At 39.4% G+C, this 144,179-nt stretch overlaps 1 protein-coding gene across 4 annotated transcripts; it reads right to left on the bottom strand.

Annotated features, from left to right (window-relative positions):
• Positions 1-25,218: 25,218 nt before the first annotated feature.
• ATG5 (autophagy related 5) lies at positions 25,219-110,372 on the bottom strand. Of its 4 annotated transcripts, XR_012628102.1 has the most exons (9): positions 110,292-110,372; positions 109,312-109,469; positions 102,052-102,179; positions 92,151-92,229; positions 86,071-86,233; positions 72,255-72,349; positions 52,574-52,691; positions 31,222-31,388; positions 27,471-27,586 (listed from the first exon to the last, which is right to left on the bottom strand). XR_012628102.1 is itself a non-coding variant. In XM_074862207.1 (8 exons), the coding sequence occupies exons 2-8, from the start codon at positions 109,417-109,419 to the stop codon at positions 27,450-27,452; spliced, it is 828 nt and encodes a 275-aa protein (XP_074718308.1). In that variant the 5' UTR covers positions 109,420-109,469; positions 110,292-110,372; the 3' UTR covers positions 25,219-27,449. The 4 variants fall into 4 exon arrangements, 3 of the variants coding, with proteins under 3 accessions (XP_074718308.1, XP_074718310.1, XP_074718309.1); XM_074862207.1 differs by lacking the exon at positions 31,222-31,388 and having other exon boundaries at positions 25,219-27,586; XM_074862209.1 differs by lacking the exons at positions 31,222-31,388; positions 110,292-110,372 and adding an exon at positions 109,757-109,939 and having other exon boundaries at positions 25,219-27,586.
• Positions 110,373-144,179: the final 33,807 nt, after the last annotated feature.

The raw sequence follows: 144,179 nt of genomic DNA on the forward strand, positions 1-144,179 counted from the left end.
GCCATCCTGCAAACAGCACAGTGGCTGCCATTCCCATTCTCCCCAGCAGCATGTGTCAGTGCTGGCAAATAGCACATTCGCACACCCATTGAGGCCACGGCTTGAGAGTTTCCAACAAGCCTTCGCTCATTAAAAGAAGCTGGGGAAGATCTCCCAGCAATTCACAGTAGTTGCCTAAGGAGAGAGGAGCTGCTAATCCTCACCAAGCCCTTGCTGTCTTGGTGCCTACTTTGGATCCAAAGTTATATTCTTATCCGATGCTAGAGGGGTCAGATGTCGATTGCTTAGAGACACGTGCAATCAGACATTGCTTTCTGTTTCAAAGGCAAGCCTCCTTACCTCCACCGTGACAAACTGCAGCATGGCACAGGTTGAATGGTGCTCTGTGCAGGAAAACTCAGCACAGGGAAGATTACATGATGCTTTCCAGCTCCAGGCAGCACAGGCTCAGTGGGCTCGGGTCACTCAGCTCTGCAAACTTCAGCCTGCACAAGCTCACCTAGGAAAGGTACCTGAGATGTAGCTTGGGCTCCTGAAGTGTTGTTGCTCATCCCGCGCTGATGTTGTCCTACCACTGGCTATAAAATTCTCCCCGGCACCCCCTCTGAGGGCACAGCGGTGCAGCCCCATGTGCCAGCCAAAGCCCAGCACCTGAACATCTGTCTCCTGGCAGTTCAGAAGCACCCACCAGCCATCACATCTGGTCACCAAGTGCTCTCTAGAGCTGGGGGTTAAACAGACTGGCTGCCATGAGAGGTAAGCCGGGCCCCAAGCAGAAGCCTGGCAGCAGGACAAGGCGCTGCAGTAACTGGGCAGGTGGCACACATCCCTGAGAGGAGACTCTTCCCCCTTCCCAGCAGGGACCCCTGCAGCTGGCAGGGTGGAAACTCTGGCACAGGGCACATGTGAACTTCTGCTCCTTTTTGCTGCCAGGGCTTGGGGCAGAAACCCCTGAACATGGGAACGGGTGGCACTGGTGTGTGCGTTGGACAGAGATCTCTAAAAAGAGATGCCTGGTCCTCTGGGAAAGGGAGATGGGCACTCGGAGCTCCCCCTGCCCCATTAGCTGGCGGCCAGGCACCGTAGTGGCATTTCCCTCCTCCTCCCCAGTCGTGCGCGGGGAGATGGTTGGGATGCCAAACCACTTAGGTAGGTGTGACCAAATAGCCCTATTGAAGGGAGCCAAACCAGTATGACTTCCTTATTGTGCAATAATTAATAAAGGCCTTCAGCATTTTTTTCCATTAATTGTGAATAGGCAAGTCCTTGATCATTTCCTTATCCAAGGACCAAGTGAGATTCCTTACAGCATTCCTGCCCCAAAGTGGCTGCACTGTGTGCAGCGATTCCTACAGTATTGAAACCACGCACAGCAAAATCAAAGGCTGAAAACCTCTTTCCCCGTTTGCCCATTTTGAGGACTCAATTGTCACAATATGATACCAGACTTAGGGTTAGGGAGATCCCAAGGTTCCTGCCTTTACCAGTTGAGTTTTACATGGTAAATCCTAACTTAAATGAGCAAGGCAGAGAGTAGCTTTTGGGCAGGAAGAGGAGTGTGGCAGGCAGCAGTCCATACAGGATTTCTTGGATACTATAATCTCGGTTCCCAACTTCCCTACAGCTTTCCTATAGCAAAACTTTCTGCATGAGGACTGTCCCACTGCGAACTGCAGGAAACATTTGCTTTCCCCCATCCTTAGTCTACCTTGTGTATTCAGATGGCCTTTTTTTCCTAAAAGACAGGTCCTGTGCATCTTCACAGACAAGATCTGCTCTTCTTGTCAGCCTCAAAGCCCCGTGCAGAAATTCTTTAGTAAGCTGGGAAGGTTTGATTTCTTCTGGCCACATTGGAGCCATGTCCCCAGGCGGGGACCCAGTTAACTGGGCTGGGTGGTGTCCCCAAGAGGTCTCACTTTACTCGCAACTGGTCATGAAAAAAACAAAAGTTAAAAATGTTGTAGAAACTGCAACCAGGTGTGAAAGGGAGCAAGGATACATGAAAAGTGAAAATTTGCCTTTTTAGTAAGCCGTTACAAGCTAGTTGGGTGTTTAAGAGGGAACACGCTCTGGTGCTTGTAGTCATTCAGAGAAGATTTTGTGTGCGTGTGTGTGTTTTTAATGAGACCAGAGGGTGCAGAACAGGGCTCCTTTTCTAACCTATATTGCAGCAATTTGTGCATGTCTGTAGCTGTGGGTGTTATGTGCTTTCTACTCTGAGTGGTAAGTTTCAGTTTGATTCTGCTCTCGAGAGCTGTGGGGACAGTTTGCACTCGCCTTATCAACGCAGAATCCAAATAGCTTCATGGTGCGCCCGGCCCCCTGACACTGCAAACTGAGAAACTACGCTCTAAACACAGGAAAGCGAGTGAGGTGACAACCAGAGGGCTTTTTCTCACCAGAGCATCCCAATCTGTCAAAACCCTTGCTCCCCAATCAGTGGGGCAATAAGTCACCTCGAGAGCCACAACCTTGGCACCACCCTGAGAGGTGCTGGCCAGGACCCTGGGGCTGGGACTCTTTTCCTACATCCCCACCACCCTAAAACCCTGCACCATCTCCTCTGGCCCCATGCACCAATGCCCCAGCACTAGGGGCCTGGCCTGACTGCTGCAAACTGGGCAGCTGCAGGAGGCACTTGCCCATCCCCATTCCTCCCTGGGCTGGCCCTGAGGAAGCCTGGCTGTGAGCCGCTGACCAAAATTGTGCCCATGATTAGAGACGGCAGCAAGGGAAGGGCAGGGCAGGTACTTCCATGGCCCTTGGGAAGCAGCTCTAGTTTGGCTGCAGAGACTTGTGGTCTCAACAGTAATCCCTGTGCCCAGCCATGCAGCTGATTTCCAAATGAGTGTTGCTATCTTTACATCTGTTTGCTAAAAACACCCATCTTTTAGACTACGCACCAAAGTCCATGCTGCCCGTCTGGCTGTCCCCAGATGGGCTGTGACAGAGATGCCCCACATCCTCCATCCCTGTGCCTCCCGCCTGGGGGTCCTGTGTGGCCACCAGCCCCATGACAGCAGCCCCTGTGTTCCATCATCACTCTGGAGAAAAGCCTGTTTCCTGAAGAGAGAGACCCCACAGCACCCTCAGCAGTTGCTGCTGAAATCTACAGAAAAACGCTCCCCCCCCCGCCCTCCCCCGAATCTGGAGCCATTCAGAAGGAGTTCAGTGCAGCTCCCCTGGGACGCCCTGGTTCCTCTCACCCTCTTTGGGTGCCACATGCTTCAATCCACTGGGAGCCTTGTTCGTAAAATTCCTGAGCGTTTCTCAAATTAAGTTATGACCTACATAGCTGCTAAGAGCAACATGCAGATTTCCTCCCTCCCTCAGATCTGCTTGAGGTTTTTAATCCCTCCCCCCCCGCCCCCCCAGTACAACATTCAGGAATAACTGTGTTGTTTGCTGCACGGTCACTTGTCTTGCTTGAGCTCAAAAAGGAGCCCAGGAGATGTGGTGGAACGGTGGCTGCAGGTACAGCTCCCTCTGCCCTGCCATGCACAAGCGGTCCAGGCTCCTCTGGGGCAGGGGCAACGTGGCACGGGACCTTCTGCTGTTTAGGGCAACCGACTCTGCTAGCACGCAACAGAGAGGCAGGCTGAGGAGTGAAGGGTGCAGACCATACTAGAGGCACAGTGCTCTCTGATTTCCTTCAAAATCTCAGCTACTTATCCAAATTAAGGAGGCCAGAAAAAAAGGACCCTTGCTGACCATCAAACCCATTCTTCTGAAGCAGCACTAACCCCTGCAACACACTCTAAAAGAGCCTTGTTAGACATGAACATCCTAAATCTCAGTCCTTTGCTGCTGGCCTCCTGTCCGCCAACTCCCTCTGCGCCTGTTAGCTACAAGGGAATGCATCAATCCCATCTGAGTCTCCAAAAATACATTAAGGGATGGACCCAGCCACAGAGTTCAGCTACAGGTTCTCATTTCCCTCAGATTTGGGGTATTTAAGTCTGGTGCAATTCCTAATGCATTTATTTTTTAAAATTAATTTTCAATGTAATTGCTTAGTTTGATCTAAATACTAAGGCAGTGATGTGCATCTACACAGGGGAAGGTATCCAAGTTTAAGCTTATCTAACAATGGAGATTTAAAGACAGACTTTTTCTTTATCTAGAAATTTCAGAAATTCAAGGCCAGATCTAAGTTTTGCAGCAAGGACAGGGACCCAGGAGCCAAGACAGCTGGGTTCTGGTTTTGGTACCATCACTAACTGGTAGCAAGGTCTGGAACAAGTCAGTTGACCTTCCCATACAACGCCCAACTCATTTGTAGAATAGGTACAAGACTTGTGCAAGTTGTGGTGTAAGGACTAATATTTGTACCTTGTTTTGAGATCCACCAGTATGTAACAGCATGTATTGTTGTTCGTAGAGAGAACAAGTTGCTTATAGTACTATCTGCAATATCGTAATATTTAGAAGTCCTCACTTATGGGCTGTGACTACCCTGAACGCAACAAAAACTCTCTCTGCCCCAAGGAGCTTACAAATGAAGCACTATTAAAAACCCAAAAAACCACAGTGGCTAGGTGCACAGCTTAAATTTCCATTTTCTCTCAGCATTTTCCCACGAGGGGATTGCATGTGAGAACACACAACAGAGAGTCAGATCACGCCCGGTTCGGTTGCTCTGGCATGCCATTTGGCAATACAAGAATGACATAAATTAAAGTGAAACCTCTTCACCTCAGCCTAAGTGAAAATGTGAAGAGGGAGGGGGGTGAGGAGGAAGGGGGGATATTGATCCGTATCTACTCAACAGTCAGACCATGGTGTGGTGGCAACAAAAGACATGCCTTTGCTTTTTCAGTAACTAATAATCTATAGAGAACCATTTCCTTTTCTGCTGTTAAGATAACACATTCACCACCTCAGCTGCATGCAAATAATTCATGCCTCTGCTTAACTAATTTACCTCTCTGGTGCAGACAGAAGGGCAGAAACCTCCCACCAGCATCGACCCACTGAAAAAGGAACCAGGTCACCCAGAACTTTCTGAAACGTTTAAATCATTAGAGGACAACTGCACCAAAGGCTCTGCAGGAGAGACATGGCTTCATGAGATTAAATGGGTTATTTCTGCTGGTCTTCAGCCCTGCCTCTGACCCACATGTGGGTTGCAGGCTGGAGCTGACATTATCCAAAGAAAAGCATTTGATATCTCTGCACATAGACCACAGCTGGTCAACAACTCATCCCAGATTTAAACACAATATATTAGCTCTCATCTGTTGCCAAAAATATTACACGCTATTAAAAGCCCGGGCCCCCAGAAGTGTGCTGAAACTGAGTGGGCCTTCACTTCACATCACTTGGAAACAAACAGGTATCAGGTCAGACATGTGTCTGTACCTGTTGGAAACCTTGTTCTAATCAAAACACTGATGCTACTTTCACTCATTCGCATACACACACCCCTCTCCCCTCATTAACGCAACGCAAGCAAGGTTGCAATGTCAAGCACCAAAAAGTTATGAAACGCCAGAATTAATTAAGCTTGTCCACACATAAGCTTCAGGAGCAGCCCTTGCTTGCAGGATCACACACTGGTTTTCCCACAGGGCTTCTACCTCGCTCAGCGCACAAGGCGGGGGATGATCGTCCTGTGCGGGATGGGGCAGGGATGCCCTCCCTCCCCTCCCTTCTCCATTGCTGGCCACACGGCTCCGGCCTTTGTGCTCCTGCCCCCTCTCCAGCTGGAGCCAGTTGTTCCTTGGTGCTTTTGGTGGGCCCATCAGGAGGATGGCTGAAGGCCTCACCTGTGTCACTCAATGTCCACGTGGGAGAGGAAGGTGGCATCCTTATGCACGACAGAAAAAGAAACAAAATACAGGAGTTGAAAGTCAAATATTCTCTTTGGGTGCCCAGACTTTCCAGGGCAGTTTATCCCAACTGACATGTTATTTTACTGTAGCATAGCTCATCCTAGCTTCAGGGGTCACTGGGAATCCTCAACGCCTTCAAACTGAGCACCTAAAACCAGAGAGTACTGTACTTCACTGCCTGTGAAAATTCGGGTTAAGTGACTTGCTCCGTGCTATGCACAACTCCTTGGGTAATAGCCACTGAAAAACATGTTTCCCTCAGGCAGCACCCAGCTCCTGGCCAAGACGGCCCCTCCGTCTACCCCACCCCTTTCAACAGAGACCACCACTGAGGTGTGGGGATTACAGATTAGAGCCTCCTTTGATTCCCGATGCCAAAGGCCATGGGGAGAGGTAACACACATCCTGTAAAGACCACGTCATTACACACATTAATTCTGTCTGTTCTTATCTTCCGAGTGCCTGAACTTTCCATCTCAGTGCTGTTCTCCAGGCTGCCTGGGCAAGATCCCCGGTTTTGGAAAGCACATACACCAGCGAGATTTGTCCCGCTCCGTGGCTGGCCTGTGGTATGTCAGTACAATGCAGCAGGATTGGTGTTTTCCACCAATCAAGCTGCCAGCTCTGCTGGCCGTGGCACTGCTGCCAGGAGCAGCCTGTCACGCATTATGTAGACTAGCACAGGCAAGTGGTGAGCCCCACACTCTTTCTCTCCATCCCTGTTACCTTTCTCATCCTCCCCTTCCCTGCACCCAGCCCCGTCCTCTTGCCTTCTCGGTGAGCATCCCTGGGGCTCCCAGCTCCCTGCCAGCCCTGCCAGCACACCAGCCATGGTGGAAGGTGGCCACTGGCTTCCTCAGTCTCCCCAGAGAGAGACTTTCTGGTGGAGGGAAGCAGTGAAACGCTGCCTTTTCTTTGGAAAACCTGGTGCCTCCTAAGCAAGGGGACCAATGCAGCTAAGGGCAAGGGTGAGATGAAACACTAAGAGGGAAAAAAAAAAAGGAAGAACATCATTTCACAGTCTGTAGATGCAAAGTGAAACTATTTTGGTAGATTCAGCTCTCCCACGTTGAAAGGCCCAGAGTTTCTCATCTCTGACTTTACTCTGAGGCATGAAATTTCACCCATGACTTGACAAACACACATCCACAATGCTTTGTGGCTCTGCAGAAGCCTGCTACCACCCTGCCAAAGCTCACCTTCAATGTTTTACTGGGTTGATATTGCAATATTACTCTCTTTTTTAGGGTTTTCCGTATTTTGACACATCTTACTTTGCTAATACTTCTTCCTGGAGCTGAAAATCCAGTGTTGTGGAGATGGTGCTCTTGTTAGCGCACTGACATCTCCATGGTTGGATACAGACAGCCAGGAAAGAAAATAACTGGACCCACACTAGCAGTGTCCCCTTTACTGGCAAGTGATCACCACCAGCTTTCCCATGGATGCTGAGAAAACAGCTAAGCTGCAAATGTATACAAGAGCCATTTGCCTTCAGCCTCCTCACAGGGACTCACCTAGCTCAACAGAGGGCACATCCAGCTTGGCAGCCTGATTTTGGACAGACTTCATCTGCAGCTCACGTAGTGGACATTTAAATCAAGACCGGTTTATGCAGAAGCATTTTAAATGAAGAGAGCTGTGTTTAAACCTGATCTTATGAAAGCTCATCCATGTGCTTGGCTTACCAAAGTTAGCTCAAAGGGATAATAATTCTATATACTGCCTTTGAAAAGATGTAGTATTTTTGCTCTATTCAATCTAACCACAGAGATGAAGGAATCTGTAAATGTTTCAGTATGGACCGAGCATCTTTCAAAAGGAAATGGTCTATCTCAGTGAAGTTGCAGAGGGGTTCAAAGGAGTGGATGACACTCAGTAGTTTGTATCATACACGGAAACAATCAAGGATTAAAAATCTATTATTCTGGGATTACTGTATGAATTTTCCTCCTAGCATTATGAAAGGTTTCTGTTTCCCTGTCAGCAGATCATCTTCTACAATGTTGTCTAAATACATAGTACCTCATCCACTCACTGTCACCATTGTCACACCCTTTGATTCAGGGGAGATAAGAAGATAGGTCAAAAAAGAGGTAGCAAGTGATTGTACCATCTGTGAAATATTCATGCCTAATATGTTGTGTCCTAGGTTTGATGCTCAGATACTTGTGATATGTCTCCTGCTTACTACGTCTCCCTCACGACAATTTCTTTTTTATTGTCCCTATACCATCTTGGTCAGTTTTGGCATTGACACATGTAGAAGCCTGCATATGCTCTGCCCCGCTTCAGGGATAACTAACATACCTCTCTAGAATAATTTTGAAAGGCTAGGAATGGGGAAGAACAAAACCAAAAGACAAAGCCAATGCTTTGGAGAACTTTTGTTCTGGTATACATGGGAATTAAATTGTGTTTGTCTCCTCCCCCTGTTCTAAAGAGAGAGGTGACATTAATAATGCAGAGCACATGTCTCTTCAAGCTCTCTTGCAGCTTTTAAAACATAGAGAGCAAATGGCAGATTTACCTTTCATCTCCTTTTGAAACTTAAGTTAGGCCTTATTGGTAACAAGTGAAATTAAACTGGTTGTTGCTGTTTAACTTCTCTGTGCTATTTCCTCACATGAATTAGTCATGATCAACCCTACTTGGCAGTTGTCCTTACATAAAAAAGAACAGAGAGAAGGGTTAAGCACTCCCATACAATTTACCCAATAAATTTGTCATACCCCTTATATAGAGTTGTCCCTCCAGTCCTGCCTGTTCCCTAACATATCTGGCAGTTTGAACAATGTTGGCAATATTTGAGCAATTAGGCATTCCAAGTGGAAAGGTTAATATACCTTACCCTCAAACACAGGGTGTGTTTTGTCTTGTGCCTTCAACCACCCTTGATGAGCATCGATTGCACAAGAGCTGTGAAGTAGGAAGGTCTTCTTTCAGTTTCAGTATGGCCTAGATTGTTTTGGTTTAGCAAAAGGCCAGTAGTCCAATGGCTAGGATGGAGCAAACACACCTTGACTTCAGTGCTATAGAGGCAGATCACTAAGAGGGAACTTCGTGGCTGTTATCACCTTCCGAGCATTAAATGCTTTGGTCATACTACCACTGGTGCAAAACGAAGTAAAAGATAACCCACAAAAGAAACCCCTCTGATGGAGCTTGGAGTAGGACTGGTCGAGATGTGATATTTGTGGTTTATTTCCCCCTCTTCTGGCTGAGCAGCATTGGGATCCCGGTTTCTTTTTTGGCCAGTTCTCGGAGACATCACTTTGTTTGTGGTCCAAGTCTGGCGGGAAGCTCTGGGCAGGAGCAGGCAGGGCTGGAGAAGTCCTGCAACCTTGAGCTGTGTGGGACCTGCAAGACCATGGTCCACCAGGACAGGGACAAAACTGCCTCCCAAGTCAGCCAGGCCAGGAGTCAACATACTCAGCCCAAACCATTGCTGAGGTTGGAGAGCAAGTGTGAATTGCAAACGACAGTCCTGCAGAGCAGCGCCCAGGTCGCCGGGAGGCCAGTGGCTGCTGGACCGGCTGCCGCAGCCCTCCCCTGCCAGCAGCAGGGCACACCCAGCAGCCAGCCTGCCCGCCCTGCCCCACAGGGATGCTTGGCTGCCTAGTCAGGACCTAGCTTAAGTAAGGAAAAAACAAATCTAGGCAGCAGAGAAGGAAGTTTTGCAGGTTGCCCATCCACCCTGAGCCTTCACAGGATGTCGGAAGCACTGGTGGATGAAGGAGGTCAGGTCTGAGATGCCTGGCTGCCACCTCCCATGAGACCTGAATGGGTCTGAATGACCCAACCTGTGCTTGGGTGCTCCTGCAAGGCCCCACACACCTCACCAGGGTCTCTCATGCGGCAGCCCCATACTGGTAAAAACTGCTGAGAATTGGGCACTCGGCCTCTCCACTTGTGGCTGGTGGTATTTCCCTGGCTGGGGTGATGTTGATGTTCGCAATGAAGCTTTGGCAGAGAAAGAGAGACATGTTGTAACCATTAACAGACTTTGCATTTAGAATTTATCTCCGAAAAGGACAAAGGATAACACAGCTCGATGGGGTTTTTGTTCAAGTTCGGGTCTACACTTTCCATTTTAATACCAGTCTTGGTCTTCACCATTGTCTTCCTCTGACCCAGAAAAACTTGATCATGAAAATAGTGTTAGCTAGAAAATAATAGAACTGATAAGTCATTGCAAGCACATGTGTGTCTCATTATACATCAGTTCGGTTTCACTATATATTTTACACTATGTAACATAAATTTCACTATGCGCCACAAGTATTTCAATATGTGATAGTCAGAAAGTGGCAGTTTACACTAAAAGTTTCAGTATGTGGTAGGATATTTCAAATACTATAAATTCTCCTTTTAGATTAAATGCATTGTGTAGATTAGTAAGAAATGCAGTTGTTTTAGTTTACCCAGTGTGGTTTTATTTCAAAACAGTATTTAGTACTGTGCTGTTCAATTGCCATGTTTATTTTTATCATACATATTAATGGATGATTAAGTGAAAATTCATTAAACATACACCACACAGGACTCAGGAAACCTGAGTTCCGTTTCTTAGATCTTTTATCTTAACTCAACTTACACCATATTAACAAACACACTATATTTACAAAGACTATATTAACGAGCAGAATAAGCTTCCTGTGTGAGGCCTGCTATTGGCCTATTTTCTTTAAAATGAATTCTCTTTGAGCAAGTAAAATTTGAGGGACCTGAAATCCCCTGTAAGGGTGAATTGTTAAAGCAACGAGCAAGTATATCAAGGGTCCACACCGAATCGCCATTTATTGCAGATGACCACTGTTTCAGTCGCAACCAGAAGCAGAGGAAGCTGCACTGCCAGCACTGCACTGCTAATCACGGCTTTGAATCTGTTGATAAGTTGACTGTACAGGTATCATGTTAATCAGGTCTTTTGCTAGAAAACCCCACCCCAGTTGCTGAAAAGGGGTATTCACCGTGATACTACTAGACCAAAAAGCTCTGCCATGTATTAGAGTTACCAGGTCATCATATTTTCACACGTGACATCCTTCAGCACCAGAGGGTACAGATTACCTTTGAAAGATACTTGCCATGAACCAAGAACATATAAAAACCAATCATGTGGCTTAGTAAAGCCAAGGCACATCTGCAGCAAGGACCATCTCCTACAACCTTGGTCAAAGCTATACTAACTATTCCAGACTGGTGCAGCAAAGCAATTTCCCTACATCCAGTACCTACCATCAGAAATGCAGAAAGAAGAAAAAACACTGGGCTAAGAGTTCTCCCTCATTCTCATGCCCTCTAAACACAAACTACACCAAGAACAGCTCCATGCAAAGGTCTATTTTATTCAAAAAACAGTCTCAGCAGAGAGCACAGGGCAATGCTGAACTCCAGCCCAAGAGAGAAACGTAAGACATTTATCTCTGCTCTGGCTTCTGCTCCTCAAGATATAATCACACAGATAATTTTCTAGCAATTTTCAATGGATAGTTTCAAAATGTTAATGATCTGTACTGAAGTTCAGTGTTTAGAAGAACTGGAAGCCTCACCTACCGTGTCTTGCACTCATAAGACAAGGGTGACCCTGCACCGGCCTGACTCTGGGCAAGCTACTTATGGAGCTACAAAGGCCCTGGATTAATTGGAAACTGGGTCTTCTAACATAACTCCTTGCCCCATCACAGGCCTAGCAGACCTCATTGGCTCTCTGCCAAATAGTTTAAGCACCTATTAACCAAGGAAAAGGTAAAGAGCTTGGCTTGTAACATGCTGGATTTCAGCCCAGCGGTTTCAAATCTCCTAACCCACAAGAGCAGCTTATCTATGTTTGGAGGTCAAAGACCACAACAAAGCCCTGTTAACAGGTGCGCACTGGCACAAACTCAAACATTTGGCTCTTCAGATTACAGCAGTTCCCTGGTTTCTTACAAGTAAAGCAAAAAGCGCCACCAAAGTGGTCAGTGACACGCTCAGGGCTGGCCTGAGTCTGCTTATGCTCATTTATTTGACAAAACATGTCACCACGAGTGCTTCCTCAGCTCACAGGAGCCAGAACTGAATGCATCCAGTATACAGCTTGTCCATTCCACTGCTCCAAAATTTAAAACCAAGACCCACTGTACTCCTTGTTTGTAGTCTCTACCTACCATAAGAAACAAATTCTGCCCCACACACACCACAAAGCAAAGCTCACGAGCTGCATCAGATGTTTGCCAGTGACTGAGTTGAAGAAAACGGGCATGTTTGTCAGACTTGAGGCATGGGGACAGTCCAGAGAGCAGCGATTACTGCTTTCATCCCAGATGGGGGCTGGGTGCAATGGGAGCTGCCTTTCCATACCCAGCCTGAAACTTTGAACCATGAGTTTCCTCATGTGCCTCCTCCGAGGCAGTTTGAGAGGCGGCCCGCTGTCTGCCAGAGCGTCCCTGATTTAGACTGGATAAAACGTGGGCTCATCTCTCCATTCAATAGAATATTTGGGATGAAATAAAGGTAATGTTTTTAAGCGCATGTCTGCTTTCCAGCATGACCAAACTGGAGCTGTTCATGTTCCTGTTTAAGAAAAGGAAAAGAGACAACAGTGCAAACTTTCCCATATTCACTTAGTCCCATGTTAGATCTGCACTGAGATATATACAAAGCAATGTATTTATGCCCTAGATTCCACTGCCGATACTGCCAACAAAAGCTAAGTTACAATGATTTTCCTGCAGTCAGGTTGCTAGTCCAACAAGTTCTGGAAGGAGGGAAATATATTACACACATACTCCAAGTCTCCTCCTAAGCACTGTCAGGCTATAATTTTAGCTTAGTCTTATTACTGATCATGTATAATTGATGTTCAGCCATCCTTTAGCCATCATGAAAGTTACATTATCTAAGCTGTTTCATTACTTTCACTAACAACTCATCTTGTCCAAAGTTTTTAGTATTTCTTGACTGAAAAGGCAGAACAGCAACAAAACTTCACAAAATATATACCAACTCATTTATCAAATCCAAACCTTTTCATTTGACCCAATTAAGTTTCACTTGTAGGCTAAAACACATGATTTCAGGAAAAGAAATTGCAGCATAGTTTGAAGTATTCACTGTTGTGATTTCAGAAGCAGTTGGCATTGGCTTGAAGACTGCAGTTTCATGTGTACTAATAACATCTAAGAAAGGACTTTTCCATCTTTGCTGAGTGAGGAAGCAGGACCATTTGTAGAGTATAATTAAGCTGTTGAGTTTCCGTTGTTTTGAATGTGATCTACCTTTTTTCCTCTTTACTCAGCTATGGCTGAAGCTATCTGTTCATCAAAATCCTTTTGTTTTGAATCAACATATCTCCATCTATGCAAATCTGAGAGGGGAAATGCTCACAACGCAGTTCATATTCCTGATAGCTGAAACATTCCCGTGGAACATCTCTGCCACATTCGCATTTTACAGACATTTCTCTGTTTGAAGTCAACTTCTATATGTTTTCACACAGAAAATTTTCATCAGCCTCATTTCCTCCAGCTTTAGCAGCAAAACATTATCATCAGCATGCAATAAGCAAGAACTTTGCAAAATGACACCTTAAAGGAAAAAACTTGATAAAAACGTTGTCTTGGCATGGTGTGAAGATTTTCCACATCAGCAGCTTCCTGCATTCTTTTCCGTTGATTTTCTTCAAATCAGCCTTTCTTTTTAAAAAAAGAACACGTATTGGTGCTTCTTCTAGCTCTGATTAATAACAACTGGAGATTTCAGCAACATACCACAGCAAGTACTATTCTACTGATCTTACCAAAGAAAAAAGACTAGTTAGATCAAACCTTCTCATTCATTGCTGCAAGTCCTTGCTTCTAACTGAAGTTCTCTTCAGGACAGGGGAAGCAGCTTTGCTTTGCTGGTAAGATTGCTTGAGAGTTTTCATAGACAAAAGACCTTTCCTTGATGTTTGTACTGTGGCTTTTATGCCACAAGACATAAAATAACTGCAAAATTCAGCATCTGTTGAATTCTACCTGTGAGGACAGGGAGGCATTTCCCTGTTCTGGAAGTGGGGTTTGCAATATTGTTTACCAGGATGGCAAAACCCACAGTTTTCACTTGCAAAATGCTCCACAAATACAGTTGAAAGTCACAAAGGAGACTCAGGTGTCACTTTCGTATCTTAAGCAAGATGGCCAAATGAAAAGAAACAGCTTGTTGATTTAAAGGAGCGCTGTGAGAACTCCTCTGTGGTAGCACAATGCATTTTACCTTTTGGACAACTGCAGAAAATTAACAAATCACTTGTTTAATACTGGATTTCTATACCTAGCTATCTGCTGGTTCCCATTTCTCATAAGCATAGGATAACACAAATTTCATCCTACTATAGTAACAGAAAACAGCAGTCAAAAAGAGAGCAGCACAGAAAGGTGCACTTTAATCAGCAGTTGTCTTCTGAAGTTGGCATATCTAACAATTTCCTCATATTTTAATCTTTAAATTTTAACATCCCATTATTTTCACAGAGCTGGAAGATCCAAAGAGTTGGAGAGGAACAGTCCAAAGCCAAAAAACTTCTTACACACAGAAGCATCAGAGGATGCTGCAATCCCAGAATGCATTTAGGAAACTCAAGAGCTGGGGAAGGTTTCTGCCCCATGGGGCTTGCACCTGGGATTAGGCACTGAGGCACAGCCTTTGGAAAGGATATTGCTCAAAAGGCACAAGCCAATGCTGGTGTAAAGGAACCTCACTGATCTGGACAAACCCCGAATCATCGCAGACCATGCAAAAACTGAGCATTAAGAGTACTCTGAATTCATTCTCAACAAGTGCCATCACAGATCAGATTCATGCTTTACCTGGAAGTTGACATTTGGAATTTACATTTATCCCTCAACTGCTTGTGGAGAAATAATGAAGAACACCAAAATTAAACTTGGGAGTCAACCCAGATCCAATTTGCACTCCAGTTAGGCATATCCTGAACCCTGGGTGGTGGGAAAGGGAAGCTGCGCTGTCTTTTTCTTGTTCAGATAGCAATACCCCAGAGCATACTGAAAGCAATTATTTCCATCTGCCACACACAACCGAGAAACCTGAAAACTGTTCTGCTAGTAGAAATCTAATACGCCAGTGAGTAACCAGAAACAACCTACTGTTTTCTTTCATGAATGGTCACAAGTGCAGTTCACTGTTCTACTATGCCTGGTATGGTGGACGTTAGTACTGGTCTCCCAGCTGAGCAGTATATATCAAGCAGCAGGTGGCAGAGAACAGAAGTATATAAAATGCTGACACACTGCAGAAATTATTCTTTCCTTTCAGTCTGCATTTGAAAAGTATTAGACTAGTCAATTTTTCCCCTTCTTTTGAGGAAAAACTGGTAACGACCCAATTAACTACTTGCAGAAGGATAACTGCTTTGAGATTATGAAGTTTTCTGTGCTAACAGCCACCATTTGTAATAAAAAGTAATTTCAAGATAAATGTGTAGGACTTCAGCAGGTACAAACATCAATTTAAGTAGTGCAGTTGCCATAGTTCAGCCGATAAAATCCCCAGATATTTAGCTGGTCACTGATATTGAGATTATTGACCACTATCAACAAGAGCAGAGATGTCACTCCACCAGTGACCCAGCACTACGCCTCATTCCTATACATCTGACTTTCAAGATGCTGCAGCCACATGCCTGCGTCATCCACCCCCCTTTCCAACAGGAGCACAGCACTGGGTGGGAAGGAGAACTAGCTGTAGGCATAATTTCTGTAGCCATTTAAGCCCTATTTGATAAAACAAGGACAAGTTCAATCTCTTTATGATCAACTTGTGCAAAACACTCCAGGAAAAGCAAAGTGTTATTATCTGAAGGCACAAGTTAACCTTTGAACAGCATAACAATTTCCTTCTTAACCATAAATATAGGACTACATAGAGCCATCTCTGTCTTCCATAGCTTGGTGAATAGCTATGAATGTTGTAGCTTGATCAAAATGACAAGGAGAACTAAGCGGATTCCCAATCATTATAAACTACTGAGAAGTAAGCATGTTAAAGACGGAAACAGATGACCTTTCTTCAAATGACATGGATGAAGTCTGGTACCTGGCTCCCTATACCCAGGCATAGACTCTGGACGCACCCAAATTGTCAGTCACCTAAGCCACCCGGTGTGACCAGCCAATCCTCAGCAATTAACACTGAGTCCCATGCCCAGAAGATGAGCTCAGAGTGAGTTACCTGGAGAAAAGCGAGTTGCTGGTTTAGCAGGACTAGCAGAATTTTAAATAAAAGATGAGATCACACACTTTTTAAAAGAGAACAGTCTCAGTAGCACATTGATAAAGCAAGGCTTTCACGTTTGCTAGAAAAGAGATTTTAACTGATGAAAAATCTGCAGTTACTAAACTTGTCCCCAAGAATTACTCAATAACTGAAAAGTGGACTGGCTAGAAGCAGACAGGCTAGGCAGCCATTCTCCTATTGTTAAAATAATTGGGATGTCTCAAGATTCTCAATTAAGATAACAAACTAACTCTTGTGGTCTAATCTTGTTGAAATATTTTGGATATTCTCTGTTTCTGACAGTCCAAGGAATTCTATTATTTTGTTTGACAAAAGAAGCAAAACCAGTAGATCTGTATGATGAATCCGCACATAATCACCCTCTGAGTCAGATCAAAGAGGGGCTCTGTCTCAGACTGCAATATTCATCCCCCCCTTCTTATTTATTGGGAGCTGCATTTGGCAGACACAATATTTTCCAGAAGGGAAAGTAAGATCCAGAATCCAAAATACTAGGAATGCTGCCTCCCCCTAACCATACATACTAACCTCAGCCTTATCAAAGCAGTCAAGAAAATCTGAGGGTGCCGCATTGCAATGGTTCAAATTAAACAAGCCAAGCAAAAGATTTTAAAAATTTTATTTATGAGATGTGAAAAAGTTGCCTTCTACTTTCCAAACCATAGTGCTAAATACCAAAGACACTGTGAAAGGGACGCCTCTATTATTCAAAAAATATTTGTGTGCTTTTGGTAGATTAATTGCATTTAACATTTTGGTTAAACACACAAACAAGCACAGCTTTTTGTTGTTGCTTCAAATGAAGCCAGAAAGAGAACAAAAGGCATTCAGCTGAACCAATTTAGGTTTATAAACATATTAATTTTAAGAGCGCTATGTGTACACTTAAAATGAATTTAAAGCAGTCAACCTTTGCAGTATGATGCCCAGCTTCACTATATCCAAATAATCCATAAATCCAGATGCAAGTTGTTACAGACACTTCTTTGGAGAGCTTGCAAAGTTAAAAGTCAGTGTTTCCTATTAATTAATAATTGTTTTCAGCTGTTTTGGCAACTGATTAAAACAAAGTGTCTGCCTTTAATGTTACAATATAAAAGTTTTCTTCTTTAGAGGCCTAAGCGCCAAGCAGGAATTACCTCATTTGCAGGAAGGTGTCATATGTGATTGCTTGGAACATTTGTAAGCAAATAAGATGAACAGATATTGTACCTACCGGTGCAACGATTTCCATACCGCATCCATTACAATTACCCACTGAGCAGTTTCAGAGGAACATCAGCTGAGATAATTAAAACAATACTTCTCATGTTAATGGAGTACCATGCTATGAAAGAATCACCCCATAAAGAAACCATATGGGCTATGCATCATTTACCAAACTGTGCCATCTTGTGAATTCAGTATCACACACCCTTTAAACATTACACTGCAAAGCATGACAGCACCCGTCTGAACCATCACCAGGGCATTATGGACAAGCTTGCTCAACACATGAGTGGATGGTTCAACATAACCGCAGTTCTGTCCAGCATTTGCCGCACAGCAAGATTAAACTTGGCTTTGAGAAGGACCTTCTGCCATAAGTAGCCTTCTAAACATTGTCTTTTATTCCCAAACTTCTACCAGTTCATTCCTCCAGTAAAACTGAAACAACAGTTCTCCTGGAACCCAAATTTCCACATCCCTGCGGAGGAAGGAGAGCAGATTTTATAGCATAAGCTGAGAAACTCTGCTTGGAAAGTGGAAAGTACTGACATTAACATCATCAGCAGCAAGATCCCTAGTTATCTTCCCTATCTGGACACTGAACAACTCATTGAGAAACCTTCTGCTGCATTGAGAAGCTTGTGAAGTGATGGAAAGTGCAGGATTTGAGCTCCTCTCCCTCTGGTACATCATGGGAGTTGCTGCTCATTCTTTCAAGCTCTTGGCTTCTGCCTCTAGTTTTAAAAACTTTTAAGATGTTCTTTGTTTGTTGAGGTAGGATTTTTTTAGACTAAATAGCACGCTTTATCTCTGCAAGGCAATGAATCCAGATAAAGCTGCAAACGCTGAGCAAGCAACAATGTGGTTGTGCTCGGGTATTCTATTAGTGACACAGACTCAAGTTTAGGTCAGCCCTTATTTTGGGGAAGGAGATTTTTCAACCAGTACAACACCCTTACTACACAATCTGAACGGCAGAGGGATGATCTGAATGGCAGTGCTGCAGGCAAACAGTGACCCAGCAAAACACTCAGCAGAAAGACAGCACAAACAGGAGCAATCTCTTGTTCTTGTGATCCTATTTGCCATTGCAAAAGAAATAATTCTCAAGACATTTCTAACCACACTATTCACACTTAATCATATCTCATTGCACAGTGAAATTAAATAAAAATCCCAGCCACTGATTTGCTTCAAATAATTAGCACCAATGCTAGTCAACAAAATGATCCCTGTCCTAAGGTTACTTCAAATCCCTGAAAACCCTGTTTGATACAAATGACAAAATCACTCAGAAGAAATCCTGCAGGTAAAGATGAACACTCAGATTCATTACTATCGGTCAAGATGCATGTGTGGTTACAGAGCCTCTGGCAAATCTACAGTAATTATTCATCCTCACGTTCTCCCTCCCCAGCCAACGCCAGAGAAAGCAGCCTGCTGCTCTCAGAGACACGAGCAACCTGTTCACCCTGGGACAACAGAAGGTAAAAGTTCCCTATCTCAGGGCAACTCTGAAAAGCTCACGCCCTTGTTTATTATGTGGCAACTGCAGCACATGCCCATACGTTAAGATGTTAAGGATCTTCTCCTTTATCGATGGTATCCGCATTCATTTCAGTGTAGCGCCTCACAAGACATTAGGATCAAAGCAGAACACCTAAATACGTTACAGTTCATTTCAAGCATATATTATATTAAAGATGAAGAATGTGTTTTTATCCCATCCAGACAATACCTTGCAGCAAAGATCTACTTGCTGATGCTGCACACTCGATGCCTTTGATTATTTCAGCATCTTCTAATGATGAAGAACAAACTCCCTTTAAAAAATAAACATTTTTTTCTTGAACTCTCAAGTCTCCTGATACCATCAAATGGCATTTTGGAATAGGAGCCGCATGTGGTTTTGAAGTACTGTTAATTGCCTGCAGTGACACAAGCAGGGACAGACCTGGGTGCGGGCAGGGGGAGGGGAGTTGTGCAATAGGCCTCTTCCATACACCGTCACACGATCATGATTAGGTTTGCTTTTTGAAAGTATACGGAAAGCTCATTACACAGAGACAGTAAAACAAGTGTGAACAAAGGTAGGTATCAGCCTTTGCGGATACGTCCATCTACTTGAGTGCCAATTTTTAAGAGAATTTAATTTATACTTTCTGTTATCTTGCTGGAAGCTTGCATGGTTACCCCAGACCAAACCTCTGTTAGAGGTGTGGCTCAAAAACTTGAAAGACCTATATTTCAGAGCCCCCTGAAATGACAGCCAGAGAATTAATCGTTATGCCCAGTAGCTATAGTTCACCTGCTTTGTTGTTCAAAGCATGCAACAAAAAAAGAAAGGGCTGGATTAAGGAAAATTGTGGCATCTAGACTAGAGTCTGGGGAAGGAGGGAGGGAAGAGTGCAAGTAGGTAAGCTTCCGAGAACTGAAATATTTTCCCCCATGCCCCCAAAAGACATTGAACTCAACATGATTTATGGGGGCCAGATGGGATACAACTCCTGTTGCACCTCCCCAAGGAAGCCAATTGCAGCAGAACACTTGAACACATTCAAGTTTCAGTAAGAGATAAAATAAAGACCAAATAGTTCCTCTTATTGGCATGTTAGAGACACACAATATATTTCAAAGAAATTGTAAGCTGACCCATTAAGATTGTGCCCTCTTACCACTGAAATAATTGAATGCACAACCAGAAATAGGACATCACTAATTTCACTAAAAACTGACATGATTTCTTAGTGAAGGATGTTTGAGCAATAAATCAAGCTGATTTTTTCTTTTTTTAATTGCTATTATGGCTATTGTTCCAGTGATTCCTCAACAGCTGTCAAGTATAAATTTATATGCAATAAAACAAAACGGGGGGACTGTTTCCATAAGGGAGCAGATCCCTCAGATTGGCAGAGAAATTGCCTGGGTGGTTTAGCAAAAGGACACCTCATCAGAAAGGTAGAAGTCCTTGTGTGTCTTCCTACTGAAAGGTGTCAAGATGTAAAGTGCTGAAATGCTGATGATTAAAAATGACAGATCCTCTTTCTACTGCCTATACAGCCCAATTATGAATATTGACATATTTTTCTACAACTAAACCCAATATAATGGAATCTTATTCTGACTGGAAAATGAAACAGAAAAGACTTGTGACCAAAACTGAGCTTGGTATTTATTACACACGTGGAAAATGTATTCTGCTGTTCTGTATGAAACATTCATAACAGTATAAAGTAAAACTTCAGAACCATGAAACAGTAATTTTCATGACACAAAGGTCCTTGAGTGACTCCATCATCTGTTCCCTGAATAAAAAAGCAATGCCGATGATTTGGTTTTCCACAACATATTAAAACAGGAACAAGAAGTGCCTGTGCAAACCATGTCACTATTTTGTGCAGGACCTCCCAATTCCTTGCAGTTGAAGAAGGCCCAGGCCTAGGATCTGCTGCAGATGAAGAAACTCTGTAACGGTTTTTGTAAATAAATGCCTTCTTAAGCAACGAGCTAAAACAACAAAGTGAAACACCCTCTCAAGTGTACTGCTCGCTCCAAGGAGAAGGCAGCTACGGCAGATGGTGACACCAGAGGTGCCAGACATTTCACTTCACAGGTGAAAGCCAGTACACCACCACGTTCATGGAAAGAACGGAAAGGAAAGCACACGGTGGGAGCTGTAAGATGATGAGTGAACAAGAAACCTGGGTGAGATCAAGAATCCAGCTCTGTCATTTCACTCCCCACGAAGTATTTTTCTCTCGAGCCCCACCTTCACTGTGTTTTAATTCTTCTTGTTTCCCTCTCCCCTCCTCCGCACCCTTCTCTCACTGTTTTCCTACAGGGCTACCTAGTTTGTGGTAACAGCCAGCAGAAACGAACTCACGCCTCAGACGTCGAAGGAGAAGCTGTGCAAGAAGGGTCATGGAGTGCTCCAGAGATCAGGGTTTTAGTCACACGCACTGTACAGTTACTGACAGCAAGCCTGCAAGGGAGAGACGGGCACTGGAGAGCAAGGGGTAGGTTCAACCCATCCCATGTCGGCTGAGGTCAAGGATTAGCTAAAAACAGAGAAGCTGCAAATTAAAGAAGAGTTGCAAGTAAGGGACATAACTCGTATGATAAAACTGTCGCAGTGGAAATAGTGAACAAGCTGTATAACTTCCTGGGTCATGCTGGCACTTTGGGGCTTGAGGGCCACTCCCACGGCCTGATCTCTGCCTCCCATTTGCCTTGTACAGACTCGGATAAACATTAAAATGAAGGAAGACCAGCTTATTTTGCTAATTTTAAACTGTGGAAAAAATCCAGTGAGAGTGTGTGTACATATGGCTGATGAAAATCAAACCTCTGAAGTGCAGATTATTTTAATTATAGCTAGAAGAGCATATAAGGTCCAAGTTTCAGCCAGATAGTTTCCATTTTGATCTTTAATTCTGTAGTGATGAAAACACTCGTCAGTGTATCTCATCACTACTGTCTAGCTGAAAGGATTACAGATTGTCTTTTTTATGGCAGTTGGGACACTACTGACCCTAAGCAACAAAATCTCAATATACACAAGGAGAAATTATATACATATTTGTATGAAATAAGACATCACCAGCTTTCACACGTGCACTCTCTTAACGTGCCTTTCACTGTAAGGCACCCACTGAAGGAAGAGGTTTCATGAACGACATTATTGATTTTTTTTTTTCCTCCACCACAGCCCCATCTTCTCTGAAAGAGGACCTAACTTCTAGTTGCTTTTAAGACATGCATGTGAACTTGCAAAACGCATTTGACAAAGTCTAGCAAGCAATCCTTCAAATTCTGGCAGATGCAAACTATATCACATAATTGGCTTTACCTTTTCCACTGTACAATACTCACAATTACTGTGAACACTAAGATAAGAATATAACGTGTATTAGTAACTAGAGCACACATTTGTTCCCACAACGTATTCATTTTATTGTATCTGTTGACCTATATTAGTGAAATGATGCAAGGATTAAGGCTTTAAACATCTTCAGTGGAAAGTGCTATTTTAAAATCTGACGTATTTTGGCAGTTTCAAGTGCAGTAAAAGTCAAGCTCCTTCAACCTCCAACCCTAACACAGTGTTTGACTGCCTCTCTTTCTACCCTAAGTGTTTTTTATCCATATAAATACTAATAAAACCATACCTTTAAACTTCATATAATTGTAGTTAATTTATTCATATAAAAACCTGAACTACACAAAACTCCTCTTCATGTACCTGATTGCATAGCTGTATTTGAAAGAAGTTTTGTATTCTTTTGTGTTCTTTAATCTATTGTTTAGAGAAACTTCTGTTTCATTTCACAGTTAAAAGAACTTAATTACTTGAATCATAGAGACATGAAAGGCAAGGGAAGAAAACATCTCTCATTTTAAACTCTTTCATGAGCTAATTTGATAGTATAACTTGAGAATCCAAAAATCTGAAATCTACTTCTGAGCATTTGAAACTTCGTATCTTTTAACCTCTCTCTCAAGAGATATTACTCAGGTTTAGTGTGACATTTTGAAATGTCACCATCCCTGTCTCAAAACCAGAAGTTTTAATGCAAAACAGACACCTAACTGCTTTAATTCAGAAATCCATTCTATATGTGATGTGATATTCTAAGAACCTCTGTGCACACTCTTTCTCATTCTAAGGGAAGAAAAAAAAAAAAAATCACTTCAGGAATCTCTTTCCTGTCGAAATAAACAGAACTGCTAAAATCAATGGGTAAAGTCACTTTCCAAAAAGCCTTATTATTCTGATACAGCTACAAATTTTGAATCAAAAATATTGGGGGTGGTGGTGGTGGAATATTTTCCCCTGAAATACACTTTTGCCATGTCAAGAAAATAACAGTGTTTTGTCAGTAAAGACAGAGTTTTGCTGGAAGGCTGAAGTTGGAAAAAGTGGTAGTACTTGCCAGAGATCCACCCCATCTCCACATTTCATCCATTTGCAGCACCAGAACAATGGCACCCATGGGAACTCTCACAATCACTAACGTGGTTCTTGTTCTAGCATGATCTGATAATCATCAATATTAGACTTCTACAAGTATGTAATCAGTTTTAACATCTACATATGGCAGCATATGAATAAATACGTTCTGTAAGCTACTGCTAAATTTACAAGCAAACTAACATCTAGGTTCCTTGGAGAGTTTAAAATGATTACGTGCAAAAATGTTCAATTTGGAAAGTACCTATGAAAGGGATTAATCTATCCTTTTCTGGTCCAGTCCCTTGATTTGGTAAAGTATCACTGGCAAGCTGTGAAATTTGCTTAAACCATTCTCTAAAGTGAACAGGCATGTTTTAGGCCTAGAAGTCTTCTAACAGTGTGCTAACACACTTGTACAGCCAAGATGCAGATTTTCCTAAAAAACACCAGCTATCATCAGTGCCATAAACAAGGAGTTGTCACTCAGACCTCATTCACCATATAAGGATATTAAGGAAAAAAAAAGGCCATAATTATTATGCAGGATATAAATAATACTGGAAGTGATGATCAAGAGTCTTCATCAGCTGACAGGTATCTGGCTGTCAGAGCAAAACACGCAGGAACACAGAATTGAAAGGATTTTTCCATTCACTGATCCCAATAACAATCAGTTCTTCTCCTTTTCACAACTTAACCTTCGCATTGGCTTGCTCCACAGCTCCCAAAACCCTTAGTCCAGAAGTGAGTGCGTTTGAAGTAGCTCAGTAGTTTTCCTTTCCATGTTTATTAATGGCTTGTTCATACTGCATGTTCCTGTGCCTGATCTGTCCTTAAGATTTAATATTTCTTCATATTCCTGCAAGGTGTCCCAATCACACCAACACACAGACCCAGCAGTATTTGCATTTCTGCTACTAAGGCAGCACAGTCCCTATACCAGCCCAAATCTCTTCTTTCTGCAGGAGCATTTGGACTCTTCCCCCTCCAATATTCCCTGTGAGAACCACTGCCCTTGCAGGCAAACACTTCCCTGCCTTTTTCTGAATTTTATGTACCTAATGGGAACCCAGAATTACAGGTGCTTTAGCAGCATAACACTGTTGTACAAGCTCTAATTTCCCAGCAGAAATCCTTCTCCTTAGGCCCTGTGCCCACTCTGTATTCAGTTCAACATCATCTCCCATTCATCATTTTTCAGGGCTACCAGGACTTCAGATGTCAAGCTCACGTTCTTCCCAGTAGTGGCAATGTCATCCGACTTTTTACCAATACTTTTTTTTTTTTCCCCCCAAGAATTAATGGAAATTAAAACTAAAATAACCAATTTCAAGCACTTAATGAAAAGTCATCGCCTTGTGTGCTGAGTGACAGCCAGTGGTATCAAAGAAGTTAATTGGAAAATTCTCCCTTTCTTCACTGAACATTCAAAAATGGAGGTAGCCATTGTCAAACAACATGAAATACAGTGAAGACAGCAACGAGATCTGTACTTTGCTTTTTTTTAAACTGTAATTTAACTTGCTCATGAGATACACTTAAATTCTAAATGCAGAGGAGTGAGTGTGCATGTATTTGGCACTTTTCCTTATTACTGAAATTAATTCAGGGAGCACTATGTTAGATTCTGACCAATTTAGACCAAATCTCTTTTTTCCAGAAGTTATAGCATTTCAAAGTGAAGAAAAATATTTTTCTTAAGCCACAACACACCTTCTGTTGCTATTGTTATTCACAAACTAAGTAAAAGAAACTACAAAAATGTGATTTAAATCAGGTAAAGCAAAGACATCACTTCATTTTTGTGATGATGTGCTTTTGTTTAGATACATCACCCAACCAGCTCTTTAAGACATTCCTACTTATTAAGTATTAATTAAATGTTTTTGTCACTCCATGACAAACATCCTTATTTAGCTGGAAATAAAGACAGACTCCAACTTTGTTTTATTTTTTAATAAAGTTTAAATAGTTAAAATAAGAGGAAAGAGTATGTTTTAAAGCCAAGCTATTTTTTTGTTCCATGCTAGGCCTTAAATGTTGGATCTACTAGCAAATATGGGCCATGAGAAGAGAGCTGTATAATTAAAATGCTGGTGTTGAATATATTAAAATAGCCAGTGACTTACTCCAGCTTACCTTAAAACAAAGGAACCACAATCTTTACAGTTTAAATGTACTGCCTCTTATCCTGATGAATGGAAAAATTATCCCTACAAAATACTGTCTTTTTTTTTTTTTTTTTTTAATATGAAGACTCTACAAAATATTTGCTTTATCCATTGGCAGGACTGAAATTCTCCAGAATATTTAGATATGTCTGCCTAAGAAAGTTTATAAATGCCAATCCAATACTGTAACAAAAATTCCAAACAACTGAAAATCAGAATAACTCAACCAAATCATCCCACTATAAGAATATTATATTTCAATTCTGCATAAACACAGATCAGCATGGTTTGGTTTGTTTTAAAATTTCTTCATGATCCGCAGAATACAGCACAGGTTTATTTCACTATTACCTTTTCCCTTCCATTTCCTTAATGCTATTTCCTCATTTACATTTAAAACACTATCTGTCTACTGACTTTTGCTGCCCCTAGGGCTTTTTTTAGCTTCAATTCTATCCTCACCCAAAGAGATCCTTCCTCTCTTGCTTCTTAAAGAGGCTTTTGTTTGTTTGATTGATTTTTGTTTTCTTCTTTTTCAGATACAGGTAAGTATCCTACCATAAAGGGAGCATGGATATGAATGGGAACAGCACTGGGAGTTAACAAGACATTTGGAAGCCAAGACTTTGAGTAGAAACTTCAACAGCTACTGTTTTTGAAAGAAAATGTCATGCTTTCTTTATATTTGATAATATTTGTCATATTTGATAATATGTCTAGTATAAATATGGTCTTGTGCCACAAACAGCCACAAACTGCAGACAAAGCAATACAGCACACAGTTTGATGAATTCAGCATAACAAAAAAATGGTAGAGTCCTAGTAGCAGCTGCAATGGTAACAAACATTTAGAAACCAAAGCGATCCAATAACCTAAAAATACATCTGACAAACTCAGGAAAAATCTGTGCAATGAGATTAGAAGCTTCCAAATTTCAGACTGATTGCTCAGGGACTGCAGTAGAAAACTAAACTCAGATGTAAGGAAGTATTAGCTTGGAAAAGCCTCAGCTCTCCAAAATTCAAAATTATTAAAAAGCAATACATCTGTTCATCATTCTATGATTTAACTGTTTTCTAGTCTATGGGAATAAACAGCAGGATACAATAATTTGCAACATCCGTTTACTTTTTTTTTAAAACTTTTTAAACTAAATTAAGAAAATATTTTTACAGAAAAAAAATATTTAGATGAGCACAAAGAAATGCCATGACAAATCCTGAGACAAATTATCCTACATCTTTGCTAGTCTATGAAAACTGGTTTGAATAATAAACATACTGGAGTATTCAGTGACAGCATACAAAGCAAAAGTATTTGTAAATTATTAAGTTGTGCATGTTTTTAAATGACAAAACATGCTCACGAGTTTACTTTAAAATCTCTCACTGCTTGTTATCAAAGTTAAAAGATCATTTGCATACCAATACACATACTGTAAACATGAACTTCTCATTAAGGAAAGATGGGTTTACAGTAATTTGATCTTTTACAAAAAGCTATTGGTAACTGAATCTCTCAGTGTCTAACTTTCTAGAAAATTAAACCAATGTTTCCACTCTCAAAGTCGAAACACTACCTCTTTAGGAAACAGCCCTGTTTATTTGTTAATCAGAAATACAATCAAGTGGCAGATTTCCATTTGCTCTTCAGCTGACGGTTTCAGCTTCATTATATTTTACAAGAAAACAGGAGACTTGTAGAGGTCCTGTAAATTCTTCCATATCGCAACTGATTTAATTACAGCGGTGAAGAAAAGCAGCAGTGATGCAAAATAAGATCAGCCCAATTGCCCTTATCTGATGATAGGATCTCTCTTCCTGTTTGGCTTGCAGCAGTGAGGACTTCTTGTTTTGTTTCGGGTTTTTTTGTTTGCCTTTTTTTTTTTTTTTTTCCTTTTTCTGGTCAGGCTGCCTCTGTCAAGACTGACAGAAGCAAGAAGTTGACATGCCCTTATAATTCCAGCTTGAGAATGATTCTCATGCCAATATAGCCGAGTTTCAATCAGTAGGTCGAGGAATGATACTAATGTGGAGAAAATTATCTGGATAGCTCATATGTTCACTTAGCCACTGTATGGGTGTTTCCAGCATTGGCTCAATTCCATGAATCATCACTTGAGTCTTCTGCTCTCCATCTAATTCAAAGAAAAAGAGAAACCACTAGTATACCATTCAAAGTTCACAGAAAGATTAAGCATTTACTTATACTTAATTTACAGTAGATTTAACTGGTGTTACAGAGTTTAACATTTAACAGAACAAAAAGCAGAAAATATTGGTATGGAGAATGCTGAGATTTCTATCATCTAAAACAGAAACTCTGTTAAAATTAATTCCAAGAAAAAATTTGGTTAAAATGGAACTTAATGAAAGTGCCACTCTTCTTATTAGTTGCAAGGGTTTTTTTTCCCTACAGTGATCACAGCTTGGTGTCAACACAGTTAAGGCACATCCATCTCGCCTGACTATAAACCATATGAATTTTACACAGATCATGCTTAAGATGTTGAGCTTCCTAAAATGTACTAATAAAGTTGTATTCTTAATACTGCAATCTCCTGGAAGAGCTGGACTACATGTAATATGTCACACACATAATATTCCTGAAGTAATTTTGTTTTGCTAAGAATAATTTACTTGTCTCTAGTAATATTTCAGACTTGCTCAGAAGGCTGAGTTGGCACCAGCTTTTTCTCACTTAGTTTCATCTCTTGGAAAAGCTAAGTTAGCAAATGATTCACAGTATGACAAGAATATTTTCTAAGAATATTTCAATTCTTTTTATTTATACTTGTCCCGGAGGATGCAAGTACTTTGATCCTTTGATTCAAATGATGGGAACCAGCTAAAGCAACTGACATAACTGTCATGAAATGAACTAAAAAAAACCAAAAAATGAAAATTTATTTCAGAGCCTTGAGACGAGAACAGCATCTGAAATATGCTCCAAATAATGGTTAGGGGGAAAAAAAAGTAGGCAGTGACCTTTTACTGGTTTTATACTATACTCTGGCATTCTCACATGGACCTACCACAGTGAAATCCACATTCAGTGCTTCAAAATAGCCCTGCCTTCTCTAATTGGCGTTTTATACCCCCCTTCTGCTGTCTATATTACAGAACAAACCACTGTGCTGCCCAAGAGTTGCATGGAAGAGAGCAAAATGTAGAAGTGAAGGTACCGTTACTAGCTCTTTCAGTCAGCTACCCCAGTTGTAGCATAATTCCTATTTTATAACATAGATAAAAATCTTAATTTATTTGGTAATCAAAATGATTTGACAGCTGCCTGAGGAAGTTTGTATTATACCTGGGTACCTATGCCAACACAGGCTAAATTAGACTAGGAAGAACCATCCTTGAACATGCTGTTGACTTTATGCTAGTAATAATTCTTCCTGCAGAAGCAATTATGTTTGCCTAAAATAAAACATTATAAATTATTTACATGTTACCTACATATGGTATCATATTCTGTACAAATTATTGATTAAATATATAAAGCTTGATTCTCTAAATGGCATAGTATACACATTATCACACTAAATTAAGCATGAACAATTGCTGGTTTCTGGTTTTATTGCAGACAGGTCAGAAGAACGCAGCATGTCATTTAAAAATAAACTTCTGGTATTTCCAACCAAAGCAGGTATTTATTGGGCTGAAACATTACCAGCCAGATTGTCAAGAGTATAAACTCCAAAAGAAAAGACTTAGAAACCAAGTTTTTACACTGAGAAGTTAGGGAACATCTAAATATTTTTAATATTAAAGTAATTCCCAAATATATGTATTTAACACTTTTAAATTCAAATCTATCTATGGTATTCCATAAATTTGCCACAGAGTTGGTGACCTTTTTTTACATTTCATAACATTTAATTTTCAGAAATAACAAATTTGCATACACAGATGGCAAAATGCTATTTCGGCATTAGTACTGTGCTAGCCACCTATATATAGCTGACTCTTCTTAGCAAAAACTTGCACTAAAAATAGATTAAAAGCTCTAGAACCTCAGTATAATTTTCTTGCCATTGGAGGAAAGGCTTATAAGTAATAAACACTTCGTCTTTTCTTTTACTGTGTGACAGAACATTTTTGGATGTGTGTGCATGTGCATACTAACTTGATGCCTCTTGCTTAAAAATGAAATGCAGTTAATCTGGGTGTCCCCATTCCCTGCTCCCTACCCAACTTCGTCCCTTTCTCATACAAATCTTTTATTCTGTTCCTCAGCAAACTGAGAAAGTCTCAGAGGTCAATGTAGAATTTACAGTTTAATTAAAGTCTAAATCTCTGCATTAGCATTGTTTGTCCTTTAGTATTATCTCTGACAAAGCATCACTTCTCCTTAATTCCTTTTCCCCTTGAGGCCTGACTAAAGAGATCTTATCTACCAATTCTGTATTTACTGTAGCAGCCTTTCACAAAATCCATTGTTTTTACTTCAGCATTCTTCCCTCCTTTTGTTACTAAAGACCATAAACTCTCACTTAAGTCACATTTACCCAAACTTTCCTCAACTTTCAAGTTTTCAGTAACTTCCCCATTTTGAACCACATTCAGAGCCTCTCTCCTATAGATGGCTCCTCCGCTTTATGTAGCAAAAAGTTGTCAACAGCAAATACACTAAAAAATTTACTGGAAAATATTATTCTTTTCTCAACAGATGTCTAATTCGTATCCACCATTACCACTGTGATCTGGGTTCTGGATGATTTGCCAGCTATCAGGAAAGCTTCATCCACCTGATATGTAGATATAATAGATTTACAAAACATTTTTCCTTCCATTACTGTTCATAGTCTTAAGAGCTTATTTATGCATCTTGACAAACCAAGTGCTGTCCTCTTCTTCCCCAACCCATATTCTATGATAACAAGAAGTCTTTTTAGACTCACAAAATGCCTCTATAGAAGTGTGCAGGTTGCTAAACACAACATACATTTAAATGAGTGGTATAAGATTTAAATGACTTAATTACAAAGATTAATGCCATTCTGTGTCATTGGACCAGGCCTATAAAAATTAGGGCAAGTAACTCTGCTCATCTGTAGTGCACAGGGTCCAGACATGATAATATCATTACTGTCAATACCCATTTTACAATATTCAGTAATGTAGTAAAAAAACCCCATGATTTCCTCAAAAACAAGAAGTTCAAATTTTCCAGTCACCTCATTGAATTTTTTTCCCTTTTAAGATCATGACAGAACTGAGTTACATGTTAACTATCATATGACCTAAAGATGGTTTCTTTTACTTTGTTGCAGATTAATCTCAAGAAGATGATGGAAGTGGAAATATCAGAAAAATAAAAGCATAGAAATACAGGTTTCATAGGCAGTTTTTATAATGTGTGTGCATAGTAACTATTTACTTAAAATAGGAGTATTTTTATTACTGAAGTGATGCACAAATAATAAATACTATTTTGGCATTTACAAAAAAAAAAAGCCTCAAAACCAATTGAGTCATCAGAGTGGTTGTCCGACAATGAAATGATTTTTCTTTGCTTTCCTTGTGGAAATCCACAAATACAGAAGGCACTACAGCCCCAAGAAGTCACTACTGGCAAGTGATAAGCAGAGATTATAAAGCTTTCTGGTAAAATTTAACAATATTCCATCTCCTGAAGGCAGATAACTATGCTTACATATTGTGCACTAAGACATTGTTGAGACATTTCAGATCACTTAATTTAGACACTAACTCAAAGGCTGAAACACTTAAAGTAGGTACCTGACCCCAGGCTAATAAATCATACCATGTCAAGTCAGAAGAGTTTTCCAACAGGCAGCTCTCAAGTGAAGGGTTTAAGAAGAAGTCTGCTTCTCTCTCATCTACAAGGTGCCTCAGTGTTCCTGATCAGGAAACCACCTTGATCCAGCCAAAGAAAGTATCAGCAAAGGACTGTCTTTTGCAGATAGGCATCTGCTGAAAGTAAGCAAGAGATAATGGCGATTGCATCTCGACAGAGTCCTTGAGGCAGTGGCTCAAAGCCCTCCTCAACCTAAAGCTTGAGTCCACTCTCCCTTCTTTAAGAAGAGTGTCCTAACTACTACAATATTTGCTGCTAATTCCAAGATTCCTCTGAAAACCCTTAATGTACAAGAATCAGTGAGACACAGAGAAAGAACAACGGAGAGAAAATCTGTAGTCTTCAGAGAAGGTAGGAAGACGTGCAATGTCATGGTATTACATGATAAGTTTTTCTATTTCCTTTAGCTATAAGTTATTGCTTGCAGAGTAAACCACTCAATATTAGGAAACAAAAGTATTCAATTAGCTGATTCAGCATCAATTCAGATTGTTACACATTCCCCTGCTGCAATCTAAATACATTTTTCCACTGAATTATCTTTTTATTTAGAAAGGAAGAATTAAAGATGGAGGGAAAAGAAGAGATTGTTTTTGAGATAGATTCAAGCACTTAAGAACAGAATAGTGAGAAGGCACTACTTCTGGCAAAGGTACATATTTCAGCCATTTTTCACTTAGATCAGCACCACAATACTCACCAGTGCTGCAGCTACATACTCTCACCTACAGCCAGACGACATCTGTGATGCACCACTTAAAATTCTTTAGTAGAAACATCTCCCTTCTGATTTCTGGCCTCTAGCAATCACCTGTCAGGGCAATTTAGCTGGCTTAAATTCCTTCACTGACAGACAATACAAGATATTCAGGATTTAGCAAAAATGTCCCTAGAGTGCTTTGATTAGAATCCTCTGTATGCAAGTCCTCTACATAGCAAGTCCCAGAACCTGCCTGTAGTCATCAAAATGGACAATGCAGAAACCACAGCTTCTTACTCAGGGCAGCACCACTTAAAAAATTGGCTTTAAAACCCTAAAAAGGGAAATAGAACCCTGTGCTTCAAAGTAGGAGCAAACAATGACCTTCTTGCATGATACAAGGCCACAGGACTACATTGGACAAGAACACTAAAAAGTGTAAGGAGTAACTATAACTAAGGAAACTGTCTAGTAGTAGCAGCCTTATCAATAATGGAACTAGTTTCCAGCTATGAAGCAGGGCATAAACATTTGCTTGCTTATCTTCAGAATAGATCATATATTTTGGATTAGATGATACTAAAGGTATTCCTGACAATAGGTTATCCCACACTGTAGGAAAACAAGACACATCTTGGGTCAGGGTTAGAAGGAACAGAGTTCTCCTTTTGTGGCTGTGGTGTAGTTGCTTTCCCTTCCACCCTTCCTGCTCCTCAGATTACCAGGCAGGAGAATAGGCCTTTAGGTGTAGATACCCTGAAGCAGTCAGAGCACTCCTTGACAGCGTGTGCTCAGCAGCTGGTGCCTGGGACATCTCTGAATCTGAAGAGACACACCAACATCTTCACCAGGTACATTTTAATCTACTTCTTTAGGATCTCTTAGGAAATTACTTACAGATACATAGCTTTGAGTAATGTGCTTCATGTGTAGATGCAGCCACTAAATTCATTACTGATAGATACTGCTGACTCAATTTTTAAAGTCTAAAGCCAAAGCTGGGTGGGGCTAAGTCCCTGGCAAGCAGAGGTGAAAATTTTCTTCTTGAAAGTAGACTTCTGGTCTAGCACAGAGGATTGCATATGAAACTATTTGCAATCATTTACAAAAGACTGCACTATATTAGCAAGCAAATTCAAAGACTATGTTCTAACCTGTAACCACAGGTGGTAAGAAAGAACTGGATAGTGGTTGAAGTTATCTGTCCTCTCTCTAGGCACCTCAGGTGGGATATTCTAGGATGTACAGAGAAGAGACAGCCCCAGACAAGCCCCATCGTCTAAAGAAGTACTCCAGTGACTTCTGCATCAGTAGTGGAATATAAACAAGCACTTGACGAACATACTTCACTTCTGCACTTTTAAGTAGGTAACATCTCTAAAAAAACCCAAAACCTCTCTGTTGTCAGTAATGTTCAGTCTGATACAGGGATCTTTCAACTACTAGCACTGAAACTGATGAATAGCATCTAACTTGTCCAAAACTGAAACCAGCTCCAATGTCTGATATTAAAATTGGCAATGACTGGATACCATTTATAACAAAACAAGCTTCACTATTATTTTCATTGCGTGTGCTACAAAAATCACATGTGCTCATAAAATATCCATAAACTTCAAAAAAATTAAGCTAAGGGGTATTTATGAACATTTTGACATCACTGTTGTAATATTTACTTTAGCCAGATACCATATCTTTTTTAATTTATGGCAAAATATTTCTTTGCTCAGTGAGCAAGCTTAGCTACAGAATGAATTCAACCCATCTATAAATCAAATATTCACACTTGGCTTTTCTTATATATATTTTTTTTAAATAATTAGAACTTAAAACATATTATTTCAGGCTTTTCCATTCATAAAGTCAAATCTAACTGGAACATTTCTGCAGTCAGTTTCTGGCATGTGTATATGTAACAGCAACCAAAGTACAGAAACATGGCAAGATGTTCAGATTCCACAGTAATGATGACCTCAGTATACAGGTCTCAAATAGAAAAACAAACTTGTATTTTAAACAAATCTTACCTACTCAGCTGAGTACTAACAGGTGCTCAGTACCTATGCAATTTTATGGGAAGTGCATACCAAAAAAGCTGAGCTTGGTCAAATCTTGGCCAAACAATCACTTGCTCTTTGAACGAATGCAGCACAAGTACTTCAGACAATGAACACTTAACTTCTCTTTGCTGATACAAAATATTTTCTACTTAAGAAATTATAGCTTTGAGGTCTAAGGTTACTACAGATTCTATTGAGCAGGGGGTTTTTTTAGTTAAATTTTTTAAAATAGGAATAAAATCTTAGCATGAGTTTTCAGAAGCTTCACACTAGCCTATTTCAGTGATCACATCCCAGGTTTTCCTTACTTTTCCATGAATTCCACCCTATTGCAAAAAAGACCCTGCTCACCACAGTAGTAGGGTCCATTGCTAGAAGTGACTCATTTTCCATATCAATCTTAACATAGTTTTCACCTCACTTTAATCACACAAACTACCAAAATCCTTATTCCCTTCCTCTCCCCTAATTTGGAATAATTATCAGTTTAAACAGAAACACAGATGATATATTGGATCACAATCAGCAGGATATGCTATTCAGTATACTCTTACCAAGAGCAAGAACACACAAAAAATTCTGCAAAGCTGATGCGAAAATAGCCTAGCCACAACAAAAGGTTGCTCTGACCTCAAAAATTTAGGGGCTGATATGTGACACAAAAGCATAGGACTGACTTTTCCTTCCTGCCTACATATCCCACCAGGCCTGAGGAAAACCACTGATGCTGATTTCAGGTGAAGAACTTGCACACAGAAATACATGGTCAATGCATCATTCAGAACAAGTCTCTTTCCTCAAAATGATTCTGTATCGGGAATAAACACAAGATGTGGTTTGGAGAATAAGAACTTCAGTTCCTGGATATAATCTAACTGCCCAATATGAATATAAATAAACAATCAGGTAGCTCTGGTTAACTCACAGCAACAAGATGATAGCTCTCATTTTAACCACTGGTAGTAAGATGAGTTCAGTTGCTCAAACAGAAGGTCACAGTTTTCCTAAATACATGTTCTCAGCTCTGGATATTCTTGGTATCTACACAGATATCCCAGAGAGCTTTTAAGTAATGGCAAGTTCATGTCCTCAAAGCCAACTAACGTTAAATAAAATCCACAACTTTGTATTTTATTTAAAAATCTCTTTTAAAAGGAATGTTAATTTTTATTAGGTTTTCTGAACGACTCCTTACAGGTAACAGGAGTGCTTAATCTATCTTTTCTAACTCATTATTTTGATTTTTAAAATTCTTCTTCAAAATAAACAGTTCAAAACATCAGTTTCTCTCCATCATGGAGTGTTTTGTCATTCATATTAAGTGTCAATTTTGCCCTTATGGTGCCTTGATGTCATCTGACCAGAGCCCCTCATAAGAACTACTGCTTCTTAGTCCAAAATGCTATGATAGAACCAGACCTGTATCAGCCCCAGTGAACTCTGTTCTTGTACAGTACTTAACTACAGAAGCCCAACTCCATGCAAGATATCTCAAGTATTCCTCCATTGTGACACTGTCATGAAGTCCATATGTGAATATGATTTCACTTTAATTACTGCTGTATTTCTTTACATGGTTTTGACACAGGTCAGTTGGCTGATCTCTACATGATCTTCTCATGGCATAAACATCTTCCTACTTGACTTTAGACATTTGTGACTTAAAGGAGAGGAAAAAAGTTTCTTTGTCACAGTTCTTAGTATGATTATATTCCCTGGATTATATTCCAGCACAGTACTAGCTTTCTCTATCCCCAAAATGAAAGTAGATGAATATGCAACATTATTATCTACATTATCATGAAATACTGAGATAAAATCAAATACTTGGCATCACCCCTATTCATAATTTTCTTCTCTATGTTGTTTTTCCTCTCTTATTATTTCCAGTCATCTTCTACCTCAAGTCTATCCTTAGGTGAGGTAGCCACATTTCTGAAACATAACAAAAAATGTGGATTAAACTTATCACCACAAGCAAAAGTTTATTACAACTTGGAGCAGTTTATGAGAACTTGGGTTACACTTCTAATCTCATAGCAGCCAGAAAGTACATATACAATCTAGAAAACATTTTTCTATTTTACTGAAAAAGGTTTTAGAGAAAGTGAATTTGGCTTCAAACACCAGTAAATCCAGGTTGCCTGAGCAGACTACTTTTAACAATTCTCCATGCAGTCCAATACAGTTAACAGTATTTGACAGTAATGCCATCTAAGACAACCAAGGGGATTTTTCCTTCTGTGAAAGAGTTCATGCAGCTCAACAGAAAAGCAGAGGATGAAAACAAAAGCTTTACTTAACTACACTTAGTTGTTTTTTCTTTTTTTTAATTTTTATTCTTGTCTATTTAATAGAAGCTTTTTAATGGGATTGTTGTAATAAGTCCCAAACTAATTTATGACAGAACCCTAAAATACTTTTCTTAAATCTCTAACATTTTAGTAGTTAAAAGGTTTTAGAAGACCTTACAATGATTGAGCCTGAGATGCTTCCCATCAAACATGTAGCTTCAGGCAGAAAAGAAAAAAACCAAATAATTTTATAAGATGAAGCTCCTAGGAAATACTCTTATACTCCTTCTTACTTAGCACCAGTGCCTTAGCCTCAGTCCTGAACCAAACAATAAACCTGTGCTAGTTTATAAAAGACTGGGGTTAGCAATTGAAGCTTATAAAACAATTTTCTGCAACACGTTTAAGTTGGTCTATGCACATGTGAACAAAGTGGCAAAGTTCATTGCAAATCATGCTGCTGTTCCATGTAACAAGCAAGCACACAATACATTTATGTGTACAAGGAACAGGCAAGGTGTGCATTAAAAGATAAGCACTTGAATGCATGACAAATTGAGCCCAACTCATCCATGATATGTTTTCCATTGTTGAAGGAGAGCTAAATCACTTTTAGGAGCTGTGTAGCTTTTCTAAACAGCAGGCATCTTGACTTACAAAAAGTTAACCCTTTCATGCACTATGTCCTTAATTTGATTTAAGGTTTCCCTTCCCTCTAAACTGTGTACAACTGACCCTCAGAAATTAAGGCTATCTCTGTGTACAGCTAGGGAGCTAAATGTGATCAATATGGCTCTTGAAAAAAATTAAACATTTGATAAAGATCTTTCTCTATAAAGACTGGTATAAAGCAAATCAATTTGCTGTAAAAGACCTCTTGTGCTAATAGTTTGTGAGAACTTTTATAGTGTATTTTTTTTTCAAAATACTGTTATGCCAAACAATTAAATAGCAAATTCTCTATACAATCATATTATATATTTTCTGTGCATATGCACATTCATAATACTTTTAAAGGTTTTTAATGGCATTCTTGAACTTTCAACCTCTATTTTATTTCAATTGCAAGTTACTATAATTCACATCATGCCCGTAAATACTCTTCAATACTAATGGTCGTTCATCTTTTATAATGAATTTTTCAGCTAATCAAATGATGAACTATTCCTAGCAAGGCGAAGCAAAGAATTACTGTTGCTGCAAAATCATTGTCAATGCAGAGAAGACCAGCACATTTACTTGTTTTCATCAAGCCATAATGCTAATTGTTAGTTTATTTGCCCAGTTTAATAAATCAAACTCAAAAGTGGACATTCAAACATAATTAGTTTAAAAACATTTGCCTGAAAAGTGATAAGCAATATATACAGATCAAAGGCTTAATGGTTGCTATTTCATGTTTTCTACCTTCCCCCATTTAACTGGAGAAAAATAAACTGGTTTTGCCTTTTTTAAAGTGCTACTTCCAGTAATATTATGATGATATTTAACAAAGTAAACAACTTCACAAGCAAATTACACATGAAAATGGAGATGAGCTATTCAATTAACCCCAAAGTATGGATAGTTTTGTTCCATGTCTGACAAATTCTTCAACCTCTGCTAAGCTGATCCGTAAAAACTTGCCTAATTGAATCCATCGATGTGAAAAACCACAGGCTCAAGTCTGTACTGCATACATCAAGCTGAAGGATTTCTGCTTCAGCCATGGCGGTAATAGTCAGTGGGGTCAGGTCAAAGAGGGTTAAAGTGAGTCAGGATATAGCCAAAGGAATACATCAAACACTGATTTTAAAAGGGCAATTAATCTTAGACAGAAATGCTTCCTGGGGAATGAGATCTCAATCTTAAGAGCACACTACATGATGTAGCAGTAAAAATGTACATATACAAGCTTAGAGAGCTTTCATCCTGTGATCACAAACAGAAGGGGAGTGCTGTTTATCAGAGAAATACAAACCCTTGCTAAAATACTTACATTAGCTTCTTCCGGGCCCTTGCTCATTGAAAAATAAATTCTTTAATGAGCAGGCAATAGAGTTTGCACACATGAAATATCTTTTCTGTACATGCACTGTAAGTTCTTTTGAACAGCTAGTAGATTAAAGTATTTAGAGATCTCTACCACAGTAAAATTAAAGAATTTACTCTTGAAAAATTCAGGAAAGAGTGGATAAAGGAGTAATGGAATACCTGAATGGCTCTTTACACTGAACAGTAACTTTAAAAATAAATAAATAAATAATCGCTCCCCCCCAATAGCTACCTGTTCAGAGTTAAGATTGGAAGTGAATTTTCATCAAAAGCTCATTTTAATTTTTCCATTCCAAAATATCAAAAGAGTTAGCTTCAAAGCTGATAGATTATAATATAATCTTTATTTTTAAAGAGAGTTTGACTAGTAACCTAAGTATTCTTTTTATTCGAGTTCAGAAATCTTCCACTTCACAGCAGAAAAGTAGATTCATAAAACTTACAACACATACATACAACATATGCAAACAGAATTTGCTAAGTTAGTATCATTAATTAGTTCGCAATATTACTAAGCTATGTGGACAAAACACTTCAGGTACATAGCTCTGAAATGAGTTACAGCTGATTTTGCGCATTAGTTTGCAATTTTGAAGACAGCTGGCTTTGCAACCACCCTTCCATCTGAGAATACTGACCCCAATATCACAAGTGGCAGAATGGCATCTATTTGTGTATCTGGTCCATACATCTGGCTTCTTTGCTTAAAATGCCAGTGAGTAACAGTTGGCATTAAGATACCGGCCTTAGTGAAGCTTCCCAAAGTGTAGCCACTCATTGCATTTTCTCATTGTAAGTGTGGTGATGATACCATCAGGAAAAAGGGCAAGGAGTGTAAGGGGCATTCAAATCTTCCATGACTATACCACCTCTGTGCATATGCCAAGCCACTGCATAAGACTATGGTTTTGACATTAAGAAAAAGTTTTACCTTTGTTTTCTTACAAATATCCTCCAAATTGCTACAAGTGCCAAATAAGATAGAAAGTACAATTTATCCACTGAATGGGAAGTTATCAAAATCTCTGATTAAAATGAGGTATTCAAGAGGGGGACAACTACTATTAACAAGTGCTTATCCTTGAAGAAGAGAATCCTTAAAGAAGAGAGTAGGACACAATAAATAGTGTTTATTAGTGGATTACTCTACATTATTGGTAAGGCTCCTACTTTTCTCTTAATTATTTTTTGTAGGTCCTTTAGTTTGAAGGTTCTCTTTAGTCCTGTAAGATGTTTTATCTCCTGGGAAAATCAGGTTATACCTATATGCATCAAGGCAGGAAAGAACAAGACTGCAAGAGAGAAGCAAGGAAGATGGGAACGATTTTTCTCAGCCCCCCCTTAAAGATACAGTCCATATACCTGATTTAAAGGTATAGCTGTAGCTCAAAATGGACCAGAACCCACTCTCTGACCTCAGGGCAAGTGTCAGAGAACAGCTCATGCCTATTCAGCTGAATTATCTCCCCTTTCATATTGCTTACTGAGGATAGTCCCCAGACTGTTAATCCATAAACACTGCTCAAATTTTCTGAGAGAGTATTAACTGGCCTAGACCAAAATTATGACAGAACTGCTAATAATCATACAGCACAAACACCACATGTTCTAGCCCTCTTTTGTTTACTAGTATAAATAAAAACACTGACACCACAATGTCTAAATCCAGCCGTGCACTGCAGTGTCCTGGTTGAGAATTTCATGTTGCAATTCTTCATGAAGGTTTACTGTTGTCTCCTGAAAGCTCTTGTATACCCACTAAATTCTCCAGTTATACTTGCACCAGTTACAGTACTAAAGCCAGCAGTGATTATACAGCATGTGAACATTAACAGCATGATGACCCCTACTGAAAAAAAGAATTCTGGGGCATTCTCACATTTTCTATGAAACTAACCATAAATGATATCCTGTAAATCTATACACTTTGTGTACTTTAGCTGTTGCTGACAAGCTTGTTTCTGTGAGCAAAGACATATGAGAATCGAGAAGAAAGGTTTGTTTTGTGTTTTTTCTGTGAAGTTTTTGATGACTCAGTCATACTGAGTGACCTCTGTGATCTCCTTGGGGTAAGACAAACTGATTTAGATCAGGATTCAAAAAAAATCCAATTCTTCTTAACTCTGCTACTGGTCTCAGTGTGACCAGCTGCAAGCCACATCACCCCTCTGTGCCTCTAATTTCTCCTTCCTTTTTGTATCTCTTCACTCATCTTTTGTCTAAGTGATAAGTTCTGTGGGAACACACTGCCACGTCCGTACAATGCATAAAGAACCTGATGTCTCCTCCTAAAATACAAAAAATATTCCTTTTAAAACTGAAAATTCACCACAACCAAAACATTTTGTCAAGATGTTTTGATTCCAACAGTTTTAGGAAAAGTCATATGTATGGCAGATTACTGACAGAAAACTTGCCCAATTTCTAGTAAATTTCCACAATCTTTTCTTGACTGCCTAGATTTCAGATCCATAGCATTCCATCAGGGATTTGGGGGTAGGACGCTGGTGCTCCCAGGAAGCGCAGCTCTGCTGCAGCTCATGAAGACCACCACTCCAGGATGAAAAATCCCACCTCTCTTCTGCAGAGAATTTTAGAAGTGCTGGCTTGTGATTTTTAAACAGAATAAGCCAAGTTTTGAAAAAGTTATTTGCTCTGTGGAGGATTTTACTTTCTCCATTTCATACTACCACTGTTAATAATAGACTTAAAAAACTTTGTTGTGCCTGAATAAAGTCATTGGCCTTCTGACAAATTTAAAGAGAACAGTCTGGAGTCTGATACTAATAAAACTTATTGGGTGGCCAACAGAACAAATATAGCTGAAGCTGAACAAATTTCTAAAGGCTTGTCCGAGAAACAGGATTATTCCCCTACTTGCTGTACCTCTTCCTACATTCTACCCTTTTGAATGTGCATGCATGTGCATGCCCAGAAACCACTTCTAAGTAGCAAAGAAAAAGCACATTACTTTTGTGATATTAAGACAGTTGCTGGATGGAAGAGGAAAAACTAGACTAGAATAATAGAATATTTCAGTTGGAAGGGACCTACAGTGATCATCTAGTCCAACTGCCTGACCAATTCAGGGCTGTCAAAAGTTAAAGAATGTTATTAAAGGCATTGTCCAAATGCCTCCAACACTGACAGGCTTGGGGCATCAACCATCTCTCTAGGAAGCCTATTCCAGTGTTTGACCACCTTCTTGATAAAGAAATGCTTCCTAACGTCCATTCTAAACCTCCCCTGGTGCAGCTTTGAATCATTCCCATGCATCCTATCACTGGATACCAGGGAGAAGAGCTCAGCACCTCCCTCTCCACTTCCCCTCCTCAGGAAGCTGTAGAGAGCAATGAGGTCACTCCTCAGCCTCCTGTTCTCCAAGCTAGACAAGTCCAAAGTCCTCAGCCACTCCTCACAGGACATTCCTTCCAGCTGTCACCAGCTTTGTTGCCCTCCTCTGGATGTATTCAAGGACCTTCACATCCTTCTTAAATTGTGGGGCCCAGAACTGCACACAGTACACAAGGTGAGTCCCCACCAACACTGAATTCAGGAGGATAATCACCTCTTTTGACCTGCTGGTTATGCTGTGTTTGATGCTCCCCAGGATGCAGGTTGCCCTCTTGGCTGCCAGGGCACACTGCTGACTCATGTTGAGCTTAGTGTCAAACCAGCACCCCCAGATACCTTTCTGCAAGGTGGGTCTCTCCAGCCACTCCTCTCCCAGTTTATACTTATGCCCAGCATTAACCCATCCTAGGTGCAGAGTCTGGCATTTGGACTTCTTAAATTTCATCCCATTTGCCACTAGGAAAGGTGCAGAGGGCTCACGACTTACCAAATGGATAATCCTTGTATAGTCAATTGAGGTAACGTTGGAGCAATCCTTAAAACCAAGTTATGCTTGCTGTTTCCAGAGAAATTCTATGCAGAAAGACCACAACCAGCCCTATATCCACACCATGTTTTTTCTTTTCTTTTGAGAGAAGCAAGACAGAACATTCTGTATACACAGAAGCCCTCTCTGATTATTCAAAGAGCTTGTTTAGAAATGAAGATGGCTAACAAGAAGCCATATAAATAGCACAGCTGCCACACTATTAACTCTCAGATTATTTGCACCTTTCTGTGTAGTCATGACCAATTAATTGTATATTAATTCTGTAGTCATGACTATTAATTCTATAGTCTCGAGCCAACCTCTGGACTTCCACCCCTTTTGATCAAAAAGAACTACTAAATCAAAAGGCATGCAATTTTAACACAGAGAAAAATTAAATCTTTCCACTTCAACTTAAAAAGAAAAGGTAACTGGGGCAGGTAGATGTGTGTGGGTGTAAAAAAAAAATTAAAAAAAAAAAATCAAAAAGTCAGAAATCAGACAGATGAAAGGCAGACGCAGAAGGATAATCCAAGCAGATGGCCTGGTTAGGAAAAGATAAGTCACAAATAATGACTCACACCAGAAAGGAGACGTACGTGATGACCTCCTCTAACATGGAGAGCAACCACCGAGTCAAGGACACAAGGAGAGTGGAATAGCTTAAGTAGTGGTCTGAAGTTCAGTTCTGACCTGCAAGATGACTCTCATAGTAAACAGTGGACTAGAATTCTTATCACTGGTGAGTTTTTAATAATTTTTTAGTATGCGTGTACACTACAAGACCTCTAGCCCTTCACAATACTGTCATACCCATGTGGGATCAAAGTGTGGATAGTAACTGCCTAAAACTCATGAGGGCTAGTTATATTTCTAAATTTAGGTGGTCTGGAAAAGTATTTCAACACTATACCTCCACAGCACTGAAATGGAGAGACTAGCCTGCAGGGAGCACAGATTGTCACACTTACTACCTAGATGTGGAGAGCAAAAGCTTTGTAAGTTTGCTCACAACTGGAGCAGCAAGGACTGGGATGGTGCCGTGCAGCTCCTGTGGTATATGCCAGGTCCAGCTAATTCTGACCTCAGACAGAGCAAGCTCAGTTATATTTCAGGTCAATCCAAAGACATGCACACTGCATACATCTACCTCCTTCTATTGCACTATTTGTCACTTGCATCAAAATTAGGAGCCTACAGAGCAAATCTCATCTAAATTCAATTTTCTGTTTGACTAATTTACTGGAAGTCAGTGCTTAGAAAACTGAGGGAGAACAAAAACAATTAATATGTAGTCTCTCATACAATATACATTAAAAAAAGCTGAGAGGTAATTGAAAACAGTTGATCCTTAATTTCATAAAATCATTCAGTACAGCAAGTCTTAAGAGAAAAATCCTGGAAGTCTTTTTGATCCTTGTTTTATTTTTGAAAGAACTAATGACACTGCAGTAGAAAGAGGTCAGTTCACACAGCTTTTCTGAATGAACAACAATGCTGTGAAAACTGGGATTGATTGATAGCCTACTGTTTGCGTCATTATGTCCAAATGTTTACCATTTGAGTCTTCAAGGAAGCATGAGACAAAAATCAAAACAACTTTTATGAAGACTTCAACAACACTGGCAAATTAAAATTGTATCCAGAATTGTTTAGACATGATAGCAGTGGAAGAAAACTGCTTCCTTCTGCATTATACAATTTTTATCTTTGCATTACTCACAATGTCTTAAATTTCTGGTGTGGAAGAGGAAAGAAGTCTTTCCCTCCCCCAGAACAACTCTGGTTTATATCACTTTAACCCTTTGCCTCTTCAAAGCATTCTGTTGAACTCAACACTGTTTCCTCTTGCAGTTGTTGCTCTGTAGTTATGTAAGATCATACTGTGCTCATCCCCTTCTCCTAATAAGATGAGTCACCATTTCTAAATGAACTGTTTACAGTATTAAGATGTTCTTTTACAGGAACCTCATAAACATCTGCTAAACAATTTTATTTTTTTTTAAATTGCTGTGAATTATTCACATGTTTTTTTCAAATTTTATAAACTCTGAAGTTCAGAACTGATTATCACTACTTCTGGAAACAAAGGCCTCTTAATTGGTAACAGGAACACCTATCATCACATGCATAAAACCATGGGGAAATGCAGCATGACCTCTCTAGCAGCAACAGATAGGTAGCACTTAATTTTATTTATCTGTTAAATGACACTGTTGCTGTAAGCAGGTAGCCTAATCTACCTAATTTCACTAAGAAAGAGATTATTAGACAGTAGGGAAAAACAGCCATGGTGCTATCTCCTTCAGGCACAGATAATTAATTTTGTTATTCAGCAGTTTTGGGAAGAATACCCCTAAGTAATGTGTTCTACCATATCAGCTACGTGACCTTATGCTGTATTTGCAGGCAACAACATGGTCTTAACATCTTCTCTTCCTTATCGGCACAGAAACCTTAACTATGCAGTCTAAGAGACCACAGGTAATATCGAGCTTCATCTTAGCCTGTTCCTCCATAATACACTAAATCTTCTCACAAATAGTAATAACTCTCAAGTTTTTTAAAAGACTGCCTAATTTTCTGGAACTGGAACTACTGCTGACAATTTCACTTTACCACACAAGAACTGCCCAATTAAAGGATCAACTTTTGTCTGTGCAAGTGGCATCCACAAGCACAGGAACAAAGATCAGACAAGTTTACAAGCTGTAGCATGAGTAATCAGAATAATCTGATTCTAACCCTGGAATCCTTGTGAATGAGTGTTTCATATTAAAATAAAAAAAGACATCTGTCATGAGCTTAGATTCAAAACTACATGATGCACAGTCTATGAGAAGTAAAACTAGGACTTTGGACTGTTGGTTGGAAAGGATCTTTGTACAATTTCAGGAGTATAAAATGATGAACAAAAAGGGGGATACTGGACAATTTTATTCTGGACTTCCCTGAGTAACCAGGACATAAGTCTTCTTGGAGGATGTCTGAAAACCAAGAGATCTAAACTGGGAAATGAAAGAACATTGATAGAGAGACATGGTCCCTATTTAATATCTAAATATTTTATATTTTCATATCCAATGGTAGAAAAAATGTTGAAAAACTCATTGAAACTGAAGTGGAAGTACAGGTAATGGAACACCACAGGACAAAAGGATGGAAAGCACAAAGAAAGAACTAAAGCAGAAGTGACAATGAATAACTACTTCCCTGAAGATCTAGATTTATTTCTATTAAGAAATCAACTAAGGTTTGAAAAATTACAAAAATAGTTATACAAATTATGGTGAGCTTAGTCAAAGAAGAAGAAGAGCCAATTTTAAAGGACGAAAAAGCAGATATTAAAAGAGTAACACAGAGCAACAAGAATTATGTATAACTAGAATGGAGGTATTGAAGGAACGTGATGGAGGAAGAAGAAAGGAAACAGCTATAGAGCCATTCACATGAAAGAAAAAAAGTTGGGTCAACACAATTAAAAAAAGCCTGAAAGATAAGTGTCACTCTTCCATGATGCTGGGATCAAGATCAGAAATAATTAAACACTGTCCAAAACCTAAATGATTAGCTTGCCTTGGTTTTAAGTATGAACAACCAGGGAGAAACAAATGTAAAAACAAAACCAAGCACAGCCCCCCCAACAGGATATGATCACAACTAAGAACTAAACACAGTTTAATATGTTCGAATTGCAGAACTTGCAAAGTTTTACTTTAGAAAACTGAAATGAAATTGCACATCTTCTAGTAAGGATTACCAATAACTCTAGGAGGTCAGGAATAGTAGTCCATGAATAACAAGTTAAGTATTATCTATACAACCACAGAACTCCCAAGTTCAATTTCAATTGTATGCAGCTTTTAGATGAATTTAAGTAAACAATAATTATGGAAATACAGTAAATAAAAAATGTACTAATACACAGCATAGGTTTACCCGTAGTAAAATGTCAGGCCAAGGTGTGTGTCTTTCATTTATGAACTGCTGTGTAACTGATAAATTACAATTTATTTTTACAATAACTAAAACCCAAATTATAACATGCCTTAGAGATTTCAGTAGGCTGCAATACAGAGGAAGTGATTACTGGATTAGTTGTCTTTGAGAATATTAATTTTAATATTTATTAAACATGACAAGTAGGACTTCACTGTTTCCCAGACTTCATGTCAACACAGAAGGACCAGAAGCAAGAAAAAAAATTTGAAACAAATTAAATGCATCAATATTTAATGCAAGGTGATGCACTTTCTGTGATGACTTGGTCTTACTATTTCTGTTGCCACATAACCACAACCTCTGCCTATGAAGCAGCTAAACAGGCACCAAGAAAAACTACTCAGCTAATGAGAAAACATCCGATTTAACACATTTGCTGTCTAAATACTCATTTAGACAGACAATTAAGAGAGGGTTATATTAGATCAGTTCTAACCTAGTCTTCCGGAAGAAAGTACTGTACAGTACTGCAGTAGGAATCCTGTAAGGTGAAAAAAGAACAGCTTCTCTGAAGGTTCTCTCCACATTGTATTATTCTTAAAGATGTTTGCTATTAATAAAGGTAGCCGTTCTCCCTGTTGTTCTAGAGGAACAGGGTATCCTCTACAGTCAAGATAATTAATGTAATTGCCAAAAGTTTTAAGAACTACACTGGCTTCTTAGTGCTTGTTCTAATTTGAAGTACTGCTTTTCTTCACAATTTCTGATCATTACTAGTAATCTATAAATTGCTTGATATGCATTTTGACAAATGGCTTCCAAACTGCTATACTCTCTGCAACAATTCCACTGCAGTGATTAGGACAAAAAAAAAAAAAGATCAAGGTGACACTCCTTCAGTTTGAAGAGTTAAAGGACTGACTCTAGTAGAAGCCACTCTTTCCTTTGGTCTAACAATGCCCATGACAAAAAGCCTTTAACTTTTATCCATCAGTTTTCCTCTGATGAACAGTTTAAGGAGATGAAACTATTCAGCATTCCAGAAAGGTGAGCACTGTACAGCATTCCATTAAGCAGGAAAATATACACATAATTGAATAAAGGATCAGTTTGAGGACAGACGGGGAAGTATGGGTCGGGATAATAGCTGCTCCAAGTTTTTATTTTTTAGAGAACTTCAACAAACAATAAAAGCCTTGAATAAATAGTTTCATAAGCTAATTTAAATAAAATGCAGTATCTAAACAGTTACCCACAGTCTGTAACAGTCCAAAGTAACATTGACACAGTATTTCACAAAGACCGTTTCCACTATCAGTGTTTTAATGTCACTATTCAACCTGTTCTACTTCTGACAATGTTATTCACATCATGTTTTCAACAGTTGGCAATCAATGTATATATTCAATCCACATATATATAAAAATACATTTTTTCATTGAAATATTTTTTCTCAGCACAGTTAAAAGAGAGACTTAATTATATCCATATTTCCTAAAGCAAAGGCATATAGACACTGTGGGTGGTTCTTGAAAGCCTTCCCTCCCTCTTCTTGTGGTGGTCCCTAAGTATCTGGCAGCAGGAACAGCTCACATATATGGCTACAAATGCTGACTCTGAAAATCATATATTCTCTGTGTTCCCACGGCACAAAGCTCAGTTACGGATGTCACCATAGACAAGCAATCATCACAATTACCACGAAGCTTCCAGTTGAATGAAAAGTAATTGGAAAAGAGAAAAACATGGAGGAAAAAGGGGGAAAAAAAAAGTTCAACAGACAGAGAAAACCAGAAAGAAAGAGAAGCTCACATTGATTGTGCTGCACTGACAAAACAATGCAGCTAATGTCACCAATGCATTCATTCACTAAAGAGGGGGTTAAAAAAGAGTCTTGGAAAAATATCTAAGTTTTTGAAAACAAGAGTGAAAAAGGTTGAAAGCAAGTTGCTTCACCAATATCTATTATGTCTTTAAGCATATCTTTGACAAGACACTACTTTTTTTTCCTTTTTTTCAGAAAAATTAAGTAGATGTAAACTTTGGTAACGCTGAATAAAGTCTGAAAATGCACATGTGGAAATGTCTGTCATCATTTTCTAACGTATATTTGATAAAGTATACTGTTTTGTTGCAACATTATTCTAACGCCTTGACCAGAATAAATATAAATTCTAGATTAAGACAAACCATATAAATTTACAAGAACAAAAAATTAGAAGATACCAAAAAAGGTCCAGAGGACAAATTTTTAATATCATGAAAATCAAACGGTCTTGACCACAAGCTTTTTTTCCTTCAGAAACTGTTTCATCACGATATTTCTGTGGAAAGAGACTATTATCATCATTTTATGATATACTTAAGTCAAAGAGACATTACGGCCAGAAGTATCCATTTTTTGGAGGACGGGAAAGACGAAGAGTAATGAGAGGCCTAGAACTTGATTCAGAGAGTGCCTGGTGTTTGCACACTCAAAGCCCCAGAGCTCTCACTGATTCCAAGTACAAGCAAGCAAGCTGTTCAGCAGAACACTCACGTTGATCACTGGGTTTTTCCAGTGCTCCTCTCTATAAAATGGGTGGTTTTGTAACACTCGGCTTGCTTAGTATCACATGAATGAAATCCCTAGAGGATAAAACTGAATTCAATTCCCAAAGTCAGTTTTCAGCTGCCTAAATTATACTACTTCCTGAAGTACATTCATTCTCCATCCATCATTTCAACAGTCAGGACAATCATTTTTCACTACACAGCTCTGACACCAAAACATGCCCAGCCTGTGCAGGAAGACAAAAGTGAAAACAAAGGGACATGAGAGGTGGAGAGTGATTATAAGCTGTATAATGAGCAGTGTGCATGTCATGGAAATTAAGATTGTACAAGCAGTCTACAACTCTGGTATCTCCTAAATTTTACGTATTCAACTTCAAATGGATACAACTACTTTAGAAGAAAAACATTTATGCATAGTTTCCCAGGTTTCCAAAAAATGCTTGCACATTAAATTCTCATATGTCCATAAAATGGATAGAATCACTCAGCTCTAAAATCTCCTCTGCATTTTGAACCGATGGAGCATCTATTGACAGAGAAAGCTTGTTAAACTCTCAGTGAACCAATATCAGAGAGAAAGAGTTGACTGAGTGGGTTTCATGGAGACTTCAGTAGCACAGACATGCTGAGGTTCTTTAGTCTCAGGAGTCTAGTCTACTTGCTGGAAAACGGCTAAGTATGTCCTCATTATGGCTAACATTTCTATAGGCAAAACTCACAAGTGGCACTATGCAGTCTGGTAAATAAGGTGGGTTTTTTTTTTTTTTTAATAGCTCAGAGCATGTATTAGAGCATGAACACTTAATATGGTGCACATTAGATTTGAATAGTGAATGAGATGAGTGGATTAAGCCAAGCAAGAGCACAATCAAAGTTCACTTACTGGCTACGTTGAATCATCAGTGAACAGTCATGAACTGAAGCAGTCAAGTCTAAATCAGTGCTGCCCTTCAGACCTCTTAACTGCACTGACCTTACCTGTGCATGTTCCTCAGCAGTAAGAATCACTGCTGTCACGGACATCCATCTTTTCAGGTCATTTTCCATAAGTTTGATCCCTTCTCCATAATTTTGTCCTAGTTCTCCTTCCGTCTGATCTATCTCCTAGGTCTTTTTTTCTTTCTGTGTTGCCATGCTTAATTTTCTACTTTGTATTCCTGTCTGGGGTGCAGTCTACTTGTACAGCAAACCCTGAACAAGTTTTCCCCCAGTCCCTTATCTGACTACCTCCAGCTTGACCTGACCACCTATCCACCTGCATCTTCTCACTTTGCCAGTGCAAACTGCCCTTCTTTTCAACTTCTGATTCAATTTGTTTCTCCAAATGGGTCTCCAGACCATCGGAATCACTTCATCAGCAGGACTTCCACTGCCATTCTTTCACAGATGCCTTACACAATCTCTGTGTATGATCCAGATGCAATATGCTGCTTTTTCTCTCTCATCCTTTTACCATCTCCTAACCCACTTACTCTGTCCAGGTGTTCACAGTTATTATGTCAGTTTTTGGCTGTCGCTCCAGTCTCTTTCATCCTGCCACATTGTTTATAGTTGCTCTCCCCATCACATTTAATGACTCCCAGATCTGTCATTTTCTTCCGAATTACTTGTTGAGTCAGTCTGCCTCCCCCTCCACTGGCTCTATGTACCAGTCTACCCCCATATCTCCTCAAGAGTTCATATTATTGTCTGCATTTAGCTCAGCTTTCATTCTGTTACCTACCAAAAGAGGAGAACACACTGAATATAAGAGCAACAATTGGACAATGCAACAATACAAAGCCACATTACAGGAGAAATTCTGCTGCATCCCAGATAGCTCATACCCATGAGAAGGATCAAATTTATTGAACTTTAAGTTTGCAAGTTGCTCAGTAGGATCTTAAATATAAGAACTAGGCCAAATTGAAGCAGATTTATACTGGAACAGACAAGTATATTCCAATATAAGGAAAAAAATAAAAATACGAGCAGTACATGAATTTTAAAATAACACTTTCAGAGATAATTCTTCATGAATGCCCAAGGACTCAATCTTATCCTCTCCAAATTTCAAATTTCTCCTCCTAAGTGTAAGGATAGTACCTATTTTCTTCCAAGTAACCACCATTTTTTGCCCCTATTGAGTAAACAGTTTAAGGGGTTTTTTTAGCCTTTAACAAAAATGAAGCAAGCAATTAGCATAGCACAATTCTATTCTGCTATTAAAGGTTGGCACATTTGTCAACATCTGAAAAGGACTGCTAATGGGAAGCATCATGTCATTGGTACACAGATAAAACTATATAACATTCACGCATTTAATAAAAGCAGTAACCAGCACATTCCCCATCTGCAGCTTTAGCAAATCCACATAAACAACATCATGCATTATATCTTGGAATAACTTTTGCACAAATGCTTTTTGAGTTTTTCATTTAATTTGTACTCGACTGCCTTCCAAGTCAAAATGCATCATCCTTCTTACTCTTTAAAATTCACTTTGTACCTTTTCAGTAGTGTCTGTAGGATCCTCACACTTAACTACTTAAAGATGGTTAAACTTGCTTGTGCTAACATTCAAGTATCTATTTGTATCTTACTTTATCTTTTGGACAGTTAGTTGAAAGCATTACTTAAAATTATGCTCTAAAATTTATAGTAGCTTTTGGAAAACAGATACATGGCTATCAACATTACATATTTTTCTTACCTTTTGTTATTTTTAGAAATGGTTTCCATGTGTTAACAAGTATTAAACAGGGGTAAAAAGAATACTTTGAGATTTCAGTCAATTTCTAAGATCACCACACTTAAAGAAATCCATGACAACTGTTTGATTTTGAATTACACAACTTCTGTGTACAACAACATCTTATAGATTTTTACACTGATTTCAAATTTAGTGCTTTACTGTCAAAAGGTGCTGATGCTACACTGGTGAATTCTGTGTCAAGATCTTCTCTAGAATATCAGACATTTCTCAAAACAAATTGTGATTTTTTGACTGAAAAAGTTACCCATATACTGTATGGGTATATGGGTATATATGCTGTACATATGCTGTACAGGTACTGTAAGAACCTGTACAGCAAGAACAAGATGAAAAACATTTCACACTAAATAATTTTGATCTTAATTTGCAGAGTTCATAACTTCTACATTATCCCACCTAAAAAGTATATCAGAGTTCCAGTAGTTTTAATCTTTGAAGCTAAAATAATATCCAGAAATGCTTATTTATCTTGAAAAGTGCTATTCCACAAATGCCATTGTATGAAATGATACAATGTTACATGAACTAATTGGTATCTTGTCACACAATACTACTTAGTACACATAAACTATTACGTACTTATAACAATCTCTTTCTTTTCTGGTACATTTTTCAAGGTTGAGCTTCAACAGGGGGAAAAAGTATTCTGAAAACATCTTCAATTTCTATCAATTTTGGAGTTTTATACATGAAAAGTTTATATAAAATTAAAGGTAACTTAAAATAAAACTTCTGTGGATGTTGCTTTAAGAATACTTTTTTAAAAATGCAGAAAATAACGTGAATGTTTTTATTAAGAACAACTTGATGGCAAAGGAGGACATGAATTTTAAAATAAAACTTCCAGAGATTAATCCTTCATGAATACCTCAGGACTCAATCTTTTCCTCTCCAAACACTGCAGGTGCTGTATAATGGGCACACTAAAGGGCCAGGAAGGAGTGAAATCTGAAACTCTGGTACTGAAACATAGTCCTACCTCCAAAATCCCCATATTAAAAAAAAAAAAACAAAGAAACAATACGTCAACAGAAAAAAAAAAATCTTATTGGACAAAAGTTATTTCTACAGTACCTTCAGGGACGATAGCACTAGGACACACATCTTTTAGCAGATCTTCCAAAGTATGCAACTGTCCTCCTGAAGCAATTGGTCGAAATAGCTTCTGTATAAAAGGTCTCTCTGTTGTTGCCTGTTTTAATAACAAAATTAGCAAAACCAACAATTTAAGGACCATGCAAATATTTGGTATTACTATTTGAGACAGGCAGAAGATAGCACAGAACAAGAGGTTTTAGCAGAAGTGTCTGGCATTTCCATTTGTGAGGTTTTTTTTCCCTCCTTGCATTCCATTCATATCATGAAATGCAAGGGCATTTTTGTTTATTAACAACTGAAAGCAAGTTGACACTCAAGAAAACCATGAACATAATTTATAAACAGTGTCATAGATACAAGAGTGTTAAATTCTTTTTTTTTTTTCATTTTAAATAAAAACCCTTCTGTTATGGGTCGCTTACATAATGTTGAGTTTTGTACAATGTTTGCTTAATCAATCACGCAAAACAGTACTATCTCTAATCTAGCCCAGAAAGACATCACTGCATAACTGTTAACTGACAATGATTTTAAATACTCTACATAGGCCTAAAGCATGTATTTGTACAGTACCCATTGTTTGTTCCTACTACGATTATCATAGCTCCAACAGAATATAATGCTTTTGAAATTATTTTATTTTACAGTCTAGCCCCAATGTAGCTGTGAGCTGTTCAAAAGATGCTAAATGCATGTGCAGGATACAACAGGTGAGAGTCAATCAGTAATTGCTGATGACAGATCTACAAAGGAAATGCCTTCAAGTATATACAAGCATACGAAGACAACCACCTGGCCCAAAATTTGCAGTGCATTTTACACTGATCATGTCCACAACTTAGTATCAAATAATCAAATTTTTATAAAAGTAAATATTCAACTCTAAGTTAACATACTTTCTAGGAAGTTGGACTTACTGCAATTGAAATTTCTCATTGTTCTATACTACTACATAGCACCACAAATCTTGTGCATTGCAGAACAAATGAAGACTTTACTCTTTTTAATAAAGTTTAAATAGTAACAGTGATAGGGAAGTGACAGTGAAAACAAAATTACAGTGAGAAAAAAAATAGATTAAAATTACCTATTCAGGTACACTGGCATTGAGAAGAGTTATAGGTGCGGGAAAATTTTGAGAGGCCCTTTAAGGCAGCATAAAGCCTCACAGGATCAGAGACAAGCTATATAGTTACGTACTGTGCTAGCAGTTATAACTTTTCTTCCCTATCATCCTGCCAAATAAAGAGTAGTCAGCTTGCCTGGACCTTTTCAGAATCAACAGAACATCAAACACTAAATGAAATCCACAATTTAATTAGTCAGATATTTTATACAGGATGCATCTTAAAATGAAAAACATAACTCAAGAATTGCTGGGTTTTAATCAGAGAGTTACCAGTATTTCCATCTAAAGGAAAGGATTTGAATTTTCTGCCTAAACACTCTGCTGCTACTCTAACAGTATTGAAACAACTAAAAGTTACTGCACATACTGAACTCACAAAGTAGAAAAAGAATTCCTACATGTGCATAAGCTGGCAGCCTAAAACCATAAAACCTGAGGCTTCCCTACATACTCCATCATATTTTCAGTAACTTGTCAAGTTCATAGTCTCTGCTGTTTTATAATGAACCACTTTACACTAAAAAACACCTCTCATCATTTAAACTTATCATTTTGTTTAAACTGATTTAAACTCAACCAAGAAGCTTTACAAGTAATACGAGTTTGCATAATGATTTATTTTATATAAAAAGCAAAGTACAAGAAAATTAACTACTCCCTGAAAATATCATATCAATTTTATTAAATATTTGCTCAAAAGTACATTTTCCATATATTTTCTAAGATGTCTTCTGCTTTGTAGAAATGTTTTAAATTAAAAAATCTCAATGCACAATTTAAAAGTGACTAATTGAAAAGATGACAAATTGCTGTAGTCACAGAACCATCACAATACCATGTCTGCCTGAAAGCAATATGCGGCAAAGCCCCATCTGAAATACTGCTCTTTCACTGGTGCTGAAACAATTTTTCTGCTGGTATTTGGGTGTGTATCTTTGGCTTCTTTTTGCTTAATATTAGACCTGAATCACCAAGTACTTTGTTGCAGAAAAGAAACAAGCAATGTTTCCAGTGTTTCTATTTTGTTGGGGAAAAAAGAAGAAAAAAAAAAAAAGACTCCACTCACAGGAAACTAGACAGGCAGGTTATCAGACTGAAAGATTAAATGGAAGTGGCAGCTAAGACTGAAAATCACCAGTAAACTCAGGTAAGAAAAAATTTGTGTCAGAAAGGGAAACAACTATTTCTGGGTGTGTAGCAAAAGCAAGTTCTGAAGACCTAGCCTAAGGTGGTCCTCCTTAACTTGCCCTACCTCTTGTTCCAAGTTTTACAGTTTTAATAATGTTATCTACAGTTGCTTCAACTGCTCCATATTTTGACTGTCATTCTGAAACTAGTCACATATTAAGAGGGATTACTTGGCTCTTAAACTCATTTCATATATCCTGATACCTGCAGAATAAGGCAAATAGAAACATTTGACTGGCTTCTGGAAAAAATCACCAATGAATAAAAAATACCACATCAGAGAGAGCTTTTACATATGTAAACAGCTAACATTAGATGGCCAAAACAAGCCAGCAAGGCAGCCTATGCAACAAATAGCATCAGAGATGTAGGAGGGAGAACATCTGAATAGCAGGCCAAAGATTTGAGTATCATCATCAAACAGATGACTATACAATAAAGAAAGATAAGCGCAGATTTATTCCAATTCACATTCATTATTCTGCAATATTGGCATGTCTGCAGGCTGCATAAACTGATGATCACAGCAGATAATAAAATGCTTTATAAGCAAAATTGTGTGTATGTAGACCTCTAACTCCACACCATTCAGTGCTGCTGTTCTGAGCTTCCTATCTCCAATCATGCTTTCTTAAACAAAAGCAAAACTAAAAATCAATCATTTGCTTTTGCAATTGGCAGTGTGACTCAAACAGATTAAAACAATTTTATAAGTTAAATTAATGCTGCAAAATATTTCTGTATAAATAACTGGCCAATATCTACAGTTCTTTTTTGCACTTCCCTGCACACTTCCTGTTTATACAACATATTTAACATTTTGAAGTATTAATTTATGTTCCACCTATCAAGACATCCTAAAATTATGCTAGGACGACAGAAGAATCTAGTGTGGTACTTGCATCCTAATCAACTCCACAACAGAGTAAAGGTGATCACATAGCTAAAAATATCAATACTGCTTAACTGATACTTGTGATTCCTATTTCATCATTCAATTAACAAAAGCTTACAAAAAGAGCTAGGCAAACACGTATTGAAGGAAATACTGTTCTAGGCCCAAACTTGTGATGTTAAACTTCAAATTCTCCTTTCACTTAATTTGTAATCTCAAATTAAAAACCACAGGAGACACTGAATTACTTACTAAATTGATTTGCTCTCCTATGGTCCAGTCTTACTTTTAACTTGTGTTTTCAATCTTAAAATATTTCCCTATTCACAATTGCTGCTACTTCCCAGCATACCTTCCAGTTTATGCTTCTAAATAAATAGATTCTGAAAGATTTGTGTCAGCTGGAGTCTCAGTATTTTACTTCAAAAAAAAATTTCAAAAAATTATTATACTCATTTCTTCATCGACTATTTTATAAGCAATCACTTCATGCTTCAGTCAGGAAAACCTTGAAACAGTTATTTTCAAAGTGCACTAGTAAATAATATACTTATACACCCTAAGGCTAGAGATTTGAGGTACAGCGTAACTTGAAATCCATTATTTAAATGCCAAATACACAACATCAAGGTAACTGCATTTTCACTACTGAACTGTAATACAGTATACCTATACACAAACACTATATTCCAGTAAATTAGCTGCAAACCTACAGATTTTTTTAAAAATTATGTAAAATAATCCATGTTTGTTACTTACAGACTTAAATTGTGTCCTCTTCCCAAAGAATTAAAAAGGTAATTTATTCATTTCAGTACAAATGAAGGAAGCCTTTTCTTAACAAGCTGCCATTACTCAAAGAGCAGTTTGAGAAGCAGAAGGAAAAAAACAGATTCCTCTCTGATACAAAACATATTTAAAGCAAAAAACTGTTTGATTCTTAATTCTTCATTAATGTTTGGGAAAAAAAAAAAAGGAAGTGATATGTTTCTTTCCACTTCACATCTTGTATGATAGCAAACAAGACTCAGAAATGGTTACTATGTCAGACAGAACTATAATAGTTATATTTATTATGATCCAAAACCAACACTTTCTGACTTTAGCTTTTAAAAATCTCAATATAAGATACAGAAATCTCACACCCCAAAATACATCTTATTAAAGCAACTCAAAGCAAGTTACTTGATAGAAGCAAAATGGAAGAATGTTTAAATGAAAATTCTGATACAAATGGATGACTAAAACAGAGGGAGACTTCCCATTCACTCTGAAATTATCATCACAAAGATTTCCAAAGGAGGAAAATCATTTTAGTCACCATGTACCTTTGTTAAATTTATACACAGTTTAACACTGTGTTTGACCAAGATGAATGTGATAAAGCCAAAGATTAAATAATTGCATCACATTCAGTGCCCTCAGACAATTGGAATTACAATGCAAGAGAGAAAATATAATGTTAATATATTGACCAACTAAAAAACCCAAACCAGCAAATATAACGTGAGAATGCTAGTTTAATAAATGCCTCTAAAATATCCCTGGATCACTTTTTCTTATTAGTCTGGTATTTTTTCTGTGCTGCAAGGAACTTTGATCACTGTCCTTAAAATCATGTATTATTCATCACAGATTTGCTCCAAGCTGTAGTTATAAAATTCAATTTATAGGTGTTGTGGTAACAGCAAAGCTGACTTCCAGAAAAATATAAAATTAAGTAAATAAGCTGCTCAGAATGTTCATATCGGTTTATTAAATCTTAAGAATTAACTGAATTTCTGCATTAAAAAGTATTAATTACCCACCTCTGTTTCCTTAAGTGATTATTTTACTTCAACATACCAAATTCAATGCTAACAGTCCACAGACCAGGAAGAGTGGATGGAATTTGCAACTCTGTTATTAAACCATTTAAAATTACTTTTATGTCTGTTCCCTCCAAAGATTCTGCAGGGGCTCTTAAGCTGCCAGAATGCAAGGAGTTTCAAGAAAAGTTGTTCTCTCACTTTTTATGCTCACAGGTTGACAGTGTGAAAACCAACAGAGACTTTCAGAGAAAGATGGGCTCAAGTTTGCACCTTTCTTTTTGCGAGAAGGACACAAGGTAACTATTTTGTAATTGCTCCATTGACCAAGACTCTGCAGCAACACTCTCAACTAATGCTTTAAGGGTCTGTTTGCAAATCACTGCTTTCTGATGACAACACAGAGGGGAGGAAATTCAAATGCTGATAATACTTATTCTAACTAGAATACTGAAACAAGGTATTTCTACAAGTTTGTCCCACTAAAAAAAAAAAAAAGGTAAAACCAGCTTATTCCTACACAAAGCCTAATTTACAGCTGCAGTGCAAGGTTGTCTCTGACACTTTAGAGCACAGCTTTCATGCTATGTAGAACTTTCCAATGACAAAATGAGAGGTTACCTTCAGGAAACCCAATGCTCAAAATGAAACACACTAAAATACCTCTTTTTATTTTTATCTATTTATTTCTTAAAAAGAACACGGTCCCCTTATTTTAAATAATTTTCTCAGAGGCATCGGTTACACTGTTGCCATCATATATAATTCATCCCAAACAATTTCTTTGCTAGAAGAACATACCATTTGCTTAGAAAGCATATTAGTGCAGTTTGGACTAAAGAAACTCCCTCAGCAGTAGACCTCACAAACTGATTACTCAGATTTAACATTTATACCTTTACAAAGACTCAGCTAAAAAGCAGGAACTGCTCTCCTCCATTTCCCTCTGCTAGCCTTCCCTTGAAATATTAAAGCAGTGGGTCATAAGAGAAATCCAGAGTCCCAGTGAAACAAACTAAAGTCACAGCTCTTCTTCTGCGTTTCAAGCAACATCCCCCTCCTCAAATCAAATCCACAAGCAGATTGACTATATGAAGGACAACCTAAAGTTAAACTCAATCAGAAATACATATACACACTGAAAGAAGCTTCAAAGAACTCACTCTTCCTCAATCACCTATTAAAAACCTACAAACTTCGTCTTTTGTAAGGCAGCAAGTTCACCCCTGATTTTCAGCTCAACAAGCTAAAGTACATAAACACACACACACAAAATGAAATGATCTAGTTTTATCCACTTGAAATCTGTCACCTTTTAAATTTCATCATTATTTTTTGAGCTTCTATTACAAGAGGCATGAAACATGACAACATTATTTGTCCTTCTCCTGTAACCATTCCTCCTCTCCTCTCCTTCAAATCTTCGAAGCTATAGAGGACTTCGTCCAGGCACCCCATTGCTTTATTGTATAACTTTGATGACTTCTATTTCACTTACTCTCTAAGTTGTTAGGACTGGAACAACGTTCCAAGAAAATTAAGACTATTTCTAGTATTTCTTTAATTAGTCTCTGCAAACTCCATCGAATAGATGCTCTAGTTATGATTTTGTATGCTTTGAATAAAGCTGGCCCTGCTTTTGTTAGCATTCAGAATTTTGAACTGCTTACCTACAACGTCACATCACTGTTCAGAGAATAAAGTACGTCACATTACAAAATGGAACTAATTAAAATGTTTTGAATAAAAGAACTAAGTAATGGTTTTATATGTCCAATATGTAACTAAAAACTGTAAGATGAAAAGAAGTATAAACATGCTCAACACACATCTAAAATTACCAGAAAAAAACTGACTCATTGACAGGATGGGATATCAACTGTAAAGCTGTAAAGTCAACATATAGAATAAATCAAATGACTTGTTTTTCCCATAATACATTTTAAATTGCTCTAATAAATTACATATTTTCAGTGGCTGTAAAAATGACAACATATACCCGATTACAACCTATAGAAAAAAAACGTATCCTTTCACTTTTTCTTGAGTTTGTACTAGGATTTCTGCAGTTGTGTGGTGTGAAGGAAATTTTGGGTTCCTCATGAAAAGTCTTTATGGTGATGAACAGGAACATTATACTCTAATATTTTTAAGAGACATGCAACAGCAACAAAAAAACCCAGATGAAACAAACAAGCTACACTTTATACATTTAATTCACACTAATAGCAGTCACACAAATTAGTAGTGCAGAAGTATACCACTGGATTGCAGCTTCACATAATTCCATGAATACCTGTACATACACTTTAATATGGACATAACAAATGTGTATTTGGATATATCTTTAAAACTTCTTACTCCTAAGATTTGAAGTAACATGAAAGGATAAGATATGAAAATAACATATACTGTTAAAAGAACACTGCGTAGCATGAAGGACATACAAACTGGCTCCATGGATCATTTTTCTCCTATAGAAGCATGTTACCTCAAACTGATTTTCTTACATTTGCATACTTTACATGGTCAAGAAAATATAAATTTGCAGTCAAAATTATAACCTGTACACATACCAAGTAAAGTGAAAATTTTGTTATTCTTGAAAGCACTCTTAACATTATTACACAAGCTGGAAATCCTTTAGTTTTTGAACATTAATGATCACTGTTTTAAAAGCAAGAACAACTATATGATGTGTTCCCTTGGTGGAAGCTTTAACTCATTATGGTCTGTTATGTGGCAAGGTTGTGTCAAGAACTGATGCAAGTAATACTTAGTGACATAATTAACTAGTGTCTTAGTTGAGACTGTAGTCAAATTAAAGCCACAACTAGAATTAAAAACCCATCTGGAATAAGGTTAAAATTATATGTAGTAGGGCTTACTACAGTTATGTCTAGATAGTAATATTGAACAACTTTTGGTCATGAATGGTTAAGGACTATTCTCCTAATCATGTGTGGGCAACAACTCATGTCTTCCTTGAAGCCTTTTGTTGAACAGACCACACTGTATGAAGCAACTGCTGTTCTATCCTAACTTCCTATACAATCAACAATAATTTATCATTATTACAAACCTACAGAGAAATATGGCAACTATTTCAATTAATTCTCCCACACATGTAGAGGCCATTACTTGCTCATCTTTAAAAAGATTAAGAATCATTTAAAATACCACCCTTTTCCATATTATTTAATTTGGCAACGTGCTTCCTTGCAACCTTTTAGAAAAAGCTTTATGTAATAGCAACAAAACGAGTTATTATAACCACATAAAACATTTGAAAGTTAAAGTCCTAGCACATGTTCTTCTAATCTAGAAGAGATATGCCTAGTTAGAACATATCCTTTACCTAATTCAAGTGATTAAAAATTTAATGGGTTGGCTTAATTGTAACACTTCAGAATAGAAGACATTGCTTCAGTTTCTATAACAGTTTCTAAAGATGCATCATGCTGTCCACATTGATTTTGTGTCCATGTCAAACATATTCACATCACACTGCATAACGGCATAAAGGAGAAAAAAAGGCACAAACTTCTCTCAGATCCTTCTAGCAATCCTAGATTTCAGCTTTGTAGCATCAAGTAGAAGCCTGTCACAGAATTCATAAGATCAATGGTTCCTAAGGAACAGTCTAAGCTTCTGTGGCTTGATAGAACATCTTTTGGGTTTTCCAAATGGCCTTTCAGCATGGTAGTATGTTGATTCTGAATCACCGAATCCCAGAATGGCTGAAGCTGGAAGGGACCTCTGGAGTTCATCTGGTCCAAATCCTATGCTCAAGCAGGGCCACCTATAGACAGATACCCATATCCAAGTGGCTTTTAACTACCCCAAGGATGGGGACTTGGGATAGCGTTAATTTTTCTTCTTAGAAGCTCAAATAGTGCTGTGTTTTGGATTCAGTAGGGGATTTTGTACAAGAAGAATGTTGATAATACACTGATGTTTTCAGTTGCTAAGACATCAAGGACTCTCCAACTCCCCATGTCCTGTCCATGAGCAGGTGTACAAGAAGCTGGGAGGAGGCACAGCCAGAGCACCAGACCCAAATTAGCCAATGGAATATTCCATATCATGTAATGTCATACCCAGTATATAAATGAGGGGCAGCCGGGAAGGAAGAGGGTTCTCTTTCGCTTCCAGGATTGCGATTGTGGGATCTTGGTTTTTCAGAATCGCTAGCCGGGAAGGGGCTGGGTGTCAGTCGTCAGGTGGTGAGAAATCGCATTGTGTATTACCTGTTTGTACTTTCTGTTATTGTTATTGGTTTATTTTATTACAATTATTAAACTGTTTTTATCTCAACCTATGAGTCTCCCTTCACCCTTCCAATTCTATTCCCTATCCCCCAGGCAGAGGGAGGGTGAGGGAGCAGCTGCATGGTGTTTGGCTGCCAGCCAGGTTCAAACCACAACATGACTCCACAATCTCTCTGGGCAACCTGTGTCAACGCTCAGTGACTCTCACAGGGAGAAAGTGTTTCCTGATGTTAAGATGGAGCCTCCTGCATTTCAGTTTGTGCCCATTGCTTCTGGTCCTGTCACTGGGCACCACTGGAAAGTGCCTGGCTCCTTCTTCAATGCACTCTCCCTTCAGATATTTATACACATTGATGAAATCTCTCCGAGCCTTTTCTTCTCTAGGCTGAACAGTCCCAACTCTCTCAGACTTTTCTTCCCCTCATATTAGATACACCAGTCCCTTAATCATCCTAGTGGCCCTTTGCTGGACTCTCTCCTGTAGCTCAATGTCTCTTCCGTACTGGGGAGCCCAGAACTGGACGCAGTACTCCAGGTGTGGCCTTACCAGTGCTGAGTAGAGGGGAAGGATCACCTTTCTCGACCTGCTGGCAACACTCCTCCTAAACCAGCCTAGGACACCATTTAACATTCCTTGCCGTAGGTCCCATGGCTGAACTTCCTGTATTCTCTGAATTCAAAGTTTATCTAGAAGAACCCTCACATTTATGAGTGTAGACACTGAAACCATTATGAGATCTTCAGAGATTGTACTCTCTTCCATCTGAAGTGAATCTGTCTGTTTTATAAAAAGTTCTTACTGTAGAACTTCAGTCCCACTGGGTACACTTGAGTCTACTGTAAGAGTGGTTGCAGACCTGTTAGATTAAGGAAGGACACAATGTAACCACATCCCTTTAAGAGTAAGGTATTTTCATATTGTTTCTGAGCAAGTCTGCAAATGGTTGATAAATTCCATTGCTGTTGGGAAATATGGATTATTTAATAGCAATTCTTCTTCTTTGAAGTGTGTTTTATGTCCACAGATCTTTCTTCTGCAAGCTGCCAAATCATCTATGGAAGGACTGAGTTTACTCTTTCTTCAGTTCTCAACAAAGATTTTCATATTTCTTCAACGTTTCTGTGAGAAAACAGTTGGACAGACGAAGGGTTGAGAATGTATGTACATCTGTTCTTCAAGGTGTGTTAAAGAACACCCTTAAAATGCTCATTATGCTGTGATAATACTCCAAGCAGTATTCATTACAAAGCATGATCACTTGGATAATGGTCCTAAAGTCCCTTATTAAACGAAGGCTGAAGCACCACAAAAGTCATGTTATTTTGGTTTCCTTAACGTGACAAAAATTAACAAATGTGTGAAGAATCTCCCTAAGTCTGCAAGATGGCCACTAATATTGCTAGAGCAGAAAGAGATTGAGCCCTAATCAATACTTGCTTGTATCCTAACCAACTTGGACAAGATTCTTAACTGAATATGGGGTTTAAAAAAAGCTGTGTTGAAGTGGACAGTGCTTTGGGGTTTTTGCTGAACAGATGAAGAACTCTCCTAAAGGACTCTTCCCAGTCCAAGTCAAAAGACAAAGTCCACAACACAAAAAAAATATGCAGCAAAACTTCAGTCTGGGATGCATGCAGTATTGGCAAGACTCTGGCAACACAGCATCTTGAATATTGACCTGGGAAAACGCTAAGTATTTGGGATTGATCAAAACATGGTATTGTTCTTATATGTAGCGATAGAAAAAGGACCATCTATAAGAGCTTGTATAGTCCGGCCATTTTGGTTTAAAGAATTGCTTGGAGTTTTAATAATAGGTAATAGTAACATAAAGACACTAAGAACAGATTCATTCATTCAACAGACTCCCACAGAGGAAAAAGATCTCTCACAAGAGAGGAAGGAGAGAGAAATCAAGATCTCTAAGAAGCCTATCAGTAACTAAGTAAATGAAAAACCCTGAAAAACTCTTAATCTGCAGATATATAGCTGATACATCCAACTAAGAAAGATAGCAACTTTGCCAGAAAGGGATAAATCCCTCTAGAACTAAAGGGGTACATGCTGTAATCCAAAATACAGTGCAGATACCTTGCCTAGAGGCAGCAATTTTGCTTCACAACAATCTAAAACTCTAACTGCTTCTCTAAATAAGCATTTTATTCGGTGCCTTCTGCACTACATTTGTGACAGGGATAGAGTACATCTGTAATACTATGAAAGCAACCCAGTGTCTGTGTTGCAAGAAAAAGGGAACAAAGGCTTGAAAGGTGGTGATGATCCAGCTGCTTTACAAGGGTCTAAGAAAAACTGATAGAGTTCTGGGCACTGAAATCAAGCAGCAGAATGTACCAAAAATCAAAGGGTTTTAGGACAACCTGGAACAAACATTATCCAAAGCAAATGTCCTGTTATACCTTGTGGGTCATTTTTAGCAAGAATATATATTGCCAGAAGTTCCATTACCAGTTCCATACCAAAAGTGCAGAAGTACCACTCACAATCACTTTCATGTCAAAATACCTAAACCAGCATGGCTGAGCCACATTCTGGTCAGTCTTTCAAATGATCCGTTAAACTTGCTTGTACAGGGAAAGTAGCCCCGTATTCTCTGCACAACTGATTTTGCATTATTTAACCTCAGGTGAATTGTATAGACCCTAGAAGCAGAAGAAAGTCAACATCTAAGAGAGTGGTAACACACAGGACAGCAGGCAACAGTCATAAGGCCAGAAATAACAGAGACTAAATAGAAGAAACAGTTCCAAGAGACAGTTTTGTGGAACACAGAGAAGAAAGAGACATCTACAATATAAACATGGCCTTGAAGTATTAATCCTTCCCAGAAAAGGTATTTGCAACTGGTAAAATATCAAGGTATCTGAAGAGTCAGTGACAACAAATCAATACTGCTTTTCACAGCTGCAGTGTCTTATGCACATATGCAGACCTAATCCTCACATAAAATTGAGTACTGACTACCTATGAAGCAAACAACTTTAGAAAGGGATTTACATCCATTTAAGAACAATGAATAGTACAATACTTCATACAACACTTTCAATATACTTAAAAGCACTAAAAACAGTAATACTCCTTAATATTCTACAATAATGATTAACTAGAAGAAACTCCTATAGTCAAGGGTAGGAAAATTTCAGAAATTTATGTTTGTTAATTCATAATGTATTCCTAGAGTATTATGGTATATCCCACTTCCTCATAGGTTGGTTCCATTCCACACTTACCTGTATACAATTTGCTTTCAGTCTTCTGGAAAGTGCAAATAAAAGTCTTAGTACTTTCCAAAAAAACCCTGAACACTTTCTGTATTTTCTAATCCTCAATTTTGTGCAAAAGTTAACCTTCTTTATTTACCTATTTTACTTAAAAATAAGATGGCATACTGATATTGACAAATCAAAACAGGTACTGCTGTGACTGTCATCTATGTAGAGTTAATTTTTTGCAGCACCATCATCATAGACTAGACTTTGTTCTAGTTTAATTCCTAAGCAATAGGCACTGCATATGCTGCATAGCCAGAGAAATAACCCTCAAAGATGAAATTCTTCATCCCTTTGAAGAAAAAATTCCATACCTGCTCTTCCCCCTTTGCTGAATGCAAAGCAGTTCACTGACTGGGTTTGGGGTTTTTCTTGCTATTATGACAGAATATAAGAGCCTATCTCAGAGGAATACAGCTCTGGATTGCAAGTTTCAGGTAGCAAAAATCCCTCTTACTACAAAATAAGAACCTGACCACACAATGATATATGTGGTGAAAGTGGCAAATCAGTTTGTGTTGACTAAACCAAGTGAAACAGAGAAGTAAAATGATCAGCTTTAATGATCAAAAGAAAGGCAGCAATATACTAAAGAGCACTGCATTTAAATTACAAGATCTAACAGTAACTTTACACAGACCTAATGCGACTGAATTACTGCTTCATACATTGTCTTCAACTCAACCTCTCAACATACTCATATTCTTAAGAATTAACACTCAAGGATGAGGTGAAAAGTGCAATTATTTTTTTTTAATTGTATGCATACATTAACTTTCCTAACAAATTTAGGATGATATATAAATATACAAGAGTACTACTTTAATAAAACAGTTGAGGGAAATAGAGCCACAAGAATTCAAACCACATGGTTTAAATTCAAATTTTTACATTAAAAACTTACTTATATCCAAGTTCATTATCATAAGATGATTCAAAGAAAAGGTAACAAATTACTTTTGTACAAAAATAACTTGCTAAAAAAGTAACCACCAGTTTGTGATTAGGGAGTACATAAGACATTTGGTAAAATCAAAGCATTTTCAAAGTAGGAATAGACAATTTTTTTTCACCAAAAGTATTCACTATTTCATCATAACTCAAAATGTATTTTGACTTATCTTTTGCTAACAAAAAAAAGCTATATAACTGTTTACACAAAGTTAATTTATTAACTACTAAGATGCTACTGGTTTTTGATACATTTAGATTCTTCCGAGAGCTAAGAGTTTCTGATAAGATAAAAAAAGGATTTAAAACAAACTACCCAGTTTTCCCCAATATGCAGAATCCACTATATCCCTAAATTATTTTAAACTAGTTATAATGTAATTCAGAACCTCAACAAACTATTTTTCATACAAGCAAAACTACTTTATAGTAGTAGAAGGATTCCTGTAGCTCCTACTGACAAGTCTGAGCTAGCTTAAAACTATCCAGCTTGGTAACAGTTCAACCATGGCTCAGAGAAGCTACCCAAATCGAGGTTTTATAGCTCCATCTCTTCTGTGCCTCCTTCCCTGAGCACTATGCAACTTTTACAAGTGCTTTGAACTAGGCAAACCAAGAGCTTTACAGATAACTGGGGCATATTTATGTAAACTTTAGTCACATCTCTGACAACAAATACAGTTTATAATCTTAGAATTTTTCTTTTAAACACTGATTGATAGCCCCCATTCTGTACTGAGATTCTTAAAGGCCCAAGGCTAATCTTGCACATGGGTGCAAATCTTAAAAGACATTAAGTCTTTTAAAAGAACTGCATGGACATTCCTTAATACAAAACATGTATAAAAGTAATCTTTAACAGCGTTGGTTTGAGCTAGCCCATTTCACTTTGCACCTAGATAGACTAGAAAAGCTTATGCAATTATGGAACCTCAACTGTGGTAACAGTGACCTTCAACTCAAGGTGACAACTTGTCAAATTGCTATTACTTTCAGCACAGACCTAAGCAATCAAGTTCAGAAAACAAGAATTCATAGCAACTTATGGATCATGCTGCCCATATGCAATACTTGACAGAAGGGTGTTGTATTTTTTCTATAATGAGGCACTAGGAAAATTTTTACCTACCACACCTTTTACACTTTCTCATTCATAAGAGCTTTGATTTTCAAGTAATTTAAAACTGGTGAAAGTGTGCTAGTGTTTCTTCAGTGCTGAACCATCAGTTATTAGAATAAGTCATTCTGTGTACTCAAATGATGAGAATCACAGTCTGTTTTTTTCTTCACAGCGCAGATATTCAGCTGAGCACAGCTGTTACACAAATCCACCATCATTTCACATTTTCCTAGTCACTTAAACTTCCTCTTTGTAAAAGGAAGGTTTTAAGAAAGAAATTAGTCTATTTTCAGCAGGTCTTTTATGAAAATGACATTTTTAATAAAAAAGGAAAAAGTTAAATAAGGTATTACGCTCATGTCTATTCAAGATCATTTTGCACTAGCCAACAAGACACAAATTTGCTGTGTTGTGTTGCCCTCTTCAGGTCGACAGCACTTACATTTTCTAGTTCTTTTGCTTGATGAGTCATCGCATTTCAATTTCTTTCACAAAAATTTTCAGATTTGCAGTTTCAAGTAGCAGCTAACTTCACCTCTATCCCACCAGTGCTTGAAGTATTTTTGATCTAAAATTCTACAGAAATAAACTTTACTTTTGACCTCTACATGTCCCTAACTTTAATACTAATCTTGAGGATTATCAAAATATCAGCTAGTGTTCAAAAAGATGACTAAAAAAAAAAAATGTCAGCACTGGTAAGCAAGCCTCAAGACAACAGGCTTAAAGAGCTCAATTGATTCAGCTTACCAAAGAAAATGGAAGCTGCTGAAACCACTCCGTAAGTAAATTTGGAGGTTTAAAAGCCAGATGACTTTAAACTGGTGCAAGGCAAAACAAAATCTAGGAATTGGAGTTGAAGTCAAACAAATTCAGCCTTGAAATGCAATGGAGGCTTTTCACCCCAAAACAAAGAAAGACTTTAATAATCTACTAGCAAAAAAAGATGGATTCATTATTACTTGAAAACTTTACAGGCGGACACAGTATCTTCCCAAATAATCTGTTTTGAACAGTTTTTGAGTAGTTGTCATAACATGGCCCAAATTGTGTTGCTGATTTGCATACTTGTAATGGGTTTTGCGATTGACTATCTGAGCTCTGCCGATCAATGTGGAAATAGAAATAAAATAGTCTTCCATTGCTTGGGAAAGGGCCATGCTTGGGCTTCTGATTCATTTATTAAGCCAGATATTAATAATGTCCTCAAATATTTCATTTCCCCCTCCCACCTTGCTATTTTTCAGAGCACAGGTAGACATTTAAAACTGACATCTCAGTACTGCAACTTTGACAGAAAGAGCAAAATGTTGGATTTAACAGATATATTATCAAGTATGGAAAATTTCACTCATATTACTAAAGCAGATAAACAACATAACAATTTGTGATCATACAATTTAATCACAACATCTTAAGGGACTTATGATATGAAAAACCTGTTCAAAGCTAAAGCCTACTATGTAATTAGGCTATAAATTTAACCTAATCAAAACCCTTAGAAAACAGAAGCAAAGGAAATGCTCGTTCCAGTACCATGGCACATCCCAGTACCCACATAAGGGAACAAGCAAACAGACAATCCCAGATCATCCCCTTTTGTGCTGGCAAACACACAACAGCCAGCCTGCCTTAAGCCAAGTGCAACTCTGGAAAAGCTCAGAAGAACTTGTCATGAATAATTTTAATGCATGTTCTTTCACACACTTTTGTAATTTTATTCTCAAGAATTAAATGCTATTTACAACTTTAAATCCTATATACTCATAGGGCAGACTCCAGAGGAAAGCAGGAAGATTGACAGAGAGAGAGCAGGCAAGAACAAGTGGGTGAGCATGACACAGGGAGAGAGCAAGATACCAAATGAATGCAAACTAAGTGCACAACTACTGAGACTCAGAGTGCTCCCCTCTACAGTATAAGACAGCAAACAGTAGTTCACCAGGGTAGTCTCTATCTAGTGATAAAGATTACACCGGAGTCGTCTCCGGTGCCTGACTAATATGCCCCATCACAGGGCCTGGAGCCAAAGACTGATGAAAACTTCCTGCCATCTATCAGTCATACAGTTTGTTCAATTAGAAAGTGCAAAACCAGCCGGTCTTATAAACCTGGGGAAAAAGTCCTCAAACCAAACTAGCTCTAATATTGTATAAGAAAAGCAACACTCTTAAATGCATAATATACTCAAAACATTACTATTATCTCCTGCTATTAAAGAACAAGTGAAAAAAAAGCACTGTAATCAACACTACTATCAGGAAAAAAGGCAAAAACATTTTCGAGCAACTGTCAACTGAAGACACAGCAGCTTATACCTCTGAACTGATGAAGTGGGGCACTTTTTTTTGTTTTGGACGCATGTTAAGTAAAGGTGTCACAAAAATATAATCACTATTTTTAAACTGTCTCTGGTAGAAAAAGTTTCCACCTATGTCAAAGGTTCATCTGGTGCAAGTTCCATACGACACAGTTTAGAATATGACAGCTGTTAATACAATCTCCAAGATCTCTTAGCTAACTTTTAAAATTGAAAATGAGTTGATCCTTAGCGATACTCGGGCTTTTTCTTCATACTGTACAGTAGATGCCAGGATTCTGGTCCAATCTGAGTCGCTACACTTAAAAGAGGCGGCACTGGACAAGGGCTTTTAAAATTACCTGTGGTTAGTTTAGTTCTGACTTACTCAAGTACGATGTTCATATTTTTGCCATCTCTTTCTCCCCCACACACTATCAGATTTGGATACCGCATGAGGCATGATTCATATTATTCTTTAGAAATGTATTTTAATAGACAAGCTTTACAATTGAAAGAGCCTTTGAGTTTTGAAGATGTCAGGCCTTCGGCGAAAAGCATGTCAGATCACTTTATCGCATGCATTTTTTCTGCAGCAACTTTTCCCAGTCACATTTAATCATTGCTAAGACTGATTTTTAATTAGTTGATATCATAATCTAGTACATTTCTTTGAAGGAAAAGAAATTAATCCACCTCATATTGCCAAAACTCAATCTAGGCAGTTCCCTTCACAGAATTTCCTTCTAATAATTTTGGGGTAATGGAAGGAATGAAGAGTAAGAGTAAGAACTCTCCCCACTGAAGGCAATGCCTAGTGATTTCCTGCAATCCACCTGTATATCCTTAAGTATTCACAAAAACCCTATGTGAAAACACATAGGGAATAAATATCCACTGTAATACAAACCCAGGCTAAATTGGCTTGCAGGTATTTATGTAGGGATATGCAAGCAACTAATTAGAATGCAAACCTGATTTCTACCAGCACTAATGGAAATTAAATGCCATAGGGGTGGGGGTTAAACACACCTTCAGAATACTTTTGAATCAGTTACTTCAGTATATGTAAGTCTGTCACTAAGTACTGTAAAACTGTCTAAAACTACAGGAATTAACTTCTTGCTTGGAATCAAATTATAATCTCACCCTTCCTAACACTTTCTGAAGATTCCTTTAAATATACAGACTTTTCTGATGAGCAGTAATCAGTACACAACCCAAGAAATCAAACAAAAAAGCTAGAAACACCTGCATCTACTTTTTGAAAAAGAGGAACATTACTGAAAATATTTAGAAATATTAAGACCAGCATTACTGAAAATAATATACACCAACCTTCTCAAAGGCTGTCTCAGCATCATCTTTATTTGTGTTTGGTCTTCTTAGTTAGATATTTTGGGTTTAAACTACAGCAAGTAAGGGTTTCCAATTGAAAAGATAATGATAATCAAGACAAGTACTACTGGCTAAAGCAATAGATATTACTGGATTAGATTTTTTTTTCTTTTTTTAAAAAGCTTTATTAGCATGAAATCATGTGATATCACAGAAAGTTTCCCTCATGGTGTAAATGTCTGCACCTTATTCAAACAGCAAAACCTCCATTTCACATTTATGTGATTTCTATGAAAAGACTTAAAACCCCCCCCACCTATCATAGAACAAACAAACAACTTAATAACCAAACAAAATGCTGTGAGTGAACTACTTTTCCTGATACATACCTTTTGATACTTACACAAACCTTGCCATCTGCTATGATCTCTGACAAAATAACTGACTTCCGTTCTCAATCTAAGGTTTCACTATGATGGTAAATGTCTTATATCTAACATTAAAAGTTACTTCAGTCTCATTGCAAGATTGTATAGGTTTTTATGGTCTTTAAAACCTGTTATAAAGTAGTATCAGACTATTCAGTACTATGAATAAAGGACTTTTATTTGATAGTCACAGGTGCAAAACTTAGATGAAAATGTTTCAAAGACAAAACAGAGAAGAATTGTTTAACTTATGGAGAGGCTATGTGAATTCTGTACGAGCTTTTAACCATACTTAATTCCAAACTTCATCATGACCTTAATGCTACAAAAACTAAGGAGACAAGAAAAAATTGTAAGGATTCCAAGGAATATGTCTCCAAATAAACTGCTGAGAAAAACAGAGCACTGGTATATTAAACCAGAAAAATTTTCAAAGCTAGTTTTGGATTGTAAAGTATACAATTAGAAGACAAAGGTAAGAACTAGATCCAAGACCTAGGCCGCTACTTTCACCTTATAATGCCAACAAGAAAAGAAGTCTACACAGTGGTTGAGGGAAAAGTGTTGTTCCAGAAATGTTTGACTCAGACCTTTCAGAGGGCATTTTGCATCCAAAGCAGTCTTCATAGTCAGAAGTTACTTTTAATGACAGAATTAGCTTTTTTTTAAAAAAAAACCCAAACAAACATAACCTATACCAGCCGTAGCACATTCTCAAGTATTACACACTTACATCATAATGAATAGTAATTACTTATTAGAATAAAGACAATCTATTCTGTCTTTGTTAATTCATACAATTCAAGGGTCCAGCAAAGATAAGCATACAAAGTTTTACCATAATGTTAGAAAAGGGAAAGTATAATTCTGAAAACAGATTATGATATATGACACCTCAGTGGCACAGTTTGATAAAAGTGGTTTTATTTCATTGTCTCCTACCTGATAAATTCTAAATGGGATGTATCGAAATCCATTATCTTCTGGGGGATACTCCATGAGTTTTCGATTTATTGCCCAAAACTGCTCAAACTTATCTGTGAAGGTAAAATTAGATTTTGTTAATATTAATAACATATACTCTTTTTCAGCTAAAAGAGGTAAATGAGACGATTGGAACAACATGCAAACTTTTCTTACAGAAGTTTGACCTGTATGAATTTATTTTTCCTACATTTCTCTTCCCTATTTAGCCTGAAGCCAAAGGTAAGTCATCTGCACTCTCCAATGAAAACAGTGATGTGGCAACTTACCAAACTGAAAGAGAAAGCAACTTGAATTCATATTGTGTTTCCCACTGTTAAGGAAATATTGGGCCACAAGTTATGGATTTCATTACCTCAATTAACAGTGCCTGTTTCTCCACTCCCTGCTGCTACTGGTCCACAGTGTCTCACAGTTTGTTTTAAAAACATTTAATTGTTCTTAACTATAGATGAACAATAGGTGTAAAGTGTAGAGAAACTAAAGCAGTAGAAAAACTTGAGGGGTGTACATTCGGATATGTAAATCTTAAAATAATCTGCAACAATGTATGGTATAATCAGAAAACATACTGCCAGTTTCATCACACAACCTGAAAATAAAAGTTTATCTTTGAAACACATTTTTGTTAATATTACCCAAGTAACTAGGTTTAGTAAAAGTAGCCTGAGACAGCACACCATTTCATCCTGTTCAGACATTACAAGGACTGAATATTTTATTGCACTTAAAATGTATTAAGGACAGCATAGGTCTAGAGTAGTAAAGGCTTTTATACATGCATATCAATTATTCAAACCAAGCAACCAACCAATACCAAAAGTGTCAGAAAGGAACCTGAAGAGCTAAGATGAATAAAGCTGCTGCTAGCCTTACTGGAGAAGGCAGCTTTAGAAGAGCAAGGGATAAATCTCCTTACAGACCCTAACTGTCAAAGACACCAAACACAGTGTTAAGTTTCTTCAGATGGAACACACAGTCTCCAATTTTTCCCTCCTTGGCACAATGTTCAGCCAAGTCTCAAAAAACCCGCAGTATATCCATTACAGAATTCAGCCCCCCTGAAGCAAGGTAAAATTCAGAAATTTACTAGTGGAACACAGGTTCTTCTTGCTTTCAAAACTGCTGATAACAATTAAAGCAATTGCAGAAAATTAAGAGTTTGAGATTTGCTTCACTCCATGCCTGTCAGCGCTCTAAAAGACACAGTTAATACATATTGCAGGGTTTGTAAAACCTTGCTTTTCCTGACTGAATATGACACAAGGCAGGAATTTCCAAGAAACCATAAATAAACTCCTGCCAGATATTCTGTAGTAGCTACCCCACAGCTCACTGCTGGGAAGCTCAGCAGGCAGCAGTGACAGTGACCACCCTGTAGCTGACTGTACCCAAGCAAGCCTGCGTTTGGGAACCCCAGCCTACAGAGTCAGAGCTTTACTCTTACGGTATCTGGCACAAAGAACGACTGCATCCTCCTCATGAACCCTTGACAGTGGGAAGGTGAAGATTTAGTGTACTTTCCTCATCCTTGGAGACAGCATTGAGAACAGCTTACAGCTTTCACTACAGATCGTGTGGACAGGAATTGTACAGTAGGCATTGATCAATTTATACTTTAATTACCACTTCTGACTATAAACTCAGTTGATAAAACTATTAACTATGGTGATACACAAAACAAAATAATCAAGACCTACTTAAACTAGTGAGCTTCAGCAAACTCTTAAATAAGGAATCTACATACTTGGAGACATCCCACCTGAACAAAACTAAAACAAATATTAACTTCATTTACTTGTTTAACACTCATATTGCAGTAACTAGGAAAGTTGGGTGAACAGCTTACTGTTCTCAAAATGCAGTAGAGATGAGCAACACAACTTATGGGTCAGAAGAACAAGAAATTCTGAACAAATAACAGACTTATGGTAGGAGCTTAAGTATATTGTCCCTTGTGGCATATATGGCAAACAAGTGAATCTTTCAAGGACAAAAAAAGTTAAACAGTGGTAATGTACAGCTAACTCACCTCTGTTTTTCATTCCAGCTTCCTCAAGTTCCAGAAATCATGCAGGTAATCTTATTTAAAGGCATGTAAATTTACAAACTTATACTTCTCAGATTATTCTCTGAACACTCAGACAATGCTCAAGACATTCTACTGTTTTATCAATATGTTTACATTTCTAATAGTTTCTGTAGTTTCTAAATATAACAGCAATAAATCTGCAACAGCTGAATGATGAACTTGTTGCATTTTGTAATCAAGTATGTTGTCAATCCACCTGATACCTTGAGGAATGAAAATCTTTCTAGTAAATTGGCCAGACATAACAGAGTCAGACATCTTAGACACATCTCCACTGTGTGTACAGCACTGTCTGAATACATCTAAGCTAATTCATCCTCGTAACTTTATACTGCTGATCTCCAAACACCTTTCCATGGATACAATATTTGTACTACAGGAAACTGAGCTGGGTGTAAGAGAATTAACACAATTTTTTTAAAGCAAGCAGCACAAAAGGCTATCCAGTTTGCATACTGATATAACCTGGCAAGAGCTTTTATTAGCATTAGGTGCATTGGCTGAACGCCAGAATCCTAAAGCTCCAAAATACAAAATCCGAAAATAACTGCTTTCGCAGAACCCTTAACCCTCAAAGCTCAAAACAAACACAAAGACCCAACACTACCCAACACCTCCCCTCCCCCAATCTCCTTGAAAATATAAGTGAAAGGATTCATCATTCTCCCATTTTTGTGTGTCAGTACCTCCTATTTATGCAAAACAGACTTAAGAAAGCTATTAATGCTATGATGAGCTATAAGAACTAATTAGTGCTTTGGCTAGACAGGACTTAAAGACAGAAGGTGCTGGCCGGAAGTTTGACAATCAAAACAAAACTGAGTTTTCATCAAGCCAGTAAACAAGAAAGAGTTCTTTACCTATCAGCAAAAGCACTTTACACACTCATCTCCCTCCCTTGTGAAAAGCTGATGCAGTCTACATGATATCTAAACTCCCATAACAGTCAAATCTGATTACTTTTGTTTTCCACAATCCGTTTTTAAGAAAGTGCTTGACCGATGCGTTAAAGAGTTTCTGTATTAGCAAAAAACAGTACTTGCAAAAGGCAGATGTTCATATCTGAATAACAATATTTAAAGTAATGGCAATAAGATTTGAACAGAAGTGAGATTAGTGACAGTATAAAAGTCTCAGATGACTCTACTAATCATATTTCTTAAACAAGAGAGGATGGTTGCTATATAACTGCCTGAAGTGAAATATAAAAACTTTTCTCTCTGTATTTTATGTCAAAGATCAGAAAGCTAATAACCAAATAATGCAGGAGAGATCCAGTTGAAAAAAAAAATCTATCAGCTAAATCACTTATATTTATAAATATTTACTTATTAGAAGTGCAGTCATTGAATGCCCGAACAACTGACAGACATTAGCCTTCAGTGCTAGAGATGTACAGAATCTAAGCAGAGCTTTGAAAATATCTGTTTATATATATAGAAATAGTATGAGTTGGCAAAACTACAAGGACTTAATGTCATCCATAACAATAACCTCAGTACACAAATTCATTAAGCAACAAATTAAATCTCAAACATAAATTTACAAATACAGTATGCCACATCATGCATTTAGGGCTCAGAAATCTATAATTGAAAGTTCTTGCCTTTAAAGCACCCTTTAAAACTGTTTAAAAAACCCCAAACTGTTAGAGGTAGACACTTTGAGAATCATTTCCTCCATTAAGCAAGACTGGAGAGCCTTTAGCAGTCATTTAAATTAAACCAATTTTATAACTGTGATATTAAAAAGTTGTTGGTAACTCCAGTCATAGGTTGTAGTTAATAGACAGTAACTGCTGAACCTTTTACTGTTAAGCAGTTTTTAACTAAGAATTATTAGTCCAGGCTGAAATTTTGAAGGCTGGGCCTCTTTCTCAGGTTGAGACCTGGGGGCAAAGTTCTTCAGACAAACAGAAAAATTAGTTTCACTCGTGCTAGCGTCTTACAGTCATTCTCTGAAACTCAAGTGCTGTCATGCTTCAAACAACTTGAAATTTCACATGGATCTTGATGTTAGATGCGTCTCTTCCACCCACCTGACTCTAAGAAACTGGTAACCAGAATAGATCACTGTGAGGGTAAAGGACACTGCTCTAGTGCTTGCAATCAACATACGCGTTTCAATGCAGCATAGCTTTAAATCAACATACACAAAGAATATGGGCAATTACCACAGAATGAGAAATTATATCTACAAGTAACTTGTGATAAGACACAGGGTCACAGCATATAGCCAGTTAAAATGGAATTCCCACTGTAGAACAGTGGGTAAAAACTAAAGAAACCCCACCCTAATGTTTAAATTTATCAACAGAAGTATCTTAATAATAAGGAATTATTTTGGGTTTTGTATTCGACACTGGTGCAACTGCTATCACAGTGCTGACTCCAGAATTGGATATATTTCAAGAAGGCTGTGGAGAAGGTTTAAATAACAGGAATAATTAATGCAAAAAGAGGGAAAGATTGTTTAAATTCAAAAAGAAAATGGTAATTCACAGCTTTTATCTTCCAATAGCTTTTTAGAAAGTCATAAAAGTGAACAAACAGGTATAGCCCTCAGGGTAGCACATATGCACGTTTTTTGTCTGGACTATTCATGGTTTCTTCTTAAAAGCCATCTAGCTGTATAAAGTTTTTTTAAAAAAGCTTGGAGTTTAATTGTATCTCTAGCTCTATGAAAGCAGTACCAATTTGCAGCCTGCATAAAAATGTGTCCAATCCTTGACTTTAAAAAACTTTTGTCTACTCTCAGTGGTTCACCACTGTCTAATAACCATATGAACCATAGAAATGATGCACAGCTAGAAGTACTTGGGCAGAACCAACCACAGCATTAACTAAGAGATCAAAGACTTTCCAACTGATGTATCAGAACCATACAAAAACTTTAGATTGGAAATGCTTGTGGAGGTCAAGCTTTGGTATAAAAGCTCCTCCCCCCCCCCCCCCCCCAAAAGAGCTGCCTGCACAACGTTAAATGAGTTTGCTCAAGGCCTTGCCTAGCGAAGTTCTGACTGTCTCCGGGTTTCCACCCAACCACTTTCACTCCCCCCCAACCCCAACAGCCCATTAGACTTTCTCCTGCTGCAACTTGTAATCATTTTCTTTTGTAATTGCCCAATTCCACTGCCAATGGAGGCATGTCTGAGAGGAGTATGACTCCGTCTGCTCTACAAGCCTTCCTTTTAGGTAGTGGAAAGCAGCTATTAGATCCACCTTCAGCCTCCTTGTCTTCAGGCTAAACAAGGCAGTTATCCCACTCTCTTCTAATACAGCATATGCTCCAGCTCCTAATCATCCTAGCAGCACTCCACTGGACTCTTTTGTGTTTACCCACATTTCTTTTGTCCCGGGGTCCCAAAGAGGACACAGCATTCCCAGCACAGATTTACAAGTGCTGAGCTGAGGGGAAGAATTACTCACCATCTGGCTATATTCTAGGGGGCACAAGGGCTAAAGCAGCTTCCTCGTTAATCTTCATTTCTGTAATACCACACAACAGACTTTTCATTCAGCTTGTTGTTCACCATTACCTACTTCCACAAAGCTGCTTCCTAGTCAGTCCCTAGCCTGCCCCTATGTGTAGGGCTTTTCCTATCCCTGGTGCAGGGCCTTGCACTTGCATCTGTCAGCTCCAGGAGGCTCCTGCTCGCCTCCTGCTCCACCTCCTCGCTGTCCTGAATGGCAGATCTGCTCTCCAGTCTATCAATCTCTCCCACCAATTTTTTCCTTTACTCATCAACAAACTCACTACAGGTTTAATCGGCCACAAACATATAATCAAACAAACTGTACTGTTCAGAGATCTACAGCTGCAGGTCAAGGATACAAAGTGTATTTTCTTAACATAAAGCAAGTGCTCTAACAAGCATTGTGCTTAACTGCTACAGCCAGAAAAGAGTCTTCTCAAAATTGAGTATCAATTCTACTTCCACATTGTTTCCAGAAAGACTAAGACTCTACATGCATACATAGTTCTACTGACTGGTGAGAAATTTTAACCAATGTTACAAAAAGCTAAAGTTTGTGCAGTATGCCTCAAGGATGAATCAGCTTTCTTGATGAAAGATAAATACCTTAAACACTTCAAAACTAACTGTACTGTGCTATTCAGAAACAGTATTTACAGCTGGTTACTCTCATTTCTCAGCTATTTAAAGACCTGTCTCTAAATGACTTTAGGCCATCTAAACTCATTGTGCTTATTCTTGTACAATAAAAACACAGATAATTACAATTATCAAAGACTTCAGGAAGACTCCAATACATATTTGACTCTGGCTCACCACTACAGTTCAGTGCCGTCCTTTTTGAGAACACAGTTTGAAATACTGTATGGCATCATTAAACATAAGATTTTCTTTTTCTTTTCTATTTTACGTATTGCTACCATCCACAGTTAAAATATTCTTGCTACTAAATGCTTAGGTTACTTGGGTATTTTGACAGATCATAGTATATAACACAAATCCACAACTGAAGAGAGCACACAAGTTTATTAGTCTTTTCAAACTATCTTCAGGCATGAGTAACTATCGGATATGGATAGGACCTTAGAACTGTTTTGACTTAATGTGACAGAAGCTAGCTACAGAAATATGTGGAAACATTCTTCATGTCACAGATGCAAAGTAACAACATTCAACATAAAGGTACATATATGGACTAGTTATAATTTTGCCTTGTAATTACACAACAGTCATTACCTGAAATACCTCTGCCGCATGATGTGCCCATTAATCTTACATACCCTCCAAATTCACATTCAGCTTGCATATTACTATATAATACCACAGGAAAGCAATAGAGATTGTAAAATTTGAAAGTAAAGAAAAAAATAGGCTTTACTTGGCTAGTCCATGCGAAATAAGACATGGAATCACCACAAAATTAAACATCATTATAACTAGTTCAAGTACTAATAATAGTCAAGTACAGTGGTATGGACCTCAAAGTTGGCTACCCAAGCCTGTCACTCCCTTTTTAATACTATTATTGTGTAAATTAATTAAATCAATTCAACTCTGCTTGCCTATATGCATTATAACAAATATCCAACAGCAGCGTTGACAACCAGAGAACAATTAGGAAAAACTTCCTTATGTATAGTTAGCTGTAAATTCTAGTTAAAAAAATACTAATTCATAAGCCACACTATAAATTGAGCTATGGATGCAACCCAAGAAAAAAAAAAAGGGGGGGGGGAATCCCTCCCCTACTACTGCACAGTTAGGTTTGAGATACGTGTATTTAACACATTTACATTTATGCTATAATTTATCCATTAGTTTTTATAGCAAAGTAGTGTTCTGAAGATAAAGAAATAAAAGCACATTGCCTAAGTTTTGCAGGTTAACAGGACATTTTGAAAACTGTATGACAAAGGAGCATTTTACTCTTCAGATCCAAAAGGCCTTTCCCCCTTGTTTTCTTCTAATATACACAAGGGAGACATACCTTACCAACATTCTTTTCACTTACTAAACGTACTCACGAAACAGAAGTTTCACTTTAAGTACACTGTTTGCTTAATACCACCTTCCTTCATTTCTAGGTCATCAATTTATCTGGAAAAGGTTCAGGGGAAGAAAATCATCAAGACTGGCTACTTTCTCTCCTTTATTCAAATATGAAAATGCATATATCCTACCAAAATTAAGCTTTCTGTGTAGCCTCAAAGCAAGTGATCTCAGTAGGTATTGTCACTTAAGTGAAAAAGAAAGCTCTGGTAACTATTAAAAATGTGTGTAATCCATTTTTGAAACACAACCCACAGGTTGTGTAGGAATAGAGCAGCAGGGCTTGTTAAAGACTTCCCTAAGTCAAAGGAAACAGGAGTTCAATGGATCTAAAAGGAGACAATTTTACCCATCGTCCAGTTCTCTGCTCCAACTCTAGATAGGCTGGATATTTTAACATCGTCTTTGCCTCTGATTATACTCTGTTTATATATATGAAAATAGAGCAGCGTATCTCCATATAACTTGCTAACCTACTTTGCTTTCTGTACTATGCTTTTTCTAAAATACAGCTTTTCTTAAAAGTTAAGGAACATTTATATTAATACATCTGTCAAATTCAGGAGTTTACTAGCAGAAAATCACTTAGAAGCATTTTAAATTGCAAAGCAAAAAACCCCAACAACTAAAGTTAATTTTAAAATTAAGTCCATCTTTTAGAGATTTCTTACTTTGAAATTTAGTTAGACCTTACATGTCTTTCAGAAAACAACATATTTTGAGGGGGAGGGGAGGAGGGAAAGCAGGAGGTAGTAAAAAATAAAGGTTCTGCATCACTTATACCTAAGTAAAATAGATTTAGAGAAATACAGTCAAAGATTCTCTCAACCTGAATCCAAGTCTACCAAGTACCTGAAAAAACTACAGAAGATGGGAGCAGTGAAGGTAGAGAATCAGCTTATTTGTGATTCAGGTTGAAGACAAAAGGCACACCTGCTTTAGCAGGAAGTCTGGAAGGTGCTATATTTCTCAAGAAATGGTAACGTTCCAGGAGGAAGAGAGTCAAAATGAAGACAAAACACAAAGCCCTTGAAACTGCAACAGGTATATAAATTCAAACTTTCCTATACATATGAACAGATTATACGATTGGCAGATTCCCTGTGCCAAAGATACAGAGACCTCCAAGCTTCCTCCCTCAGTTTAACAGTTTTCTTTAGACACATGGACATCTAACACAAGATAGTGAAAACACTAGAAAGCATCTCTATCTCTGTCTATCTATCTCTAGACAACGTCCTCTCATGGTGGAGACTTCAGTATAAAGTAACATTGTGAGTGCTGGGTTACCTTTTGCATTCCTCCCTTTTCTGCCTTTGTGCAGTTCATGTCCTCCTTTGGGACCCACCAATTCTCACTAGCCTCACAAACACGGCAGCTCTGCTCTGCCCTCTTGTTGAGAGCGGAGCAGAGAAAATCAAGGGGAGAAGTCAGGCTGCCATTAATTCCCCACCTTTGCACTGTGACAAAGGGCAGCAATGCAAATAGGTGCCAGGCCAGCACAGAAGAGTAACAAGGCAAAAGTCAGTTTTGGGGGGGATGACAGTTTAGAATCATGATACTGCACCTATACGGGTGGAGCATTAGTTTAGTCATTTGTGCAGAAATGGTGACAAGCCACTAAACACTGCAGAACTAACACTGAAGTCTAGGTCACTATTCATTACCAGAAAAACCCCCACAACCAATTAAACCCCAAACAAAAACCACCACCACCACAAAAAAAAAATCCCTGGGAAGGCCTGCTCTGATGCATCTGATTCATTCTGCAGGTCCAGCCTGTCTGAACCTAGCCCCGGCTCAGCACCAGAACAGTGCTGGGCTGCCTTTTTGCAGAGCTATTTGAATCTGTCTACACTGCACCCCCTGGATTTCATAGTATCAGCAGCCTCAGTGTTTGGTGTATGCCATGCTATTTTAACTCCAGAATAAGCAGGTACTGACACTAATTATAAGAAAACTGAATGCATTTCCAGGAATTTTTAGCCACCAGTCCAGGAAGGTAATTTTTTTTTTTAAATCCTCTTTTAACCAATACACCCGTTTACAAAGCTCAAAAGAATTATTTAGTCTTTCTTCACAGCTACCCAAATCTCTACAGATAGAACATGGAAAGGTATTACCATTTTGGTAGGGATAGAGGGAAGAAGGAAAAAAGATGGCTTTGTGATTTAAAAATTAATGGCTTCGTGATTTAAAAACTAATGGCTTCTTCATTCATTCTCCTGTTAAACTGCCAAGGTTTTTTTAAGTACATATTGCTTAATTTAAATTTCAAATGATCAGTTGAGATTATAGAGATTTGTTCAGCTACCAAAGCACGCTCATCATCTCAGACTCAGGTAAAGAACAGCATTGCTCCTACAGTTCTCTACTAAGAGGAGAAACATACATATCAAACCTGAGTAGGCCATGTGCACACAGCAAAAAAGAGTTGCTGATAATGTACGACACTTTGTTTTTGGCAGTTCAAACATTTCTAAACAGCAATGTGATAACCCAGAAAAAACCCACAACTTCTGCCCCTCAAAACCCCAGGACTGATTTAGATACAATTTAGAAATAAATGCACGACAGCACAGGCCTGATTCTGTCAGTAAGACAAGAAAGAGAACACATGCATTTAAAGATAAAATATTGCACATTCTGAATGTTTGCAGGATTTTTCTCCTTTAATAAGAGCAATTCAATATGGCCACTTAACTTCTGGTAAGTCCTACAGCATGAATAAGCATCACATTATTTTTCCGTATTTTCAGTAAAATGACAACTTAATTATATTTTATAATATTTAAAGCAACCTCAAAAATGGTTATGAGTTTTTACTGTTTATTTCCCCTGCTAATGTATCAGAAATACCAAGTCTAGTCTTCACCTGTTATAAAGGATGCCTGTCAAAATTTGAGGGTATGGTTGCTTATGTCTCTCCACAACTGATGAAAAGCAGCTGTGTTGAATCTAAACCCCCTCCTTTATCAGAACCACTGTACACTGAAGTTATACACATTAATTCTTTGAACCATGCAAAAAAATACAGCTCTCCCCCTAAAAACAGTTGAGGTTTCATTTGTTTGATCCTGAGTCATCACTAGGCCCACAGAGTCTTAATGTTTCGAAGCTGAAAGCCTTTATGTTTCCACACAAAAGGCAAGAAGAAAAAAAACACCCACTTGAAAATCCTCTTTATTCATTATAAAAATGGCCATAACACTATTAAAGCAACAGTAGTAACATTTTGCATCAATTTTGACCAAAGAATTTTATCAATTCTTACAAAGGAAAAGAGGTAATTATAGCTATATAGCCTGTCTTTATCGCTTCCCTACCACAGTCAGACATTTATGACCTGGTCAAAATTAGGGCAACACAGATGTACCCATTCCATAGAAGTGTTCTAGCTAAGAAATATCTGGTTTATGGACGAAAACTGATTAACTGAAGTGTGAAGAACAAGCAAAACCACAGCACAAGCAATAGACAGAAAAGTATGTTTATCTTCCTGATTCGGTAGCAAACTAAAACAAAATCAGAAATGGTGGGAGGAGGGACATAAAGGTTGTTATGAATACCTACCAGCTGTTACCAACACAAGATTTTGCCACAAATTCACTATTATAACTCTTCCCCTAAAAGCCATTTACGGGCAACTGAGAAGTTTCTCATGCTACCTGTTCAAGTACGTCCTTCTCAGCAGAAACATTTATACCCAATTACACTTGTAATTGCTAGTTACATTTCTCCAAACATGCAAATTTTTTTTTCCCCAAAAATATAAGTTTAACACATATCCTGTAAGTACTGCTATCACTCGTTAAACAAATAACACTTCCTATATTAAAGAACTGAAGAAAATTGTTTGAAGTTTCACAGAAAAAAAAAGCCTGCAGATGTATCATTACTTACAAGGCAGTTATCACAAATGCTACTTTCTTTTCTTTTTTGTGGTCGTTCATTCTGTTTCACAAAGAGGTTTAAAACTATTACATCTCAAATGAAAGCCTATAAAAACATATTGAAAGATACAACATGCTTAAAAAGAGTCTTCTTGGTTTCACAAGCTTTTCTTGTTTCTCTTTTATGAAGAGCTGAGAAATTAAAATTAGCATTTGAAAGTATTCAAAAGATTATTTAAACTTCTCATTTAGGTGTCAGATTCCACAGGTGCGATTTCTCATTAAGTACAGTGAAACCTTCTTGAAATCAACCTTGCTAGGCAACCCCTGTTTTTAACATTATAAAGCAAAACAGTAAAATCCGGGTTTCTCTACAGCTGAAGATACTCTTAGACAAATAACCAACTAAAAGGTAGAGCCCAAGATGAGCACAGAAAAAACACATACTGAGGGTATCGAGGTTCTAGAACTTCTGGTTAAGAAAAGAACCTTAACTCATACCACTTCACTGTGTAGTCAACTCTTCTGCCATTATTATACTCATAACTCATTATACTCATTATAACTCGTGTTAGAGGTCTTTTCGTTTTAATTTTAAAAACCATTAATAAAAAGAGCACATAAGGTGCACTGCTGAGAACACCTGAGCACCGGGACAAAGTGACAGGATTTCTTTTTGGAATAAAGCTAATAATCCTTGAAATAGAAAACAAAAGTATGCTGGTACAGCATTTTGCTTCTCTCAAACTAAACTGCTTGCAAGACAAATACTGTTACAGTAGAATACTTTTTTCAAACAATTATTAAAATCGTAGTTTAAGTTGACTTGTAACAATGTGAGCTTTAGGGAAACATCTATTTACACCGATTCTGGCTTCCAGTGGACCAGAACTCTTCATTTACTGCTAATTCACAGAAGCAAATATATTATCAGTCAGTTTGCTGACTAATATCTATACAAAACAGAATCTCTCAAGAAGTACTTTGAATTGAACCAGATAAAGTGCAATTTCTTACTTGATAAATTTTGCTGGTATGTACAGCATCCCTCAAGATTTTACCACTCAAATGGCAATTTAAGATAATACCTCAATTTCTAACTCTCCCCCAATTAAATAAAAAAATAGAAACTAGATTTTTTAATAAGCACTTCATCTTCAAAATTATTACAGGAGTACCTTTAATATGAAAGGTAGTACCACTAAAAACACACAAAAGAAAGAATTAGAAAACCCACACACTCACTAGATACACACATTAAACCCAAACTAATTTGGAACCCCACTGTCTAAAGCAAACACACGCCTCAAGTATTCTTGCATTCAAAGCTGCTTCTTTTCATTTGATTTTCCTTACAAACATATGTGAAGATGTTAATTCTAAGTGTTAAGTATTTTGTATCTCAACATAGAATAAACATCTTTCTGCTTACAGCTTCCCTAAAATAAATTTACGAGTAATAATACAAATGACAAGTTTCAGGAGATGAAGAAAATACATTGAAAGTGGTGTTACCACCCATTCCAGATAGTAGTTTCTGAAATACTTACAAAGCTTTTCAACTTACAGGCCTCTAAGAACCATCATAAGAAAGAGGAGACACTAAAACCAAAAGAAGTTATATTTTGCACTGCAATATAGATTCATGCCATCTGTGCAAAGTAAGAACACTATTTTAGAACATCATGTTCTGAATTATTTCACTGATTTTTTAAAGTCAATACTTATCTATGCAGAAACCTTTGTGAAAGCCATGGTAATATTAGCAATAAAAAAAAATGGCAGAGAGAAAAGTAAAATTATTAATCTACTGGGCAACCTTTTTTTGAAGTTTACCTGTATTGTTTATCAGTGACAATCCTTAAGCATTAACTAGAGGACACAACCTTTTTTACTTTACAGTCCAAGATCATCAATACTGAACAACACTTACACCCCAGGTGTCGCCCAAATAAAGACCATCAATTGCACAAAAGTACATTAGACAATATTTATCCGTGTATTTTGTTTTGTTGCTACCTTTGGCTTGTTAAAATAGAGTCATGACCCAATTCAGTTCCTTGAATAACTCAAGCCACATTTGGATTATCACATAAATGGTGACTTTAAAAAAAATTTAAAAAAAAAAATCTATCTTTTCCATGACATTAGACTAAAATTCTGCAGAACAATGACATTTTATATCCTGTACCATGACTAAAATTTGAAGAAATTTATTTATTAGCATGCTAGACCTAAATATAATACTTGATGCACTGTATTTACCATTCTGTAATCCCATCCATAGTTGCTTATGATCCTTTTTTTGCATCTCATTGATGACTTGACTTTTGTGCTTTAAAGCATCTGCTTCTTTTATACAAGCCATAAAATGTGCTTCAATCACATCCTTAGAATGGCAGTGTAGAAGATCCTTTTCTGGAAAATTCTATAAAGAGAAGAGATAGATCAAGAGAAATAAATGCATCACATACCCTAGAAGATGAAGAATAAATTATAATTTTAATCAGGTTTATATTTATACAAAAGCAGCACACTGGAATCTTCTACTTATGGAACAAGGTAACAACCATTCTCTCACTCTGTTGACAAGTAATGTTTTGCAGTAAAAGACATTTCAGGAAAAACAAAAGTTGAACAATTTTCTGTAAAATCAGAAATTACTTTCTATCACCCAACCTCAACTTCATAAATACAATTAATACATCAGTGAATGTATTTAGGCTCTTATGTCCAAAATTCAGGAGATGAAAAGTTTTAACATGTCTTCAAGCAGATGTTCAATTCTATGGCAATGAACAGGAGAAAAGGGGGCAAAGTAAGTGACAATCACCCAATTCCTATTAACTCTCAATAGCAGTTTATCACCCATTTCCATGCAGACCTTTGAAAGTTTCCTCCAACTATCATCATCCACATACATGAACTATAGCATATATTCCACTTAGAAAGACTTTTTCCTTAAGAGTTACTGGAAACCCTTGTCAGCTCCAACTTTACCTAATACACATGCCTATTGCTATCCCGTGTGACTTGATGCTATACCCCTTTTATTTGGTCAGAGTTGGCACACTGTATTCAGCGTTGCAGATGCAGTTACTACTCCTCAGGTAACTTTTATCCCCTCAGTAAATGACAACTACCTTTCCAATTCACTTATTAAGAAATTATAATAGTAAATCTCATTCAGAGAGAAAAAACATTTCTTTGGAAATTAAGTAATCAGCAGTTCAGTCCTACACAGGTATACAGTCGGGGTTGTTCTTCCTCTAATTCTTTTTTTTTAGCAATATTTAGTGCCACTTGCCATTTCGCATTTTACAAGCATTCATTATCACAAATTAATTGTCTTTAGTTTTCAAAGGTTTAAAAACCCAGCATGTTTTATCCCCTCCTTATTAATCATCTTTTCACAGTTGTTTATGACCATGCTGAACAGTACAAACCCCCAGAGCCGAGTCAGAGTGGCATCATTAGTACTCTTTATAACAAAGGCTTGTCATGTATTTTTTATACTTTAATTCTCATCTGCTATTCCACAAGAGGACCTTTCTTCTTTTAACCCATTACAAATTGGCTATTTAAAAAAGCTTTTGTGAGGGACTGTCAAAACCATTTTGGAAATGCAAGTATATATAGCAGGATATTTTTTAACCACTTTTACAACATAGTTAACATGTCACAGTAGGAGCAATATAATGCTGGAAAATCACATGCCTTCCCTCCTCCACATAAACCCAGGAAAAATAGCGAAGACTGCTTCAAGCTACGGGAACTCAAAATATCCAAGAAGCACTAACAGCTGACAGTATGAAAGAGAGCTGGGGATTGCCTTACCTGAAGGTAATTCTGAGGACATGAATAATAGTTCCCTCATAATTAGGTTATTGAAAAGAGTTGGAAATTAAATAATGGAATTTCATATAGTGATTCCTCCTTATGACAGTGAGCCCAGACTCTGGAAACTGTGGATCGAAAGGATGACTATCTTCCAAAAACAGGAGTATAAAGGGACAAGAAGACTGCTAATACCTTTTGCACTGAAGTATACACAGTTTGGTGTTGAACTCACAAAGGGAGTGCTATTGCTACTTAGGACTGATGTATGTGGAGCTGACTAGAAATCTAAGGACAGAGATAAAGCTTGTTTCTCAAATGAGGATGGCCAAGCAGAAAGACATTAAAGAGGACAGAACAGAAAGGAAAGTTCTCCTTCCAGGGCAGACCTCGCTCCCTTTCTTCCCTACAAAGCTGAGTGTCTCAGCGTAATTGGGCCCAAGATGAATGGAAAACATTACTGGGATTGTTACTTGCCAGCTGACATCTGTAAAGGCCTGTAGAATACTTTTAGAAGTTTAACTTACTTGTTCAAATAAAAAAAGTAAAGTGTGGTAACCAATCCAGAAGAACAGTCAGAAATAGCATACTTCAAGTTCAAAAAAGTTCTTTACATCCAGGAATTCAAAAGTAAGACATGGGCATCCCTCAAAGAACGATGAGACAATGGAATATACCTTATGCCAAATAATACAGGAACCTAGTAACTTTCACAGTTAAAAGCTGAAGTTTTAGCTACATTTATGAAAACAACAGTTTTGTTACAAAAAATGTTTTGCTACACATGTCTAAATATTGTCCTTTTTTTGGACATTCCTGTCTTTCTACAGGTAGGCATTTCCCTGCTGACTTTCTTCCAATGAATTTCAAATTACAGGAAATGTCACTCCCTGGGGATGTGTTCCAGAGAACACACATGGTGTGGTCTGCAGAACAGCAAAGAAATATTTAAAATCGGTCAAAACTAGCTAAGCTAGTGGAAAGAATCTAGCCACAGTAGTACAAAGGTGTGGTATGATTAATTTTCCCAGCTTCTAAGAGATAACACTCTGGAAGACTGGAAAACACTCCCTCCAATCTAAGTGCTGTCTACTCTTTTCTTTAGAAGAAAAACACTGACACATATCTATGCAGTACTGTGAGTAGAAGCTGAAAAACCTGAACATGAAAGTGTAACTTGGAAAACTGCATCTACAAGAAGCATATGAAAGAATTTCACCTACTTGAGACTACCAACAGAAAATATGGCATCCCCACTGATTCATAAACTAGGGCACAGAATAATAAGTTCTGTATTTAAATATAGAACATGTATACTTGTATTTTCATTTTTTTAAAATTCTACTTGCCTTCCCTCTACTTAAGGAAATAGTGATCTTTAAGGAAATAACTTTATTCAGGACCCTGAAAAAAGAGACAATTGTAAACAAGCTGCTAGCCACCCTTGGCTATACAACTATGAGATTTGCAGAAAGTTTTAATAGATCCCATAAGCAGCTTTAATTCAAGTACTCTTATTGGTGGTGTCTTACTCCCTCAATGTTCTGTATCTTTGAAAGAAAAGTTATTAAGGGTTGATTCTGATTTTCTTAGAAAGCTCAAGTAATACTGGTTTTGTTTCACATACCAGCAGACACTTGCAGCATAAACTTTGTCATGAAGAAGAAGGTATCATCTGTACACAGGAGTACTAAATGATCTCTCACATAAAACTGTTCCAAAAACATTGCAGGTAATTTCAACAGTCTGGTTTCATAACTCCATTCCATCCATATTTATCAGTTCTGGTTCACAAAACGTCTGTTTATACTGTGACAGTCTAGTTGCATTAGGCCACATTTACAGAAAATTACACCAATAACAGGGCATTAAAAACCATAAGGAACATATCCAGTGGCAGGGGCAGCATCCATATATTTGTGTTTAGTTACCATCAGTGGTCTTTTTTACAAAAAAGATTAATTTAAAAAAACCCCTCATTTATACTTCTGGCTTCCACATGTCTCCTAGCAGTCCCACAATTTATCCATATGCTACATGGAAAAGTACTTCCTTTTCACTCCACCTCACACAATTTTTAACAAGAAAATGAAGATGACAGCTGTTATACAAAACCAGATGCAGTCTCTCCTCCTCTACATCAGCTCACGGGTGGAGAAGCAGACACCAGCAGATAAGGGCTTCAGCAGAGGGAGAAGGTGAGCCTTTCTCCTGGCACACCCAATTTGCTCTCCTCCAATAGTGCTGCCATTGCCAGTTCACCACCTCCTCTCTACTGCCCAAAATCTGGAGAGTTGGTTACCACGCTAAGAACATGAATAGCGCTAAGCACGCCGCAGAGCGGCATGAGATGAGTTTAACAGGAAGGGATAGTTTCCCTCTTCCCCATGAAGTCACGCCTGGGTAACAACAGCAACTTCCCAGACTATGGCTTCTCATGATTCTCAGACCTTAGCACTCTTCCTCATCCTCAAGCTCAGCCTTCTACGACTATTTAAGGCAACCGTATTTCAACTTTACTAGAGATATAAATACACGTTATTTTATTGCATAGTGGAAATACAAGTGAAGAAACTGTTTCTTAAATGCAAACAATAAGTGTGTTTATTATTTGGTCTGCATACATAACACAGGAGGACAATTACAAGTATCTGTCAACTTTCAAACTTCTGCTGAACAGAAATAAACTTTTAAAATGTTTTTAACTTTAAACAAAGAAAAGTGATGGAGGGAAAAAAAAGGTTAAAAACCACTCTTTACATATGTTCAAGGTATCTGTTGGTGACTTCATGCTTTGGTAAAAGAAAGGAGAAAGCCATGACAGCAAAAGTTAAACCCCAGAAAAATCTAATACTGTTCAATTAAGCCAAATAAAAATTATGGCTCTTTGAAGATTAAGTACACACAAATGAAAAGAATAATTCAGGCTGAAATCCCACACCTGAACTACTTAGCTGTAAGAAACTGTAACACATGAAAATGTCTTGAAATTTTGACGTACTTTGATATATTTCAGTTATGTTTTGACTTTAAGGATTAAGAGGGGTTTATTTAAATAAACTTTCAGATTACATCAAAAACAGGAAGAGACATTAAGCAGGTGCTTAATCCAAGGTGTTATACTTTTAAAAAATAAATTACATCAGCTTTTAAAATAATACTGCCTTAGCAGTAAATTATTCCTGCTGATCTTTAATGTACACCCTTGAGACAAACTTAAATTAGCTGATCTTTTGGCAAGCAGAAATATAAGGACATTAAAGTCAGTTTACCACATGAAAACAAAAAGCACTGTGGTGCTGCAACTTATTTCTCAAGATGGCTCTACTTTGGGATGGCAACATCCACACGCTGCCACTGTTAATCTCCCAGAGCTCTCCAAACATGTAATAATTAAATCATGATTTATGAAACTAGACACCCTACAGTTTCTTCAAAACACTCTGGAAGTTTCTTCATCCAAGCTCTCTCTGACATATATCAGACAGAAGTGTAGCAATTACAGTGGTTTCAAAAACATCTCCAACTTCAGATTCAGTCAGTCATTTTAAAAGTTCCAACATGTGGAAATACATATAAGAACGTATGATTTCAGTGCACACTTCCAAAAAGAATCAGACTACTCCTGTTAGCAAGACCTTTTCTAAAACACCTTCAAGAGAAGAATTGTTTGAATGAAAACGTTCTGACATAACTGCTCCCCAGTATGCTTTTCATTTCATCTCATATCTCATACACTAAAGTTAAGCCTATTAACCTAGCATTTTCCTTTGGATCTTTGCATTGTTTCTTTTGCAACAGAGAAATGAAAGTTTCAAAGTTAAATACCATGACTTCTAGTTGTGATTTTGACTTCAAAACAGACCTGGTATCATCTCAATGCATTTCAGAGTATGAAAGAATCCTGCACCAAAACTAACCCTGCTCTTCTGAGCAAAGATCAGTAGTGCTATGAAGTCATACCTAATGGTTTTACAATGTGCAATCAAAATAATGTCTCTCCTGTGACTAAGCTGTCACAAGACCAAACACATTTCACTCTGTTCTCTAAAGGGGACCCACACAAAGTACAACAGCATTCCTTAACTTCAAGGATTTCTCCAGTATCTCATATCCACACTCATCTGCCTAAAAGGATGAGCACTTCTCAATCTTCCCAATCTTCAGTCATCTCAAGCTGAATGAATTAAAAACATCAAAGAAATTTCTTCCCTTATATTCACTCAATTGCACTGACAGTCTCATAACTTATCTTGGAAAACAATTTTGGATTTTCAGATTATAATAGAATAATTTTCAAAGGAAAGTAATTTGAAAGCACATACAGTCCCCTGGAAAACAGCCGTAGATTTACAGAAAACTTCAGATGATTCTTGAAGAATGAACATTCTCCCCTTGTCATACCATTCACTTATTTATAAAATAATTATGAAACCTTGTCCTAGCTTCCAAATTTCACATAATCCCACGCTCACTTGTTCATAACTAAAGGTGTATTTCAATTTTACCTTGAAATGCACTGTGATGCTCCAAGGAAGGGCTGTATTTGATGCATGGAGATCAAACAGCAAACCAATTGGGTAATGCCTAAAAATTAAGAGATACTAAACATGAAAGCTGTGCATTTAATTCTACATATAAACAGTTAACATACCTGCATTTACATGAAAAAATTAGCTGTTTGACTCCCACAATTAACATTCATTATTGCTTACTCAGAAAGGTTATACAGGCAGGTAGAAATGACTGACAGTTTCTGGCAGAATCAAGTCTGGAATTTACATGTTCAATATCTAAACCAGTGGTCTCCCAGCTGCACCCACAAAACGCTGCTAGTTTTGCAACAGCGTAAGTGGCCAACAGCTGCTCTGTGGAATCCTTCAAAACAGGATTTTTATTTAAAAAGCTTGATAATGGTAGGAATAGCTGGCCTGACAGAAACGTATACATGCTTTCAGATATTTAAATGCAACGGGTTTATACCACATTGACCCTTAACATTTCTCTCCTCTCCCACCTGCCTAATGTCATTGTGGAGAATAAGTAGAAAAGTGAAAAAATCTGTAAAAGGGCTGAAAGAAGACAGATCAAGATGAACTCTCTATCTTTACTATCAAATGAAGAAGACTGGAAGGAGAGAAGAAAGATTAATTGGAGTTTTGCATTTCAGTGGTATTCTGGATTAAAGGAGTGACACAAAGAAATTGCTTTCTCCAAATATTTACTTCTGCCTTACAGCTTTGTCTACTTTAAATTCACCAGAAGAAGCCTCCAGCAATGTAAGGAATATATATCACATACACAAAACTCCCACAGGCACTCTAAAAAAGTCTTTCTGCAAATTTTCTCACAAGCAGACACTGGCAAGATTTTTAATAAATATTTTTTTTTGCATTCAGCATACCAAGCTCCATTTGTTCTCTTATGTTTCAAAAAACTAAAAGAGTGTACTAGCTTTTCGTTCTACAGAGATAAACACAAACTGAACTGTAAACTCAGTAGCTTCACTGAATTAAATGGGGCTGATCACAGGACACTGCGCCAAGCACGTACTTAAGTTTTGAAAATCCAGAGAGCAGTAACTGAGAGCATTGCTCTAAAAGCACCTGCGCCAAACCAATTTCCTGACCTGCTAAACTCTCACACAATGGTGCTTTAGCACCCTCTACGGGTGAGCTAACCTGAAAACTAAAACAAAGTCACCACAACAGCAAAATAAAAAACCAAAACTGTACCATAATTCTTGAACTTCCCTATGGCATTTGTAACTTCTTACAAGAAAGAATAAGGGGAAATATCAAGAAAGTATCTAGAACTGTATTTTCCTGATACAGGGAATGTCAATGACCAAGTAGAGTGCATGGAGCTCTGGCTGGGGGTGGATGGGGAGCTGACTGAGAGCTTATGGGTTGGGATTAAAGGGAAGGCAGGGACAGGAGATGTTATAGTGGGGGTCTGCTACAGGCCACCCGACCTGGAAGACCGAGTGGATGAGTCCCTCTATAGACAGATAGGAGCAGCCTCGCATTCACAAGACCTGGTCCTCAGGGGGGACTTCAACCAACCCAACATCTGTTAGAGGGACAACACAGTAGGGCATAAGCAATCCATGAGGTTCCTGAAAGGTATTGATGATAACTTCCTTCTCCAAGTGATAGAGGAGCCAAAGAGAAGTGCTATGCTGGACCTTGTTCTCACCAACAATGAGGGGCTGGGGGGGAGTGTGAAGCTCAAGGGCAGATTTGGCTGCAGTGACCATGAAATGGTGGAGTTCAAGATCCTTAGGGCAGCGAAAAGGGCACACAGGAAGCTCACTACCCTGGACTTCAGGAGAGCAGACCTGGGCCTCTTCAGGGATCAGCTTGGCAAAGTAGCATGGGATAAAGCCCTGGAAGGAAGAGGGGACAAGAAAGCTGGTTAATATTCAAGGATCACCTCCTCCAAGTTCAGGAGTGATGCATCCTGACAAAGAGAGAGTCAGGTAAAAACACCAGGAGTCCTGCATGGATGAACAAAGAGCTCCTGGACAAGCTCAAACACAAAAAGGAAGCCTACAGAAGATGGAAGCAAGGACAGGTAGCCTGGAATGAATACACACAAACTGTCCAAGCAGCCAGGGATCAGGTTAGGAGGGCCAAAGCCCTGATAGAATTAAATCTGGCCAGGGGTGTCAGGGGCAACAAGAAAAGCTTCTATAGGTATGCTGGTGATAAAAGGAGGAATAGGGAAAATGTAGGCCCTCTCCAGAAGGAAAAAGGAGACTTGGTCACCCAGAATATAGAGAAGGCTGAGGTACTCAACAACTGGTTTGCCTCAAGTTATCATCAGCAAGGGCTCCAGCCACACCGCCCAAGATGCAGAAGGCAAAGGTGGGGACTGGGAGAATGAAGAACTGCCCACTGTACGAGAAGGTCAGGTTCAAGAACCTGAAGGTGCACAAGTCCATGGGACCTGATGAGATACATCCATGGGTTCTGAGGGAACTCGTGGATGAAGTAGCCAAGCCACTATCCATCATGTTTCAGAAGTTGCAGCAGTCCAGTGAAGTTCCAAATGACTGAAAGGGGGAAACCTAACCCCCATTTTTAAAAAGGGAAAAAAGGAAGACACAGGGAACTACAGGCCAGTCAGTCTCACCTCTGTGCCTGGCAAGATCATGGAGCAGATGCTCCTGGAAACTATGCTAGGACACATAAAGAGGTGATTGGTGACAGCCAACATGGCTTCACTAAGGGCAAATTGGGCCTGACAAATTTGGTGGCCTTCTGCAATGGGGTTACAGCACTGGTGGATAAAGGAAGAGCAAGTGACATCATCTACCTGGACCCATGCAAAGCATCCAACACTGTACTGTACGACACCCTTGTCTCTAAATTGAAGAGACATGGATTTGATCAATGGACCACCCAGTACATAAGGAATTGGCTGGATGGTCACACTCACAAGAGTTGTAGTCAACAGCTCAATGTCCAAATGGAGACCAGTGATGAGTGGCATTCCTCAGGGGTCAGTGTTGGGGCAAGTACTGTTTAACATCTTTGTGGGTGACAGGGGGATTGAGTGCACCCTCAGCAAGTTTGCTGATGACACCAAGCTGTGTGGTGCAGTCAGCATGCTGGAGAGAAGGGATGCCATCCAGAGGGACCTTAGCAGGTTTGAGAGGTGGGCCTGTGCAAACCTCATGAAGTCCAACAAGTCCAAGGGCAAGATCCTGCACATGGGTCGAGCCAACCCCAAGCAGAAATACAGGCTGGGCGACGAGTGGATTGAGAGCAGCCCTGTGGAGGACAACTTGAAGGTATTAGTGGATGGAAAACTGAATGTGAGCTGGTAATGTACACTGGCATAGGTTGTCCAGAGAAGTTGCTGATGCTCCCTCCCTGGAAGTGTTCAAGGCCAGGTTGGATGAGGCTTTGAGCAACCTGATCTAGTGGCAGGTGTCCCTGCCCATGGCAGAGGGGGTGGAACTAGGTGATCTTTAAGGTCCTTTCCAACCCAAACCATTCTATGATATGATTCTATGATAAGAATATAGATAATGCGTATCCAGATTTATGATGATTCACTGCTAATGCTCAAGTTTTTACTACTGAGGCTTTTTACTACTGTCAATCATGTCTTGAGTACTTCAACAGGGATTCAGCAAGAGTTCCATGAAAGAATGGTTTTCCAGGTGAACTAAGTAACAAAAATCAGGTTTCCTTTGATAATTAAACACGAACAATGACTTTTAGTTACTTTCCAACAAAATAGCTAGCTACCAAAAAAAAAGTATCAGTTCTTGGCCTGCTTCTGTATCTTATACCCAGTTTAGATTACAAAATGAATTTCACGTACTCAAGCTTTCAAATCCTTGTGGTTTGCTTTTCAAATCTTTGTGCTTTGCAGAGTTGATAGATGGGGGTTTTTTTTGAAAGAGGTCAGCCCTAAATTAATTTTGTTCCATAGCAGAACACATGAGATTAATGAAGACAGTAGACCTGAGAGAAATTGTTGTCTATTCAGAAGCACAGCCCTCCATTAAGAGTAGAGCTCACAGCAGGAGTGAAGCAATCCTGAAACATAAGATGTGCCCTGCTTCAAATTTCAGTTCTCACACACCGGCATTTAATCTAAAGCCAGTAGAAGCCTTAAGTAATGCCTATACATAATGCCATGTTTAACTTATTTTTGAGATGTAGTTACAAGCATTTTTAAGAGTCTGGAAATAATAGCACTCCATATAACAATAATGAAGCTATTCTTTATATTTACCTCATAATAAAACCTGGTTTCTTAACTAGGATAAAGAATTAAGGGAGGTACAAACAGAGAAGTTGAGAAGAGGACTTGTCAATCTGTACATGAAATTAAAAAACCCCAACATTCCCTCACTCCATTCTTAAGAGTGTATCCACCTTGTGCTATGAGCCAGCATTCCCTCCTTAAAGATATAGCTTCCAGTGGTACTGCTGCAATGTTGTTTCTGAACTTCTGTTTGAAAAATAAGCATTGCAATTAAAGATATACACAAATGCTCTCTAGAACCTACAGTAACCAGGAGAATTAAAAAAAGAGAATTCAAAAGCCCAGGAGAGCCTTTAAAGATTTGCCCCCCCAAAAAACAAAAAACAAACAAAACAACAGCAAAGGGAAACATCCAGCCCAGATGGTATCATTTTGAAAAAAAACAGTATTGGATTGCTGAAATCAAACTGGTCTTAACTAAAGTGGGAGCCACAGACAGGCAGATTGTGCAGAACTTTCTCAAAGGACATAATGGGAAAAATATCAAAGAGAAAATGTCTAAGAGACCACAAATCTTTTTTTTCCAAGTTGCTAGGATAATGATTGGTTCTGGAAAGTCTTCAATCTATAGAAGTGTAGCAGCACCTTGACTTCCAGCCATTCTCAATTTATTACTGCCTTTATTAATATACAGAGGGTGGTTTCAGAGTGTGAGAGAAGTGCTGGAAAACACCATGTTAAGTGCTTAAAATATTTTTGAAAGTGACAGATGGACAGTAAGGAAAATTAATTACTACTTTTATACTAATTTCATTACGAATCCAGGACAAAAAGTGACAGCATGAGTTGGTGGGTTGTTTTCAGACCAGAATAATTTACTGTGGTAATTCAGTAAGACACGTCACATGACAAAAAATCCTATGCTCCAGAACTGTCTGGGGTACCAAGTACATCAAATGGCCAAAATCTGGTGTTTAGGTATTTTTATGAACAAATGTTTCATTGAGGGAAATTTTGGCTGCATCAGAAGATAGTCTTACCTTTTCCCTTAGTATTCAATATGAAATAAATTTTTCTTAGATCTTTTAAGCAAATGCTAGCATTTTCAAACAATGTGTCAGCTATGCCTGATCAAATGGCGCTTTGACCTTTTGTCTTCCACCGATTCCTGATTAGTAGAGGTCAAGCATCCATCCAGTTGGTACTAGAGAAACACCTGCGTAACTACCATGGCTAGAGCACAATCCACAGAAATGGGACAGAAACTCTGCTGAAGACCATGCACAAGCCCTCAGATAGGATGGTAACAAGCCATAGGGTGTCATCTCCTAGCATCTGCTGAAGAAACCATCCCTGGCACATCAGAGGCCTTCAGGCTCACTCAGGCTGAGCTCCTGAGAAGAAGATGCAGCTCTCCAGGTTTCAAGCTGCCAGGAGAGCTTGACACCTCTCCTGAGTGATATGCAAGCAGAGGATATGTCCTTGCCTAGAGGACATTTGTGTGCTAGTGGAGGAGCTATGTCACCAAGTTAAGGAACTGCAGGATGTCAGCTGGTTGCACAGTATCAGGGAAGATAAAAAGAGACTGATGGCATCTTCACTGAGGTCTTGCAGAGGTGAGAGCCTGAACTCCCAGCTGCACGGAAAGAGGGTCTGTAGTCATTGGAGTGGTGAATGGAGACGCACAAGATGGTGAAGGTCGGAGTCTTGCAATGTCTGGCAAGAGAAGGCAGTTCCTTCTCCAGCTGCAGTCAGTGCCTCAATAGAGACAAGGGGCTGGAAGATCTGAGGAAGCATCAGAGCAGCCTGAACAGCACATCTACACCAAGAAGCAGCAGTCATAGCGGTAGGAGACTCCCTTCTACAGGGGACAGAGCCCTCCCCCATCTGCTAATCTCCTTGCTACCTGCAGAGGTTTGCTGCTTGTTAAGAAGTTGCAGACAGACTGGCAAGGTTTGTCCTGTGCTGGGATTATTAGCCCTTGCTGTTCAACCACATGGGCACAAATCATAAGCACTGTGAGGGAACCCTTGAGTGTATCAAGAGTGACTATACAGCTCCAGGGGCAAGGTAGCATCTCCACAATTTTGTCACTAAAGGAGAAAGTCTCAAGAGAGGCATGACTGCAGGTCAACAACTGTTTGAGCAGCTGGTGTGACAACAAGGACCTGGCTTTTACAGCCACAGGACACTCTTTGGGGATAAAGGACTGCTAGGGAGAGATGGAATCCACCTAAATGGGACAAAAGTATCTTTGCCTTCAGGCTGGCCAGTCTGGTGAGGAAAGCTTTAGAGCATAAACAACAGGGGTATGAGTAACAACCCACAGACAAGTAGAAATTAATGGACATGGGTGGACAGCAAGTGATGAAAGGTGAGAGATATAAGAGAGATCTCAAAATGATATTTGGTATCTTAGAGCATCAGGCCTGAAGTAGCTGTGGGATTCAAGAGTTCTCACATACTTCTACGTGTTTGGGTTTTTTTTCTTTTTTCATCCTTCTTAGTTCTAGTGACACTCATTTTATGGAGGGGGGAGGTGATCTTTGTCAGATTCTTGTCTTTCCCTGCAATATGCTCTCTGCTTACCCAGGGAAGTGGTTGAGTCACCATCCCTGGAGGTATTTAAAAGACATGTAGATGTGGTGCTTCGGGACATGGTTTAGTGGTGGACTTGGCATTGTTATGTTTATGGTTGGACTCGATCATCTTAAAGGTCTTTTCCAACCTAAATGATTCTATGATTCTATAAAAGAGAGTAGAACAGAGTCTACCATAAATGCACACAGCTTGGGAAACAAGCAGGAGAAACTAGAGCTCCACATGCAGTGCTGTAACTGTGACAGCGTTGGGCTACCTGATATATGGTGAAACAGCCTGCACAGCTGGAATGCTGTTGTAGATGGATGGATGCAAGCTGCTCAGGAAAGACAGGCAGGGCAGATGAGGGTTGTCTTCCATGTGAGGGAGCAACTTAGATGTATGAAACTACAGGCAACAGGTTGGTTGAGATCTTGTGGTTTAGGATCAGAGGAGAGATTAGTAAGGGCAACATCATGGAGAGTTTGTTACAGATCATGCAATCCAGGTAAGAAAGTAGATAGTCTTCTTTAAACAACTCAAGAAGCTCTGACATCTGTTGGAAAAGCAACATGGTGGGACACAAGTAGGCAATATTTCTTGATACAGGCATTGGATGGACCAGAGCTGACGCTGAATCTTTTACTTACTAACAAGACAAAATAGTTCTGCATGTGATAATAAGTGGCAGCTTTGACTGCAGTGACCATGAAATGTCAGAGTTCAAGATCCTGGACAGACTGACAAGGAAGAGTAAGTGAAATACAGACCTTTGACTTCACTTGCCACTTCCTCCTGCACGGTTCAGGCTCAGCCACCTCAGATGCATCATTGAACAGAGGTTCAGTCCCTCGCCTGTAGCCAGAGCACTGAAGCTATCCTGTAGTTACAGAACTGCAAATGGAGAAGGAGCCTCCCTCCTGCTGCCAGAGGTCACAAACTTCCAGCCCTTCCATATCTTAGGAGACTATTTTCCAATACAATAATGACTGACTCTGCCTTCACCTCCTTCAATGTATTTGTAGGTTTAGGCTCCTGTAGCAGCAGGATCTCTGAGAAGATCTGATCCACCTTTTTTTGTAGTCTCTGATGCTGCACAGTTTGATGACTTCTTCCTGCAGCTCCTTAACTTGGTGACACAGACCCTCCCGCAGCACACGCCTCCTGCAAGCAAGGAGACCATCTTCCCCTGTGCCAACAGCCTCAGCGAGAGGCACCAGGCCCCTGTAGCTCCAGATCTGGAGAGCTTCATCCTCCTTCAGGACCCTGGCCTGAGTGCCGTGAAGTTGAAACTACGTTTCAGACTTCCTCCAAAATCTCACTGGAAAACAGAAGAGTTGCAGCTGTAGACGCACACTACATCCCAACCACCTGGTTGAAACCACACAATTAGAATAAGTAATATCATTAGCGAATTCTATTTGATTCTGAATGCAGAAGTTACATTTAATGCTTATTATTTTTTTTCTACAAACTGCTAGCTCAATCTAATTCTCAGTTCTGGTATTTGGGTCTTCCTTGGAACAAGCTTCAGCTATTTAGGGGATTACCATTCTTCTAAAATAATGGTTTGCAGATAGCATTTGCCTTAGAAAAGCAGTTCCACTGAAATCAGTGGAGCTGTTCCCGGCAGAATATGCTTAGATTTTCTGAAAGATCAGAGCCTTAATTAGAATATCATAATTACACTATTCACTTTAATTTCAATGTTCAATGAGTTTACTAACTCTTAATTTTAGAATTATAATTTATATTTTTACTCTATACCTACATTCTATAATTTTTTTTCATTCTAGTTTAAACATCATAGTATTTGAAAACTTACAGAAAATACAAATGTATTTTTGGTTGAAGTAAAAAGCCCCTCTTTCCTTTCTTGTTACAACTTCATTATAAAGTTTGCTCCCATCATCTGCCTAAGATTATGAATACTGGAACAAACTTGGTACCTTGCTGTTTATTTAGATAGTATCCATGACTTAAGGTCACTATGGCACACCAAGACACCAATTATTGTTAAATTCCAGATAATTTAAATAGAAGTCTAAAGCTGGTTTTGCCAGCCAGTTTTGAAAAAGTGAATAAAGCTAGTTTTTATGCTTTTCTATTCACATATTTTTCAAGGTTTACACTAGGTTGGTCTTAAAGAAACAAAAGACTAGAAGACATCTACTGCATCACGAAGTCTAAAGGGACTCCATGATGCGATGCTTGCTAATCACAAGACAATCCAGGTTCAAGAAGCTAAAACGGTCACTGATTGTTTTCTTTCCTATTATGATACAGGAAATAAAAAGAGATAATAAAATCTCTTCAGCATTCAAAAACTAAATACTTTCTGGAGAGCTGATGCTATCTATACAGAGCTAGCAAACACTGCAGCTCTCAAAATGTTTTCTTTAAAACTCTTCATGGCAAAAATAGAAAGATACAAAATCTGATGAATAGTATTTATGAAAACCAAGTAAATGAAACAATGTCGGTCTGATTCCCCAACCTCTCAGAAAAAAAAAAGATTTAATAGGCCATATGACAGAACAAAAATAGAATCAACAGCAATTAGTTCAATAAAGTTGAACTGAATTCAACAAAAGCCAGCGCGTCAGTATTAGATTATCTGTTTTACAGTACAAGTACATATCACACCAGCAAGAGGTGAAGGTTATGCACATTTTACTACCTTTAAGCATATATCCTGTTTGCATTCATACTCCAAAAATCATACTCCATATCTGTGTTATTAGACATCTTTTAAGAAGGTAAAATAAGTTAAACAAAGATTTATTTGGCGATTCTACTGCAAGAAACAGTAAAGCCAAAACCACAGGCATTTGGTGTTACAGTAACAACTAGAACAAAAACAATAGCTGCAAAACAGCCTCTGCTTTATACATATAGTAAGTACAAGCAGAATAATCAGAAATATGTTCAACATTAAACATTATTCTGTTTTTCCCAGAAAACATGCTTTTCTTACACTCCTTCTCTTTTGCCATCTTTGAAACCCAATGGAGTGATTAGTTTAGGAAAAGTACTGACACCGTGCTGAATTTGGTAACTCTTTACATGATAAATTGAGTAAAGGTACAAAGTTAAACTCACCATTTCAGTGGTGTACCTTCATATTCAAACCATATTTCACTAACTTCCTCTTGTCTCATAACTTTTTGGAAGTGTTTCTTCACTTTGTCTGTTACCAGTGTCAAATAGCTTATCCTTGGCAAAAGCAACTGAAAAAAAAATTATAGAAGCTTTATGTATACATAAAATTTACTAAATTAATAAAAATCTGTAACAAGTATGCATTTTCATAACCAAAATTCATTCTTTCCGCCCCCCCTTTAAGGTAAGATGTCTTTTGGACAGTTTCTTAACGGTCAATGAAAGACTGTAAAATTATGTACTCAGAAGATGCAGAATAGTAGTATCCAATACACGAACACACACAAGTGAAAAAATAAGTTATTGATTCTTCTGATGTGGTGGGAGGAAGAAGAGTGGAATTTATTTTCTGCTTTTCTGTATTTAAGCAGGTCAAGGAATGAAGTTTTTAACCTTCTTCATATGAACACATAGGAACATGTTCTAACTTCTTACTGAATATAATGAGGAACTGTATATCAGCTATTATTTCAAAATGGAAATTCCTACAAAATATAAAAGAGAAAATAATGAAAACTAGCTGCTTAAGGGTTTGGCTTCCAAGTGAGTTTTATATTTCCAATAACTGACAATTTCCATTTTCTTTGCACTGGGCTTGCCAATGCAACATATTAGTCAAGGCTACCATGATTTTTCCATTATTTATCCTTTGCCCAGCTTCTAAAATCAGAAAGAAAACCGCCAATATTTTACCAGTTGAAACAAGACACCTTCTTACAGCTTTCTGGTATACTATCATTTTTTCTCAAGTGTAATGTTATGTACTATCCAAAACAGAATGCTGTGTTATTATTTGCAACCCCCGCCCCCCACCTTTTTTTAAGTCTCATGCCTAGTAACAGTGGTTAAGCAGACTGCACCAATCAGCATACTGACTGGCGACTGTATAGCACATTTACTTAAGATGAATCAGTCCGTAAGCTTTAACGAACAATGCCTTTCGGTATCCCAATGAGAAAATATTAATCTCCCTGTAAAAGAACATTTAGCTTTAAACCATTTTAAATTAATCATATTCATCCTGTAATTATTAATAAAATAGATGGGTCTAGGGAATAAATAGAAATGATATTTTGCATATTTAGGGAAAAAGAAACATTTGTTTTCCAGTATTCCTCATAACCAGTGTTGTTTCTTAAAATACTTTCTTTTTAGTATATGGATAATGCTAGGCCTTAAATAAATGTCTATGGTATAGACATTGCAAACTATGTAAGAATATATTTAGCTGACAGAAAACTTTATCTCGGCTGCAACATTCTTCCAGAATCTCTCCAATAATTAGACCACAACCTGATATATAAATTAGATAATATTTTGGCCATGATACAACAATTTATTTATAAATATCAGATTCACAAAGAAGTATGGAGAGTAAATCAAGTGCTTATGAAAAATAATGGATTTGTCTTTTAGATAATTCTGCATTAGGTTACTAATCTGCATACACCCATGAAACAACTAAATTTTAGGATTACATAAAACTACAAAAGATCAAGCTTCACCACTATCACAGTCATCAAATCAGTTAACACTCGATCTTTTATGTACCATATGGTTTTCTTTTTCCATCTGTTGCTCTTACTACCATCCCCATATTGTTTCTACCTTCTTTCATAGGAGTCTAATTCAGCAAGGTAACTGAACACAGCCTTCAGTTTTAAAAGGTGAACAATCTCAAATTCAATGAAGTCATGTATACACTCAAGTGAGAACTGTTTGGAACCTCTATGACTTGAATGACAAGATAATCTCCTTTATCAACATAATTCCACATATCTAGACTGATTGCTCTTGAGACAACATAGTCGAGGCTATTCCATTCAAACCCAAATATTTTGGGTAATAATTCCGTATTATTTCTGTGTGATATTTACAGTTAAATTAATGCTGGCATATTCTAATATGAGACCCATTTGGACTGCTACAAAAGCCAATTTTCACCATGCTACATGTGGCATGGCCATGCAGGAATTTAATAAATATATTAAAGCATTATTGATTGCAACAGTGTATAACATAACCCTTTAAACTGCCTAACTAACTTCCTCTGTAAAATACTTCAGTTTGTAGTGTAGAACAATGATGCAGTTTCTATTTCAACACAGTTAGAAATCACAGACAATAACCAAACAGCATTTAACTGAATTTAACAGAATGTGGCCAGCACTCCAAACGGACCTCTCCAGAGTACAAAACCCAACAGTTCATCAGGTTAACAGGGACTGCCTGTTTTCCAGAGATGCTGAGCATTTGCAGCACCTACTGAACTCTATTCCGTCTTCCCACCTCTTCTACCTTGCTACAGTTCTCTCCTTGCATGGGAGACACGAAAGGATCCAATTCTATCACTTTTCTAGCTGTAATTATCCTAGAGATTTACAAGTATACTAAATCTGTTAAGTGAGACCTTTAAAAGCATAGTTTAAAGACATTTTCATTTTGTTATCCCTTTTAATACCCCTTCTCCACCAGCTGTCTACATTCAGTGAAGGACACCCGTTGACACAAAACATTTCTATTCCAAAAATCCTGTGGCTTTTAAATGCTACTACTATTTCCAGAGGAAAGGTACTAAACAATATTTAGAAAAAAACACTTAATGTATATAACTATATGCTGGGCTTTAGTCAATCTCTCTGACAGCAGAATCATGTTAATTGTTTTATAAAGGCCTCCATATGAAAAGCCTAATTCTACACAGCAGTTCGCCTTCTAGACTATTAGACACTCATAAGCTTCTCTAACACTTCAGCCATGTGGCAAGAAGCCTTGCTTTTAGGCAAAGCCATTTCTCTAGAACAATACCTCTCCTACAAACACTTTTGCTACTGACTCCTTGCAGGCCAAGGAGGCTATACCCCTTCAGTCCTTGGTTACCCTACAGCAGCACTTCTAGATGCTGGTAATGAACAGCCATGATTCAGTGATAAGAGTAATTCTTGGTTTAGGGCTGCAATACCTAATTAATAAAAAACCTACATGATCATATGACAATACATACTAATCCAAGCGAAACATTCCACCAGGTCAAATTTGTTCAATTGCCTTTTTTCTTTTTTTTTTTTTCTTTGGACAAATAACCTTCTGTCAGCAGACTTAGTGCTAAAGGTTAGAACAATGCTATGAAAATAGAACACATCCAGCGATGCAAGTAATGTAACAACTTCAACCTGAATGTAGAACTGATAAATTGCTACATAATACGCTAAAAGACAGAATGCCCATCGTAAATTAAACAACCTACAGTACTGAATAGGCAAATATACTGACAAGGTGGTATCAAAGTTTTTAACGAACAGACTGAGTGCATATTTAGCATGGACTCAAGAGTTACCAATTTAAATAGTGTATGAGAGAAACTCACATGAAAGTGCATGGTATAACACAGAAGCAAAGAACAGAACAGAATCCCAGGTGTGATTCAAGTTGTTTGGCAACTGACTGCCGTGCTGCTCGCTGATCAATGGCAGACAAGTATAATGCTTGCCACTCACTATGCTGCGTAACAAAGAAACCTGAATGAAAAACCCCACTTTCAGTTGAGCTTTGTGGCTGAGGAGCTGCCACATCTGCCGTGTCCCTTAGAAAGGACAGACTTGTAAGAAGATTCAAGGGAAGTCTAAAGCAGTCAGTGGGAAAATTGCTTTTAAGTGTCAAGACCAAGTAAGGATTCCTGAAATGTTAAGTAAGGCTGGGTGCCTTTCCCTCCAGCAACCAGTTCTGTAAGTTTTCTCCCACTCGGTATAAAAACAAGAAGCTGGCATAAACTCCCTTGAAGTAGTCAAGGCTACACGGTATAAAGCCAAGTAGATGTTCACAACCTTTTGGGATCAGACCAACCATTGCAACAGTAATGAAGACAAGATAAATAAATTGCTCTGTACTAACAATTAAAAAAATTGCATTTGAGAACTTAAAAAACCCTAAAGTTCATATTCACATCTGAATTCTTAAGTCAATGGCCATAGGCAAGGTAATTATTTAATCCTTTTAAAACAAACAGGTACTAGTTCTTGATTAAAAACAAGACACAAGAATAATCAACTGTTTTTGACATGATTTCTAGCCCTAGCTTTGCAAGAAATTGTGACAAATACGCACACAATTCATATCTGCTCAGCTTAAACCAAAAAAGCTATACAAAACTGACAGCGAGCAGGGGGGAAGGGGAGCAAACAAATAACATGAGGAGTTCTTATAAAATTAAGAAAGCAAAGGTAAATCTCCAAATACATTACCAGGCAGAATAAATCCTAGTAGACTAGAACATGCCATCCCCAAGATCACACAAACCACGACACCTTTCTTTTGCATGTTGCATATTGCTACAGTATTTAATCACAATAAGCAGGAATGCATTCTGTAGAGGTTAACTGAAATGCAAGAAACAAGTAATGCCTAAGTACATGCTTGCAATGTATCTTTGTGTAAGAAGACTACCTCTCCAGCTATTGCCACAGGTTTTGTTGCGAAGCAAAACACCATTCTACATGCAGAACAGACTACAAAACAGAAAAATTCTAGATTTAACAGGAACTTGACTTGGTCTGATCACTAGTGTATCCAGTATGAAGAAACAAAGCATCCTAACATGGAACAGCTTCACGTTGCTCACTCTTACAGACATCTTAATAAAACAACCCTTTTGACACTGGAGAAGCTTAAAGAGCGGCACAGTAAAGTCTAGTCCCTTGGGCAGAGTATCATTCTAAGACTGCCTTCTGCTGTAATTTTGTTCTTTACACCTGACAAATCTCAGCCAACGAGTACCCTGCTTCCTGTACACATCTTACTTCCAACTGTTGTTTGCACTAAGAAGCAGACAGTACACCATTTTACCATTTTAAAATAAAAATCATAACAATATTAGGACTAGGGAAAAATCAGATAGTTCAGCAACAAAGGTAGTTCAGCCTAGCTGTCCCTAATTACGCTTCTACTCCAAACACAAGCATCTGCAGGAAACACTCCGAAGAAACTTGACATATCCTTTTCCAGTGTAACTGCAGAAACCTACCTGACTTGACTACAGGGAGAAATAGGACAGTGTTTTACCTAAGCTGCTTAGTCTTGATGTCACTGCTCTTTCCAAAAAATACATAGAAGCTCATCTTAAATTAGCTCTGCTACCCCCGTGCAGTGCCATAATGTGATACACACAGACACTCCTGCGTTGTGCCGATATATCTAACAGATATGGGTCTCCCATCACACCACTCACAACAAACTGAAATCCATCACACAGATTCAGGGTTGTTATTCTAACCTCTCACCCTCCAGGTCTGTATCTTCTTCCATCTTCATGAAGCATGCTCCTCAGAGCACAAGCTTTTTTCCCCTGTTAACATAACAATGCCAGTATTTCCTTCCCATGCAGCCTTCCCATTTATGGAAGGCAGTCTGGAACACAGGGGTCATACCTATATTAACAAGTACTGAGGTGTAATAAGAGAAGACATGTAAAGCTGAACAGCTGGTGTCAAGAGCTGGGAATGTTCACTACATATGCTTTTTTACTTCAGTTTTAAGGATTCTGATGTTTTTTACCTCAGTTTAGCTCCAGTTTGATCCCAAACACTAAATGCCCATTAGCAGCTGAAGCACAGCTGCTTCAGGTTCACATGAAAATGATTCAGCTTGTGGGCTGTAAGACTGCTGGGTGATGTAAACCTGGGCACATTAAGTGGAAAGGATGAAGACTTGCTTCAGAAATGCACTCCAGATCTGAACAAACACATTAATGTAAATGCACTCTGAAACCATGATTTAAAGCCTTGATTGTGATTCTAACCTTCTGCTATTACAAATTCTTGGTCCCTTCAAGAAGCAAAGGTCCAACATGACCTGAAAAGGGAAGAAGCTGAAGTTTTAGAATTGTGATCCGTGAACAACCAGATTTTGCAGAAATAGAGAATTAAACCTTGAGAATTTTTCTGCACACTTTAAGTGAACTAAATAAAAGAAACCCTACCAGGTTAAAACTATCTCCTTGGCTTAGAAAGGTTGCCACACCATGAAGATACCATGGTTTCAGGGTTTCCATGCTGATGTTAAACAGATCAAGACTGCATGTCTCTATACTTACTCCTATCTTTCATGTAGCTCTTATACAATATATACATAAATTTAAACTCATATATATACACATCTGAGACTTCTAGATAGCTCAGATGCATTTGGCAATAGTTCAACCACATGAAGTGCTTCTGTTTTACCAGTGGTGAAACTAAAACATCAAAAGATGAGTACTATCATCACTGAACAAAAAGCATTAATGCTTTATTAGGCTTCAAAACCCCACTGAATGCACATGTAAATCAGAAACTGATGATACAAATATTTTTTCCTGTGTTTAATAGTATCTTTATCCAGTAATATTTTCAAAAAGAGTAGAATGGGATTACGACAAGGATTTCAGAATCACATAAAAATTCATAGTACAAGATTTTCCTCCCACATACTTGTTACATTTCAAATTTAGGTTTCATTGAATCAGCTAACATTCTCTAGCAATCAAACATCTATTAGGTGCCAAAAGAATGAAAACTGCTGAGTATGCTATAAATAAATACCACATGATTACAGAAGGCACTTCTAGTTTACAACTCAAATACATCCATCATCCTCATTTTTATCATTGGCTAGCAATCCAGTTCAGGTACTGTACTGTTAAGACATTGTAGCTGCTCTTCCTACATCTGAGCTAGATCCCTCATGGCTGCTAGCATTTCAAGAACAGAAAACGAGAAGATGCTGTCCATGAGGAGAAATACTGGAGCCAGTGTTTGTTATGAGTTTATGTTACATGGGCGACTGATCTTAGTGTTTGAGATTGCACAAAGCTCTGACTGAAGTTATTTCTGTGTAAGGTAAGGTAAAAGTTTTCTCCCTTCTTCTGGTTGTTATCCAAGAACATACAAACTCACGTAGAGCCTCCTCCTTTTACCTAATTACTTGTTGACTCTTTAATAATTTTTTAAAGATCTTAATTATCTGCAATAAGTTTCTCTCACTGGTGAAGAGAGACGAATCATGCAATGTGGTCATACAGTTTACTTTCTGAAGGTACCAGGAGTAAGAAGAAAGAAGTTGGGTTTTTTTCTTTTTTACAACACATAGTAGAACACACAATGAGAATGAAGGAAACAAACATAACTATGGCATTGGACTATCTGTGACTACCTTTGTTATACTCACATAGTAAGGTTCAGCTTCCCTTTCAGTTATTTCATCCTGATACAGAGTGAAACAGGTTGGTATTCGTCCAAACCACACATCTCGAAGTACATCTTTGTCATCTGTCATTCTTCCAATGGATAGCGAAGCACATGTAGATCAGTTTTCTTCTGCTAGAACTGTAACCCCATTCCCCCCCAAAGAAACAAAGTCAGCATGACTGCAAATAAAATACATCTTGTTGAAGGTTCTCAACGCTGCCACCGAGATGTTAAATGCATCAGTTTGGATGAAGAATGGGTTAAGGCCTCTAAGTTAATGCTTTCCCAACTACAAACACACCGTTTTGTAGCTGATGGTTTGCTAAACCTGCATCACGCCCCAGCTGTAGAGGTAAAGGGACGGCTCCCGTTACAGCCTTGCAGTCACCGCGCAGCTCCCACATCCCCCGAGGCCCCGGACCCACAGGCAGCCAGCAGAACCGGTGTCCGCAGACAGGCAGGACGACAGGCAGCGACGGCAACGACGAAGCAAGCAAGTTTCTCGCCGGGGGCGCCGCGGGCCGGCCCCGGGGGGGGTCACCGAGGCCGCAGGACGGGCCCAGCATCGTCCAGCGCCGCGCTGAGACCCGGAGGCACCCGGCCAGCAGGCTCGGGGCGGCGGCCGCCCTCCGTGCCCACGGCAGCGGCCCGGCCAGGCCAGGCCAGGCCTCGCAGAGCCTGTCTGTGTCCCTCCCTCCCCGGCGGCCGCCCGAGGTGAATCAGCAGCGCACGGCGTGGCGGCGCTCCCGCCTCACGGGGCCGGACCGAGGAGCGCTACGGCGGCAGCCCCCGACGTGCTCTCCCCGAGCAACGGCAAGGCCGGGGGGCGGGCCGCAGCGGCCCCGCCCCAACCCGTCGGGGGCGAGAGGCGCCCCGCGGGGGGTGGGCCCGCCCCGGGCAGCCCCGCCGAGGGCGGTGGGGGAGGGAGAGGTGTGAGGGCAGGGAGGGGGCAGCCGTTACCTCAGTCACAACCCCCGCCACCTGTCCGCGCGCGGGGTGCGCGGCCCGCCAGGCAGGAACTGAACCGCGGCCCCGCCCCCGCCGTGGCCCCGCCCCACGCCCCGCCCCCAGGCGCACGCGCTGTCCGGCGCGCGGCTTCCGCCCGGCTTCCGCCCGTCTCCCGGCGGGCGGCCTGCGGCGTGCCCCGCCCCTGGCCGGCGCCGGAAGCCCGAAGCCGGAAGCGGGGCGGAGGGTGGCGGCGGAGAAGGGCGGGCGCGGGGCGGCTCGCGGGAGGGGCGTGGCGGATTCGCAGTCGCTGGGCGGGAGGCGGAGGCGGCCGGCCGGCCGTGCGGCCTGAGGGCGGGGGGCGCCGGGCCCGCTCCGGAGGAGCCAGCGGGGTCGCGCAGGCAATAGGCCTTGCTCCTGCCAGCGCGCGGGAGGCGGTGAACGTTAATGCGGAAAGCTGTGGGTGCTTACGGGTTTAAATGCTCTGTGAAGGATTTTGAGAGCAACCTAACCACTTAAGCCCTCTGTTCTCTCTTACCCGATCGCGCTCTTTTCCTGTTCTTTATGTAGTAGATTTTATACACCGTGATTTTATACCATGGTCACAGGAAGGTGAGGAGTACCTGCTGCCACCAGGAACATCTTTTACATACCAAAGTATCATTCTGGATCAGTTTTTATCGGCCCAACGGCTGCAAGTTCGCAGTGAATTCCATCTCTGCGTTTTAAAGAACATTTCCTGCATTTCTGTCACTCCGCAAATCCCCATCTCCATGTCCTACAACTGTGGGAGTGGGCAGGAAGGACAGCGCTTTTCAGGTGAGAGGGAACACCATAATTCCAAGGAAAATCTGTGTCATAGCTTCCTTGCTAGTGTGTGCCAGACACTAGCAGTTGTCAAAGCGGGGTTCTTCTGTGGCAAGACGTATAGCTGTAGCAAAGGTATTACAACTGGTATTTTGGCAGTTTGAAAGAAAACTGATGAAATGCGTTTCTACCTGGTGTGGATGGCACGCGCTGCAATTTCAGTAGTGCGATGTTCTTGCTATGCTGGCTTGTAGCCACCAGATGTCATGCAGTGGCCACTGCTGCTGAAGGGGGCTGAAGGAATTCAAGAGCTAACTAGTTACTACTTTTTGCGGGTTTTACCCAAAGACTGTCCTTTTAAGGAATTTGTACGTTGCTGATTCAACCGTATAATCCGGGAAATTTTAGTATTTTTCAGTTATCTGAAAGATTAGAGAAGTCTGAACAGCTTATTTTTTCCAGTTTAAATAAGCTTGTCATGATCACCTCTGTTTGATAGAACATAATGTTCTGAACACAAGTCCTACGATAAACGATTAGAAGAAAACCCCATTTTTTTGGATAATGCTCTATAAGCAAAAAGTTTAGCTGTGGCACTTCTATGATTTGGGACGTACACAGTGAAACTTTCCCTATCTTCTCTGCAAGGGTTTTTGTGACACATTCAATCGAAAAACAGATAACTGGTGTACACCTGGAGTAAACTTCATATTTGGTATGATCTACCCTAAAGCACGGGGAAAGACGGCACATAGCACATGCTATAGGGCCGGGGCTTTAGGCTCTCAAGTGACCAGTTCCCTTACACTCCTAAATATAGGCAACTTCTAGTTGCCTTGGGTGCACGTACTGGGCAGCACCTCTAAAGAGCATGCTAATGCTGAGATGATGGAAGGGGAGGGATTCCTCCAGAAGTATTCCCTGTGCACTCAAAACAGTTTAACTGGTGTGGATGGTGTGGAAATGACTGTCTTGCAGACCTGTAATGGCAGAAACTTCTGGATGCAAAAGGAAAAGGACACTTCCATGGAGACTGGCGCAGAACTGATCCCGCAATTACAAAGGCATCCAACCCACAAGCACTGGTCATTGCTACAGGTTTCTCTATGGATTTCTGCCAGGAACCCCCTTAACGCTGTTACAGGTCCGTTGAAACTGGTCTGATGAGGATGCGTTGACTAGTGGAGCTACTGTGAGGTGCCAGCACCACCAAAAAAAAAAAAAAAGTAGTTTGCCCTGGTTACAAGATTTTTAAACTTTCAGAAAACTTTACACATATGAATTTCCCTACAGGAAACCAAGGAGAACCACATGTTTATTCTTTGCCCTTTCCTCCTATGAGTTCCTCAGAGGTCTTCTACAGGAAAGGGTTGCTTTGGTAGCGCTGAAGCATTTGACTGATCATAGTAGCAGCATCACTAAAGATAATGCCAGCTTGCATTGAAAAGAAAGTGACCCAGAAACATCCACTGGCACAACTGCTCCCACTCGTTTTTTCTCACGAGCAGGAAGAATTCTGCTGACACTGTGTATATACCAAGGATGTGACCCATTCTTGATGCTGCCTGTGCTTACCTCCTGAGGTCTTACTTAACCTTTACTGCTACAGCTCTTGAAGCACACCACTGGCCAGCTCGACTGTGTAATCGGCATTCTGTTGATTACTAATGACAACTCCCAAACAGATTAAACATTCACTTTTGCATTATTCTCTCATGTATAGTATAAGGAACATAGGCACCTGACTCAGGCATATGTATTCCTCTCCATAGGCTGCAAACTGAACACCACTGAGTGCCCAAGTCTTTTGCTGGATCTAGACACAAGATGCTAAGTAGAGAATAAAACACAGTAAGTTATAAAGTGAGATAACTTGCTATTAAGAGTATCTTCCTATTTAAACATCCTAGCAAGCTGCTGCTGTAGTTATCAGACACAGATGAAGAAAGATACATTGTAAAATCTGTGTGAGATTATAAAGACAGTAGTTCTATAGGCAAATTAGGCTCTGCTACTGAGATGAACTTGGCTGTAGAAAAATACATGAGATATAATGTAACTACTGAACAAGTAAAGTAGACCTGAAGTGAATGCCAACTTTTCTGTTAATATGACTATAAATAATGAATCTGAATTCAAACAAAAATAATTGCTAGGATGGAATGTCAAAAAAAATACAATAAAAAAGGAATTACCTCCTTTGGAATATTGTTTTCCATGTTGTGATCTAAGTTGCATCATCACTCAGCAGAATGGACCAGTCTAAATTGGAAGGGAAAGAGCTTAACAAACATATTTCCAGTTCCAAAGATCCTCAAGCAGTATTCCCCCATTTTAAACGTCATCATCAGACAACACACCGTGAGTCATCACCTAAATGGCACCCAAATCAAAACACCTGTTAGTGAGTACCCATGGAATGTGAAGATGCTTGTAAAGAACAAGATTATAATTAAAGATGCATTAATTCTAACAGAAAGAAGAGAAATGGAACAGATGGTTTACATATTTGTGGGCAGTTATGTTTTTGTGTAATGGCAATGGAGATGAAGATTTGTAAACAGAATCACTGTATAATTTAGGCTGGAAGGGACCTTTGGAGTCCTTTCCTGACCTCTAGGCCAACACCCCTTCTCAAATCGGGAGTAGCTACAAAGTTAGATTATGCTGGTGAAGGCAAATAATGCCAACATTTGGTTCCTTAAAAGTCACCTGAAATAAAATGTGAAACACTATTCCTCTATATATGTTTCATATGGAATGAATTTAATGCAGGTTTCATAGAACTGGTATTTTATGGCACCTACATATACACAAAGTAAGGATCATTCATATGTATAACAAAGAAGCCTGGCAGGTGGACAAAAAATTGCTTTTACTCAGGCCTGGTTCCTCTTTGTGCAAAATCCTGACTCCATTAAATCAATGACAAAATACGCAAAGATATGTGAAACTTAACTTATTCGTGTTGCTTCATTAGGAACTGATCAGCAATCACTAATTATGTTTTCCCTTCATTTCCCTAGCAGTTTTCAATAGAAAGCAAAACATATTTTGTTTTCATTTCTTAGTTATTATGTAAACAGAAACAGATTGTGAGAATCATTAATGTATACCTTTAACATGCAACAGTGAGTAAGAGTCAACTGAAACTCATAATGCTGCTATTTATATCTAGCTAAATAGTTCATTGTTGCCTACTCCCAGTGAAGAATTAATTTGATTAATTATGCGAGAAGCTGATTCATTCATCTGAAACCTGTCTGGAAATATTACAAGATCCAAGTACTACATCTGATGGCACTTAATGTTTTCCAGATACAATTTTAATTTATATGTTTGTGGAGGCAAAAAATCACTCTTACCTGGATATAGTTCTCCTTTCATGCCCTCTTCACCTACTAATATTTGTCTTCTACAACAGCTGCATAGGTTTGGAAATATACTAGACTGCTTTTAAACTCTTGTCTGAGTATCTGAAATGTGCTTACAGCTATCCTATTTTTCCCTCACAGTAAGTAAAACTTTTTTATACTTTGCTGATTTCCTATTTTAATTATAACTTTAAATTCCTAAGTCATATTTCAGACTATCAAAATAATCTTTTATTGCTAAAACAAGTGACTGGACATTAGGAACTCCTAGCTCTAAGTCTGCTGCTTAGTATTTACCTTAAACAAAATTTTTTGTGTTTGCTACTTTGTTGTAGCCCTATTAAGACATCTTGGTCTTAGAAGGGAGGGAAATACCCTTTTAAAAGATTTCACAATATGCATGTATGGAGATTTCTTATGAACATAGATCAGAAGATTTCTTTTTTAATATATTAATAGTGCCAACAACCATTTGTTCACTTGGCTATATTTTCACCCCTCTGCATAGCTAAGTAATACTTATTCTATCAAGTATTGTCACTTATCAAAGAGGAGTGCCTCCTATTCAAAAGGCAGTAGGATGATGATTCCTGATGATTCCCTTTTTTTCTGTTGGAAATACTGAAAGAAAGGTTAATGGCTTTGTCAGTACTATCTTGACATGTGACAGGATTGGCTCCATCTATGTTTGATACATAAATTTAGCTGTTTATGACCAAGGATCACCCCTAACTTAGTGCTGAATCAGGAAGTAAATTGGTCAGGAAGTAAACCAAAAATATAAGGACAATAATACAATAATCCTGTGCGGTTTGGCTGTTGGAACAGCCTTTAGGTTGTTTATTTTTAGGCAAGAAGATGTTTCACCCTTAATCTGAACAGCAGGCTCCTGTTAATGCTGTTGGAATGTCAACTTCTGAGACAAGGGCAGTCCAGTCCTCAGTACAAGACACCCGTGTGTCACCTGGTATTCAGGAACTCCCAGAACTGAAACTAGCATTAACTGCTGTTTATTGACAAGTACTCTTTTATACCTTGGTAAGAAGACTTCTTGCTGTACAGCTTTATATTAAAATCCTTTCAAAAAGGATTTAATCCATTTTCTGTGTTACATTGCATAATTTCAAGCATCAGAGTTAAGAGAGTCATCCACAGATACACATTATAACCTAGTCTATTGGCTAATTTATGAAATCTGACATACTATTACAATAAAGTGTCAAATATCATCGAGGTTCATGGGTAACACAGTGCTAAGTGTGGCGTAGGTACAGCAGGCCAGATTCCCTGCCCATACAAGTCACCATGGCTTCAGAAAAGTAATTTTATATTCTTAGTAAACCTGTGTATCTATTACATCTGACCTAGACCACAGTTTCTTTCTTAGCTTTCTGAAAGGAAATACTTCTGATTTGTACTAAAATACAGGATTTCTCTACCCCAGGAAAAATTATTTTTGTGGTATGACTGGATATTCTTCAGCAGTTTTACCTAGGGAATGAATTTTTCTCAGTGATTCCAAATTCACTTTGATAATTTCATAATAATAAAGTCTCAATAAGTCCAGTTCTGAAGCTCTATCTTTGATTCTCCATTAATGAAGTGTGTTAAGAAGGTTTAAATTTACAAAGACTTTTTGGTGAATTTAAAATCAATATTGGATGCGTGTTCTGTTTCTTTTCCTTGTTGTATTTGTTACATGAGCTAGTTCTTAAATCACTCTTGATTTCTCAGGGAAAAAAGGTAAGCGTAGCATGCATATAAAATAGGAAGATGGATGATAGCATTGATGGGGAAAAAAGTAGAAATCCTAAAGTCTATCTGATTCCATAAGAAGTATAATTACCAGTGGCCTGACCAGTGCTGAGTAGGGGGACACAATCACTTGCCTTGACTTACTGACCACACTGTGCCTAAAGTAGCTCAGTATGTTCTTGGCCTTCACTGCTGCACAGGAGTTTGCATTTGCCTCTGTCGAGCTCCATGATTTTTCCACTGGCTCATTCCTCTCATTTGCTGGGATCCCTATGAATGGCAGCTCAGCCCTCCAGCATATCAACCACCTCCCCCACAGTTTGTATCATCCAGAAACCCAAGTGTATGTTCCAGCTCATTGACCAGGTCAATGACAAAAATGTTAAATGGCACTGGGCCTAGTACTGATGCTGGAGGAATGCCACTAGTAACCAGCTTCTGGTTAGACCTTTGTGGTAGTTTGGCCTTGGCTGGATGTCAGGTGCCCATCAAAGCTGCTTTATCGCTCCCCTCCTCAGCTGGATGGGGAAGAGAAAATATAATGAAAGGCTTATGAGTTGACATAAGGACAGGGAGAGATCATTCACCACTTGCCATCATGGGCAAAACAGACTCAACTTGGGGAAGACTAATTTAATTTATTACCAATCAACTCAGAGTAGGATAATGAGAAATAAAAATGAAATCTTAAAACACCTTCCCCCCACCCCTCCCTTCTTCTCAGGTTCAACTTCACTTCCGATTTCTCTACCTCCTCCCTCCATGCGACACAGGGGCATGGGAAAGGGGGGTTGCGATCAGTTCACCACATATTGTTTCTGCTGCTCCTTCCTCCCCAGGGGGAGGACTTCTCACACTCTTCCCCTGCTCCAGCACGGGATCCCTCCCACAACAGACAGTCCTCCGTGAACTTCCCCAAAGTGAGTCCTTCCCATTGGCTGCAGCTCTTCACGAACTGCTCCAGCGCGGGTCCCTTCCATGGGGTGCAGTCCTTCAGGAACAGACTGCTCTAGGTTGGGTCCCCCACCAGGTCACAGGTCCTGCCAGCAAACCTGCTCCAGCATGGGCTCCTCTCTCCATGGGGCCACAGGTCCTGCCAGAAGCCTGCTCCAGCGCAGGCTTCCCACAGGGTCACAGCCTCCTTCAGGCACATTCCCCTGCTCCAGCGTGAGGTCCTCCCTGGGCGTCAGGTGGATCTCTGCTCCACCATGGACCTCCATGGGCTGCAGGGAGACAGCCTGCCTCACCATGGGCTTCACCACGGGCTGCAGGGGAATCTCTGCTCCAGTGCCTGGAGCACCTCCCTCTTCACTGACCTTGGTGTTTGCAGAGTTGTTTCTCTCAACATATTCTCATGCCTCTCTTCTGACTGCTGCTAGTGTTGTGCAGAGGTTTTTTTTCCCCCTTGTTAAATATGTTATCACAGAGGCACTACCACCGTCACTGACTGGCCCGGCTTTGGCTTCATCAGACATAGAGGAAGCTTCTAACAGCTTCTCATGGAAGCCACCCCTGTAGCTCCTCTGCTTACCAAAACCTTGCCAGGCAAACCCAGTAAAACCTTGAACCATTAACTACTCCCTGAGCCCAGCAGTCCAGCCAGTTTTTCACCCACCTTGCAGTCTACTCATCCAGTCCACATGTCCTCAGTTTAGCTACAAGTATACTATGAAAGACTGTGTTGAAAGTCTTGCTTCAGATAAGCTACATCTGTAACTCTCATCCACAGAGCCAGCCATTTCATCATAGAAGGCAATCAGGTTGGTCAAGGATGATTTAACCTTGATAAATCTCTGCTGGCTGATTCCAGTCATCCTTCTATCCTTCATGTGCCTGAAATGGGGAGGACTTGTTCCTTACTTTTCCCAGGAGCCAACCAGATTGTAGGTCTTCCTTCCTGGCGTTTTACAATATTGATGTAACGTTTGCCTTTTACCAGCAACTGGGGAGTTCCCTCATTGCCACAGCCTTTCAAAGGTGATAAAGAGCCTCACAAAGCCATCTCAATTTCTGCGGATGCATCTCATCTGGTCCTATGTCCAGAATTACTTAAATTCTCCCTAATTGGGTCCTCCTGTACAGTTGGTAGTACCTCATTCCTCCCAGTTTGCCACTAGGCACAGAGACCTGGCCTTGCCAGTAAAAAACAAGGCAAAGAAGGCACTAAATACTTCAGCCTTTTCTATGTAGTTTGTCACTAGGTCCTTTTTAGTTTCCCTGCACTATTTAGCAGTGAGCTTACATTTTTCTTTACCTTTCTTTCAAGGCTGCTTACCTGTAGAAGCCTTTCTTGTTGCCCTCTACATCCCTAGGTGGTTTCAACCCCAGTCTTTCCTAATTTGACTCTTGCCTGCCTGGGTGATGCTTCTAGATTTCCTGGTAGCCTGTCTCTGCTTCCACTTTGTGCATACTTCCTTTCTGTGTCTGAGCTCAGCTAGAAATTCCCTCTTCAGCCAACCTGGCCTCCTGTCATATCTGCCCATCTTCTTGTGCAATTATGATGGGCCATTCTTGTGCTTCAAGGAGATTTTATTGGAAGATCAGCTCTAATGGGAACTTCTTCTTTCTTGGCTCCCCAGGGATTCCTGCCTACCCATTCCCTGACCAAACTGAAGTCCACTCTCATGAAGTCCAGGTCTTTACTCTACTACATTCCTTTCTCACTTGCTTAACATCTTGAATTCAACCTGTTTCTCCACTTCCTTTTAGGCTTTGATCTTCATACTCTGATGAACCTGCTTAAAAGCCTTTCTGAATAGATTAGCAAGACTGTTGGGAAAGATGCTCTTGCCTCTCTTTCTCACGCTGGTGCCATCACCCCCGACCAGTCCTTGCTCCCAGAAGACAATCCACGGGCATAGAAGTCAAAGGCCCTGCCTGTGACACCAGCCTTTGGCTTTGATCTGCAAGATACATCCTCTCCTACTGAGCCCATTTCCTTGACTGGTAGGATCAAAAAGGAACACCACCTTGGCCTCTTTACCACAGCTTAGAGCACAGCAGTCATCTTTGATCTGCTCAAGGTCTCTTTTGGCAGCAACACTTGTGGCCAGATGGGTAAGCAGAAATAGAGAGTAATAGTGCAAAGACAGTAATAGATAGTAATAGTCCAAAGACCCCATCAATCCTTCTGTGGTGTCCCACATCAGGGCCCAGGACAAGCAAGCAGCTACCCAACAGCAGGTCTGACCTGCAGGTGGATGCTCCGGCCCCTAGAGAAGGGAGTCTCGGCCACTGTTACCCACTACTTCATCCTTATGATGCTGGTTCCAGCCAGTTTGGGATTTTTCTTGGATACCCCATGAATTCCCCATGAACTGCTCTGATTTTAGGTATCCCCCAAAACCTTCTGTCACACATAAATTTTACTATCTTGCTACATATCATAGCTTATAAATAAATGTTTAAATAAGAACAATCTTATTAGAGATGTTTAAGTAAGTCCATTACTTGTTTCATCTCATATTGATTATTCTTTTTCTTTTGGTCTACGACAGCTCTTTTTTCTCTCAACCTGTAAGTATATAGTTTCCCTGATAACTTATTGGGAAGGGCATGGTTATAGAGACTGAATAAATTTCAGCTTACTCATTCTCCTTCATCTACTTTTTTGTAGACCAGCTAGTAGATAACTCCCTAATTATTGTTTATTGATGGTAGAAATTCACTGACCTGCATTCTCACGGTCACTCTCTGTGCTTGTTTTAAATATTACATCCTTATTCTCTGTGATTGCAACTGATTATCATGGGAAAAGCAAATGCTGACAAACAGCTCTGCCACTTTATGCTTCTACTCCCTGGGACTTCCGATAACTGGTTTGCTTCATCAGGCTGTTTCAACACCTCCTCTTTTGGATAACTTTTCATGGGACAGTGCAAGGTCTAGATTCATCTGAGAAGAGGACAGAGCTGATGGCTGCACAGAGCGGCGCTGACTGAAGGATTTCACAGGGTCTTCACACAGACAAAAGGGCTTTGTAATATACAGAATACAGGAGGAAGAGTGACTGGTAAACATAACTATGAACAGATAGTTTCAATTTCCTAGTGATGCTCCTGTATTATCTGCAGATATATAGGAACAGTTGTGCTTTTAATTACATCTGGTCAACTTAATATTTAACTGCAGATTCTTTAGCACCTAACTAGATTACAGAAGACTGGAAAGCTCTTGGATTTGTCACAGGACATTCATATCCCATAGAAATTTAATCAGCTGTGCTTACGTTTCAGTCTTTAGCATTTTGGTTTTAGACTGTAAATTGCTGAAGATAGAGACCTGCCTTCCTGCATGCTTGTACATTTCCCAGCTCATCTGTTACTCAGTATAAATAAAAACAAATAACTGATAATTATGTATGTAATTTTCAGGGCTACTGATTAAGTAATATACTTGGAATCTCTATAAAATAATTAATTTTAAGTTTTGTGGTAGTTTCTGACTTCCTTCTTAAAAACTAAAAGAGAAAGATCCTATCCTAACTTAAGCCATGCTGGCTGATAGATTTCTGTGAGATATATGATGAAAATACAATAGAATGGCATTGCTGATTTAGTTGAATTTAAATTAAAAAATATTCTCTAAGTCTTCCAAATTAATTTCAACCTAGAGAATAATTAAAATTTAGATCAGGATGCAAAATAAGAACACAAGATGTAGCTTACCTTTTGGGCAATCATAAAAGTGTGGTCACTTTTGTGGTCACTAACTAGTGGAAAACTGGAAAGCAAGAGAAACAAAGCCACAAAATATTAACCCAGAAATATATATGTTTCAGCAAAGCTGTACCTACTAGAAAAACATAAGCACATCCTGATATTAAGCAGTAAATTAACAATTTGCCATTATTATATTCCTAATGCATCATTATTATGTTAATTTTGGTATTTTTTAATTGAATTGATTTATGGTCTTATTAGTATACCTTTAAATTGTGACTACAGGAGAACAGAGTGCTAGAATTAACATTCTTATATTTTATTTTAAATCAAACTCCAGAGGAGCCTGGAGCCTCCGATGCACAGAGTAGCATGATGCTGCCAATCAATGGCATCCTACCTTTGTGAGAAGCAGCATCTCCCACCTCCCACTCAGCGTCTATCAGTCTGCAGAACCACCAAGATAGGAAAGAAAAAGAAAATTTGCCACAATGTGGCATGTTCTTTAAGTAGCACCCACAGCATTTGTTTCAGTCTAGTTATAGAGTCTGTTTACTCATCGCTATTTTATCTTCCCCTGTTACAGTTTCAGGAAGGAAAAAAATACTTATTGAAAAACCTCAGATACCAGACAAATGCCATAGTGAACCAATGTTGACATTAAGGGAGCTGGTATGAAAAACATAGCATACATACAGTGTTTACAGATTTTACTGTTCAGCTTGAGACCAGGTACAGAATCTTTATATAAATTCTTTATGAAAACTGACAAGTCCAGAGATTGAAAGCTTTGACGGAACTATGAGATCAAAAAAGTACAGAGGAAACATTCATCTTTTGCAGGGGGACGGAAGAATACAATACTTGGATACTCAGAGCAAGACTGAAGTAGGTTGGCTTTGTACTGACACTTCAATGAAAGGTAGTTATCATTAAGAGAAAAGTAACATCGGATTGTCATTAACAGAATGAGAAAAATACTTAGCAGGCAACAAAGAAGGAAACCCCCACAAGAAATGTTTTCTGTGGAGTGGGAGTTTTTTTCTGTGAACTGATCGGAGAAGGAATGAAAACTACTACCACGGTTGTATTAGCAAGAATAAAAGTGATGTCCTACACTGGGAACTCCTGAACATTTCATAACTGAAATCTATTTGGCTATCTGCCTGGACTTGTGGGCTGTACCTAGTTGGCATTAAAATCAAACAGAGCACTCTCACTGCTAGCATCACGATGGAAGTAGTATGTAGAGGTAGCAACTAATGCAGAAGTAGTTCACTTCTACATTAAAAAAAACCCTAGGATGGCTGTGGATAGCACTGTAAAACTCCATGTTATAGTTAAAGATCACATGCTACACCTTGGCCACATTGTGGGACACTTTTAATGGGTAAGCACTGAAGTTATACAACCCCATGAACTACATACATGACTTATTATGTTTCTTTCCCTTGAGCTGTAGGATTCTAATGCAAAAACCTCTTTAAAGGCCCAAAGATGGGTTGCAGGACTCTTCTCTGAGTACCTGACAGGAGGTGTGTGGGTAACAGGGGCGATCTATATGACAGCTTCCATCTATGTGAACATATATATGCAACTCAAAGGCTCAGATAAATTGTTTGCATTTTACAGCAATAAGAAACGATGCTAATATTTAATTGAATCATTGAATATGCTAATTTCCCATTACAAATTCTATCCACTCCCATCTGCTGTGGACTACTCAGTTTAAGGAATAAAAATCTTACTTAAGAGTATCAATGGGTTCGGTAGAACTATCCATGAATAACCTGATTACAAATTAAGTCAAAGCTATCGGAAGAGTGAAGGTGAATTCTTGACCCTGACAAGGGTCACACGCGTTTTTGACTTGATCTGATCAATAACTAGCACCTAAGAGACGGGCACTGCATGCTTTCAGCAGAGGTACCAGCTCACAGATGGAGTTAAATGCCAAAGATGCCAAATTGGACCATGATGGGAATGAGACACCTCAAAAGAAGACCAAAAGCATCCAACACACAAAGCTAATGTACTGCCTGAAGTAATCATGTAGTGTGTACAAGTAAGAAGTAATTCAGAGCATGAGGTTATGTAAATTCATCCCCACTCCAAAATGCCCCTTAGAGCCTGATGTGCCTCCATTTACTTCAGCTCCAGCGCCTGTGTGCTCACCAGTGTGTCTCCCCAGGCAATCCAGCTATATGGCCGCCAGATAGACCAGGGTAAGTCATGGCAACCGGCAAGCCAGTAATGTTGACTAAGTGAAGACTGCCCTTTGAGCCTGGTTGATGTTTTGCCCCACCTACCAGGTACGTAAGGCAATCCCACAAGTTCTTCTTGGCTTCCAAATTTACTTCTTGGTTGAAGTTGAAATCCCTGGCTCTTGCTTCCGGATTCCTTAGTCCTAGTCTCATTCGATCTCTGCTTGCTATTTTTCCAAAGTCCTTCCTGACATGGACTTGCTGACCTTTATCGGGTTTGCCCTGCTATTTGTTTTAAGGGTCTCTTGACTTCTCTGGCTTCCTACCTATTGCTGTGGCTGCAGTTCTGGCTGGCATGTTCCTGAGCTAATTTAGGTCCTAGCCTTGGCTTTCCCTGGTCATAATATTTAGTTGCATTTTCCATTGTTGATTCCAGCCTGTCTTTAACCACCAGGAATTATCACCCACATCCCGCCATGTCTGCAAATTTACTGAAGACATGTATTTATGCCTTTTTTTTCAAGGCACGGAGTGGGACCCATTCCTTCTCTTTTCAGGTGTAGCCAGGGAACCTCTAATCTTGTTGGGCCACAAAGAAAACATTAGTAGTGATATGACTGTGAGGTAGAACGTCCCCTTGTAGATAGGATACTCCTGAACTAAGGTTACCATTTCCATCACTACTTCTACTCATACCTTGAACTCTTGGAAAAAAATGGAAGCCAGTACAGCATTTTGTACAGAGCCTGCTATTACTACATATGTTAAATAAGACCCAAATATGCCAACCACAGGGAGTCTCAGTGGAGATTTAGGCCAAGCAATACCTAGTTTTTAGCTCCTTGACAGACTTGGGCAAGAAGCAGGCAGCCAACACTCAGTCCTGTGAAGACTGAGGCAGTTCTGGGCATGTGGAGAGGTGAATCCCTAAGTACCTGGGGCACTTTCAAGACAAACAGGGAGGCACCCCTGGAATTTAGGTGCCCGTAGGGTTAGGTGTCAAATGAATGTGGGATTTCAGGACCATAGTTTGGATCTTACGTGTGCTATGTGGGACACAGGCAGGATTTTGCCCCCTGTATACTTTATTGCTCTTTTATCACCAGCTCCAAAATATAGGAATCCAACCTACTCTTCATATATTCTGACAGTGAATTACCTGAATCTCAAATGCTCACTTGCATGTACCGCTTCTGAACGAAATGTTAAGCCTCTATGGTATTGGAAAAGAAGATAAAATATTTGGTGACAAAGTTGATGATAGTCCATTCCTATTTTTCTATAATTTGTTTATGGGTTTTAGATTGTTTTTTTCACATATATTGTGCCATATATTGGAACAGAATCACAAAATCACAGAATTGTCTAGGTTGGAAAAGACCTTGAAGATCATCCAGTCCAACCATCAACTCAACATTGACAGATCCCAACTACACCATATCCCTCAGCACTATGTCAACCCTACTCTTAAACACCTCCCTGGATGGGGACTCCACCACCTCCCTGGGCAGCCCATTCCAACGCCTAAGAACCCGTTCTGTAAAGAAATGCTTCCTAATATCTAGTCTAAACCTTCCCTGACGCAACTTGAGGCCATTACCTCTTGTCCTATCACTTATTACTTGGTTAAAGAGACTCATCCCCAGCTCTCTGCAACCTCCTTTCAGGTAGCTGTAGAGGGCGATGAGGTCTCCCCTCAGCCTCCTCTTCTCCAGACTAAACAACCCCAGTTCCCTCAGCTGCTCTCCAGACGCTGTTTTACATTAGAACAGTGTTTCTGCTTTGAAACAATGAAAAGGAAGGATCAATGATTTGAGTAAATAGTGTTATCTCAACTTGTGTGTTAGTTTCTGTAACAGCTTCACAGATTTTGAGCCTGTATTTGTCTGATTCTTGTTGCAATTCCAAAATCAGCATGTTTCTGGGGTTTTTTGGTAAATCTCACATAGTGTGCAGTCAAGCTAGGTGGATATTGAATATGATAAAGTCTAATCTAGATACCCAATCACCTTCTTTTTCACCATGTTGGAATGAAACCAAACAGGAGAAGGATAATTTGTTGCATAATATCTTTCTATGATATGAATTACTATGAACTGTTGCAAAATTGTGTTGGTTCAGATAAAAGCTAGACTGACTTGTTCTGTTGCATGTGTTAGGACTGCTGACATAAACATGACCATCATTTAAAGTTCCCTAAATGATTGGCTAATTCTAATGAATTTGTATCTTAACTAATGATCTTAAAAATGCCTTTTCTGAAAGAAGAGGTCCAAATATTCTAAATAAGCCTAAGAACAAGGACTGCCACAAGTACGTGATTTGTGAGCCTCCTCCACAAATCTGTTTGGATGGAGATCACATGTTGTTCTGATGCTGCCATATTTAACACCCAGACTTCAATTTTGGCCAAAGTATTATCAACCAAATCCCCTCACCTACACTTTTGTGTAGCAGGGTATTGTACTATATGTTAGCACTGAAGCACAAATGCTGGATACTTCAAAGCTGATGTTGCATGCTTATTTCTTGTGTGTCACTCCAGAGAGATACTTAACTCTGCACATTTTCAAGGTGCTCTGTGATGCTAATGCCAAGATAATCTAAAAGGATTTGAAAAGATGCATGCCTCGCACTTCTCCTTTTTTCTGTTCTGTGATTTAAACTGTATGTTCTCAGGCCACACATGCCTTTTTTTGATGTGGAATGAAGTAGCACAGGTCTGCTGAACATACCCTCGGCCGTCTGGAGTGCTGAGAACTGCAGGTACCTAGTGGGTGCAGTGGCAGAGAGAGGAGACACTGGGACTGCAGTGGCCCAGACTCCTTTCTCCCCAGTGCCGTTTAGCTGAAGTGGCTCATCAACACCAATTTATTTACTTCTGCTCCAGCACAGCAGAATCCTGATTATAACTGAGACCTAAATGGAAATGTAGTGCACATACTTAGCAATGTATTTGTCTGGCTTCTTCAATGGTGAATGTCATAAAATGCCGTGATTATGCCAGTTGTGGATCTCTAGTCAAGGAAATAGAAAGGAATATTTTTAGGCTAAAATAAGAGAAGAGGTATAGCTATTTGGATCTTTACAGTGTATAGCCAGTGTCTAAAAATCCTATTCAGACATAGGGAACAGGACCTCCTGCTTTGTCCCTAGCCAACTGTCAAGGACAGCATGCTACCTGTCATCAGGTCTCCTGTCTCTGTCCTTGGAGATACCTGAAACCCAACAGGACACGGTCCTGAGTAACCTGCTCTTGCTGACCCTGCTTGAGCAGGGGGGCTGCACTAGACAACCTTCAGAGGTTCCTTCCCACCTCAAGTATTCTATGATTCTATGATTTCCATGCTTATAGGAATTGCCTTACGGAAACGGACATTTTTTTCTTGATCCCTTATGCATTTCCTGAGGGTACAACTGTCTGCCTTTGCAGTTCTGTCCAATTTTGTCATGACGCATATTTAATTTTGTGAAAAATCACTTTCTTCGTAGGTTAACATGTTTAGTTAATCACTAGTCAAATAAATTACACACCGCACAGAAAAACAACTGAATTTGCCCGCCATACCCATATTGCTTTGGGTAAAACAGTAGCATAGGTAGGGCTGAGCTGCTGAGCCAAACCCCTTCTGTATTTTGTCTTCCCCTGCTTTGCTCACATCCTTGTCCTCCTGTTGTAAAAACTCCTGCAATAATTTACGTCCACCTCAGTTTATGTAGTGTTTGTCAATTATCGGCCGATTATGACCATTTCATAACATTGAATTTAAAGTTTTTCCAGCATACTGACTTCCAACATTTTTATTATGCCATGTTACCATTTTTAGTAGACAGTTACAACCTCCCTGTCCCACTGGTAGCAAGCAAAGACAGAACAAACACCACACCCTAACAGCTCCTTTTACCAGACAAATGCATGCTTGTCAGTTACAGTTTAGGACAGACTGTAAGTCTCCGAAGAAAAGCTGGAGAAGACCGCAGGGTGATCTGAGAGAAGATTCCTAAGAGCACCGAGGGACACGTGGGACCACCACGTCCTGGCAGGGGCTGGTCACGACACGTCCTGGTGTGACGCTGCTCCCCGTTGCAAGCCGGCGGAGGTGCATGAGCCCTCCCCGGGAAGGGCTCTGCCTCCCCGCCAAATCCCTTGCTCGGTCCTCCTCGGCGGAATAACGAGCCGCCAGGTCGGTTTGAGCCAATTTATTCCCAGGGAGAGGGATAAGCAGCTAATTAATTAATGTCGCGGGCACCGGGACAAAAAGCAGCGCTGCAGGGTTTGGGGTGTGCTGGCTCCTGAGGAGCCCCTTCGGCTCCCGGGGAGGACGGCGGCGGCGGGGAGGCCGGGCCGGGTCGGGGGAGGGTTGGCGGGCGCCGGGGGGGGCTGCGGAGGCCCCGGCGCTGCCCCTGCGCGGTGCGGACGGGCGCGCAGCCTTTCCCCGCCACTTGCACAAGCGTGCGGGGCGCACCTGAGGGTTAACAGAAAACAACAAGAAGATAATGGCCCCTAATGCGCACCCTGGGCACGGAACGCACGCCGGCCGCTCCCTTCCTGTGCGACCGGCGGCCGGCCCGCCGCGGCGCGGCGCGGCTCTCTCCGCGGGGAGGGACCGACCGACGCGGCCGGCGGTGGGCAGGGAGGGACGGAGGGAGGGAGGGAATCACCTTCTTAAACGCATACACCGAGGCGTGCGGCTGCCACCGCCGCCCCGTCCATGCCCGCGGAGAGCCCGAAACCGCCGGGAGCGCCGCCGCGCTGCCCCCGCTGCCGCTCCTGCCCCGGCTGCCGGCAGGAGGGCACCGCCGCCGCGCTCAGCCCCGCCGGCCGCCGCCGCGCCGCGGAGCACGGCATGGCGCGGCGCGGCCGCTTCCAGCGCCTCTTCGGCCGCAGCGAGTCGGAGGACTCGGAGCCCGAGGGGGCGGTCGCATCCCCCCCCCGCCGCCGCCCCTCCGCCGCCGCGCCCAAGCGGCGCCCCGCGTTCCCCCACTGGCGCCCGAAGAGGAAGGAGCAGCAGCCCCGGGGGAGCGGCGGCCCCGCGCCCGCCCGGACCCCGCCGCCCGCTTCGCCCCCCGGCTCCCCGGCCCCGCGGTAAGCGCCACCCCCGCGGGCGGCTGCGGGGGGCGGGAGAGCGGGCGGCGGGGGTGCCCGGTGTCAGCCGGGGGGCCAGGGGCCCTGGGGACCAGTTTTTTTTTTCCCCTTCCTGGGGAGGGAAGCGGGTGTCCCGCAGCCGCCTTCGCGCCCCGCGTTTGCCGCAGCCCTCTGGCCGAGCGGCGCCTGAGCGGTGTTGACAAACAGCAGCGCCTGTGTGAATAAGTAACAGTCACCCTGTGCCCGAAGCGGAGGGAGGCTTCCTGGCCCAAAACAGCCTCCCGGAGCGTGGCTGGCGTGTGTGAATGGCGTTTACTCCTCTGTAGCGGTGGGTTTGCTCTGTGCTCGCTTTTCCTGGACGTAGTAGGGGAGGGAGAGAAGAGGACTTGACAGAGAAGGGAGAAGGGCTTGACGCCGCTTTGCTACAGTGCTCCCCATAGCTGTTGCTCCCCTCTGTGGTTCGAAGTCTCTCATGAGCAATGACCATGCACGCTGGCTTAGAAATTCTTGAGGACACAGGCATTCCCCGGTGGCTGTTTACAGGCTGTGGCCGCAGCATGGGGAAGCTCAGAGAGGCTGTGGGGTTGCCGAGCAGTAGAGCCTTTCGACGTGAAGGTAACTCACAGCAGGGTATGGTGAACTTGGGGTTACGTCAGGAAGCAATTTGGTTAATACTGCTCAGATTTGAACAGCAAGACCCGGGCAAGGAGAAGATGTCGGTGCTACCTGGATTTAAAAACCCAGAAAGTTGGAAGTTACTGGTCTCTCAGGTGTTTGGATCAGACTGAGAAATCTGTGTGTTACAGAAGGTGATTCTGTGTGTTTATATATATATTTATGTTAGTTATACAGAAAATGCTAGTACTTGCCTAAAAGTAGACATCATGTAGATGTGTGGACTTGACTAAAGTGTAGTCTAATAATGTTTGTATTTGGTATTGAAATGTATTGTTGAAAACTTTAAACAAAAACATCTTTTGTAAAAGGAAAAGAGCTTATCTTTACATATTTATAGGAAAATTAAAATTAAGTCTGCTTTTCAGAACTATTAAACCAGGAAACGCTGTATTTCACAGTGCTGTTGAGTGGCCAAGCTCAAGGTGATGCTGCACGCAACCTCAACCAGGAACAGACCCCTCTTCTGCCTTCCAAAAGCCAGATAAAACAGAAGAGGATCGTAGTGTAGCTCAGGTTGGAAGGGAGCCCCAAGCGTCGCTAGCTCTGAGTTCAGACCCCAGTTGCTCAGGACTGCGTCCAGTTGAGTTTTGAAATCTTCCAAGAACAGAGAGTGCACAACAACTCTGGGCAAGCTGTGACTCTGCCTACACGTGAGAAAATTTCTCCTGGTACAAGGTTGGAACATCTCTTCTTTTAATTTATGTCCTTTGCTATGCACTACTGAAGAGCCTCTTGGCTCTTCTTGGTGACCCTTGCATGCATATTGTCCGGCAGATGATGGGTCCTCTCCAAGGTCACCTCTTCCCTGGGCCGAACCAGCCCTCCTCCCCAGCCTCTCCTCTCAGGGCAAGAGCACCAGCCCCTGAGCATCTTGGGGCCCTATGCTCAACTCACCCCACTTTATCAACATTTGTTTTCTTTTGAGGGAGCCCAAAACTGAACAGATTATCTAGATGTGGCCAAATGAATGGTGAGAAAAGTGGGATAAGTCTTTAATCTAGGTGTGAGTTCCTTTTCTTCCAGATTCCTGCTAGATCTACACTGCCAAACCAAAATAGACATGCTGTATGGGATTTGGGGTTCAGTTCTTACACCTGAAGAAACTGGAGGATGCTTTTACTGCATAAATTCTGTGCCTAAAAAACAAGTGAGGTCTACTAATTACAAGGCCTCTGAAATGATAAGGTTGTAACCCCTGTTACAAAATACTGTTTTTTTGCTTTTTGGTCAGGGAACCAATCCTTCTGCTATTGATAACAGGTTGGGCTTGTGCTTCAGCATATGGAAATATGTGTGTGTGGCACTATCATTAACTGCAGTCGGTCATTTTCAGAGAGCACAAACTTCTCTTGTTTGTGTAGCTTTCTACCACCCTTGTTTTTTAAAAAATGGAATAAACAAAGCCTTTAATACTCAGCCAAAACCATGCAATGCATTTTTTTTAATATATTGAAGATTATAGTAGTATTTCTCAAAAGACTTTGTTTGAAGTATTTTATTGCATGAATGGTAGGCTGTAATGTATGGTTGCAAGAATGCTGTATAGGCCAAGTAAAAGTATACATTTAACAGTGATGATTTTGAAAATTTGAGATGCTTAATAAATGGCCATGGCTTTTGCTATGAGAGAGATGTGGTTTGGCACATAACTAACATCACAGCTGGCAGTTTGAAGATACCTATTTATGTGATACTCCAGTTTAAAAATTATCCGACGAGCTGTTTTGCTATGCTTATGTTATTTTTTCAGGTAGCCAATACTTTTCCTTGCTGTTAGTTACCTGAAGAGCAGTAGCCAATATGGCATAAAAACAAAACAAGCAGCCCGACTCCTTTAGACTTGAAGCTACAAGTGTGCATTCTCCTGCCTCGATGAAGTTTGTGTTGTACTGCCTCTGTTCATGGATGTCAGGGGTTAAATCAGGGAAGCCAGATGAACTGCTATGGTCTCTTTTTCCAGCAAAAGCTTGTACAATCTCTTTCCCGGAGATAATAGCTACAAATTGGAGCCTCTAACACAGAAGAAGGTGCAGTTGAAGAGAAGAATCGGAAAGAATGGTAGTTGTCACCATGCCATAGAAAACCACACCATATTAGGAAACCAATTTTTACTCGATCCATTGAAGTCATGTCCCTACAGAGTTGTCATCTCTTGGACATTGAGTGTTCTCCACCCAAGGGCAACTTCAAAATGAAGATTATGACTTGGATTTGAACTTTGAAGCAGGAAGCTGATTACAGGAGGACAAAGAAAATTGTATATCTTTGGGGTGTGATTGTTTAGCAGTCTTTCTTACAATGTGTGCTATTCTGTGAATCTGGAACTTTTGCTATTTAATGGTCAAGGCCAGACAAGTTGCTTCAGTCCAGTTATGAGTTGGCTAACACATAAATTACACTAGCTAGATTCTTGCCCAAAATGTGTCAATGTATTCACCATGAAAAAAGAGGACATTTTTGCTGCTCTTTCTCAGTTTCAAGAAACACTGATGATTTGGTGTTGGCCTTGGTATTGAGCATGATTGCTACTGTCAGCAACACCCCTTGTTTTTACTCCTTTCCTCTCCCCTGATTAAATTCAACTCAGCTCATTTTCATGAACATACTAAATACATGAAGGCAAAGAAACCAATGTGACTGTTATTCTACAGCGATTTGGCAGGGAAACAAAAATGAATTAGGATTCAGTAATAGCATAAAAATAAGCAAAGGGAAACAGCATTAGGCTACATGCAAGGAAGGTTAGACTGTGGAATAATTGTACCTTATCTTGGAGAGGAGCATACACATTCAGGAGATATGTTGAATGTGAACAAATGTGTGGCGAGTGGAGAAAGTGGTGGTGAGACCAAGATCTGATATCTCTTCCCTACTTTCATATTCTTTGAGTTATTCTTCTTTGGCTTCTCTATTAGAAGAGGTGAAGGAACCATGCTTCACAGTCTGCATGTAACATCACATTTTGCAGAAAGATGAAGAACAAATGTTTCACCCTGCGAAAAACAGAGCTTATAATAACACAGAACATTAGTAGCTTGATTGATTAACAAGAACAAAATATAGAAAACTTACACAGTCAGCTGTGTTATATAGTAAAATATGAACCCTATTCAATATACTTTATGTGTGTAACTACATTTGTGTGTTGTCTGGTTGAAAGAAAAAGTGGAATTGTTCACCTCTGCTCTTCGCAAGATTGAATATAGATGTCTACAAGTGTTCCTGGTTGCACTTACTTTATGGAAGGTGGAAAAGGGTAATATGTTTGCAGTATAATTCTTGTTACTCTGTAATGTAAGCATAATGCCTTAAGAATAAAGATTTATTAGTTTAATTTTGTTTTATAGAGGAAGGAAGTTCTCTTAAACTGTCATGATCAAATAATTAAATGCAGAACATTTTTTGCTCAGATTTTATCTATAGTGTGACCTAATGAGGAAATCAGTGCTTATTAAAAATATATGTTTCTAGAAAGATACTAAGATAAGAGGGATGGCATGCTAAAACGTTCACTTAGTTTGCATTCTTAAGACGTCAAAAATACCGTCCTGTGAAAACCTACATAATGACATCTGTGCCATGAAAGTAGTAGGCTGTTTCTCCTGCATGAGTTTAACATCAGCTGCTGTTTCTGTGTTGCTGATTTGTCAGGTTTGGTGGCTGTGAAAACACCAGTGTGAAGAGGGCTCTCATGTTGTCCTTTTAAAAATCAAATGACAGTCTAAAAAATCTGAACCAGTAAGACTGCTGGTGCCTTCCCGATCAGACTGCTTAGATGTCAGTGGAAGCGTAGATCCTGGTAGAGAAGAGTGGGATCTTGTTCCCGACTTCCGTGGTGCAGAATTGCTGACTTTCTTTATTCACGTTTTTTCCCTTAAATTAGAAAAAATCATCTTAAAAAATCATGCCATTCGCAGTCAAGGAATTTTTCCTTTTTTTTTTTTGTTTTTGTCTGGGTGCTTCTACCTTTGTTGCATGTTTATCTTGGAGGGATGATGTACCCTATTGTATTCAGGTGAATCTGATCCATAATAGTGCTGAGTACCATTGAGGTGTTAGGAGTTCTATACTGAATAGTTAAAAGTTTATTAAAACAAGGACTGTTGTGGAAAAGCAGGTTCTAGCCTACTGAAACTAGGCACCAGCCTTGACACCTTTGCTTTTAGTGTATCAGATCCACACTTTGAAATGGTGACAAATGAAAATATAAAGGTGTTTTGAGAAATTATTATTATAAAACACCATTGTGGAAACCACCCAGGAAGGTGCACAAACAAAAGGTTCATATTGAATGCAGATACATACAGTTGGCACTTAATAATGCATAGAATGCTAAAAACAATGCTAAATATTGAATGCATGCCAATTCAGTGAGTACCATTTGTGTAAAAGTGAAAACAGCAGTTTTCACTCTCTACCCTTAGCACTGCTTTCTCTTGTCTCTTCCTTTCCTCCTTGTCACGTTCCGTTTTTCTACAACTCTCTATCCCATTTTCCCCTTCCTTTTCATCCTGTTGAGATTTGCATCAAGCAGTTCAGCCTTCATTCTCTAGTGGGTTCCTGCTTGCATGGAGCAAACAAAAGTGATGCTTTATTGTATCTGTGATGGCCTCAGGGCATAGGCAGCACAACATGTGTAGATAGAAACTAATATCTGTTATTGAAACAGTGAATATAATTAGTTTGACTTACTTCATATCCAAGTACAAGATGGGATCCATATCCTCTAATTTCAGATACCTGAACTAGTTATTCCCTTTATAATCAAGGAGGGCAAATAGGTATGTCTGGTGTACAATTCATCTCACCCTAAGGTGCATGTCTAAAACAGGCTAAATGAATTGCACCTTAGAAGTGCCAGTTTTTCCTCATTGACTTTAAAAGCTGCTCCAACATCTGAATTTGGGCAGCTGCATTCCATCTGTGTTATCTGATAACAGGGGAGTCCACAGGCTGATACTTCCATGCAGGAGTTGCTACGGTGCAAAGTCAGTCATGAGCATCAAAAACTAGGTTCTGATTTTTCATGTGCACTTTCTTTGTTCACAAGCAGTCTGCTTTTAAAGACTTATTTTCTGCAGAATTTCTGTTATTCAGTTGATTGTGGTTCAGAGTTTCCAAGTTTCTTTGGGGAACTGGGGTTGATCTCTGCTTTGGCTGTGTTTCCTAGGGAAAGCTGGGCAAGTCATGGGAAAGTTGTGGAAAACAAACTTGTCACAGATGATTACAGAGAGAGAACAGGGGAAGCAGGAGGAGGAGGAGAGGAGACTTGATCTAGAGTATGATTTGCAGAATTTTAGCCAAAATGACAACGCTTAGGAAAGTCAAAGGCTGCTGGAGAGGGAATCTTATAATGGGAAAGGTGGGGAACTGTTAACACTAGGCAGTTCTTCCTTTAGCAGTTTGCATTTTAAAGCAGAATGAAAACACGAGGACCTGCTCTATAATCAGGTTCCTGTGCAAGGAAAAAAATCCCTTCTTTGACTTTCAAAACAGACAGAAAATGGTCATCAATGGCTTGTGTGATAAGTGTATCTTTGTATGTACTATTCTTATGTTAGTCACTTCTTAAACCTAGCAAACTTCTGCTGTGCAATTTACCTTCTCACGCATGTTTGTTCATGTGGCCACATACTGTGAGCTAACACAATCATCAAATATTTCATCATTTGGTGTTCCCTCAAGACAAGAAGGGAAAGACAGGCAAAGACTGATCACTGTAAGGGATCAATTGTCTGGTGCCTCCTGAAAAAAAAAAAAAAGCATAGTATTCATTTAAAGAAAATAAATTATCATCTTCCATATTACCATCCACATCCTTCATTCCTAAGTGTGCAAAAGTACTGTCATTTTTCATTAGCCTCATTGTGGAACTGTACTTGGAAATTCTGAAATGAAAATGCCCCAGACAGAGAGGCTCCGGTGCATCCTTTAACCAACCTTCTTATAGCTGCTATTTCATCTTTGTAAGCTACTGTTATATTGTCTCTAGAGTATTTTGAACTGTTGCTGGTGGCACAGCTGTGGAGCTGCTGTTCAGTTAAGACTGTAGGTCAGGAATGCTGTCTGATGCCATTCAAATCAGTGAGGATCAGTGCCCAAGCTCACAGAGCTTGATCAGGCTATAAACAACCGAGCAGAAAACAGTTAAGTTGCGTGGCTTGGTGGATACTATCCTTTTCCATTTGTTCCTTCTTCTGTGGCCAGGAATAGGTGCCCCAACACAGTCTCTCAGGGCTCATGTAGAGCCACAGATGAGTTATAATTAACGCTAAGAAAGCGCGAGAGAACATCTAATATCAGTGGACTTGTGAGGAGAGGCTGCTTTTTAGGAAGTCAGGAGATAGCATGTTTTTTCCTGGCAAGAAACTAGCAGAACGCTCTCCTCATTATACCATAGATACAAAATAGGTTGGTTTAGGTTGGGAGAAACCTCTGGAGCTCATTTCAGCCAACTCCCCACTGAAGGCAAATCCAACTGTGATGTTAGATCCCTCTCCAAAGTTAGATTGGGTTGCTCAGGTCTTTGTCTAGTCAGGTGTTGAATATTTTGCATGGACAGAGCACAGCTTCTCTGTGAAGACTGTGAAAATTTGTCCTCAGGTCTGATCAGAATTTCTCACACTGCAACTTGTATCCCTCTCCTCTTGGTCCATCGCTGTGCACCCCTGAGGAGAAGTTGGCTCCCGTTAGGTAGCCAGTTTCTACTCTTCCAGGTGCTCCTTGTACCTCATACTCCAGCACCTAAACATCTTGGTGGCCCTTCTCTGTACTCATGCCATTTTGTATACTTTTCTTGTACTGAAGACGTAGGTAGCCTTTATTGTCACAAGGGCACACTGCTGATAATGTCTGATAGTAGAATAATGTGAAAACTAAGGACATGTGGAGACTCAGCACTGATTCCAAGGTCATTCCAAGTGTCATTGTGAACCTGTGGATTTTTGAGGGGAGTATCTATAGTTTCTTATTCTTGTGACTTCCAAAAGGTTTTACTGATCTGTTTGTTTGGGTTTCCATAATTTTAATTCCTTGGAACCGCCAGTTGGGATTTCACGGTGGACATTCCACAACAGCCACGGAGGTCCTCTGTGATTAGCAGTGCTGACACGTTTTCCTACCCTTGGCTGGGAATCCTGTGCCATTTATGAATCATTTAGTGAGTAACTGGTAATTCTTGTGACAGAACATATATTTAGAATTTTAGGACAGTAGAAGGATGTTTAGCATAAAGCCAAACCATATGATTGTTAGTAAGAGTCTGTAACACTATAGTGCCATCTCTGTTTTCAGGGAAAGTGTCTTGATGATTCACCCGTGATTACCAATTTGCAGATAAAGTACAAGTAATTCATACTCCATGGTGTAGGGAAGACACCTGTAGATACATGCTGAAGCTTACCTGTTGTCCCCTGTTGAAGCATCTTTGTGACCTCCCTTAGCTATGTGCAAAAGCTGAAGCAGTAGAGGAGAAAATAGGCATGGAAATGAAAAGATACCTACCTTATGCTCTTCATATTTGAAGAATATTTGTGCACTTGGTGAAGAGGAAGAAGTTGTCGAGTTTGTTTTTTCTAAATATGTTTGACAGTAACACTGTAGATAATTTAGTGGAACTGCTGAAATGGAAGCCCTCATGCTACCTTTGGTGTTAGTTCCACATTCTTACCTGTGCAGACTAGGTCGCAAGAAGAGGTACAGATTTATGCATGTTCAGTCATCCTGGGTTCGATGTTGTCTAGGAGCAAGGTGCCTTATGTATGGAAGCGACATAGCTGGGCTAGTATAGCTAGCATAGACACAGATAGTTTACACTGTCACATGCTACAGAGAGGCAGATTGATCAATTAGGCTGATTGATTGTTTTTTTACAGCACATATTCAGCCTGAAAGAACAAATGTGCAGATGCAGCACCTAACTAACATAGTGACATGGCTTGCAAACTAGATCTGCTTTTTAACTGGCTGATTTAAACTTGGACACATTGAACACACATCTGCCTCACCCCACCATGTAGACATATTCTGAGTTAACCTTGTGGGATTTTTCTGATCTGAGGCTGGATTCCTTAACTTATTCAATTGGAGACAACCTTGTCTGTCTTCAGTTTAGGCAATAAGAAATCTTTTTCTCATACCTTTTGTCTGTGTCGTTAGTTCACTGAGTAATCTCTTTGAGGCTGTGGTGGCTTGGGTTGTGTGTTTGTCAAATGTCTAGAATAATGGAGTTGGATTTTGACTAGGGCTTCCATATGCAAATAGCAAGTAACAGCACAAAAGTCCAAAAAAAAGTTGGCACCTTTCAAAAGCTCTGAATGAATACGTATCATTTGCAATCTCCGAGTGGAACTCATTAGGCTTTATAGTCCTTGTGTAATTTAAAAGGGTGTGTATGAGGTGAAGAATTAAAAAATAGGCTGAGAGGCCTATAAACATTCCACAGGGATATATTTTAAATGCAACATAGGTGACAGTCCTGCAGTTGATAAGTCTATTCACGTGAAATTGGCTGCCTGTTTTCCGATGAACAGCTTGATACCTGTTCCTGTCACATCTGTTTGAGCATAGCCAGGGCTTCAGGGAGGCTCTTCTGTATTCGGGATGAAACCTGCTGATGTTTTCAGGAAAATGCTTGTCTTTAAAGTTCTAACAAATCTGAATTATGGAGGTTTCCGTCCTCCCAGTTGTAGAGTAGAAATCCGAAGGCAGGCAGAGTTGTACTATTATTCATGTGAGTCTGTCTCATTGTTAGCACTATCTCAGGCCACATATCTGTGGCTTGGAGCGCCTGGTAATTGAACTAACCAGTTCTTTAGTAAGATCTAGATGATATCTTCCTTGCTTCGGACAAATAGAAATCTTTACTATATACAGCTTTTAGGGCAAGGTAGAGTTAACAGTTTTAATGCCCGATTTTTAGTGTTTTATGTGAGATAAATTTATGAGTAACTAAATTCTGTGGGAGAGCTTTCATGTTTTCACTATAATTCACTATGAAGGGAAAAATATGGGTAGAGATACAACAGTACTTTCTACTGGCTTGTTACAGTTAATAAAATGAACAAAAAAAATCTGAAATGCAGCTTTTTCTGTCAAGATACCTGACTTCTCATCTTGACTTTCAAGAAGTATTTGTTAGTGCAAGCATGCTATGTTTGGATCAAAGCATAGTTTAGAAAATGTTTAACTTTCATAAACTTGAGCTCAAAACAAATAAGAGTCTTATCCTCAACAACTTTTACATGTGTGCCAGTGTGCAAAGAATGTCTTATAAATAAAAAAAAAAGTAGAAAATCAGCACATACTTCATAATGTAGCTTTTTGGCAGAAGTAAATCTTGTCAGATGATGAACTCTAGTGTTTTTTGTTATGCAAAAAGTCCCTTTTTTCTCTAAATAGTAAATACAATGTGATAGTAAGGCTTCTAATTTGAAAACATGAGCCAAACATGACCTTGATTATAAATGTCTACTAGTATATGAAACTGTGTAGTAATTTAGACCTGAGTGTTTTTATGAATATTCTGCATCCTAAATGAACCTAGTTTTAATGGGCTATATCTCTTTTCTTCCCACTTCAGAGTACAGTGCTGAGAAGCTGTGCGTGAGCCGGTCAGGAGCTCACGCACAGCTGCTGGCACTGGAAGAATGTCCCACTAGCTGCTAAACCAGTGGGGCAGCATTGGAAGGAATAATAATAGTTCAGGGCTTACACAGAGGTATTTGAGCGATGATTACACGTTCCAGGGGAGCTCACTGTGATTGCAGAGGAGGAATTGAGCAGGAAGTATCCGGCAAAAACTGGGCAACTTTAAATTATCAAATCCTGTGTCTAAATGAGCTTTAGCAAGCTCGACTATTGAGCACAACAGTATTTTTGATGACATTGTAGGGTTGCCTGATGTAATCAGATTTTTGTGATGGGTATTTACGTTTTAATATTCTGGCAAGATTTTTTTAAAATTAAGAAATACAATTAGTCCATGAGGGGTGTTTTCTTACTGTTAGAAAGGTATCTGAATCTCTTCTCACTGCTGGCTGCCTGTTTTCCTTGTCTAGTTTGTCTTCCTGGTTTTATTTAGCAGTTGCTTTCTTTGGAAGTGTTTTCATTTTTTTTGGTGATTTTACTAAATATGATCAGGGTGATTCCTAAAAATTACTACAGTTGTGACTAACTTGCCATACTCCACAGTTTAGTTTTGCTTGGGTTTGTTTGGTTTTAAAAGGAAAAGAAACCTTTGTATACCTGTTTGGGCATGTCTGATCTTTTCTAAGTTAGATCAGAGTTATTTGCCAACCTTTGGCATATTTCCTTGGTGTAATTCTGTTAAAACAGTGTTTACCACCACCCCACACCCCCCCCCCCCCCCCCCCGTTTTCTGCAGTAGTAGTGCTTTTCCTGCATCCACCTTAAAGCAAGTCCTTTATGCTCTGAAGACTCCACATTTTGATAATTTGTTTCTTTGTGGTTCATAAGATTTATCAAAGTCCAGAAATTCTCTGTTGCCACTGTTCTTTATTATGGTCCATGGAATTCCTTCTCTTCCAATGATGGATTTGATACACTTTTCCAGCTGAAGTTGAACCCTCCGGTCATTACTCTGGGACAGCTGCCAAAACAATGAGCTATTATCATGTATTCATTCCTTCCCACAGTGAGAGGTGTCAGTTCTGACTGTTCCACAGAACATAAGAGTTGACAAGAGTTTAACATTTATTTCTTGGTTGTGCCTCTCTAACTAAGACAGACATATTTCTTTCTCATCAGTAATACTGCTTATTTTTTACCAATGTGCAATTCCTTCAGTTCTTCTTCTGGACATACTATTCCCCAGGCTGTCCACCATCAGATCTGTTTCTCTCATAATTCTGAAATATATTTTTATCTACTTCCAGAGGACTCACTTATATACAGCTTATATTGCAGCATAGGTGTGTAGAGTAGATTTACTGGATATAAATGAATAATATATGAATTAATTTTATATACAACACATCATACTTGTTTTCATTCTAACATACACATTTTGGTTTACTGGCTGTGTTTTCTTAGTATCAGGATGTCCATTACACTTGAAGATGATTATAAATGAATTTTGCTGCTGGTGAGAAATTAGGCGTTCATGTCATCTAATGAAGCAGGTGTGATCAGCCACGTGTTGGTAGTAGCAGGCCATGGTGTGTGAGATACACATGCTCATTTTTTTTATTTTCAAAAGCTATCAGGGTGCTTCTCCAAGGGTAGATTTTGATATTTGGGTTTTTGTGTGTGTGTGTGTTAATATTCCATCTAGTAGTTGAGTCATTTGTACCTTTCAAAAGAGTTCTGAATCCTCTTCCAAGTAGCATCTTGCTCCGTTTGTGGGAAGAACACATGCAGTTGCCTTTACCTCTCCAATCACGTTTTCCATATTTCTGAGGCAGCATAACATCTAGCTCTCCTTTTGAACTCTCTGTGGGCATATTCATCTCTCTCAGTAAATTGAGTATTGTTGGTAGTGTTAGTGTATCGCTTTGCTTTAAAAAACCCATCACTTTATATGATGGTCTAGATGCCACTCATAAAACTAAAAAATTCCCACACTGAATTACTTCTTAATACTAAACGCTGTTTTAAAATGTAAAGAGTGTCAGGGGAAACAGCTGTGAAATAAAGGATATTGACTGTCATGAAATTAAATACTAAGTGGATACTGAAATGTGGACAGACTTACTTGATTCAGCATTTCTTAAATCTTCCCAGGGTTGCCCTTGCTTGCCTTTTCTTTCCTTGTAACTGAAACTTTGGAGAATCTTTTGCTTATGTTGTTTTCTGAACTTCAGGGTCAGGTTTTTAAAGGAGGTGTTAGAAATTGGTCAAAAAGAGAGAAACCATCACCATGAATATCTCCTCAGAAAGAGGGTTTGGCAGAACCTTTTATTTCTCTGCACTTGTATTCTAAATAGACTGTTTTGCTTTTGAGTAGTAGTCCTTATTCATGTTCAGGTGTGGATGTGTGTGGTAACTGTGTACATAAGAACTTTCTAATCTAGCAATATCCACGGGTATCCGTAGATCTGCTGCTGCCACTTGTGCTTCGTATCAGAGGAACAAAGGGCGAAACGTCTTCATGTGTTTCAGTCACTCCTCAGCCTTAGTGCAAGTTTCTTGTTCTTGGGGAGCTTTTAACTTCAGTTTTCAATAGTTTTTATAAGCCTGGTTCTATTGGTTTAGGTCCTTTGTCACAGATTTCACAGAGCTGAAGAAGGACGCATGAACAAACAAGGCAGTGATCCGTGGCATCTGGAAGGAGTAGTAAGCACCTCCCAAAATTGGAAGAGTGAATATTTTCCAGTGGTGCTCATGCAGCTTCTGATATTGGTGACCTGCTTCCAGAGTGCCTGGGTGAGAGACAGGTGCTGTGGTACTGCCAGTGCCTTCCGCTTCTCTCCCAGGGCTGAATCACAAGCAAATGACAATAAAGAAACAGTTTGGGCACTGATCCTCCCTATGGCATCTTGTTATCTCATCCTTGTTACCACTGTGTCATTCAGTACCTATGCTGGCACAACCCAGCGTGTCAGATTATATTTGACAGACAACCCAGGATACGTCAGGGGATCTGAGCAGCACGTAACACTGACTAATGCTCCAGGACTTGAAACTGCGTTGCTGATGGCATTCAGTTCTTGTGACGGCCCTGCTTCCTTTGGCACCAAGGTTACCACTGTAGAGGAAGGGTGTTGCCTTTCTCTATGACTCCTTGCCATTTGCAGGAATCTAGGAGGATGTGATGGATGAAAATATTCTATGTCTTTGCCAACATGAGTGGGCCCTGGAAAGAAAAGATGGTTTCTGAGACAGCCTAGGGATGCAAGGCATTTGTGGTGGACAGGGTGGCCCAATGAGAGACGCCTCAGCCCTGCATCCACCCAGGAGCAGTCCCCAGGGCAAGGAAATGTTTGGAAGACACTGATTGAGTTCCCAGGTGTTGCAGATTCTGTTCCCAGATCATCCTGTCAAGATGAAGTGTTTGTCTGTAGATGAGCACTCTACAAGTGGGAAGATTTCAGAGAGTTGAGGCCTAAGATGTGATGGAGTGGCAACATATCACCACATCAGAGCACCAGCCAGTATTGCTGGAACTTCAGCATACAGCCTTGGGAACAGTGTCTGTGTCTATGAACAAATGACCTCTGGATAATGGATGTGCTGAACTGACCAAGGCTGCCGGGGCTCTGGAAGTGGTGCCTCCAGCATGGTCAGAAACTGTATTTCTCTGAAGAGTTCCAAGGGACGGTTTTGCAGTTCTACATTCATAAAATACTACATGGATACTTGCCACTTCTGAGTTGACTGCTTATTCCTTTGTAATTATTCACATGTGTGCCTGTGGATAGCCACAAATAGAAGGAAGGAATTTTTTAAATGTGTTATTTAGTTTTCCTGAAGATATGTTGTCCATAGGCACCTTCTGCAACCACTCTCTCTACAGATAAGGAAACCTGGGATCACATGCTCAGGAGGAAACTGAAATTTTGGGCATGCTTTCCCCTTTATGACATTGGTGCAAAGAACGTTAAGCTATGTGTGAAGAACATCAAATGACAGGTACTACTACAAAAAGCTTATCAAGTCTGAGTATTTATGCTGTGTGCACTTCTATTGGAGCATACATATGGCCAATACTGATTTAACTCTGTCAGCTTCTTTGTTTTCTGTTTAGAAGAGTCACACAAGATTGAATTAAAACAATCTCATTGCTTTAAGTGAAAGAAATAGTGCAACATGATGACATAGTGAAGTAGAAATGGATCAATGTAGGTTTATGCATGATAGCCAGAAAATAATATGCATTTCACAAATAGGCATCTGAACATGTGTAATCTCCTGAGGACAGGTTATTGTGAAGGAATCCTAATCCCAACCCCATGAAAAGGATTCCACTCTGTGCTGGGTTGACCCTGGTCAGCAATTAAGCGCCCACCAGCCCCTCACTCACTCCCCCCTAGCCAGTGGGATGGGGGAGAGAATTGGAAGAGCAAAAGCAAGAAAAAACTCACGAGTCAAGATAAGGATAGTTTAATAAGCAAAGGAGAACTAAAAAAAATCCCAAGTGATGCACAATCACTCACCAACTCCCCCCAGCAGACTGATGCCCAGCCAGTCTCTGAGCAGCAGCTAGTCTGGAAAGGCACCCCCCATCACCAAACCAGAGTTTGTATTGCTGAGCATGATGTTGTGTGGTATACAATATCCCTTCGATCAGTGTGGGCCACCTGTTCCCTCCCAGCTTGCTTGTGTGGGGGCTACATGAGAACTGGATAAAGCCTTGGCGCTGTGCAAGCACTGTTCAGCAATAGCTGAAACACTGATGTGTTACCTGTTTTGGTTGCAGATCTAAAACACAGCACCAGATGGGATGCTATGAGGAAAATTAACTCTATTCCAGCCAGACCCAGTGCACACTCTTAGGTGCTTATCCATAGTTAGTAATTTGTTGTCCAGTGAAGTATTTATTATATCAGTTTGTGCATTGTCTTACTAAAGGCATGGCTAGACTGAAAGGTCAGTGGGAGAACCGTGATAGTTAGGTGTGTGATGAGTTTTACAGAATAGGTACTCTGGAACATTGAGAATAATAAAATAGCTGTGTCTTGAAGATCAGAAAGGTCACTATGAAATAACTGAAGTTACCAATAAAAAGGTGAAGACATACTGATCTCTTCTTTATAAATATGATAAACAATATTGTTTTATATATGTTTAAAACCCACACAGAATCTTTAATGAAAGAATCACCAAATTATTAAAGGAAATTAAAATTAAAGGAACTGCCTGGAGTGCACATGAGGTCAAATGCTGCAGTTTAGTTTTAGAAAAGTCCTGGATAATTTTTACAAATTAGAACATTTGTAGTTAGTAAGCTTACAGTAAGAAAAAATAAGTCCTAGACTTCAGAGCATAATAAGATTGCCTAGGGAAGACAGGAAAGAATATTTTTGCCCAGTGTTTACGCTGTTGCATAATTAGAGAAGATTATTCCCTTCTTTATTTGCAAAATAAATTAAATATGGTCTTTTTAATGCTTTAATGAAATGCAAGTTTGCATATCTAACTTATTTCATTCTCTGACTTTTCATTATGTAATTTTTCTTTCTTCCTCATAGACTCTGTAGACTCTTAGAGGTTTTTTTTTGAAGACTTGTTGGATTTACCTGTTTGTGTTTGTTAATCCATGTAAGCATGAATTTGAACACAAATCCATGTCCAAGCAAAGAACCGAACATATCTTACCATAATGTGAAATTCCCTGCTGTCCTGCATGATTACTTAGCTAGTAATGAAGTGCTATCATT

The sequence above is a fragment of the Strix uralensis genome, chromosome 3, assembly GCF_047716275.1.
Source record: "Strix uralensis isolate ZFMK-TIS-50842 chromosome 3, bStrUra1, whole genome shotgun sequence".
In the NCBI taxonomy this organism is placed as follows: domain Eukaryota; kingdom Metazoa; phylum Chordata; class Aves; order Strigiformes; family Strigidae; genus Strix; species Strix uralensis.

Excerpts from the sequence above, each read along its gene's own strand:
- ATG5 (XM_074862207.1), bottom strand. The coding sequence starts at position 109,419 with ATGACAGATGACAAAGATGTACTTCGAGATGTGTGGTTTGGACGAATA. Across the intron at positions 72,350-86,070 it reads ATGGATGGGATTACAGAATG|ATAAGTTTGAGCAGTTTTGG; the intron begins GTAAATACAGTG and ends TTACCTTCACAG. Across the intron at positions 27,587-52,573 it reads TAGTGCTATCGTCCCTGAAG|ATGGAGAGCAGAAGACTCAA; the intron begins GTACTGTAGAAA and ends TCTTTGAATTAG.